Source organism: Calonectris borealis, chromosome 3, assembly GCF_964195595.1.
Source record: "Calonectris borealis chromosome 3, bCalBor7.hap1.2, whole genome shotgun sequence".
In the NCBI taxonomy this organism is placed as follows: domain Eukaryota; kingdom Metazoa; phylum Chordata; class Aves; order Procellariiformes; family Procellariidae; genus Calonectris; species Calonectris borealis.
The window spans coordinates 41,885,080-42,028,853 of record NC_134314.1 but is presented as its reverse complement, the minus strand read 5'-3'; the positions used below and the strand labels follow the sequence as shown (position 1 = coordinate 42,028,853).

Genomic DNA, 143,774 nt, shown 5'->3' with positions numbered 1-143,774 from the left:
ATCAAAAATCATCTTTTCTTGTATTCCTCCTAAGTAATCACGTGTACCAAGAAATATATTATTACCTATCAAACACTGGTTTTGCTTACAATATGTAGAAAAGAAAGCTAGATTTGAAGTTCATGCTCATTTTAATTCCCACTACTTATCATTCTATAATACATAAAATCTTAATTCCTGTAATAAACACATTTGAACTTGAACAGGAATTTTTAAGAAGTTCTCTCATTACTCTAAGGCCTATGGCAACTGGCCCACACATAATTATTTGTTTGAACTCAAACAGGCAGAAATTAAGGTATTTTTCTGCTTGAAGTGTTAGGATGAAAAGAGCCTTTGGTTCAATTTCAGCTAAGTATCCAGATTAAATTTCTCAACAAGATGCTAAAATCATAGTTGCTTTAAAAATATGTATTTCTCATTTAACTGATGGCTGAAAAAATAATTTTCCCCCTAAGTGTTATACTTTTGGAAGGTAAACTGTGAAAGCGATCAGAATCTAATGCTCTATAATGTTCTGACAAAGGTTTTTTGCTATTAATAATTTTTGCCTCTGCCAATCCTTACAAATATTAAGCCTTTGAGCAGTAAAAACAACAACTTCAGCAAATAGCTCTTTTGTCCGGTACCACTAATACCTAAGATAGAATCATAGAACCATTTAGGTTGGAAAAGACCTTTAAGATCATAGAGTCCAACCATTAACCTAGCACTGCCAAGTCCACCAGTAAACCTTGTCCCTAAGCACCACATCTACACGTCTTTTAAATACCTCCAGGGATGGTGACTCAACCACTTCCCTGGGCAGCCTGTTCCAAGGCTCAACAACCCTTTTGGTGAAGAAATTTTTCCTCATATCCAATCTAAACCTCCCCTGGCACAACTTGAGGCCATTTCCTCTCATCCTATCGCTTGTTTCTTGGGAGAAGAGACCAACGCCCACCTCACTACAACCTCCTTTCAGGTAGTTGTAGAGCGCGATGAGGTCTCCCCTCAGCCTCCTCTTCTCCAGGCTAAACAGTCCCAGTTCCCTCAGCCGCTCCTCATAAGACTTGTGCTCCAGACCCTTCACCAGCTTCGTTGCCCTTCTCTGGACACGCTCCAGCACCCCCATGTCCTTCTTGTAGTGAGGGGCCCAAAAGTGAACACAGTATTCAAGGCGTGGCCTCACCAGTGCCGAGTACAGGGGCACGATCACCTCCCTGCTCCTGCTGGCCACACTATTTCTGATACAGGCCAGGATGCTATTGGCCTTCTTGGCCACCTGGGCACACTGCCGGCTCATGTTCAGCTGGCTGTCAATCAGCACCCCCAGGTCCTTTTCTGTCGGGCAGCTTTCCAGCCACTCTTCCCCAAGCCTGTAGCCTTGCATGGGGTTGTTGTGACCCAACTGCAGGACCCGGCACTTGGCCTTGTTGAACCTCATACAGTTGGCCTCAGCCCATCGATCCAGCCTGTCCAGGTCCTTCTGCAGAGCCTTCCTACCCTCCAGCAGATCAACACTCCCGCCCAGCTTGGTGTCATCTGCAAACTTACTGAGGGAGCACTTAATCCCCTCATCCAGATCATTGATAAAGATATTAAGCAATATCTTAAGAAATTAAGCCCAATACTGAGCCCTGGGCAACACCACTTGTGACCGACCACCAACTGGATTTAACTCCATTCACCACAACTCTCTGGGCCTGGCCATCCAGCCAGTTTTTTACCCAGCGAAGAGTACAAGCCATGAGCAGCCAGTTTCTCCAGGAGAATGATGTGGGAAACGGTGTCAAAGGCTTTACTAAAGTCCAGGTAGACCACATCCACAACCTCTCCCTCATCCATAAGCGTCTTTCCAAAGTGCAGCTCTACACCTTCTATTTTTGGTTGGATCATTTTTTAAGAAGTCACATATTTCATTCCTTAATAGACAAAAGGAGCTAAAATGACTTATTTCAATTTTTTATTTGCCCAAAGCAATTACAGTTCACTTATGTCTTTGACAAATATCTCCCTAGGCCAATCCTGCCAATGGTACCTCATTTGTGATTTTAAATAAAATACTTCCGCTAGTGATATGTTGCACTGATGTATCTCTAAGAAAAGATACGACTATGAGTTCTCTGGAAGCTCGTCCAAAGTCCTAACTGTTGAGGGGAAAAAGAGGAATTACAAATCTGAAACTAATGAGAATAAATAAATAAAACATAGTTGCCAGATGGTATAATTAATCTAAGAATCTAAAAGTGCTCTACAAACATTCATCATTATGCCACCCATCCAAACAGATAAATATTGTTAGTCCTATTATACAGATTTAGAGAGTAAGGGGCAGCAAGGTTTTTTCTTTACATCACAAAATGATTCACTGGCAAAGTCAAGCAGAGGTGAAGCTGAAGACAAATGGAGAAATACAGCTCGAGGCTCAATCGCTCATTACCATGCCTTAGAAGTACCTGATTTATTAAGATCTAATCAAGCCCAAGAACATATTAAGTTTGACAATCCAGAACGTGCCACCTGTGACAGAGCAGGATGCTAAGCCTGGTGCTGCAACTACATTGTATCGGCAAACATTGGAGCACCGTTTGTGGAGCCTGCCTCCCATAGTTTCTGTTCCCCGAAAACGAAAAGAGCTCTGCAAAAAAGCTTGAAGAGAAGCACCTGGATGATCCAGAAGTTGATTACGTTATTTTTTACCAATCATTTACTGATCATTTCAATTTCAATTGTTCTGCAGTATTCAAACCTCCTACACAAGGTTGATAGCACTGTCTGGGTAAATATCAAGAAGTACGAGAAAGTGAAAACTTTCCCAGCTGAATACTATCACAAAGCCACTTTTGAATTTTATTAGTTTCTTTTCAAACAAACAACAAGGAGAGAAGCAATAAGATTACTACTGTTACAGAATCCCCATCCACTCTCGCAGACTAATAGGTCCTCACCGACACAAACAGGCATCTAAATAAGGATTTCTATAGACCTTAAGCACTCACTGAAATCTAAAGACAGGTGCCTAATACTTTATGTAGCCAGCCAACTGTAGTTATGGTACATGCGGTGGATGCAACTAGTATTTTCTGCTCAGAAAATATTATTAAGTTCTGAATTAGTGTCATTAGGCTATGTTTTGTGGTCTGCAATGCACCTGAAGATCTTACACGTAATCATAATCTCCAGAAATACTTTGTTTTCCAACTATCTAGAGAATGAAGATTACACAATACTTGGAACTTGAGCGTGCCAAAATAAGTTGTTATAAAACTAGCTGCACACCCAGACATATCACATTGAAAGCAAGCAAGTTAAGTAAATAACATTCTCCTCAGAATAAGCCATGCACTCAAACAGCCCTACTAGAGGACTGCTAATCCTGCATAAGAATTTAGTCTTTGTTATATTTTTCCATCTTTGAACAGAGACAGATTTACTGATCTGCCCAGTAGATTGCTCTTTTAACATTGGTGGGACATTTTATGTTCATTTAAACAACTAATGGAGAGAAGATCCCCCTGCCAGTAAGACACTTTCTACCCCTCTCAGTTTTTCCCCTGTGAATGAAAGGTAGACAATAGCAGACAACATGTCCTTTTGATCATATGTATTGAAGAAATACCAAACAGAAACCCAAATAATCACTTCACACATAATTATAAAAATACAAAGATATTGGTTATGCCTTTTAAAGAACCAAAGCGCTGTCTCCAGCCTATGCTGTAATGCACACAACACCCCAGGGCATGATAAGCCCTTTATTAATGCTTGCAATAAAATGAACACTGCAGAACAATTACACGCCATAGCCATGGATTTCTAAAAATCAGAGACCTCTACCAGCAGCGAGCGTATACTCACAAGGTGTTGAGACCCCAGGGGAAGCTGCTGTTTGCAGTAAACTAGTGGAAATATTTTCAGTGGAGTTTTCAGGTGATGTCAACAATAGGAAGGATGACTTTGAGCCAGATTTCCATTTCTCATCAGACGCGGCCTTAAAAGTTGGAACAAGAGCGTTAAGGCTCCTCGTTTATACCCCCAAACCTGCAGTTAAACCCCTACGTAGATACAGGGTCCTGTATCTATGCGGCAGCCCGAAGAGTTCGTGTGTGCACGAAGGGGGGGGTCCCTCCCCGGACCCTACTCCGGGGCTGTAATAAGGAAACACTTTAATTACTCGGGCACTGAGCACTGATTTTGCAGGGCCCGTACCCAGCTGCAGCCCCGCCACAGCCCTGCCACCTCCGCGACCACCTGTCCGCCCCCCGCGGCCCCCCGCCGCCGGCCCCGGCCCCGGCCCCAGCCCCAGCCCGCCGCCGCCGCCCGCCACGACGCGCTCCCCCCTCTCACCACAGCCACACGCAATCCCGGCGGCTGGGCGCGGGTCTACGCCCGGCGGCCCACGCGTGCCGGCGGTGCCCCGCTCACCCGCGCTCCCCCCGCGGCAGACGCTCTCCGTCGGGCGCGGGGCCGGGCACAGCCCCACCGTCTCCAACGGCGCCTCCGCCGCCGGGCTGGGCTGCCCCGGAGGTGGCGCCGCCACCACTGCCGCCGTCGTGCCCGCTGCGAGGGCGACACCCAGCGGCCGCGGCGGGCAGCACCCCGCCGGCCCGGGCCGCCTCCTTCCCCGCGGGGGTCGTAACAGGACAGGCCTCCCGGCCCCCTCGCAGCCGTTCCCCACCGAGGAAACGGGGAAGGTCGCACGTGGAGGCGTGAGGCCACGGCCCCCCCTACCTGACACCGGCGCGGGCAGCGGAGCCAACGGCGGGCAGGCGTGGAGCCAGGTCTTGATCACCAGCCCGGCCTTGGGCGGGGCACGTTACCCGCCGTTGGCCAGGAACGCTGGGCTCCTGGAGAGCTGGATGCTCTCCTGCACCGAAGCTCCTTCGCAACTTTATTGTGGAAGCTCATAATAATTTGCGTAGGAGCAGAAGTGCTACAAAACCACTTTCGGGGAGGCCAGATGCCCTTCCCTCCGGCAGGGAGCCGGGCAGCGGGCTTTGAAGTCTGGGCTGAAGGTCAGAGAGGGCTGACCTGAAAGCTCGCTGTGCCTGATCACCGCCTCACCCACCCCTCTAGCTATTACAACCTCCCGGGGACCTTCGGTTCACCGAAGTCATGTGTACGTGTGGGCAATTACGTGTGTACATGGGTAGTTCACAAACTGCTAGGGAGGCAAGTTAGACGGGACCATCTGTAGACACCAGTACAGGAGAAAGGAGTTTGTGTGAGTAGGCTGAGTCAAATGATAAAAGCGGGATCTGAAGAAGAGGGAGAAAGCAGAAAGCAAGCAGCTGTTCCCCATACAATGCCTGATCCCGCAGGCACATCGCTTTCAAAGGCTGTTCCTCTGGCTCGAAGCCATTCTCAGGATGATGCCCTAAACGAACTAAACGTTGAAGTATCACAGGCACTACCTAGTTACATGACGAATATATTCTTTTGAACGTTTTTGCATTTTTCACTAAACAATTACTATGGTATTCATTGTTCTGTGGCAATAGTAATGCCATAGGTTCACGTCAAAACCCTTGGTGCTCCACAGGAAAGATTTACTGACTGAATTTTGTGTTCTGATGCCTCTCTGACCTCAGCAAAGCTTTGTGCCTTTGTCAAAACTACAGCACTAGTCTGGTGTCATTACTGAAATTAGAATGTAATTGCTAAAATATGTAAAAATATGTTGAGATTCCTCACACTATACTTTTGTTCGCTCTTTCCCATATTCAGGATAGGCCTACTTCATGGGAATTTTATTTTACTTGATACTGTAAAATTCTGATGTAGGAATGGAACTATTTGTGTGAGTAACAGTTAAGCTATATGTTAAATAAGTTCTATATATGTAAATGTTTGCAGGACTACTTTGGCTATGTTTGATCATTATGATTGAGAAACAAGATGTTAACACATTGCAGATAAAGGCTTTCTTGGCATGATCTGCCACCAGTCTATTTAATGGGAGTTTTCCCCCTTTAACAGAAGCAGGATGAGACGCTGTCACGATCCTGCAAACCTAGATGCAGACGGGCTCCCTTGATTGTGTGGATATCAGTGGGACCATTCCCCGCGCTTAATTATCGTTCACCTTTTTTAATCCAGACAGCCAATTTTGTATTCTTCTGGATTTTTCTTTCTGTTGGGAAGAGAAATTCATGAGAGATTCCCTCAGTTGCCTGAAACAGAAAGTACGTCATGCCTATGAACTGCAGCTCCCAGCTGACAAAGTCCAGCCACATCTAATATTGTACACGTCATATATTCGAAGACTCAACCCAATGTCTACCTGCCCTTGCTACAAGTCCTGTGACTGAAGGCTGGGTGCTGTTTCATTATCTGCAACAGGCTTCAAAGTTAAATGACCTGACAAAAGAAAAAGAAGAAGGAAAGAAAAAGGCCAGGTGCAGAGGGGACAGAGAACAACTTGGTGGCAAAGGGACAGAGGAGGACCAAGTCCTGAAGCTTACGTGGAGTCTAGGACAGATTATATTGACAAGGGGTTGGCAGAAGTGCTTCAGCCCTACTGTAAAAACCTGTCTGGCGATGGGCCTGGAGTCTACATGGCTTTGAACCCAAAGCTGTGGTCAAGCAGGAGGTCACTGACATCAGTGTTGTGGGAAGAGCGGCATTGTAACCAGTCCTGTCATTCCTGAGTTTCTACACCCTGATTTAGTATTTTAATAGCTCCAAATTATTTTCTCTCTCACACTTGTGATGTTTCATAGCTCTTTGCATAAAAGAAACCTAATACAGACAGTCAGATTTCTGGGCAAAACCCACTTCCCATAGCCAGCCTCGAAACCTAATAGCCCTTTCTGCGCAGATGTGGTCAGCCGATGGTTCTTCATTATAGACCTGGAAACTCTCCTCCTCTTTCCATCAGGAGTTTTCAGCAGATTAATGCCTCCCAGGGCTGTCCCAAGACACAACACTGAAAACATGACTGGTAAAAATTCCTGCTCCAAACTTCATGACTGGTAAAAATTCCTGCTCCAAACTTGAGTCCTAATTCCTTGTAAGGGATTTAGCTTTGAAATGTTTCCCAAAATCTTTTGGTACATTGTTAATGTTCAAGCAAAACTTCCAAGCAGGTTGGTAAGTTGAGAATAAAGAAAGGCATTTCAATAAATTCACGTATTGGTAGATTTGTCATGATGTGGAACATAAGAGGGGGATTTCTTCCCCGCCCCTCCATTATTTCAAGTGGGTTAGTACAGCCGGAAGGCCTGGTGATGAGAAGACTGCCATGCAGCTTAGAGGTGGGAAAATAATCAGCCGCAGGAAACACGTGGAGACTTGGAACCTAACTCCAACCATTACATTGAATGCAAGGAGGATGAACAGGAAGAAGTAGGGAGAACATGCTGCTGGAGAATCGGGAACTCAGCTGCTAGTCACCACAGCAGGCAGCGTGGGATGGCAGCCAGGAGCTAACACACACGCTCCGGGCCTGGCTGGGGGGCAGAAGGTCTGTCTTCACGGTCTGTCTTCACAGTGCATGTCTGAAGGAAGCAACGGCAGGCACCTGAGCGCACCTCAGTCTGTCAGGGGCTTCAAAATCCCACCCTCTTCCAAGGTTTCACTACTATGGCTTTCTTTAGTCTTCCTTATTCATCCAGAGTATTATTTCTAAAATAATCTCACCCACACTGCAATTATGTTACCATCCAGCATTAGCGCCTGGCTTAACGTTTTGGGCCTGGCCATACGACAACACGGTCAGCATGGAGGGAGCACCGGGCAGGCCGCAGGCAGCGCCGCCGGCACGGTCCGGGCCCGGCCGGCGGATCTGCGAGCTGAGCAGCGCGGGGCAGGCGCGGGCCCTGCCCGAGTCCCGCGGTCTCCCACATGCTGAAGGCAGAGGCGCGTGTGGGGGTGATGCAGGGCCCCGAGAGCCCGCTCGTGGGCTCCGTGCGGGGTCAGGCTGCAGCATTTGACTGACACTGCGGCCCGCCGGGAGCGCTACCCGTAATAAAACCGCCAGCAGTAATTTCAGCGCCGCGGACTGGCACACCTGGCCGCCGCCGCCCTGCTCACCCACCCCGGCCCCCCGCACGCCACGGGCAGCGTCTCGGGTGTGCAGCGGTCCCACGGGTGTCTCTAGGCCCGCGTGGGGCGCACGGGACAGCAGAGCCGGGGTGGGAGGCGACGGCGCCCGGCAGGCCCCGGAGCCCGCCTGCCTGTGAGCACCTCAGCGCCCGGCTCTGCCTGCCGGCACCGGGTGCCAGCGGCGGGGCCGGGCCCGGGCGAGCGGCGTGCGCGGAGGCCCCGCCGGCCCCTGCCAGGCCGCGTCAGGTGACGCGGGTCACGCCGCCTCCCCCGCCCGCTCGCTGCGCGCCCCGCCGGCAGGCTGCGCCGCGCGCTCCGCCGAGCGCCGTGCGGGGGAGGGGAGCGGCGGCGGCGGGGAGCGGCGGCGGGGCACGCCGCCAGCGCGGCACCTGGGCCCCCCCGCGCCCGCGGCCAGGCGCGTCCCGAGGCCGCCCGGAGGCAGAGGGGCCCTTGGAGCCCCGCCGGGAGCGTGGACGGCATGAGCCAGGTGCCGAGGAAGCTGCCGGAGGAGGAGGCGGGGGACGATGAGGAGGAAGAGGAGGAGGAGATCGTGGGCTTGGCGGGCTACGCCGACGGGGCCGAGTCCTTCTCGGACGGCGACGCGGAGAGCGGCGGCGATGAGGCGTGTGAGTGCCACCCGCGGCGGCCGCAGCGGCGTCGGCACCGGGGGCGGCGGGGAGCGGCGCCGCGGCCGCCGTGGGGCTGCGGGGGGCGGGGGCGCGGAGAGCCGGGGGGCAGGCACCGGCCTCGGAGGGGGCTGTGGGGCAGCGGCCGGCAACGCGTGCGGGTGTGGGGTGAGGCGGGGCAGCGGGGCGAGGTCCGGGGCAGGAGCGGCCCCGTGTGCGCGGAGGTGCAGGTGAGGCGGGGCAGGGGCCGAGGTGAGGCAGGGACGGTGGCGGGCGGGACGGGGCACCGCTGGAGGAGGTGAGGTTTGGCTGCCGGGGGTCGGGCCTGCGGATGTGGGTCAGGGAGGAGGCAAGACTCCCCGGGGATTTGGGACACGGCGAGGGTGAGCAGGGCACGAAGGGGGCCAGGGATAGCGGTGTGGGGGGATGCGAGGCGTCCGGAGGGAGGGCAGGCGTCGCTGGGGACGGGGGTGGGTGGTAAGAGGCCGGGCTGAGCGGGGATGCTGCGGAGGTGACCGTGGGAGGGGACGGGACGGGGACAGGGTGCTCGTTGGGCCCTGCCGTGGGGTCAGAGAGAGCGGGGAGCTCTGAGGCGGGAGCAGGGCAAGGGCTGGCAGGTAGCAGGAAAGGTTGAGAGAGAGGGAGGAGGCAAAAGGAGTGCAAACAAAGTGGTGGTGGGGGTAATCTCCTTTCAGTATTTTGCATGTCTGGGGTGAGACTTATTAGTGGCCCTAGCCTGGTGATGTGACCTGAGTGTGCCAAGGAGGCGGGGGGGGTTGGGTGTCAGACTATAAAAGGCAGCGGCCAACACGCAGCTCTGTGTCCAGGGCTGCTCTGCAGCTGTGGATGTCAGTCCCCACAGTGGCAGGCTCCGCTAAATGTCTGTTGTCCGTGTGTCTGTGCATATGAGGATCCTCGTTACTCGCTGCGGTATCTGTGTCAGTATGGATGGTGATGCTAGGAAGGACAGGCTTACCAGGAAAAGCAGCCTCATTCAGTAAAAAGAGGCAATGCCAGCTCAGAGCCTGTTGCTTTCATTCAGAGCCTGAATTCATTCTTCTGAGATGTGTTTCACAAAGGAGCTTGGAGAACTCTCAGTATCTCAGGGCGAAAAAAGAATTGCTTTATTTTATAAGAGCATAATAAAAGGCCACATGTTTTAAGGCTACTTTGATTATTAGCATGCAGAACCCTTCTCCTTAAACGCCCAGTCCTACAGGCTGCTATGGGAGGTATCGCATTGACTAATGCAATTTTGGGGATGGGGGGAATGTCAGTGCTTTGAGTGTAAGCCTTCATGGTGAAAAGCTGTGGGAATGCAAGGATGTAAGAGCTGCAGCTGAGACTAAAGTCTTATTTGAAACTACTAAAAAATTGCATTTATTTCGATGCAGAGAGAATATATTTTAGTGTATTTCTTTGGTGCTAAACTAACTTGGCATTTTCTGTAGAGAAGTAATCCATGTTCTGTCCTCAGAGGAATTTATTTGGATATTTTTCAATAGGAACTTTGTTAGACTGCTAAAAATTTCAATTGCTTTTTCATAGTAACACCAGAATATTGCACTTAACAGAAACAAACCTTTACATCCTGAATAGCAGGAGAAGGCAGTCCATGCAGGGACCTTTTCTACACAGGATTAAAACAAAGGGCCATTTTAATAGTCCAGATCCCCTGGCTTTCTGTTTCATTCTGAATTCTCTGGGGAAAGAGGCATAGAGCATCTGTAATGGAGGGGGTTGGGATTTGGGTCTGTGTTTTGCGTATTTAACACTGGGCTGCAGGGCAAGGGGCTTTCCTTTTCCCAGTTTTTGTCCTCTCTCTATTTCTGGATCTGTACAGTAAGTAGCCCAAAATTCAGTGTCACAGCCTCCACTTTTCTACAAAGAAAGAATAGAAAGGGCAATATAAGGAGAACAGCTTCAATGCCTGGCTGTTGAAAGTGAAGGGAGAAGCCAGGCTGAAAAGTAAAAACATAATTTGTGCTTGTAGGCGTACAGGAGATTTCAAAACTTCATATTGGTCATCTTTCACCCCATACTGGTTTCTTGTCTCCAGCCTGAATGCTGAAACCATGTCTCTTGTCCTCTTCTTAATCTTTTTACTTTACACATGGGGTCATATTCAGAGACCTCAAAGCGCCTACTTTACATACAGCCTACTCATATTTTTGATATATGCAATTAAAAAGTATTTAGAAGCAAGAAAACCCTCTGCAGAGTGTCCAAGGAAGTAGCTTTAAGACATATCATTTCACAGTGCCGCACTTGTGGCAGAGTGGAACCAGGTCTTCTGGTTCTGAGTCCTTTCTTTAGCCACAAGAATTTCCTTCCACCAGGCATTTCTGCAATGTTTATGAACCCACAGTAGCTAAACAGCTTTCTTGATTGCTTGTAAGCTTTTTCTGTTAACTCATTAGGCTCAGACCATCTGTTAGCATTGAAGATGTTCATTGTATGTGTTTTGTAAGGCTATTGTCTTGACAGCACTCCAAAGTGCTGCCAATATCACAGTCGCAGTAGTACTGGAAATGCTACGAGATCAATGGGCTTCAAGGTACATGAGTGGAAAGTTTGGGACTGCTAATTCTCCTTTACATAAAAAAGGTTAAAACTTAAAAATAACATAATTGCATTAGTTGGCAAAAAAATAACCATTGTTAGCTGTATTAGTTTAAAGCTAGACTCAGAGGCTTGTTACCTTACGGACGGTAACAAGAGCAAAATAATTTCTTTTGGCTTCACGTCACTTGAGCAGATGAACTGCAGTGCTTTGTTTGGATGTTTGAAAACTGGCGAGATCTACAAATGTGGCATCCCCATCACACATGCCTGTGAAGCACTGATAGTCACCTGCCTTGACAATTAATTGCAATTGATGTGGAATTCAGGGTGGGCTTCAAAAACCATTTCCGTTATCAACGAATATCTCTAATAGCATGAAGGAGATATTAGAGTATTCATTGTGTGCTCTGCATCCTGGTGAGACAGGTCAGGACTACTACGTGCAGTTCTCAACTCCTCAGAGCTGGGCTCTTCTGCATGTTGCAACGCACGCAAATTGCACTCCATAAGCAAGGACGCAACAGAAATTTTGTAAGGAATTTAGTGTTTCTCTGTGGGGAAAATGCTTTTGGGTTTAAGTTTAATTTGTGAATACTTCAAAGGATACGGCTTATAACCAGCATGACTTCTGTTCTTTATGGCTGCTTACAAATGGTGAAACACAAAGGACTGTTGATATGCATTAGAAACTGGCATTTTATATCATTCACTCTTTGCAAAAGTGAATGAAGCAGGAAATGTGTTGCATCTCACAATAGGGAAAATTATATTTCCCATTACAGAATAGAGAAGAGTTTAGTGTTTCTCTTAGGCATATTATGATCTCACTCAGTAACCGAGTCTGGGAAGTTGCAGTGATACATCTACTGGCATTTCTGTGGCAAATTAAAGAAGGAGTTGTCATGTACTCTGCAAAGGAATGTGGGCAGGCAGCACATCGTCCAATTCCTTTACATATAAGGTAATCTCTTAACTCTCTCTCAGAGGAAAGTGCTATAGCAGCCTTGCTATCTAGTCAGGTTTGGATGATACTCATCTACATTTCTCTGTCTTTGAACAGGCAGGATTTCCATAGCTAAATAACAGTCTTACAGGCAGAAGAGCTAGTGTTCATTCTTCTCATCGGTAACTCTGTTTGCATTTGCAACTGTGTTTTTTTTTTTTTCAGTACGGCTTTAATATAAAGCAATTTTTTTCTAGTAAGTATTACAGTCCATAAAAATCTAACAGCCTGGAATAATTTAATACAACAACAATGAAAAACCCCAAGTTATTTAAAATACTTTTTTAGGTATGTGTGAGTTTTTAGCCTATTTCTTAAAGAAAAGGGAGTTATGTAGGTAGCCTGTCTTCTGGTTGTCTCATCACTGGTCAGAACTTTGGAAACTGCTGTCCACCTTCAACCAAATTTGGACGAAGGATGTCTCAAAGATGATTAAGTTCCCACAAGTTTGATGAAAACTGGCATTCAGAAGAGAAGAGAGACCCAAATGAAAGTGTCCTTGGAGGGACAGGGCGGCAGCTGTGTGCGTTCTCTGTGGCAGCAGCTGGCAAAGCGGTGTACACATGTGTACACGGTCTAGCCAACCGGCATGTGTTTAGCTCCAGATCAGCCACAGCATGTCGTATCTGTTATTTGGAGGATATGTCATAAGACATACAAGGGGAAGTTGGTGTTATTGTGGTGGGGAGAGGAAGGGGACACGAAGTACAAATCCGTAGCAAATTAGACTTCGTAAGTTCTGTTGCGTACAAAGAAAATGGGAGGTTTTTTAATTTTTTGAAACATGCAATAAAGCCATGAGAAGTCTCTTCTTTATATGCGTTTACAAAGTATTTTACTCAAACTAATTCTTGTAAAGCTTTGAATTAATTGTTTTCCCTTCTGATGGCCAAAATGCAAATTGCATGATGTACGGCTGTATGCACATTAATGAAATTGCGACTATACATTTGGCAGCTGTGGAAAATTTGTGCGTTAGAAAAGAGAGTGGGGTGGAGGAAACACTGTTAAATCCTGTACCTTTGGTTTGCTTTATTGACAAGACTGTACCCTCAAAACATAAAATATTGTTACATAGTCCTAGAGCAGATGTTTATTATTCCACTATAGGTGTGAAGCATTGTAGGCAAATGCTTCTTGCAGGCACAGGAGGGTACTGTCACTGTTCAGGTTGACAGGAAGAGTAGAGCAGCGTGTTGGCTGCCGTTTATTACTTCCTAAATTTGTTGTCTGTGGATCAGCAGAAGTTCGCCATTGCTGCGTTAGGAGGATGAGATTCCTACGGAGTCGCTATTCTTCTTGAAGGGGTTTCATCTGTGCACTGCTCCAGCCTGGCAATGTTTCATGTGTGATAATTAACAAGAGCACAGTAAGAGGTAATACCTGTCAAGGCCTTTGAAATGTATTTTAAATGGATAGGATCCCACCGATAATCAGTTTTCAACTCCTGTCAGTCACTGTGGTGACATGGGCCCAACTGAGTGGCATAACCGCTCACCAGCCAGTAGATGGTGCCAAGGGGATGTTTTACGCTAGCACTGCAAGACCTTCAGTTGAGAAGCCCCAGTTCTGGGTAAGTGAAGCTCAGGAGGCAGAAACAGATGTGAACAAGGTTCTGTGCCCTCCCAGCAAGCACATCCTGCTCTTGCGTGTCTGAAAGTTGTGAGTGAGGCTCGAGGAACACAAGAGGACGGAGGTGATCACCACCCCTGGGTGCAAAACATGCTCCAAAGCAAAGGATTCCTTCAAGCTTTCCATGTTTTTCAGCCCATAAGGCTGTGTAATAAATTGACAGGTTCAAGTTGTTGTTGCTGAGGTTTCTTGTTTTGGATTTTTGTACTTTTGGAGTAAAGTTGATCACTTAAAGTATGCAAGGCATATGCAGGAAGGATGCATATGAACAAATGTGTGCTGGTTTTCTGCAATTCAAAATTTATCCCAGCAGAAAAAGACAAAGAAACGCAATTATGTTGTGCTCTGAGTTATGTTGAATAGTCTGTACTGCAGTGGGTGGGAGAAGGTCTGCCTGACAGCTAGTGTGTTTAGCCTGTTGTCTGTCTGTTGTCAGTATTTTAAACCTGACCACTGTGTGCTGTGAGCCTTACTCTGCAGATTTAGCCTTGACAACTCATTTTTTTGCGTTGCTTGTGTTTGATGCTGCAGACAGGATATCACAGAGGTGTTGGAAAGCTTTTTACATCTATGTGCAGTACTGTTTTCAGCTTGGACATTTCAAAGTTATAGCCCGACTAAATGCAGCAATTGAGACTGTTGTAGCTGTTTTGATTAGAGATACCTGAAACTGAAGTTGGTGTGCTTACAGGTATGGATAGCTATACATTTATGTCCTTACAGGTATAACAGTATAGTTTACTCCCGTAACTACCTTTGTGTTAATATAACTGCATCAGCACTAGAAAATGTTCTGGTTTAGTGGTACCAGTTTCAAATCGAGGTAGGTAACACAATGAAATCACTGTGTTCCCAGGCCTTTGTTTTGCAAATAGGCAGGGGATATGCTGTAATCTTATTTATTGGATAACAAACGTTTACAGTTCGTAACACAAATTATTCAATAGCAGGTGGAATCCTAACTACCTTAGAAAAGGACTCCTTGTGAGCTCAGTACCGTGTTGTAAGTCCCAACATAGAGGAGTTGTTTGCCTGCTGAGTTGTTCTTTTCCTATAGCTCCTGGGATGTGTGATTTTATTTATCAATTGACTTATGTATTTATTTATATATTTTAGAGGAAGGAAGCCCTCATGTAGCCTTAGGAAGATCACTCAGATGTAACTAACACAAAGTTACTCCTTTCTTCCAGCAGTGTGATGTAGCTATCAGTTGACAAGGGTATTTGTTACCAGATTGTATTATTTTAAAGTTGGATTAGAATGTATGTGGGATAGTGTTAATTAGAGTAAAATTAGGTATTTTAGGATGTCTGTGTGTGATAACACATTTTTCACATGCAAACTGAGCAGTCAAACCTTCTGCAGTCTCTGTCTTACAGGTGAGAAGTAGGTTTTCTGATAGTATAGCCTAAGGGGCAAATAATTCAAGTTAAAATGCCTGTAGCACTGCTCCCTAAGCTTAAAAATTGGTAACATTTGCATAAATCCGAGTAAAAATGTCATGAAAATAAATGTCAAATGCATGTTATCTGACAGTTACTAATTATATTGCCATACTATATTACTTTTCTTCTTGTGTGATTTTATTCAGTTTTGGATTTCAATGATCCCTTCAGTACTGAAGTTAAGCCAAGAATCCTGCTCATGGGATTGAGAAGAAGTGGGAAGTCTTCCATTCAGAAAGTTGTCTTTCACAAAATGTCGCCAAATGAGACTCTCTTCTTGGAGAGCACAAACAAGATCTGCAGAGAGGATGTTTCCAACAGCTCCTTTGTCAACTTTCAGATATGGGATTTTCCTGGGCAAATTGACTTCTTTGACCCTACATTTGACTATGAGATGATTTTCAGAGGCACTGGAGCACTGATATTTGTTATTGATTCTCAGGTAAAAAAGGGGGGTTTAAGCTACCTTTTCCTTTTCTTCCTTCAGCAATAGACAAATGGGTTGAAAAGCACAGATTTTTTCAAAGCAAATAACTTACATCACAAACACACATTAAGAGAAAGTCATTAAAACTTGAAGAGTTGCTTGGTTATTTTTAATCTCTGTCTGCAGTATGTTCAAAAGTTAACTAATTTGCTTTAACATCTCACGGTTCTTGCTCAGACTCCTAAGTGCTGACAGCATGAAATTGGTGCACATGCTGGATGTAGACTCAGGCTTCTACTTATAAGAAATTAAAAAATTAAGCTGTTGTTGAACTGTAGCATTATCTAAAAGTAAGTATCATAAAAATTTATATATATTTTTAAGAACTTTCCTACAGTTGTAGCTTTTCTTTTTCCTTCATTAGGATGATTATATGGAAGCATTAGCTCGGCTGCATCTTACTGTGACCCGAGCCTATAAAGTGAATCCAGATATCAACTTTGAAATCTTTATCCATAAAGTGGATGGCTTATCTGATGATCACAAGATTGAAACGCAAAGAGATATTCACCAGAGGGCAAATGATGACCTTGCAGATGCTGGATTGGAGAAGATTCACCTCAGGTGAGAAAAGCTGCTGTGCAGAGAATCCTAGAGAGGAAAGCAGCTTATTTGACAAGTTACCATTTTCTGTTCTCTTAAAGTAGCAGGCAACAAGCTTTTGATATATGAAGGAAAAGGATAATCAGAGACATTGCATTTGACCTGAGCCAAACAAAGTATCTTATTTCTGATTGCTGTCTTGGAGGGAAAGATGGAGAGGAGATGTGCTTAAAAACAAATGACGAATATGCCAGAGTCCTACCAGGTTTTGCTGCAGCTGCTGTCTTGAAATAAGTTACTTGGACAGTGGCAGCAACCAGTGGAGCTCCAGCCAATAGAGTGTATATGCTACCTACATCACTTTTGCCTTCTTTGAAACCTGTCTGCCTCACAGTCCCCTCCCAGTCACTAGTCCTCACTTGCTGCAGCCTGCTTGGAGCCACTTGGGAAGACAGGTGCTGTATCTTTGCCTTATGTCTGCTGATAAAGCAGATTGTTGTAGCAATGAACTTCTGCAGACTGGGAACTAGAGGACATCAAGTTGTTATGTCTTTCTTAGCACTTAAAGCCAAGCACAAATATATTAAAAAGAGAGACCTGCTCCGTGAACATGCCAGCTCTTTAGAGCTCTTAACTTGACTGCATCATTGCATTGTTAAATGGGTCCACAGCTTTCAAAAAGTGGATCACAACAGGCAGTAATATTCCTTTCCTGCAATTTGAAAAATATTTTCATAAGAATACCAAGGTGGGAGTTGCATCATGAAGTTCTACATTGAGGTCTAGTTTGCAGTGTTTAGAGTTTTTTTGTATAGAAATGAAGTCCTATGCTTCAATCCTAACACATGACTTTTGATCACAAGAGGTAATTGCATAAGTGTAGGCACTTGCTGTTTGACAATATTTCATTTCACTCGTATTATGAAAGGTACATCATGTTCACAGTATGTGGCTAAAAGGAAAATGTGGTGACGTTTTTTTCCAGCTTTTATCTGACAAGCATATATGATCATTCTATATTTGAAGCATTTAGCAAAGTGGTACAGAAACTGATTCCACAGCTCCCAACACTGGAAAACCTGCTTAACATCTTTATTTCAGTAAGTACTTGTTATATACTTTGTCTGTAGATCCGGCTATGTCCAACATGCATGTTCAGATATTCTGTTTGCTGCTTTCTGAGAGATTATGAGCCCTGCGAACTCTCAGAGAAATGATCAAAACTTAGTTGAAATGCACCCACATGCAGCTTGGCCTCACCTCCCTGTCTATTAAACAGCGTTGCTGAGCTGCTGAGATACTCAGTATTTCCTGAATCACATAAAGTGGGCTAGCAGCCATCACTTTTCTGCTCATACATTAATCTGAATGTTGCAAAGGTCTGTGCTGCATGCATTTGTTTAAATAATCGTTAAAATTTGTATAGATAAATTCTTAAAGGAACATCATCTAGTCTAACCTCTTATGTAGAGCTTCCTAGAATTAATTCTACTTTGTATCGAAGTTTAACCCACTTATGAAAATCTTCTCTTCTTTTGAAAGTTTTAGAGGTAGAGTCCATCGCAACTTTCACAGCTTCCATAGTTACTCCCAAGGCCAGTTAGAGAGCTTTGTACCACTGTGGAGATAATTGTTTGCTCCACTGTTCCTGTATGTGTGGTCCCTTCCTCTCCTTTGTACTGGTTCTGACGCTCGCCTGTTCCCTCATAGAGTCACTATGACACACACTAATGGACTGTTTAATTTAGTTAAAAGCAGGTCATGGAGGAGTCCAACATCCTCTTGTTTTGGCACAAGATAAAAGATGGGAACATGTGGCCATGAGCAAAAGGGAACGCAGTGAGTAGGTTGTGAAAAGGGGGAACTCCCCGTTTTGGTGGTCGTTAAGTCAGGTCATAGCGGCTCCTGAAACTGCACCCTTTCTCACAGTATTCTAGTTTTGCACCTTGCATCTAGCATTAATTTGTCAAGCTTCAGTTTCCAAGCAAGGTATTTTGTTGTGCCTTTTTTGTGATTTTGAGGTAATGAAATTATTTAATATCATTCAACAGCCTGTAAGATAAAATTAGACTTCACAGTTTCTCAGTGTAGGGTGTGAAAACGGAGAGAGAAAAAAGTTGGATGTGTTGCTGAAAGGGAGAGCTAGGATTAGAGGAAGGTCTTTCCAAAACTTATTCTCTTACTATTAAGCAACAAATGATGCTATTTCATAATGAATGGTTTGTTACAAAGATCTGTTTCTACCAAGATGGCTGGACTGTATACCAGTTATCATCCAGTCTCGAATTCCACTTAGGACAGAAAGGTAATGAAGGAATGATGACAACAGTTCTGGAGCAACTGGATATTGAATATGCTACACAGTCTTAATGAGAAGGCTGTCTGAATGATAGTCCTGCTTGTGCCAGAGTCACCCCAGTCACTCATATCATGAGTCAGATCTCTGTATAGGGTCTCCTCACTGTTTGGAGTGGGTGAAGAATTTGTATCAAACCACCAGATGAGTTGAGCACGAGCTTCTTCCTGAATGACTGATGACAGTTGCTTGTGTGTCTGGAACACCCAGAAGGCAGCTCCAATAATACCTAGAATACCAAATATAATTTGTAAGGAAGAACAAATCTTCCAAATGAACGGGAAGTCCAAAAAAGTGAGAGGTATGCTATTCCCCTGAGTCAGTAGGGGAAACAGTCTCAGGCTGTTTCTTAGCTCGAAATAGAGCAAAATCCAGTTTGTCAATGACCTATAGCAAGGTTTAGCTGCATCACTATGTCCTCCATGCTTGCTGTCTGTTTTTACGAGTATCTTCTATCTGTAGACAGGAGACTCGGAATGACTCTATTTGCAACCACAGGAAGACTAAACATCATTCTCTGGCACAGAATTAGTTAGCAGGTGCCTCTTCACTTTCACAACTTAGTGACAACAAATCTTGACATGGATTTTGGTCGTGCCTTACTTCAGGAAGCCAGTGTGCTGGATATCAAAGTGTGGGTGTATTGGTGTTCTAGTTTGGGTGTTGCAGCAATATTCATGAGGATTCGCTTTCATTTATGCCATGAAGACTTCCAACATGAAAAGCTGCTGATTACAAAAATAGATCTGTGATCACTCTTAAGTTCACAGGAGGTTTTTGCCTAACTTTATAGTGCCAGTGTGTTAGCTTGTACGTTTGAGGAACCATCAGTGTGATAATACTGCTTCTACATTCTTTAATGTAACTGCTTGTAAAGCATAAAATAACAGCTGGTTAGGCATTCAAAACCCATGTAAATCTTACCTGACTAACACTCTTATCAGCTTCGTATAGAAGGATGTCTGTTTTTTAATTACTGTGGCCTTACCAAGCAATCAAGTTGTGTGACACAGGAATGTGGGTTTTCATTCTAGGGTTGTTGGGGGTTTCTTGGAGGATGTTAAAAAGTGTGTGTTAAAAACAATGAGTTATCATGGTAAAAATAATTTGTTTATTTAATGATTGAAATTTCATAATCTGTAATTCAAATGTAGTATCTAAAATTAAAATTAATTCACAGATTTATGCTGTTTGCCACAAGGCCTGTTTAAATAACTGTCCAAAATTCATTCTTAGCTGTAAGTCACTGGTGATATCCTATAAGTTCTTTTAAAAATTACTTTTTTAGGGCCAAAATCTGGCTTACTTTTCATACTTTCAAGAAGGAAAAGATAGGCCCATTTACCTAACCTAGGAATTGGAGTAATACTGCCAGTTTTACTGAACCCATTCCATTTAAAGAATAGCAACTGCCTTCTACTTTAGCAAACCCAGTACAGTTGAGAAACATGCTTTGAATTTCAACTAACTCGTGTTTTTTACCTATCCAAAATAAAATCTCATATGTTCATTGCAAAAGATTTTTCGCAATGACTCTCTTGGTTCAGATTAGCCAAGGAGTACTCTTACATCGATTCAGGGTGCTTGATAGAGCTTCTAGCGCATGTTGCATCTTCTTTCCAGACTGCAGGGTTGTGTCCGAGATGACTTTTGCTTATTCTGGCCCTGCTCTCATTGACATCAATGGCAGCATTTCATTCAGCTGCATAAGGCAGCTGTTGGCCTTTGTTTCTCTAACAAGGAACCTTCCTGCTCTAGTAACAGAAACAGTTGATTTCTTATTGTCATTTTCCTTGACTGAGCGTTAATGATATGTCTCTTTGAATAGTATTTTTTATCCACTGTTTTGTGGTTTTTTTATGACTTGTAATTATTGTTTGTACTGATATTTTTTTTTCCTTGAGCGATTTCATCACAAACAAATCCTTTGCTTTTTCAGTTAAAGTTGTACTAAAAACCCTGGCAAATGAAATCTGTGAAGTCATGTGGGTACAATTTAGTGGTTACTTCTCCTGGCAGTCCATCCTACCCTTTTGGCGAGGTTTCTGTCACCGTACAAAGTTCGACAGGAGCAAATATGTGCCAGTTTTCCAGGAGGTCCTACCACGATGTATTAGTTTCAACTGAAAACAAGCACGATTTAAGTTAAGACACAAAGCTTTGCCTTACTAGCAGGCATAACTGCTAGCATGGCAAACATCTCAAGATGAAAACCTTCTAAACTGTCACTGCAAGTACAGGCAGGCTGCAGCAGCCAGAGTTCTGAGATGGAAAAATCACTTCTCATTGTTAAATGTTACTATATTGTCACTGGCATCTTAATAATTTAGGGTACATCTTACCTGCACAGCTGAAATTATCACTATGAATCTCTTTATATAATACGAAATTTTATAATCGACTCCTCATGAATGACACTACAGGGCTCAAGTTCCAACTTCTTTTGTCTAAAATGACTTGTATTTTCAAATATGTATTTTGGCAATGAAATACGGCTGTATACTTATGTGATATTTACAGCTGAATCTTGTGATTATTTGACAGCATCTGTTGAGGTATGTGAGGCGCTGTCAGAATTACTATTTAAAAATTAAAATTACAGAACTATCACGTGTGGCCAGAATAACCAAAATAAATATGGATGCATTTTTGTTCTTAGTGCTCAAAGAACATAGAGAACCATGTAGGCTGAAAGGGACCTTTAGAGGTCAGCTCCTGCTCAGTCAGGCCAGTTAGAGCAAGTTGCTCATGGCTGGGTCCAGACCAGCTTTGCGTATCTCCAAGGATGGAAACTCTACAACCTCTCAGCGTGCTCCTAGTGCTTCACCACTCTCATGCTAAACTTTTTTTTTCTTGTATCAAGTCAGAATTCCAGCTTGTGCCTTTTGTCTCTTGTCCTTCAACACTGTAGCTCTGAGAAGAGTTTGGCTCTGTCTTCTGTGCACCCTTACATTAGGTATTTGTAGATAGCAATGAGCCTTCTCTTCTTCAGGCTGAACAAACCCAGTTCTTTGAGACTTTCCTTGTACATCTTGTGCTTCAGCCCATGTACCTAAAATATCCTCCGTGTATATTTTGTTTTGGATATTTCTTTTATTAATGAATTACTGAAATGTGCTATTCATGGAGTCTTTTCCATAATGAAATGCAAGAAATTCACCTCTATACTCTGTTATTATTGATGGGTGTTTCCAGCCTTAGTTGTGTGTGCGATAGTAGCAGAAGTAAGCCACTTTAAGAAGAAATGTCCAAAATATTGCTGGCCATTGTTCAATAGCATCCCTAGGGTTGAAATTTTTCTACCTATTTCGGGAAATTTGAAAAGTGGGAGGGTCACTTTAGTCTCTTAACTACGTGTTAAATAGTTGACTTAAGAAAGAAGAAGAAGAAAAAGGAAAAGTTCTGTTACTACAAAGGAAGCTGAAGCTATTAAAACGTGTTTTCAGTGTGTTTTTTGGTAGTTGCAAAACTGCTGTGGCAGCAGTCCCAAACCATATTAAAAAGGGAAGCCCATATATGGAGAAAATTCGGTTTGGTGGGAGAAAGTTGCTTCTCTTCCTTGTATAGGTTGATTCTGAAGCATATTTTATAGTTTGAGCTTTAGCAGTACTGGGCAATTACCCTTTATGTTCATGCTGGGACAGCTGCCCAGGTGCAATCCCTTGATATCAGCAAGCAAAGCTACTGTTTTCAGTTAAACAGTACACATTTTTTTCCTCTTTCTTCCCAGGAAGCAGAGGCTTATGGCAGCTTACTTATCTACACAAAGAGTATGAGCTAGCATTCCTGGCTAGCAGCTGAGAGCTGCGAATACGATACATCTCCAGTAAGGAGGGAGTCTTAATCAGCTTGGCGGGATGACAGGAACATAGCTGTCATCACATTAGCAAGCCTTAGCATTATAAACCTGGCTTTAACCACCAATGCTACATGAAAACTGAAGGAGCACCATCAAATGCTGGTCTTCCTCCTGTGATCCTAAAAGATGTTCTAAGGAACCAGACAGTAAAACAACTACAGACCCTGATGAGACAGTGTCTCAATTTCCTTGAGAAAGTAGTTCCTGAACACTACTGCTGCCATCAACTTTTTCTTTTCCTTGTTTTAACCTTCTTACATGTCCAGCTAGAATAACTTTAAATTACAGCTCTCTTTTTATGTCCGTTGTTACAATCAAAAACCCAAAAGCTTGATCTTGGAAGATTCCTCCCCCCTCCCCGCCCCGCATTTTCCGCTGAAAATAAATGTAATCTCTCCACACGTTTTCCAGAGAGGGGAAGTTTGGGAGTGTAACTTGGCATTATCACTGCTCAGAGGCAGAAACTGTTGGAAGGTCTGTGAGCATCATGGTTTGCTACAAATACAACAGTGCTGTATATACAGTTCTGTTAAAATGAGCTTGATTGCAGTTTAACTTCCACTTCTTCAGCCTAGATTTTTGCCTAGCAGGCAAATAGGGGAACAAAAAAGCTTGGTATTAATTTGAAGACATGGCTTCCATTTTATTTTTCTTTCTTTTTCTCTTAAATAGAATTCTGGGATTGAAAAAGCATTTTTATTTGATGTAGTCAGTAAGATCTATATTGCAACGGACAGTACTCCAGTGGATATGCAAACTTATGAGCTCTGCTGTGATATGATAGATGTTGTGATTGACATTTCTTGTATATATGGGTAAGTAAATTGTTAATGTTTTTCATAAAATTGTGTACCTAGAATCCGAATGGCCTCAAAATTAGGACGATGTGGGTATAAACAATAATGAGAATGTGTAATTTGTCTGGATAGGGGAGAAGGAGGAAATAGCAGGCCTCTGAGGTACAGATCTCGTGCCCAGCCTCTTTTGTGAACACCTTCCTCTTTCTGTGCTAATAATTTTATGTGGAGGAAGGACTGGGAAGTAACCAACCTAAAATATAAGGAAATATTAACATTAACTTTTTGTTCGCCAGGGACGAATTCAACTGAAGGATGCCTCCCATTTAAAAAAAAAAAGTGGGGCCATATTTAGTTTTGTTTACTTTAATAGCTAGTGGCCTCTACTGGGCTCAGAGAGCTGCTTCACTCTTGCTTCAGTTCTCCGTTCATCCTCTTTTCTCTACATAACCTTTGTGGGTTTTTTTTTTCTGTTTCCCCTCCTTATACATTAGCAACTGGAGATCTCCTGGGGTAGCGTGTACATCTCCTTGCAATTTACGTTTTAAATGGCTTGGCCCTTGACCAAATGTAATGCCAGCTATTCCTGGGAAAGGCAGGAGCACATGAAGAATTACTGCATTAAGATTCATAGACTTGGAAGCCAAACCACAGCGTGCTTGGAGTGTGGTAGTCTTTGGTAGCCTTGCATTCTTACCCATTGATAGACTTCTTGCACTCTTGGAGGAGGTACGAGGGAGAATCCTAGTGCAAATGTGCACTAAGCATTAGAACTTCAAAAGAACCACAAATTGTTGAATACCTTTCTAAAATTTCTTAAGTTTGTGTATTCTACTGTGTTTCAGATTTTGGAGCTGGTCACTTCAGTAACTTGTGTTTTACAGAGGTATACCATAAAGGATGCTGATTCTGTGGCAATTTTTTTGTACAGAGAAAGATGCTGCTGTGTAGTTTAAAAGGCTATGCATTTAATTATTATCTGTACCACACCACTAGTGGGGCTCTCTATTCACAAAATGTCACTCTGCCACTGTCTTTATGTAACCATTTAGCATTTATCACCAGAAATCTGCTTGCTGTGTTTTTAGCTATACACTAAAGACATGATATTATAATTCATTTCTTGTCTTCTGTTCCTGGAGCATCTGTGGAACTTACTACCTTAATATATTATTGATACTAATTGTTCTGCGAGGTTGGTGATAACTACCCATTTAACAAGATCTGTGTGTGCATTCAGGAATGAGGGTAAAATTACAAGGTACAAAACTAATACAGTGATCATCATGACACATCATCTGTGAAGGAAAAATCTCTTCTCATGATATGATGTTGCAAAAGCCAACATCTCATGAGGAAAGTCTCATAATGGCTTAAACTATCCATCAGCTGCTACTGCTCAAGCAAGGTTACTAGATTTGGATTTATCAGTACAGACTTACTGGTTCACATGTTTTAGATAAAGTCATAATATAGTGCACTGGTTAAAAGAAAACAGACAACCTTGTGGTAAATGGTTGGCAGCTAATAGACGAAAAAATAAGGCTCCAGTTCAGGTACTTGGCAATCAAACAATCTGATTTCTAGCCCCAGATCTAAGATTTGGTGTGTGATTGGATAAATGACTTAATCTCTATGTCTTCTTAGTTTATGTAGTGTGTCATCTGAAGAATAGTCTCCCTGAAATGTTAAAATGTAAATTTCATGAAGTTTGAGATTATCTGGTGAAAGAACCAATGTGGGAGTATTTTTGTTAGTTCATCTGGTGGCTTATCTTTTCTTGTTTATTTGTTTGTTTGTCTGTTTGTTTGAATATTGCCCCTTAGGCTTAAAGATGATGGCACTGGAACTCCTTATGACAAAGAATCAATGGCAATCATAAAGCTGAACAATACAACTGTCCTTTATTTGAAAGAGGTGACAAAATTCCTTGCTCTTGTTTGTTTTGTCAGAGAAGAAAGCTTTGAGAGAAAAGGTATTTTTCCCTTTTCTAGTATCGCATTACTTTTCTCTTATATTAGCGAGTTAATGGATAACTCTGGTTGTCATTAGCTGATAACAGTCTCTAGCTGTATCCCGAGTATTAAAGGTAAGTACAGCTTGATAGAGCTTACATAACATGTTTAAAGGCATGAGGTATTTGTGCTGGCATTAAGATAAGATGGAATCATAAATGTATTTCACAACTTTCTGATATGAAAGCATATGAAAGTTTACATCCAGTACAGTAAAGCTTCCATCTGCAACAGTAGAATGTGTCAGTTTATCTTGGCTAACATTGATTCCTACCTGTTGGCGCCAGCATACGCATTTGGAACAGCTTGCGTGCCATAACCAAGGGAAAATTATTGAAACTGGCTGATAGAAAGAAATATGTTCTTGCTTTTCTCATCTCCGAAAGGAGGCTTTTGAAAAGCTGCGTATTTGAGAACAAGATGGCTTTCGTATTTTGTAGTTAAAGTGCATAAATTTTTTTTGTTATCTCTCTGGCTCTGATCAAGGTCAATACTGAAAGCTTAGTTCATGATCGCTCTGCTCGCTGGCATGATGTTCACCGAGTTACTAGCCTTAGTGAAATGCCCTGACACCAGAACTGAGCAGTGGAAGAATGAGCCATCATCTGGGCTTGTGTCCCCATCCTGAGATACTAATTCACCAGTTGGTGTTGGTGTGTTTGTGAATGCAATACTCATACCATGTCTGCTGGGCTGTTTGAGAGGCTATTTAGCTTTTATATTACAGAACTTCAACTGGTTGAATTTCTCCTTAATACCCATACCGCCTTTATTATCTATGAATGTTAGATGTGGTCACTTTCTTTTTCTGCTGTAAGCGTAAGAAGTGTTACTTTGACATACCTACTAACAACACTGTTTCAAAAAAGACACTGTGTTGAACAAACACCCATTAGGGTTTGTCCACAACTGTGTCAGGTTGTTGCGTCTACGTAGTTTGGGACCCAGTGCTGTAGCCTGTGCTCTTTAACAGTACAGATCTGGTTTTATAATGCAGATTAGCATTTGGTGCCTGGTGACTTCCACATAATATTTTATCTGAACTCTAGGGAGAGGGAGAATAATTCCTGGAAAAAAAATCAAAGTGAAACATGGTGGATTTAAACCACTTAAAATATGTATCCTCTCCTGTTAGGGAAATTGAAGTGGAAAACACTGCAGCATTTGAGTTAAGAAAGCTTATGGCATTAACCTTGAATGAGGTTATAAGCTCAGTACCAAAATTCTAAAATTGTGTTGCAATTGTAGCAGCCAGTTAGTCTTCCGATTGACTACCAATATGGCTTTACAGCTTTTCTGTGGGATCGCATTCAGCCCACTCACATATAAATATTATCTGCCTATTATGTATGTATGTAATCTAACAGCATGTCTATTGTGTTATTTTTCAATTACAATGTAAGATGAAATATAGCTGGCTGTTATTTGGTAATATTTCTATCAAGTATCCATTTCAAAGCTTAAGCATTGTCAAAAAAAATGAAAATTTTTTGATTACTAGATGATACTTAGTTTTATTACAGTTATTCTGTAAAGCAAATTTACAAAATGACACCATATTTTAGGAAAGATTTTAATTCTCCTTGTAGTATACTGAGCACTTCTCCAAAGTTCTTTATTAAGTTAAGGCTTTGTTATCTGCCGATGAACTCTATTTGTTTTCTCTTATATCTAGTATATTTAATATACTCTTAGTATATTTAATATCGGACATAGTATGAAACTATAATGCTCACTGAATTATTTGTATTTATCAAATGTGCTTTTGCTTAGCAGAGAAAAAAATGCCTGGAAAATTCACTAATCATGATCTCCAAAGAGACAGTGTGGTATTTCACTAAATGTAGAATATAAGCAATTTTTTCGTTACCTACTTTGTAAAAATGTCTTTATTAATATGGAAAACATTTCTGTCTCTGTAGGATTAATAGACTACAATTTCCATTGTTTTCGAAAAGCCATACAAGAAGTATTCGAAGTAAGAATGAAAGTAGTAAGATCTCGAAAACATCAAAGCCACATGCAAAAAAAAAAAAGACCCACTCCCAATGGGACACCAAGAATGCCACTGTAACTGAGTTTTCTGTTTTCTGGCAATGTGGCAAACAAAGTTTTTGTGAAGTTGATGTGACTTCTGCATCTCATTGCACTGAGTGAAGAGGAAAACAAATGGGACTGATGTATTATATGAATTTTCCCTGGACGTTCAGAAAGCACTGTTTAAATATTTTTATCCAATTAGTTTTTTTCATATAGTGAGCACTTTGAGCAAAATGTTGTATATATAAGCATTGAGGTGAACACTTGTAAGAATTTTCTTAATATATGCTGTAAACCTTTTTCATGCCATATTAAGAAAAAACAGCTGTGACAGAAATACTGGGTACATAATTTGCACTTTTTCATGTTTTCCTTGTGGAGTTGGACTTTGATAAACTTAGTTTTTATGGTGATTTTGATGCATGGTGTCAGGTAAAATGTATGCTGTAGTTTATTTACCTGCTACAATCAAATTGGTTAGTAAACAATTAAGAAAACTTGGTACAATGCCTTTTAAAATTTGTGACAGCTAATACCTAACATTCATACAGATCTAATTTCGTATATTTTTCAATTTGTAAACTGAAGAATAACTTTGAAGTATTACAGCAATAAGCACCTTACCAGGGATCATAACTGGTAGGTAAATATTAACTTTTATAAAACAGGCTTTTGGCCAAATTTCATCCGGAGTTCTCCATAACACTGGTCATGCCCTCTGTTGGGTCTGTTTTTATTATTTACCTCAGCATATACCACTAAAATACCTTGCTATAAAGATAATTGTTTTGTAAAATGGCTCTATGTTGCACTGGTATTTTTATAAGGCTTCAGAGGAGGGTGTTGTATCTGAAAGGTTGAATTTATATTGCTAAGTTTGTTTTGAGAGCCTGCACGTCTGCAGTTGGCGCAGTGAAGAATCTATGTATTTCCACCTTGACGTTCTGATGTACTGATAGGGAAGTCCTAAAGATGTGAGCGCTGGGTTCCGATTCCCTCTAATAGGGGTACGTCTGTGATTGAAATCAAGAAGAGACCATTAAAATGAGAACTGGACTATCTACCTGCTGTAGTAATCAGCGTACATCACTACTTTTTGTTTTAATACTGAATATGGGCAGACTTGCCACAGAGTCAGCGAGGACAGCAGAGCACTCTCAAACCTAAAAAGAAGTAAAACTTACTTTCGGAGTTCTGTATTCACTGGTTTTGTTTAATTAATGATACAAAATTACAATTTCTAGTCGGAAGAGCAACTCTGTTTTTTTTCCCAGTCCCACTGCAAACCAATTGCATGTGCGGTCCAGCAGTGTTGTCAGCAGCTCTTGGGAGCGGGAAGAGCTTGACCCGAATGGGAGGCAGCTATAGGGGAGCTGAAACAGGTAAGGGGAGCTATATCTCACTCATTCATAACTAATCTGCCCCTAGCTGAGATAGCTCTGGAGACAGAAGGGAAGATGGAATTTGAAAGTTTTCTCTTAGCCAAGGTAAGGCATAATGCTGCATGTCTATCAGTGAGTTAAGAGCCCCCAGCGTTTGCTGGCTTCTGTTGAACAACGAGGGGTTTAACCTGTGGTAAGCAAGTCTAGGTTGTGGTTTGAATGCAAATGCAGAGTTTCTGTATGCTATATACTGATACATCTTGAGGCTCTAGTACTATACTGAATACACGAGCTGGAAGAGCCAGTTGGCACAAATGCAAAGGCTTTCTACACAAACGTCTGCCAAAAGGGAGTCTAGTAGTTTCCAAGCCCTTTACTGCTTCCTGATGCACGTGACTTATCTTTTTGGAACAAATTGGCTCTTTTGGCATAAGTCAGTTGAATATATGTGGAGTTCTTAGAAAAAGGTGCTAGTCAATAGATGGAGCTCAGCTCCATCAAGGCTCACTTGACAAGTAATGCAGTTCTAGGTGCTCGGGAAGGTGAGAAACATTGAGCATAGCTAGAAGTACCGGTCCTGGTGCCAGTGTGAAGGATAATGACAGCAGCTGTAATCAAAGCAGAACACTTCAAAAATACAGAGAGTTCAAATTCCTTTCGGTACTGTTACCACCTGTCATAGGTGAGGGCAGCTCTTCTGACCAAGCCCTCAGTTAAAGTAACGCAAAGCTGTCTTCAGAGTTCACCACAGCAATGGTGGGCAAGAGCCATCTTTTGACAGGTCTCTAGTACACAGGACTTTCCTTGAAGGGCTGCCATAATTTCTGGCCACACATTTGTCTTTCATTTTATTAAGACCCACCATTGGGTCGCAATCTCTGTCCTTCTCCCTTCACTCCTTCAGTTATAGGTGACAAAGAACACCTGCCAGGCTGGACCAGACACTGTTGGGCTTTGTTTTTCTTTTTTTAATAAAGTATCTCATCATACTGGCTATGGTATGAATCATAACTAAAGAATGTAGTTTCCACATATTTCTGAGTTCTATGTAGTCATGCATACCCTTGTATTTAGAGACTATCAGCTTATTTAAGACGATTAAGTTAGCTCTTGTAGTCCCCTCCAGAATTTGGCATAGATTACGTTGCATAATTTAGTGAAGGTGACTCTAGCTAACATATAAAATTTCTAATTGGATATTATCAGAGTAAGCATAATTTTTATCAGATTACTTACGTTTCAAATATGTTTAATTATAAAATTGAAAGAATGTTAAAATGCATTAGCCTTACTGTTTAACTTTGGTATTTTCAGTGTAGCTGATGTTTCACTTTTGAGTAATCATTTTCTAATTAGTACCTCAGATTTTTCCATGTTCTAGCTGAAGTGATTGAGCGCTGAGTGAGGCATGCAAGGTTGGGGTTTTTTTTAAAGAACGTATTATTTCAAATCTCTTGGTTTTTCTTTTAAATTTTATTGAGATTCTAGTTTTTATTTTAAAGGGATTAAATACTCCATGTGCTACAAGAGACAATTCTGACAAGGCAGTGTTGAGATACCTTTTTTAAAATTAGAAATTGTGCAAGAAGTAATCACTTCCCAAATAGTGCAGTATTTCCAAAATACTTGATCTGTGAGTCTCCATTTTGATATATCATCAGAGTTGCCTAGACATAGTAGGGACCATTATTGAACAGCCATGTCTCTTTAAAACACTGGTTTAGAATAAACCCAAACCAATTTAGTATCCCATAGACACTTTAAAGTCAGGAGCTGAATAACTATAAAACATTGGTTCCAACAACTTGTAGTTGAGGAAATCTCTGTAAGTAATTCAGAAGGCAGCAGCCCAGAGTACTTAATGGATTCTTTGTAGAGTTAAAACGCATCCTTGAGCATGCACTGGAACGTGACTGTTTAAAATATTACAGTGCTGGAATGTCTTTCTAAAATTCTGTGATTTCAGACGTGCTGTGCGTTAGCATAGAAGTGTAATCAATAGGACCAAACTACTCTGATAAAGCATAATTCAAATGGATCATTTGAGATCTCATGTTTTGTGATGGAAGAATTTTTTTTTCTCATTAAAACAAAAAATCTGAGTTTTCTTGCATGTGAAATTGCACTCCTGTGATTAAGTTTTATACTAAGGGAGTTCATTTTGTGACAGTACTGCAGTGATTTTTAAAAGAAATATAAAGAATCTATAAAATCCCTCCATTTTTATATGCATCATCAGATTAAGTTGAAGAATTAAAGAAAATAACCCTGAACAGGTCATCATATACAGTAGCAACTGTTTGCTTTAGTGACATATTTACTGTTCCCAATAGTCATTGCAGAATATTTTTTCCTTAAATTGAGCATTGAGTTTTTTCCATTTTTGTACTGAATGACGTGCACAACATTATTATTACATAGTGATTTTTGTTGCTGCAGCTTCAGTGGAGCAATCAGATCATTAACACCAAAATTTCTTAATCAGATTCTAATATTTATCGGTAGCCACATGTGAATTTACTCAATTACAGACAAATACATCAATGTCACCCATTTCAGCTGTGTGGAAAATGAGAAATATGCTTGGTTGGGAAATTCTTTTGGGCTCCTCTGATATGGTGGCATATGGTTGACATCCCACTTGATTTCCCACTGTATTAATATTTGCACATTAGCTCATGAACATATCTTCAAATGGCTACATTTAAAAAAACCCCTTAACGGACTGTTTCTTTTCATTTGTTTTCTCCCTAATATCTTCTGCGTTACCTTTCTCATTTTGCTATCTCTGTATACATGTTTTGTTGTAAACAGGTCAGATACCCAGGCTCCTTCGTTCCTGCCAGCCTATTCTCTTTGGCTTATAAGCATTATGAGCTACAGGCTAGGTCTTGAGCAAAAAGCTACTGAAAAATATTGAGTACAAAAATACCTAAATTGTATAAAATCCATTATGTGCTACTAACATCCTTAAAAAGATACAAGATATTTATGTAATCTTGGTATGCACACCATAAAGTAAGTGTTCATATTCAAGTTACAGTTTATGTTGGCAGTCAGATTTTAAACATCTCTTAATCATCTCCAGAACATATTTTAAAAGAAAAGATTCATATAGATAAATACGTTCAGGGAAAAAAATTGATCTAATGCAGCAGTCTGTCACAATGTCTCTTGCACTAAACTAACATATTTTTGATGAAGTAAAAGATTTTCAGGAGACTGAATATTTTCCTTAATAATACCAGGAGCTGCAATAAGAAAGAAGAATTACTTATTTCAGAATTGCTGAGTACCAGAAGGTAGAGAAAAAGCCACTGATGTCCTTTTTTAAAAAAAAAACAAACAAAAACCCAAACAAACAACAACTAAACATGGCCTAAGTTAAGAAGGGTTGGGATTAAACACATCATAGATGAGTGCAAACGTGAGAGACAAAAAAAAATACGGAGTGGCTAATGTGTAGGCCAGAACATTTCATAGCGCGTTCCAAGCTGCCTTCTTTCACAAAGTGCAGGCCAAGAAGAGACGATGCTCTTATCCCAACAAGAGACATGCATGTATGTTGAACCATGGTGAGGTGGTCTGGGCGAGCTCAGTCGCACCATATGGTCCTCAAAGGCCCACGTAGTAGTGCCCCGGCAGTGATTTATAGGACAGCATCAGAGCTGCCTTTGCTATTATAGCGGGATTTACCCTTTATATAGGTTTTAATCTCCCCTCAGTGCGAACTAAAAGCCATTCTGGATTCTGCTGAACTAAAGGGTAGTGTCAGTACAAACATAAGTATAAACCAGGCATGAACACGTTCACATTGGAAATCAGAAATGGATTTCTAAAGCAAGAGAGCAGCCATGTTCTGGAGCTTCTGCTCAGCGCAGGGAGAGCAAACAGCCTATGTCCAAGAGGAACTTCAGCTTGTCAAATCAGGGAATGCTATAGTCCTAACTCACTTTCTCATCAGCCCTGCGAGTTTCCGACCCAGATGAACTCGTGTTTGCATGTAGGCATTTATATGTCAGGTAGGTGTCCACGCAGCCAGTACCAATCCATTCATCACTGCAAGTTTATGTTCTTCGTCCTCCTAATTATGCTGCCTCCTTGCTCCTTCCCACACAAAACCCGAGTCTCATACCTAGTGCGTGCTTCCTTGATAAATACTGCTCTAGTCCTTCCTCAGATAAAACAACCATCCAACATTACTGGGAACCAGTAGTGCTTTCAGAGTCCTTCATACCCAAGGCTGCGAGTTCTCTTCTGCAGCTGGTGTTATTCTAATGCTGCTGATAAAACTGCCTGATCGGATGGAGTGGTGGATGTCCTAGCAATAAAGTTAAAATATTTAACCAGCCTCCTGGGGTTTCTAGAAGCCCCACCATCCCCTTTGCAGTGGTATCATTCAAGGGACCTGACACCTGTGATACAATTCCTACTTGTTCTGAGGTTAAATCAACTATTGATTGAATATTCCCCTGTTGTTCATGCACATCCACATCAGTTTTGGGGACTACTTTGATAACAGCCAGAGCCATCTGAGCCGTGGGAAGCATAATCTGTTTCAAGTCCTTTTGCAAAGCAGTATACAGAGAGAACAGGGGTGTGCCTTCTGGGAAATCCAGTAGAGCCAAATCAAAAGGATTGAGCCAAATCAAAAGGTCCCTTAGAGACAAAGGGCCAACACCGTTGTCTCTAAACCCTGCGCTGAGAGGGGAAACCATACTCTGTTGTGCTGCAGTGCCTTTTTCAAAGACTGAATCATCCTCTGGCGAGCCAAATGGTCTGATCCACAAATTGCTTCTCTTTCAATACTCCACAGCTGCTCGAACTTCTTTTGACTGCCAGTACGCCATTCATCACCCTGTCTGGTCTCGCATCCTAAGTGCTGAATGCACGCTCTGCAGCAGAGGCAGCTCACTCCCACCAGTCCTGTTCCCCTTGCTCAGCACTGTTTCCAGTCCTGTTCTTTCAGCAATTTCACTTCATATTTCAATTCCACGTTTTCTATCTATAAAGCAGCAGTCGTCGTTCCAAGTTCTGCAATTCTTCATAAAGCCCATTATGCAGAAACTTGAGTATTGGCTTTAAATTTACTGTTCTCTTGACAGATTATAAATGCCTTTCCTGCTTTTCCCAATGCACCCTCACCCATGAAAGCCTCTTGCTCCCATGAACTGAGTGCATCCTTAAAAGTTCCTCAGGATGGGAGGAGTGCGTTCCCTTCTTCTCTCCCCTGTTTATATTGCTAGCATTAGTAGTCCCCATAAAATCCAAGCTATAAATCTCTAATTTGAATAGTTACGACAACACAGGACTGCACAATTGTTTTCAGCTTTTGTTACTCCTCTTTCAGAATAAAATTCCTTTGCAGCCTGCATCCCCTGCCAGTCTGCACCCCTCATGGGTCACTTTGTTAGACACCTTCCACCATCTGCAAAAAAACCCTGCGAGCAGATACACACAATTTAAAAGTGTAAAGTAATAATTTATTGATTAATAAGCTACTAGACTAAGCATTAACATGCTCACCTCCCCCTGCAAGACACGAGATGAGTCTTCACTGGCCAGTGTCACCAAACTGCCATTTTCTGACTCTCCGCTTTTCCCTTCCAGCATTTTATACCTTTTCACATCAGTGTTTTTCTTCTGGACCTCATCTCAACAACCCTACCTCCATCTCTGGTTCTGCCTTACCTTGCCTGGCTTTGCTGTGCAGCCCTTTCTTACGGTGCAGCGATCCCCGGAGCGCGCTGAACCAAGGCTCAGGGCTGGGCCCTACCAGGGCTGGGCTGTGGAGCCCAAGCACCTGAAACTGCAGAGGGAGGTGACTTGCTAGCAGGCGGTGGAGATCGGGTTAACGTGGTCAGCTGGAGCCCGGAGCACCATGCAATTTGCCAGAGGGCAGACGTGTTCGGTCAGCAGAGCCGCTCTCCAGCCTCTCTCGACTGTTGCGATTAGGCGTTTGGTCCAGTTGCCCACATGGGTCCCTCGTGTCATTGAATGTGCTCTAGGCACTCCACCTGGCCTTCAGCTACTGGCCTTCAGAATGGCACCAGCATCCTATATCATACCTTTCTGCTCCCTATGGATGTCTGTCATACCTTAGATATACCTTAGGATACCTCATACGGCATTAGATGCTTATGTGTGTGCAATTGAATCAAGCCCTAGATTTCCACTAATCATCTGAGAAACTCCTGGGTGTCCCAGATATCTACAGGGGGCTGGCAGAGACGACTGATAACTCAATATGTCTTGGTTAATGACACAGTAAGCTTTAATCATCCTTACACCGATTGTAAAACATTTCTTGAGGAGCTTAAGAGCCTGCTCATAAATCCTTCATTCCCATTGCTGAGTCAGTAGGAGCTGTATGCAAGCAGGTACACGCAAGTTCACATTAGAGTTGTGAGTAACATTTTTGGAATGGATGGGGTGGAAAGACTGCTTGATGGCAGTCCAAGAGACATATTCCTGACTGCTTTCCCTCTGGATGCCGTGTAATTGTGAAGACAGATGCTCCCTTCCCGGAAGGAAGCTTATGGAAATAAGTTAAAGTGAAGGAGCATGGGGAGCAACTCACATAAGGAAAAAGCAACAAAAAGAAAATCTGGGGCCTGAAGCCCTGAAGAGGGAGGATCATGAAGAACTGGCTGCATGAGTCAAAGGTTATGCCTGGTATTTTCTCCCTAAATAGTGGCACAGGAGCAAAATAATTTTTAATCGGAGTAGTTCACAACTACTCTCCAACTATCTAGATCTCTCTGCAATTTGCATGGTAAAGAATATGCACCAGAGAAAATTTCTGCCATTATCTGTAGTTGCTAAAGATAGAGTAACTAGGTCAGGGAAGTCCAGAGTCACGAACAGCTGTCACTTGGACAGCAGCTTCAGCTTTGGCTTGTGCCTTTGCATGTTTCTTCTGAACCAGAAAACCATCTGAACTATTACAACGATGATGCCAAAGGGGTGTGAGTCAAGTGACTGGCATGACTCTTCCCATTCTTCAGGGGGAAAAAAACCCGTGAAAAATGTGTACCTTTATTTTGACTTCACATAGTGTGGACTACTGCAAGATGTTCCATAAAGTCTGCACTGATGGTCCAGATCAGGCACTCGCTTGCTTGGGCAGTTACAGCAGTCTGGTAACTTCTTCCCTCATTCTCTTTCTTCCATTTCTGAAATAACGTTAGTTAAAAGTCAGCTGGCAAAGCTCCCCGTTTTGTGAGATGGTTGCTTTAGAACTAAGCTTGAAGAAAAGACAGAAATCACTTTCCTGAGAAGCACCATGCATCTGTGCAATTGCTACAAGGCATTGGTTACACAATGTCGTGCTTGTTTTTATCTGTGAGGAGGAGGTGCACTTGTTGAATCCAGATTTACCAGGTCTGAATTCACATAAAGGATTTTAAAAGCTGAGACTGTATTAGTCACCAATGAGCACAATAATGCTTTCTCTTCCAAGTGAGTCATATCTGTTCCCACTGAGAATATAGGCATATTAATATTAGATTCCTTAATTCCATTAGAGTTTAATTCTGCAGCCAACTGTCTGTATTGAAAGAGTAGCATTATAACTGAAGCAAACCGCTGTATATTTTGTGAATTGGTGAAAGCAGGGTGTGAATGCCTTGTACAAAGAACTATTGTATTTTCATAAGCTTTTGTGATCTCAAACCTTCTCTAGAAGAAATTGTTTGTAGCTGAGTTTATGAGACAGCCTACATAGCATACAAACCCCACTCTTTACTGACTTTAGGTAATCACTTAACATATAGTATACACTGTTGAAATGTACCTTACCTCACACAATTATATGACCTGCACAGAGAAGTAATAGTTCAATGTCACCTTACCTAGCTTAATTCCCTGAGATCTGCAAGAATATACACTGTGTGCATCACACCCAAGTGCAAAAAGTGAACCCCTATGTCACACAGGTGTCCTGCCTCCAAGAGAAAGGAGAGGTTTCGGGAGTATGTCCCTGTTCAGGGGTTCCTGCTGGAGGCTTCTGGGCGTCCATCCCCCCAACTCTGCCTGCGGAACTCTGCGATTCCCGTTCCTACCTGCTGAGCTCCCCTGTTGGCCCTTTAGCGTCAGTTCAACAAGAGTCTTAACTGTTAAAAATAAGAGGCTCTATCGATTGAAATGTTTGTAATTCTTTTAAACTGAGGGGAAATGCATGATACATTTGTATCAGATATAGAGCTATACCTACATGTGAAAATACCTAACTATAACTGTCTATAACATAGATGACTTAGCCTAATCCCCCTTTGCAGCTCATGGAGAAAACTAGAAACTCTTAAAGCATGATTTGTTGGATCTACAGCTAACATCTGTGCCAGGTAAGATGAACTCTGCTGTAAAAGCTTCTGGTTCTCTCCATTAGCTGTGAAGTGGTAATCAGCCCGGAAATGTATATCCATAGTCTGCAATTGTCCTGGGGAATTCTGCCCATCTGTTTACTCTAATTTGGCCTTTCTTTCACAGTAGAAATGGCTGCAATCGAAGAATTACGCATTTTATCAAACCTCATGATTGTCATTAATCTTGTAATATGCATTTTATCAGACCTTATGATTGTCAATAATTTTGTAATATTTTTTGCAACAGAGGGCCCTGTACGCTCCTTTGCTCTGAAGCTAGGTGGCTGTACCAGAATCTCTGTTTTCATCGAAAAGAAAAAAAAATCAGTACATCACAACAGCAGAAAAGTACATAGAAACATGAGCAAAAACATCTTCTTGGAAATTAGAAATTAAAAAACAACTAGAAATTATCACTTATTTTGGGGGGTCGAACTGAAGCCTTATTTCAATGTAAAGCATTTACTAAAGCCAAACAGTTTTTAATATTTTGAATTGTCAAATCCTATTATTCTTGCTCTCCTGCAACCAACTTGGTGAAGTCGTACAAAATCTTTCTGCAAGGATTCAGTGTGGTATTAAATAACAGAATCTTTGTTGCAGCAGTGTTCAGGCAAACTTTCAGTTTCTATATGCTTCGGCTGAGCATGTTTATTTTTTCACCAAGCTAGATCATATGACAGGATACACAAGCTACATGAAGTGCTGCCAGCATGTGGGATTTGACTGCAATTTTGCTACTATATTTGGCATTTGGTTTTAAAAAACCACAACTTCTAGCACAAAATGGCGCAAAAGTCTAAACAAAAGGCAGATGAAAACCCAAATCCAAAGGGCATTTTTGACCAGAGGCAGGAAGAGGAGGGAGGGAGGCTGCTGCTCCGAACTGGCAACACTGACTATGCAAGAGCTCCGCAGTGCCTGCTCCTCGTCTGCCCCAAGCAGCTGCTGACGTGGAGCTGGAAATTACGCCCCAGATTTCTACCCATACGCTGACAACCCCGCAGGAATCGGCAGTTTCACCTGGCAACATTCACCTTCTGCAGCTCTGACCTTTAACTAATAATATGCCTGAAAATGAAAGCGGTCTCGTATACTGCTAGCTCTGCACAGTTTTACATGGCGATTACCCCAGCACCCAGCCAGGCCATGATGTAACTTACTTAAATGGGGAAAATGTATATGACCTACCAGTGAATTTCTGTTACGTAAAATTTAAGTCTATTCAGCTTATTTTCAATAGTGTTTAGCTGTCATGTACTTACAGTGACTGTGTATTTCTTTTTTTAGCTAAAAGCCCAAGTTTCATGTTAACTGCAGGTGCTTCCTCCTTGAACGATATAAAATGACATCATAAGTGCTGCCAGGGTCAAAGGCCAGAGCCCAGAAGAGAAAGCTGAACTCCACATTACTCTTAACTAGTTCACAACAGCTATCACTTCTCGATTCATGACATTATTCACATTATAATACCATTTTTTGAATTACCGTCGATCAAAGTAGATCCCAGAATTTTTTTACGTGGAAGACGATTTCCAAAGGCAAAATACTGCTGTCCTACTTCGGGGAAGGGCAAGATTTAGTCACAGATGGTCCCAGAGCCCTTCTCCTACTGCACAGCAAGGTGGCTGCGGGAAATGAGGAAAGATGGGACATACCTGCCAAGAATGAGCAAAGTAGTTCGTTAACATGACACCCAGTGCCTGCAGCTCACCATCTCGAGCAATCAGATCAGCTGATGCTAACCAGAAATGCTGAGATGTGATCAAGAATTGTTGTCCATTAAATACACCCTGGGGTGCTTTTAGTGTATGAGAGAACCGCAGGTCTGGCGCCATCCCTTCCCTTGTGCTATAAATGTTTTTCACTCTATACGTTATTTGTAGAGGCTTGTCCTGTAAAAAGGAAGATCACTTTGCCCTTTTGAAAATTCAGCTACTTGTTAAGGTGGAGTAAAGTTGCTTTATTTATTTATTGCTGTTACCAAAATGTCACTATGCAACAGAACAGGAAAGGGAAGAGTAACGCCTTGTTTTGCAATTCTGAAAATATGAGGAGGTGAAAAAAAAATACCTACTCAACTGTTTTTGTTTACAACTGTTTTCTAATGCTGTTCAGTCAAAGAAGGAAAAAGGGAAAGAGAACTGAGATATCAAAACACAAAAAAATTAGTTTTATAATGACGATTAGGAAGAATATAAAAGTAACGTAGATGAAATTAGGGGCAATTAATGAGCTAGAAACAAAAAAACCTCAGACATGATTCTTATTTACTGCTTGTAGTGAATTAAAGGGAAACTGAGACTGCTGAGAATATGACTTTAATTTGTTACGTATTTCCGTAACTATAAACTGTTAGAAGTGCTATCCGAAGTGTACTGTGGCTGTAACCAGGTGGCAGAGAAACCGAAGTTGTAGAAACAACAATGCCTCTGGCACTGTGGGATGGACATGGGGATCTGCCTGCCAGGTCAACCTCTTGCTGATAATTCTTGCCTAAACTAATAGTCCTTGGTGTATGACACCATTTCAGTCTTTCATGATCCTGAAAACCAACAAACAAGATGCTACTAAGCCTTACAGTATGGTTAAGTCTTTTGGGCGGGGTGTTGGTGGGTCTGCGGGGTCCTGGAAGCCCCTTTTCTAAGCCCCCCGTTTTCAAACCAATCTACTCGTGCTACGAGGTTTTGAGGCACCTCACCCCATCACCTCTGCGGGTCCAGGCAGAGACGAGACGGGGACGCGGGGGGCGTTTTCGCTATTGCAGCCACCTCGGCAGAAGGGCGGCCTAGTGGTGGCAGCATCCCGTCCCATCCCGGCTGCCGAGTGTCATCCATCGCTGCTGGACACGGGCTGCTTCTTCCACGCTAGGACAGAGAAGGGCGGGCAGCTTGTGAATTTTAATTTCTGCAGCGCAACCATACCGATATTCACCAGCCGCCGTGCCTCGCCCTGCCGCTCACCGCCCGCCCCCGGCTGCGCGTCCTGCTCGGGGCCCGGCCTAGGCGGGCCCTGCCGAGGGCCCCCCAGCGCGACCAGGCCGCGGGGCGGGGACGGCGAGGCCCCGGGGGCGGTGCCGGCGCGGCAGGTGCCTCCCTCCGCGGTCACGGCGGGGCCGCTGCCGCCGCCGCTGCCACGTCAGGGGAGTTTCCCGAGGCGAGGCGGGCTGGGCCTTTCTCCTCCTCCGCCCCCTGTCCCGGCCCCCGCTGCCGGAGACGCTGCGGAGGGAGCGAGAGAGCGGTGCCCGCTGCCATGGAGGCCCGGTACAACCTCAAGAGCCCGGGTAGGCGGCGCGGCAGGCCCCGGCGGGCGCCAGGGAGGCGGCCGCCACCCTCGCCGGCAGGCCGCGGCCGGGCGGGGGGCGGCAGGGCCGGGCGGGGGGTGCGCGGCCATGCCTTGCAGGCTGCCCAGGCCGCCGCCTTTCGCGGCGGGCGGCCGGACGGGCCGGGAGTGCCCGCCCCGGGGCTGCCGCGGTTCGCGGAGGGCTCGGGTACCGCTGCCGCGGTGCGGCGGAGGGGCCGGCAATCGCCGCCCGGGGCGCGGCGGGACAGGTGCAGCGGCCGGGCCGAGGCCGCGGTGGGGAGGAGGGATGGAGGCCCTGGGCCGCGGCGGTGCCCGCGGGTGTGGGTCAGCAGCGCGCCGGGGAGGTGGCGGCGTTCGGGCGGAGGCCGGCTGGGTCGCTTCTGCTTCCCAGTGCGATGGCGTTGAAAACTCCCTCCGAGCTGTAATTCGGTTCAAAACACCCTGGCTGCCTGGTGCGGGTGTGTGCGCGCCCACGGTTTTTTGCTGTTCGTGAAGCGTACCTTTGAACTTTTTGTCAGGTGGCTGTGCCCTGTTCCCCTGGGTGTCGCCTCCTTTCCAAGTAGGTGCGTGTGAGGGGACAGATTGCCAACGACAGCTTAGTCTCTGTGGCCTACGTTTGTTTTACAGGAGCGTTACTGTACACATTATATTTACATGCCTGTGTGTGTGTTTGTTCATGGGATTCCGTGGTAAAATTCATGCCTTATAACTCCTAGGCTTCCTTTTGAATCCTTGAAGTGAGAGGGGGGCCTCGAGATGTGGGAGATGTCTTGAGAAACAGCGCTGGAAGGGAGGGTGTTGCTTCCTAGGAAGAGAGGCTGAGGACGGGTCGGGTCCCTCCCATAGGGCTGAGCTGGAGCAGTGGCCCCTCACCGGCTGTGCCGGACTTCGCCTCCTGGGAGCCGCAGGCGCAGCCGGAGGCCTGTCGCTGCTGAAGCAAAACCTCTTCCACAGCTTGTAGTGGCTAGTTGGGTTTGTGTGTTGGTCGCTGTCCTGCCCCTGCTCTCCCCTAATCCAGTTTTGGGAAGTAGGTATTATCAGCTTCATATTATTATGATGAATAGTGGCTTTATTCTTTAATTATACTGTCCTATTACCAGCATGGGAGGTGGGGAGAAACTTAACATGATGATGACTTGTACCTTACAAATGTAAATGGCAGGCTTATTTACAAAACATGCCTCATGTGGATGATGTATCTATTGCTAAATTATGTCCCTCATCCTCACACCCAAGTTGCGTAACTGAAAGATAAAAAGGATCACAAAGCAAATGATGTAGTCGTTATAGTTAAAAATACCAAGAAGGAAGACTTTTTTTTTTTTTTGTGTTAGAGTGATATGCTGAATATGTTGCATATGTGAACTTACAAGGCCACATGAACATGGTCACTAGTTATGGTTTGCCACGTCATTGGAAATAGTGGTGGTGTATGTATGACATGCTCCTGGGATCCGGGTGGAGAGGACAAATATTTGTGGTTTAATTTAGAAACGTTCTTCCCCTCTGTTGTTACTAGTCCCCCTTGTTTTCAAGAGAAAATTATCTTTACTGGAATTGATTTTCAGCACCTGTGCTGTTCCATAGCAAAATGAACCTTACTTGGCAAAGATTCATACAATGGGTCAATGTTGCTTTCCGAAATTAAACATGCTCTCTAGCATATTAATATAATAAATTATTTCTTTCCATATGGATGCTGAAAGTCTACAAATGATTTAAATCACTACAATATGATTTAAATCGTGCATTTCAGCTGTCACTTAATATGTGTGAAATCTTTCATTTAAAAAGATGGGCACAAAGTTATTAGATAAATAAGAAAAAAGATTTAAAATAGATACTATTTCTTCAGCAGTTGTTGCTCATTAAAAGAAGTTGATTGTAGTTATGTATAGCCGTTGCATTTAGTCTGGCACTTTTCTTATTAACCAGGTAGATAAGCATATGCAATTATTTAATATTTTTGTGTATGTTTTACAAATTCCTATCTTGTTATGGTTACACGTGCAGTTTAATGATGGTATCTTACACTTGCCATTCAACTGAAGTCTTAAGATGGAAATGTAGAGTGCTCTAATATTAAGGTGGTTTTAATTAATGTAAATGCACTGAAATACATAAAAATAAATCCACATGTTTCCTGTTTCAAATGGTTGTGTCATCTGTGGACTGAAGGGATTATTTTGGTAACTGAACCCTCTAAGGCTTTAGAACTAGTAGTTGTCCTCGTTGTTGTTGTTGTTGTTCTGACTTGAATAGAGGAGAAACCAAGCTGCTAACCTTTAGGTCCTGGTCAGTTTTAGGGATTTGGGATTTGCTGTCTTGAGACAGAGCGAAGAAAATAATCGTTTTGTACCTGCACAAGAGGCTTCTCCTGTTGAAATCTGCTTTTGGACTTGAGTAAACTCTGGTTGCAGATGGTGACTTCCGTCTGCTCATTAAAGAGAGCAAATACTACTTACAGTTTTAGTGTAAGTTATTTTAATGATTCTAGTAGGCTTTATCCAAAATATCGTAGAGGAAAACACATTTTAAATAGGAAAATGTTGTTAAAAGAAACCTGTGCTTTTATCGATCTTCCTGTTAAACTAAATTGTGCTGTAGAGCTATGACAGGAGCTGAAGTTCTTCTATGGTTATACATGGCTACATGGATCCCTCTTCTGTGAGTAGGTGTGCTAGACAAGATTGATGAATGAGGATCAGTTAGGCTCTCTAGTGCCTTTCTTTTTTGTGTGCTTTCACATAGATCTCGTAAAGAGCCATATTGCTACACAGCTTTGTCCTGCTACTAATTGCTGCTAGTCAATATATTCGTCTTTGCCCTTATCCTGTTTTTTTCCAGCTAATGTTAATTCATCGCAATGTATCTAAAAGAGAGTAACTCTCCACAACATGAAACAGATTGTTCCTCTGCACGCTGTGTCTCTGTCGATGAGAGGCAGCGCAGCTGGTGCTCTGGCAGCTCGTGGTACATGTCGTGGCTACCGCAGGTCTGGGCTTGGTGACGGTGGGGGGGTAAGCTCCTGCTGGCTCTGGTCAGTTAGCCTCTATAAGGGCAAGAAGGTGTGGAGGCATTCACCTGAAGCTGTCTCTTCACACCATCTATGAATGTGGTGGGTGGTGTGGGTTTTTTTTTATTTCTTCCCCAAAAGACCATTAATTTTAGAAGGGAAGAAATTTCACACTCCACACTTCAGGCTTCTTTGTATTGCCTCAATAAGACAAAGCCTTTTAAGCTGTTGCTTCATATTTTCATGTCTATTTTTGGCACTTGCAATAGGGCAAGCTATTTTCTGTCTTAGGATTTCAAAATGGATTAGTCAATGTATATCAGCCTGCTACCATATGGCTAATAAACCTCTCCCATCAATATTAAAGCTCAGGTGACTCTAAAGCACAGACTTCATCCTCTTCATGCTTCAGGAACATCCCTATTTTCTGAAATTTATAAGACAGCTACTTGGAATAATCTCTTTACTTTTTTTTCCAAGAGCTGTGACCCTTAGTCTGCTGCAAGATCAGACACCAAATCTTGTAGTCACTGTTTTTGTAGCGACAGTCTCCCTCTTATATGTAGGATGTTACCAGTCTTCTGAGCGGGTATTAGCACAAACACACTTGAAGAGTTATGAACAGCTACTTACAGTGACTCACGTAGAGTCCACAAACAGCAGTGGTTTTTAATTTTGTTTTGGGAAGGTTTTTTTCTTTGTTTTCAGCAGACCTCCTCATCTAGAATTTGACTAGTGAGGGCACTGGATGACTGGGGAGAGCGCGTGGAGGGAGGCATGGAGCGTGTGTCCTGCATTTGCTGCCCAGGGACGTTGCTTTTGGATCTTAGACGCACAGGGAACATAATGTGCCAGGATTGTGATCCTCTTAGCTATCACCTTCAAGACATTTACTGCTTTTCTTACAAACTATACCTCTTTCCGCTCCATGTTTTTTACAAGTAAGAAGTATTCCTTGTCAACGAGCATGCTTCAGTTCTTTGTTAATAAAAAAAACAGTTAATAGAAAATAGCCAGTAGGTACTGTGCTGCTTAGTACCTTCCATGTATGAAATAAAGATAGAATTTTTTAAAAATAAAAAGTTGAATGGATGTTAAAAATTGATGAAAGTGGAAGACGTTGTTTGATCTTAGTGCGTTAAACAAGCACCTTACATTTGATAAGTTTCATCTCCCTTTGTGTTGACTGAACAGTTGTGAATTGTAACTACAGAAAGAGTCCTGTACTTCCTGCTGCTCTGAGGGAAATGAGAACTAAAGGTCTGTCGTTTCTAAGGGTTTGGGGTTTTTTTTGTACAGTTGTCAATACTTTATATGAGAACAGGAGGCTTGTGGGTCTTGCTAAAGGATATACGTGAGGCTGTGAAGATGTAAAGCAGCTATTCAGGAGGGTTGTGGATCTTGGGAAAGGATGTACCTGAGACCCTGAATATGTAAAGCAGCTGGCCTGTCTCTTAGCAAATGGTATTTCCTTTTGTTATTGTAGCAGAAGTCAAAGCAACCGTCAAACTGAATTTTAAAATGAAAGCAATTTTGGAACCTATGACTGCCCCAGACAGTTGTTAGAGTTCTGCAATCGCACATTTCAGTTTTGTAAGAACAATTGTTTTGTCTTGTTACACGAGATCAGCATAAAATGGGAACTTGGCTAGTGGAGAACATCAGAGAGGCAGTGAATGATGAGCGGCTTCATTGTCTCTGTTCGCTTTTATTTAGACAGAGAAGTGTGATTTCTCTAGTATGGAGAAATAGTGTTCCACAGATTATGATGTTTAGAATAATGTTGAAACTATTTCGTTAGAAACGGCTTTAAAATGGTGGTGCTGTTCACCTGAGACTGAAGTTTTAACTCTTCTTCATTTTGCCTGTTCCTCTTGCACTGGAGGATGTATGTTTGATAAGGTCATCACTGGTGGTATGGAAAGGATCGTTAGCATTATGGGTTGCTTCCACTGCTGGCTTTCTAGTTCCAGAAGACTGAAAAATCTGGAAAGTATGCCTGTTTCTACATACTTCTGTTGCTGAGTTGTCAGAGGAAAGATTTGTGTAAGTCCACTGTCCCATCATAGACGGAGGCAGTAGAGAATGAATGCTTTGGAAAAGAGCTTTAAAGAAACAGAATGTGTAGTATGCTCTCCTCATCAGTGGTTTAAGGATTTGCCCAACTGGAAGTTTCATCTGTCTCCCAGGGATTTTATTTTGGATGGGGGCTGGAGCGTGTGGGGTTTTTTTATGAAGAAAGATCAGGTATCTCGGTCCTAATGAAACTTTAGATGTGGTCACGATTCACGATGTGACTGTAAACTGCTATGCAAATTTTTATGAAAATATAGTCATACTTTTGTGAAATGACATACAAAAATATATACTGGAACTCAAAAATTATTTAAAGACAGGTGTGAACTGTCTTCAGTTAAGAAAGGTGGGGCAAAATGAATAAACACAAGGAATGCAGAGGTAGAGGAGAAGAGTGTTAGTAATGTGGAGCTCACTTGAAAGTGTGGTAACGTGGGTTTATTTCTAGAGTAGATACCATTTGACACTCTATTCTGCAAAAGGATTGTAATTTATATTTCAGGGTATTTTCCTCTCAAGCCCCTTTTTCCCCCTTTCATTGTTTTAAATTCACTAATGATTACATATCATTCACAGGTTCTAAGCTGCCCAGAAAAACCACATCCACAATGGAGTAGGTGACACCCAGTTACCTAGGGACACACTGCAGGTCACTGTGAACCTGTTAAGAGTCACTGTATGTTTAGATTTAATAAACCATTCCCTAGAGAAAACAACCCTACTTAAAAAAAATACCATTCTCCGTACCAAAGAGCTGTAGTAAAAGTATTTCATAACTCTCCAGTCTGCTATGACTCTTTGCTTCAAATATGTTTTTCATGCTTTAGTAAAGTGATTTTTTATGACTTAAAATCTCAAAGCTCATCTAGTGTTGTCGTCTTACAAGAAATCCCGTGTACTTTACACATAAATTTAATCCTGACTTTTTTTATTTTTATTACGTGATCCAGTTTTTGTGCAGTTGAACTACTGACTGACTGTGATTCACTGTTATTTTTCTCCTTACATGAAATTTAAACTTACCTTTAGTAAATGGGATTTTCTTTTGAATGCAAATTCAGGCAGTTTGGGTGAATGGGTTCATGGGTGCTTTGGGCTGCTGTGGGGGCTGGTGGTGGTGGTTCAGTGGGTGACACTGTGCACTGTGAGCTCTGAAGTCACTTGGTGTTTACACCAGCCATGGATCAGGCACACTTGGCTGGTCAGGTGTTGAGCGGAGGGGGAAAAAACAAAGCCAGCTGGATTTAAAAAGACTTTCCCAAAATGTCATCCATGACATACACATCATCTAACTGAAGGGCCTTGATGCTTGTCTCAAATTGATTGTGCGGTTTCAACTTTTTTTTTCCTAATATTACTGTCTAATATTTTTCCTAACTGTAGATAGTAGCAACGTTAATAGACAAACACGTAACGAAGATGACTTGTATTTTACTAATAGCTTAAGTGGGCTGAGTAGTTATAAAAGCCTTCATCCCAGAGAAACTTTATAGGAGTTTTACTAATTCATTGGAAAACCTGGATTCGATAAGTAAATTATGCTGTCTTATACTGTCCTGGTCAGCAGAGCCGTGGGAATAAATTACTACCTTTTCTGTATTTCTCCTGAGTAGACCTCTAAATCTTATTAAAATGAAGAAAAAAAAAAAAGCAGACTTTTTTTAAAAAAAAAAAAAAGTAGAAAGCATTTGCTGAAGCAGTAAAAGCTGTCAGGTTGGTTTATTCCTTTTTTTCCAGATCAGATAAGTCAACTTGAAAGATTAAGAGATCTCTAGCTTTATGCCAGCTGTTTCGGGTTCCTTTATTTGTTCATTATGTACTTTCTTTTTCAAACAGAAGAACTGAAAATTGGTAGAAAATTGGTCTCTTCATGTGATGAAGTACTAGGGGCTGAGCGTTGCTGAACTGAGACCTCACCCTCCCTGGGCTTCCTAACTTGGGTTTGATTACAATGTCACCCACCTCACCACTCCCCTCGCCTGGGTCTGTTTCTCCTGTTGAGCTCTTGGACCTGAGCGCCGTTGCCTTTTGTAGACAGGTTGTAGCAGATCTTCAGGAAGCTTGTAACGGTGTCTGGGTTTTTGGTTTTTGAGTATTGGAGGGAGTTGGAACTTGTATCAGATTTTCTGAACTTCCAATGAGCAAAAGGTATACAACTTTGTTATGCTGAAATAAATCCTGTTGCAATGTTGTGTGTTATGTTTATGTTAATATAACCTTGGTCAGCTCATTTGATTGCCACATGTACTGTTCACTGATAATGTAAAAATGAACTAAAATCCTTTCTTATGAAATACAGAAGACTAGTAACAAGACAAAGCTCTGCAAGGCTAAATATAATTGCTTTAAGACTATTTTTATTTTCATGATAACAGATTTTTTTTTAAAATAAGGCATAATTTACTAAGAGAACACCACTGACGTTCAAATCCCGTTGTCTCTGTAAGCAGTAATATTGACATTTATGAAGACTGATCACTTGCATTTTCTGTGCACAGAAGGATTTCCTGGACCATAAGGTGCAGACTAAGTCTAGTTGGGTGTGATAGCAGGAGTACTTAATGTGACTTCAAGATATATCCAAGAGAAGCAGTTGTGTTGAACAGAAATTTCAGGGTAGCTTAAGGTAAATGTTGATAAGAAGTAGGATTTGACCAGGACCAGTTTTTGACAGAAATAAATCTACAAATCACACATGCATACATTACACAAATTTTGGTCATTAATTGCGTTATTCCACCTAAAGCGAGCTGGTGACTTTAAATTTGATTCTCAGATTTTTGACATCCATGTTTTGCTTTTCAGAAAAATTCGGTAAGTTTGGTGTAATACAAGAGACAGATTGTCAGGCAGAGCCCCTGGCCCATAGCACCTGCGCTTTCCTTTCCTCCCCAGAGCAGTGGAGAGCTCCCGTGCCTCCTGCCGGAGCGGGAACTCTCTTTTGCTCTCTAGACTTAGCCCAGAAACTTAATTTCCTCAGTATTTAATTTCAATGAACATTATGATAAATTGTTGCCGAGTGTATATGTGAAAGCATGGTTATTTTTCATGCTGACAGTTATGCCACATTAAAAAATACCTTGATTGTTTTGTCTCTAAAACCTGTCTTCGATGAATGTCTTGATTTGAAATTTTTTTGGCTGAATTACTGATACTTTTTGACTTTATTGACAGTTTGCAATTCTTCATTTCAAATAGGCCCAAACTGTTCTCATTTTTCAGAACTGCCATTGCCTAATGTTTACTCAGATGACTCAGTGTGATTTTAAGTGGGTCGAAATACCATATTTTGCATCAAAACTCTTTTTAATGAAGTTTGGATAAGAATGTCATGTACTTGTTGCAGGCAGACTTTGTGAATTACGTTTGTTTCTTCCATTGCGGTTTTTGGTAGCCAAAGGAGGGACTGTGTTCGTGAATACTGCAGCTATGCTTAAAGAAGGAACAATTTAATGCTTTCTTCACTGGATCACACGTTCTCAGAATGAACCTGTATTGGTCCAGGCTGTTTTTTGCAGCCTGTCAGTTGGCATTTTTCAGCAATGTGGAAATAGAACCACAGAATGGTTTGGGTTGGGAAGGACCTTCAAAGATCATCTAGTCCAACCTCTCTGCCATGGGCAGGGACATTTTCCACTAGATCAGGTTGCTCAAAGCCCTGTCCAACCTGACCTGGAACACTTCCAGGCATGGGGCATCCACAACTTCTCCAGGCAACCTGTTTCAGTGCCTCACCACCCTCATCGTAAAGAATTTCTTCCTTATGTCCAACCCGAACCTACCCTCTTTCAGTTTAAAACCATTGCCCCTTGTCCTGTCACTAGAGGTGGTGGTAAAAACTCTCTCTCTCTTTCTCATAAGCCCCTTGTAAGTATTGAAGAGCCACAGTAAGGTCTCCCCAGAGCTTTCTCTTCTCCAGGCTGAACAACCAGAACTCTCTCAGCCTTTCTTCATATATATGTGCTTCTTTTTCTCAGCCTTTCTTCATATATATGTGCTTCTTTTTCTCAGCCTTTCTTCATATACCTGTGCTTCTTTTTCTTAAGATATTCTGGGTTGCTTAATACTGAAAACTTCTTATAAGCAAATTATCTCTGTGGTATACAAAAGCTAAATTTTGTATTTTGCTGTATTTCATGCTCCAAGAGTGGAATAATATTTCATATGCTTTCAGTGTATTTTATGCTGGCTTCTTAATAATAAAGTAATGCTATGAAAAAGTACATATGCTATCTGCCACTGTTAATGAAATACAAAAATACGTTAAAAAAAAAAGCAACCCATGCTTTAAACTGCTTCCATTTTAAATTCTACTTAACAGAAGCCCACCTGCTTGTTGTCCCCACCTGGCTGCTGTCTCAGTTACTTTTTAGTGCAAACCCTTGGTTTCTGTGTTTCTGCCTGGAAGCTGCTGGCCCTCGGCACCCAGGGGACAGCCTTGGAGCAAAAGTGGTAAAAAGGCTGTTCCTTTTGGGACAAATCCAAAGTGCTGATGTGCACTGCCAAAGATCCTGCGCCCAGTTTTAGGCTGGTAGGCTGGGTACAAACCTTTCTCTGAGTGTCGGCAGACTTTTGTAGAACGGTCTTGAAATATTTTGTTTTGCTCTCATAGTTAGCTTTCCCTCAGTTAACATGGGTAATTGCACGTGATGCTGATATAGGGAGACTGTATTTCTTTGCGATCTTGGTCCCTCGTCCAGGCCTGTTACTGGACAACAGTAACAGAGTTGTCTGCCTTGTCCACAACTATTCTGTCTTCATTAGGCTTCGTTATTTACGTTCTCAGTTTTCTCATGGCTACGCTTTTGCTTGGTGGGGTGTTCACTCCTGAATTAGCTCATCCTGGTGCTTGCCACTCTTTCTGAAGGCAAGTGTCCAGGCTTGTTGACTGTGAAGCAATGCTGGGTCTGAAGCCTTTTCTGGTCCAGGCTGGTTTTCTTATTCCTCACTAATGAACTGGCAAACCTTAATGCAGATGAAAGAGACAAACTGTTTTTCAGTGGAGCCAGGACGCGTCTGCCTGTGATGTGACCCTGTGGTTTTGCAGGGTGTTTAATTGACACCTCCCCCTGGCAGCAGCAGAATTGGGACAACTGGCAGCAGCAAATTTCCGCATAGTCTGTTTGCTTTCTGGGTTGTAAGAAGTGAAATTCTTCAAACTTTGAGCTGTTGTTTATAGCTGTCAAGAAGTGCGAAGGAGGAAAATAACTTTTCACAGTTGATTGAAATCAAAATTCCTCTAAGGGAAGGTTTGAGTAGCTTCCCTCACAGCATCATGAAAGGGAGTAAAGCCCTGGAGTCTGAGCATGCTACATAGCCTACAGTCAGCTGGTGATGCCAGGCTTTGTAAATTGAGGAACTACAGTTCACTTTCACCGTATCTTTATGCTTACACTGTAAGGAAATTTGGGCAGTGTTTCTCCTTCTTTGTAGTTAGATAATTACATGAGTGGGAGGGACATCCATGGTTTGAACTGATGTGGAGGATGGATTAAGGGATCCTGTTCCTATGTAGTTGCTTAAAGAGGTAACTGGTATTTGCACTTTTTGTAGTAAGTAGGAAGGAGTAAGAACTTTCTACCTAACCTTATTCATGAGGTGGCACCCGTGAATTTCTTGTCTGTAGTTCTTATGTTTAATCTGCTCTTCAGTTTGGTTGAGTTCTTTATTGGGCATTAATGCATGATGCACACGAGGGCACCTGGCAGGACAAGGGATGTAACAACTTACTAAAGGGGAAGGAAAAAGGAGGTGCAGAAAATACAGATGATGCTGGTTGTTCTGAAGTAGAAGACTGGAGAGGGTAACTAATGACTATCCTGAATTTAGGATAGAAAAATAACTGTGTGTCCACACTCAGTAGTGGGTTCAAATTACAAAGGTCCTGGGTAAATTTTTCTGGCTGGACATACGTGTTTTCAAATCTAGTATAAAACTTCATCTCCTTATACTACTGGTGTGTTGGTTTCTCTCAAATCTTATTGTGACCTCCTTTGGAATAATTAAGGGAGTAGTCATGTAATAGTCACAGGAGATGTCAGGATAAAGCTTTTCAGCGGTTGTTTAAAGATGCACATGATGTCCTTTATGAAAACATATTGAGGTTATTAGTCTTGTACATCTTGTATTTAAAGTCTGAAACTCCGTTAATGACACCTATGCTTTTCCTCATGTCTTTGGTGCAATTAATAATGTAAAACTACTTTAGTCCCAGTGTTCAGTGTTGAGAAACTCTGTGACCATGCAACATATTTTTGATAACTTTGTGCTTGTATAACTCCTTTGAGATTTATGCAGCATGAGTAATTTATATTGTGTCTTGGATTATTAACTCCAGTGAAGAAGCTGGGATGTGCTGAAAAAGATTAGTTAGCTGAAAGGAGCTCTTCAAGAAATGTTTATGTATTTTTGTATGCAATCCGTATTAATTTTTTTCTTTATTTTCATGTCTTACATTTTCTCTTTTTCAGCTGTCAAGCGTTTGATGAAAGAGGCTGCAGAATTGAAGGATCCTACAGATCATTATCATGCACAGCCTTTGGAGGTTTGTTTCTCTATATGTTTGCAAGAGCTTGTAATTAGGCTCTGTTATTAATATATACTCTAAGTTCTCTGTATCCGTATGTATTTAAAATGTACATATTTACATACTAGCAGACCTTTTACAATTGATTCAGTTCTTTTTTTCCTATGGTGGAAATCAACAGCAGAATTCCTCTTTAATGGTATTGCACTTCCAGGTTGTTAGTGAAAGTACATAATAGCGGTTCTACATTGCACCTGAGTAATTTTATCGCATAGATACAGTATTTTTATTCCCCCTCCTCCTTCCTGAGACTACATAAATGAATTATGTTTAAGTTAAGCTTTTTACACCCAAACCTGACATCTGGCTCAGTTGCCAGAGTTGCTCAACAAAACACTTTAAGCCTAGGTGATCTATAAGGATTCACTCTTTTGCATACAAAAAACCTGTGAAAAACGTAAATGGGTGCAATTCTGGATCCATTGTAAGAGAGAATGCTTAGATTCCACTTAAATAGTAGCTTCTTGAAGTCTTCTAAGCACCCGGTTAAGTTTTTGGGCTGAGAGGACAGTCAAGTTCTGGTGGTTAGAAGCTTAAACCCCCTTCTAATTTTGCTGGAATAATAAAAAAGGCAATGTTCTGTGGCATTTAGTTCAGGGGTTTGCTTTAGCTGTTGAAAGAAATGTGTAGCACACTTAACATGCTTACAGAAAATAGCATGTTCCTAGGTGCTATAAAATATACCTTATTATCAACTAGTTTTTGTCTGTACCTTGTGCTTCCCCTTCCTGCGGTGAAATGTAAGGTTTAATTCATGCTATTACTTGTAACTTACATGAAGGTCTTATTTCCGGGTTAGAACAGTGACTCACTGGGAAGAGAACCGTGGCAGATGAAAGGAAATGCTGGAAATGTTGACAATTACCTCCCATGCTTGAAAAAATTGTAACTAGGTGGGCAGTCACAGCCCTGTGATACCAGGGTATCCCATAATGTTCAGCATTAGTTGAGAGATCTCGTTCACTGACAGCAAGCCTCATTTGGACTCCAGTCCTAACAGTAGGAGTTGTTCTGCTTGTAAATATTCAGGAAGGCATCATGAGATCTGCTACACAAAGCCAAACGCAGAACCCCAAGAAATAACGCTTAAAGAGAAATTATTTATATGTCCAATGAAAATAATATTCCAAATTTCCAAGTGTAGCTGTTGTGCAGTAAGGCACAGAGGCTGTTTCAAAATCGTTTATGGAGAAGCAAAAGAGGATGGGAATTCTCTGGGGTGTGAGTCAAGTCCCTGTGTTGACTTGAGCATGGAAGGGGCTTTGGGGAGGCTGTCATTAATGTTCTTTCTTGGGGTGGGTCTCCCCTCAGTTCTCCAGAAATTATTGTTCGCTGGGACAAAGACTCAGTTTTCCCTTAGTTGACTCAGTTTTCCATCTGTCGGGTAATAAAACTCTTGTCATAATTGATACAACTAGAGTGAAGAGCTTAAATAATGAATTTGAGGGTTTCAACAAAGCCATTGTGTAAGAAAATTACCAGAAAGCTACGATATTTTATCCTTTTAACTAGAATCTTAGTACTTTGTTGGTTGTCTTACTCTCCATTTGATTTTTGACTTCTTAAAACTTCTGCTGTGCGCTGTTTCTTTAGCCTGTCCTTGTTCAAAAAAATGGTGTTTAGTTGTCAACTACTTTGACACACTCTTCTTTCTTTTTTTTTTTCTTCTCCCTTTGGTGGGGGCATTTTAGGATAATCTTTTTGAATGGCACTTTACTGTTAGAGGCCCTCCAGATTCAGATTTTGATGGAGGAATTTATCACGGGCGAATAGTACTACCACCTGAATATCCCATGAAACCACCCAGCATTATTTTGCTGACAGTAAGTATGTTTACTAGTTTTTCATTTTTATGTGATCAATTTAACCGTAGGTATCTGAGAGACATTCTTGGCATTTAAGGTAATGATATTTTTATAAGAAAGATGGCATAGTACAGGTAATGCTGCCAATTTAAGACCAGAAGTCTTCCAAGGTGACTTTGGTATTCTGTAATTACATGAAGCATTGTACCTAATAAATGGAAGTTTTCCCAGGAGGAATCACATTGCTGCTGTAATTGTCTAACCTTCTGTTCTCTCCACGGGCGCTCTTGGTCTCTGTTGGAGACATTGGTCACATGTAGGAAGGCAGACCTATGGTTTGGGGCAAAGACCCACATTTGTGCATAGTTCATAGAGCTATAGCTTTTCAGGCTCTCTGCATGTGGTGTGTGGGTTACAGGAGCAACAGGCAAGCCACCATGTCACACTAGGACTTGTGAGGTATCAGTTAAGGGTTTCTTCTTGCATGAATAGAGGCAGATGGCAGACTTTGTTCAGGAAGCTGAATGCCAATTTTGTGAGGTTGGCAGTAATACAATTATCAAGTATTGATTGCATACAGATTTGTTTGATGGTGATTTTTACGACTTGTACCAAAAACCAGGAGTTAACTTCCAGCATGTTTTATTATATCCTTCTTCCTTTGAAGGCCAATGGCAGGTTTGAAGTGGGGAAGAAAATTTGTTTAAGCATCTCAGGGCATCATCCTGAAACATGGCAGCCTTCATGGAGTAGTAAGTAACAATTATTTGGAAAATGTTACCCCCATTAAGCAACTAGATATTTAAACTGGAAAAAAAAAACTCACAAAGAATGTTTATAGTGGAAAAGGAGACAGATTTTCAGGGAATAAAAGTATGGGAGAATTTGAGAAATGTAAAGACATAGGAGGATTTGGGAATGATATTAAATAAATGTGGGGTGAAACTGAGGGGTGATGGTAAGCTCTTATTTATTTGGATGCACAAGCATTAAGAATTCTCAGACTACCTAGAATGTTCTTTTTTTTTTTTTTAAATTGATCTTATGAAAATACTTCAAATCCTATTACTTTACCCAGTTTTTGCATAATCACTAAAACCAGCTTGAATATTGATAGAGGGGAGTGTGGTCAGCTTTTAATTCTGATGCTGTACTTCTGAACACTCAAGAGGAAAGACAGTGTGGTCTGAGTTCAGAATAACTGAATGTTTTCTACCTTTTTGTTAAGTTTCATTATTGCAGAAATTGAGAGTTGGCACAATTCATCCAAGGCAATATTTCTGTGTTTATATAATTTTAGTTTTGCTGAGTACAGCACATCTATTTCTTTGGATATCAGTTGTACTTTTAAAATGTGTTGATAAGATCTTAGAAATTTTCTAGCAGACCACTCTTCATCTTTTGTAAAGCCTCTTACGTTTTTTGAGAGTAGAAAATACTGTCTTCTAAGTAGGAGGTGTAAATACCCTATCTCTATTTTGTGGTAGTTATCTTCATGTGATATTTATTTACCAAATCTACTCTAGCAAAGTGTCTTGAATTCTTAAATTTCATGACTGTGTAAAACAAAATTGAAGGGTATTGTCAAAAGAGATGTTTTATATGACAATTCTGTTATGAGCTGTTATTAGTGTTTAAGTAAGCTCCTTCCCCAGCATGATGACATAAAAGGAACAAATTCTGCAGCACGGTGCATAAAAGAAAACCACTGAGCTTGCATGCACTAAATAGCAGAATTCGTGTCTAATAGAAAACACGCACAAAAAGAAGAATGCCTTTTGAATCCACCTCTTCTTCCCCCCCCCCTTTATATGTTAATTCTGCCTTACCTTTTTGTCTTTAGAACCATTTTTAAAGTCTGGAACTCTAATCTTTATATTGATGCAACATTTTTGTGACAACTTATCTTTTCTTCTCTGTGTTGGCTGATGGAAGAATAAAGCCTTACCTTTCATTTATAATGTGAAGTTTAAAAAATGAAGAAAGCCTTGCTGTGTACCAAAAAAACCAGTGCTGCTTGTATGAAATTCAGACTACTCCTTTACACAAAATGAAGTTTTGCAGACAGAACTGCAACTTTTCTATACTGAGTGTAGAGTGAGATGAAATAACAGGTGTTTCTGCAACCTTGTTTGTATCTCTGTTTTCCTGTTTTAGTAAGAACAGCTTTACTAGCGATTATTGGATTTATGCCAACCAAAGGTGAAGGAGCAATAGGATCTCTAGATTATACACCAGAAGAAAGAAGAGCCCTTGCAAAGAAGTAAGCACTAAGTTTGTTACTCTAGGTTAGGTACATATATATGTACTCTCTTTTAGGGTAAGGCATTGAGTAGAAAGTAAGTCACTTCAGTTTGTTCTCTTGCATTTATTCCAAATACTAAAAAAATTCTGTGCCTTGTATATATATCTTTTTTTTTTCCCCCGAACGTTGTGCAAATTCGGAACTTACGGTCAAACAAAATACTTCGAGAGGGCTGTGTTCCTTCCAGCATTGTGTGGTCAAATTAGAGGTTCGTCTGAAATTCAGGCTTAGAGATGTAATTAACATTGTGATACAGTGGTAATTGCAGCATGGAGGGAAAATGAGTATGATGGAATTGATAGTAAGTCTAAGTGGGGGAGAAAACAACCAAAACAATGATGCATCATTTCCCTTAAGTAAATAATAATAATGAAGTAGCAACAAAAAGATCTGAAGCAACTGCTTCTGAATGATTTTTAGGAAATTAACTTAAAATTAGATTTGTGACTGATGAAATATTAGCTTAGTGGACAAGGGGAAAGCAGTGGATGTTCTTTATCTTGACTTTAGCAAGTCTTCCTTACCATCCTCGTAGAGAAACTCATGAAGTACAGCCTAGGTAAGTGGGGACAGTAAGGTGGATTAAGAAATGGCTGAGCTGCCTGGCTTAAAGGATTGTGGTAAGCAGCACAAAGTCCAGCTGCAGGCTGGTCACTACTGGTGTACTCCAGGGGTCGATACTGGGGCCATTGCTATTCGGTGTCATTAATGACCTGGATGATGGGGCACATTGCATCAGCAAGTTTGCAGATGATACAAAACTGGGAGGAGTGGCTGATACAGCAGAAGGTTGTGCTGCCATCCAGAGGAACCTCAACAGGCTGGAGGAATCTCATCACGTTCATCAAAGAGAAAAGCAAAGTCCTGTCCCTGGGGAGGAATAAATGCCAGCCAACCAGCTGGAAAGGAGCTTGGAAGGGGAGGACCTGGGGGTCCTGGTGGACACCAAGCTGATCATGAGGCAGCAATGTGCCCTTGCAGCAAAGAAAGCTAATGGTATCCTGGGCTGCATTAGGGAGAGCATTGCCGGCAGGTCGAGGAGAGTGATGCTTCCTCTGTACTGGGCACTGGTGAGACATCTGAGTGCTGGTTCCAGGTTGGGTCTGTGTCCAAATCAGGGTACAAGGAAGATACGGACTTACTGGAGTGAATCCAGTGAAGTGCCACAAAAGTGATTGAGGGGCTGGAATGTGTTTCATACAAGGAGAGGCTAAGAGAGCTGGGAGTGTTCAGCCTGGAGAAGAGAACGCTCAGGGGATCTTATCCATGTGTACAAATACCTGAAAGGAAGGTGTAAAGAAGGCAGAGCCAGGCTCTTCTCAGTGGCATCCAGTGACAGGACAAGAGGCAATGGGCGCAAACTGAAATCCACAAAATTCAATCTGAATGCAAGAAGACACTTTTTTGCTGTGAAGATGGTCAAAGCACTAGCACAGGTTGCCCAGAGAGGTGATGGGGTCTCTATCCTTGGAGGTATTAAAAATGTGACTGGAAACAGAGCTGAGCAATGTGCTCTGCTCGACCCTGCTTTGAGCAAGGAGACTGGACTAGATGATCTCCAGAGGTCTCTCCCAACCTCAACTATTCTGTGATTATCCTTAAATGAAATCTTATACCTGGTTTTTTGGTCTTTCTCCTTTCCCTATCTGGGGAGGAGAAGGTACTTGAAAGACCATATCCCTATCTTACAAGCAAAGTTACTGTATTCCAAATTGTAATAGTACCTTATTTTGCAGGCAGATATGAGCTTATTCTGCCTGTACTCTGAGCCAATCGGAAGCTGCAACTTTCCTGTTAGCATGGCATGGAGTCAAAGTTAATAAACCCTGCTGAGAGGTAGGGTTTAGTGGGTTGGTCTTGATACTGTACTATCAAGGCTATGTGGCTTCTCATTAGCTTGGAGAGCTGCCTGCAGTGTGCCCTGTAGACAAATTATGTGTTCAAGAGAGGAAAGGTAATGCTCTTGCAGAAGCTGAAATTCTTGGATTTGAGGTGCAAGCTCCTGGGTCCGATTTAATATTTGTAATAATAGTTAGATATTTATAATTTATAATTTTAATTTGCTGCAGATATAAAGTAAGTTTTAAAATGGTAACAAATTATTAATAAAGTATAGATAATAGCAATATGTAAGTCAGTTGTTAATATTTTCAATATGTGAGGGAATATGTATTTGTAGTATAGATAATTCTCAACACGTTTTTTTCAAGATAGTGTGATTTGGGGCAGGGGGAAATACTTTTAAGCTACTGGTCTTGACACCACGTGTCTTTCTGTGGATTGTTTTGCAAATAGTTTGTTTAAACAAGCACACAAGAACATTATGAGAACATGCTATTCTGAGCTATGTCATTTGTGGCCAGGTCACAAGACTTCTGTTGTGAAATGTGTGGCACATCTATGAAGACAGCCCTCTTACCACTAACATCCCAAAGCGTGTCAAGCCAGGCAGACAAGGAGGCTAAAGAACTTGCCAGACAAATTAACTTCAAGGTGAGGTCACTGTTTAAACTGTTCTCTGCTGTATAGAATTAAAAAAAAACAATTATTGAGGAAAAACTCGTAAGTTGCAGAAACATTCATAATTTCATAAACCTTCATCGATTACTACATAGAAACAGTTTTTTTAGGAGAGTCTGAAAGAGAAAAATAGGAGTGGATCTCTGGCAATGTGCCAGTTAATAAATTGTGCATCTCAACACTGATTGATTAGTTTTAATTTCAGTTGGTGATTATTGTGCTAAGAACTGCCTAACTACATTGCTTTCACTTCCATGTTTTCAGTCACTAATAACTTTGATTGAATTCTCCAGAATTAGTCTTATCTTAAAAGTGTTAGGAAAGTTTGGGCAAAGCTGACCTAACTTTTTTTCCTCTGTGATTCCCTCCCTGCCCCTCCCACCCCTTTTGGCTTATGGAAGGAATAAAACGTATTCCTACTGAAAAATGGTTGCAAATTCTTTTGAACTACTCTGCACCTGAAGATACTGAAAGTTGAACTCTGGTATGGAAGTTGCTGTTACCCAAAAATGTGTTCTCTAGCTTGCGTTTCAGTGAAAGTGAGGTTTGTTTAGCCAAATACATACCTTAGAAAATTGCCTGTCTTGCATGCACAGTGTTGTTTTTCACTGTTTTCCACTAAACTCTTAAATCAGCCACTAAGGAAGACTGCTATGCATAAGGGCAGGGAACTACAGTGAAACATATTATGACAATGTGGCATTGGTGCAGAATATATCCTCACTAAGGTCCGGGATGCTAATATGTCCCCTTCTATTACCGGTGTTCTCCTAACACTGTCCTAAAGACTATTTTTTTGTGTGTGTGCCATGAGAGTAAAGATTGCCTCCTACTGAGCATTACTGCCAGTTTTGCAGGACCTTCGTATTCCTGTGCGATCTCACATCTAGACATGTTGACATGGTCTGTGTGTAATAACGCTCATGTTAAAAACATCTCAAAATACGTTACAAAGATGAGGAGATACAGGAACAGAGTTTTAAAGTTGAGCTATTCGGAGAAGCAATGGACTGCCTGCTCCTGGCTTTTTTACAACATGAAAGGGTTAAAACTGTAGGATTAATTTTTACTTAAGAACTGCTAATATTCATCACAGAAATTCTAGAAATATCAGAGTATAATTTTTTTTTTAGAAAGAACTCAACTTACATTTCACACCTTTTTCAGTTTTAAAACGAAAGACTTAGGGACATCAATGTCTATAAAGAATATTGGTGCGTTCCATGTATTCACATACTTAACCTCACCTCTTAAAAAAACAAGCACTCGGCAAGGGAAAAATGAACAAAAGCCTCAGTTTTCTACAGCTTTTTACAATCCATTGTGTTTTTTTTACAAGGTAAATCAGTTCTGTCCTCCGGTTGCGCCTTCCCTCCCTTTCTCAAATCAAATTTTAGGGATTGGGTTTAAGCTTCCTGCTTCTCTGCTTTGCTTGACTTTGTTATTGTTTGATTGATTGATGTTAGTCTGAGGCATTTGATTGATGTGTTTGTAGTAAGCTAATAGTATGAATTACTAGCAGGGAATACAAAAGTTTTTAATCATTTGGATATATTCCATGTCAATTTACGGGGTAAGATTTAACATCAGATTGCTGATCGAGCATATAATCTGAGAGAGCCTCTCTACTAGCAAACATACTAGCAATCTCTGCGTTATCTTGATCCTTAAAGAAGAGATTTCCTAACTTTTTCTAAATGATCCTGGGATTATGAGAAATTATTTCATACTAGCCTTGAGCAAAATGGTAATTTTTAAAAAAAACCCCATGTGTGGTATTGAGAAAGGAGTATGAAATTCAGGAGAAAAAATAACAAACCACATTTCCTCATTACAGTTTTCCTGCTTCTGTGAGCCTGCATCTTTGTTCCTGACTGTTTAAATAGAAAATTACTTCTTTTTTAATCAGCTTCACATTGATTTGCAAATTGTTTTGTGCATTTTAGGTGCTGTATACGATAAATTCCATTCCGCTTAAAAGGAAAAAAAGAAAAGATGGATGACTAATAATATATGCATTACTGTAAAACAATATGATTTATCTACATGTTGCCATCACAAGGCATATTTTGCAGTAAAATTATTTCTCCACTTGCCCTCATTATTACATTTAAATATGTTGGTCGTCTTTCTTTGATGTCTGTGTTCTCTCCAGCTTTTCTGGAAGCAAAGGTGAGGGCTGGAGAAAAGAGAGACTAGGTGACAAAAAGGATATTTCAGTTTTGGGAACTTTCAAGTGCTTTATTTTTTGAATGTTAGTCTGACTTCAGTACTAGACTTAGTACTTTCATAAACTAAAGTAAATCAAACACGCATTTTGTAGTGTATGTGCTTTATAGAGACTAACAGTAAAGATGAAATGAGCTGCTCTTGGAAAAAGCAGAGGTTAGAAAAGCAGTGGTCACAGGTTCCAGGGAAGGAACTTACAACTGGACATGGGAAAGGAAAATTCCCGGGTTGTCAAATGCTGGAGCAGGCTATCCAGAGAGGCTGTGGAATCTCCAGCTTTGGAGATGCTCAAAACTTGACTGAACATGACTCTGCTTTGAGGAGGGAGTTGTACCAGGTCACATCTAGAGGTCCCTTCCAGCCTAAATTATTCATAATCCTGTGTTGCTTTGTGGCTGGTACATATTTGAGTCATAACTTGTCCTATCTAATACTAGAGTTCATAATAATCAAGTGCAAAAGGAAAGCAGTGTTGTCAGATTGTAAGTGTTTTTAAATCTTAAATTCATCTTCAGGTTGTTTCAGTGACATATTTTTCAGATTCTCCTGAGATAATATACATCAAGAAACAGGGAAGTTGATTTCCTCACACAAAATAGTATCATCAAAGAATATTATTATCTTGTGATCTTACCAGCTTGTTATCACCATAACTGGTTGGTTTCTAATACACTGTTTGCAGTTACTACTACTACTGCCACTACTTATATCTGCATTTGAAGACAGGTACTAGATTTGGAATTGTCATCTTTATTATAAAGTGAGATCTAGATACATGACTTGGGAGGTGACTTGCTTGTTGATAAAACTTGATCTGGTCATGACTTTTTTTTTTTTAAATATGTATAAATTTTAAAGTTTTTCAGTTCAGGACTATGATGCTAGTCCTTTTCCATTCCCAAGGGATTATTGCAGGAATATATACTGTTTTAACAAGAGTTTTGTTCATTATCTTCTACATGTCACTACTCATCTCTTTTCTCAAATTTCCAAAAGCATGAAACCTAAATTCTGGGAATTGATGCTTATTAGACATTTTATAAATGCATAGAAAAGCAGTATTATAAGACTTGTATTTTTGCTTTTGCTCTGCTTGTGCTGAAATTTAAATACTGGAAACTGAGGTATGCGTGCCTGACACAGTGTAGTGCTGTGCATATATGCCCACTCTGGCTGTGAGGCAACTTCGGTACTAGAACCAGTATAACCACATTAAATTAGCACTTAGCAGGGCTAATTAGCCTCTGCTGAGAAACAGGCTATATTCTTTCACTCGTAACAACAGTGGTCAGCGTTCACTTAAGGACACGAGAAACAGAAGTTTTAAAAAATGGTGTTATTTCTGGCATAATGTTGTCTTGGGTCTCCTAAAGAATTTTCTTTTTTGCAATATACATCTGTGCATTTTTTGAACATTATACCTGTTATGTGCAAACAAACTTAAAATTGTTTTTTAAACTGATGTTTGCGCATCTGGTCTTATTTCTAAAGAATGAGAATTTCTTAAACCTGTTGGTGTGTAATTGAAATGCAGTTGGTGTACTTGATTATTGCATTTCAGTAAGTCTCATATTCTCCATACATTAAAATACATATTGCAAAATAAGCCAAATCTTTTTGGAGCAATTTTGATCTTGTCTCTGAAGCGTACGTATGTACTCCTTGTAGGCAGAAGTCAATTCATCCAGGAAGTCTGATGCTGGACCCTCAAACACGTCAGGATTGAACCACTCTGCCACTTCACGTGAGCCCCAGCAGGATGGTGCAGCTAGAGCGTTCCAGGATCCAGCAAGTGCAATGGTATGGTCCGTCTTTGAGCTTTATCAGTGCAAGTACAGGCATAGTCTGAACATGAAATCGGTACTATTAAGCTGATTGGAGGCTTCATTAAGAGTATGTAGTTCATACATTTCTTTTAGAACTTCTGCGTACTTTTATATAAAATCTACGTGTAAACTTTAGCAAATAGTATGCTGAATCACTTTTAGAAATAGCTGTCTCTTTGCTTTCACTTCCTTCTCTTAAAAACAATAAATAATGTTCTTTTAGCAATTCTTGTTCCCAGTAGTTCCTTTAATGTATGGGTTAACAGTTCATTAAAATATTATGGTGCCTGAAGTACTACAATTTACCATCTGCGTAGTATATCACAGGTTTTTACAGTAGAATTCTTAGCCAGAGGCAAAACATGTTTCAGGGATAATTTGTAGCTTTTAAATATTAATTAAGGGTATCTTCCTGTTTTTTATAACCTCTTAAGTAAATCTGACTAAAATATTCTTACCATTTGAAGTACGACACTTACGTTTTAATATTGCTAGGTGTAGGGCTTACATAATGGTTTCGGAAGTGACCGAGGCCTGGTGGTGGGCCAAGGCAGCTGCTGTTATGACGGTGGCAAATGCTATTTAAATTCACTGATAAATTGCAGGCAAATCCCTGCTAAGCTGTCTTTTTTAGAGAGGATGGGGCTGCAGATAGTTTAAAAAAACTAAAACACGTCAAATAATGTCAGACCATCTGTTGCATGTTTGCAACATATTTTCAAGCTATGTAGAAATGTAAACGTGCTAATAGCATACTTTTTTCCCGACAATAAGGATTTTTCCAGATTGTTCAGGATTTAATAAACCATTTTATTTTGTTCTTATTACAAATCCTGGCTAATATAGTAGAACTAGCCAAAATACCAAGGCATTGCTAGCATTTTCTTAAGGAAAAAGAGACTGATTCTTTTTGATTAATCCCATTTCTAAGAAATTTGTTTTAATCAATTATGCTGATTTAATAAGTAATGATTAACTTAATTTTTCAGCAGAATAGTCCCATGTGAAATGAAACCTTTAAACATAGAAATGTATGTAAAAATATTTATATGTGATAAACTGTAAATGATGAAAAGTGGATTCACGTTTTAAGGGATCAAGACTGTCACACTCATGATTGTTAGTTTGAGTTTGAAGCAATACTTGTTTCTGAGCTGCCACATTTTGAGTAGTAAGAATTTTTTGGAGCCATTGGGGAGTGAAAACTTAGAGCCACACAGTGGAAGAGAGAAATGTAACAGGAAAGACTATTTTAAGGAATTTGAGCTTGCTATTTTTGAGTTCTTACTCATGCTGAAAGTTAATAGAAATTTTCTCAAAGTAGGGGGCTGGAGGCCTTGATTTGCTAATGGTCGTGAAAGAGTATCCATGCAAACCTCAGACCCTTTCTGCTCAGCTGGGCTTCTTGCACGTGTAAAATCAGTTTGTTGGATTAGTTCTTGTTGTGTAAAGACCTAATTTTACCTTACTAAGTTGTAACTGTTAGATGTGGGCAACATCAAAACTATTTTTTTCTCTTATTGGATAAATGTTTACTTACTCTACAAATGTGTGTTTAATTAAAAGCTATTGTAGAAAATTTGCTGTTGTGAACTTGAAATTTATGCCCTTTGAGAATAAAAAGGGCAAAGGTAGACCCAGTGCTGAATCCTTGTATTAGCTTGTGTAATTCTTTCTGGTATAGTAGATTTAATGTGCCTAACTCTGAAGTCATGGGACTGTATGTCCTGCTACACAATAGAGGCAAAAAATAGCAGTAATTATGCACGAAGAAAGAAGTGTTACCTTTCTTCTGTTCTTGAAACGGTTGTAACCAGTCTTCATTTAAAAACATGATGGTAAGGAAAGGGCCTACCTGTAGGTGAAGAGGGAGGGAATCTGTAGGCTGTGTTTTGCTATGGGAAAACTAACCTACAGACCACTTCATGGGCGAGTTTGTTCTTTCCAGCAACAATTGTCTGTTCCATGATTTTTACCTTTAAGCTGCTTGAAAGGACAGAGTTTTTTTACAATGAATTAATGGCAGGACAATTGTTAGTACCGTGATGACCTTCCTGGGATAGGTTTAACTGAATTCTTGTGTGAAGAGCCCACTGAAATGGGTCTCTGGTGTGGCATCGCTTAGAGTTCATTTCCCCTGTTCCACATAGGGCTTTATTCCTGAAGAGAGAATTTCTCACTCCATCAGAACAGAAGATATTTTGAATTAACTTTCCCTTCTGTCAGCTTTCACTTAGGAAAAGGAGTATAGCCTCACTGACTAAAGAAGCACCAAGACTTACAGTATTTCAGTAAAGTATATTTTTTTAGATTTCAAAACTCGATTTGAAATAGCAGTTTGTGTTTAGTAATGGCAATTGTTATATTAACAGCAATGCTATCATAGTGTGAACTGTTGTGTTATTTGGTACTTTAGTCTTACAGATTTTTGCCTGTGAAGAGACTTACTGTGTGATGTAATTGTTGCATAGGTATGTTTGTCTATACTGTTGGGGAGGTGCACTCAAGTGTTCTTGACTTTTGGGCTTTCCCTGCCTGACCTCATCTTCTAGGTCATGTCCCTCTCTCCCCACCTTCTGTTGTCATTTTGCCAGAGTAACAGCCAGTATCTTGATGCCATACTTAAAATTACTAGTGTCCACTTTGGTCTGCTCTCTAGCTGAGGACCTTTCCAGTGCAATGTTGAATACGTATTTCCTGAGTTCCTGCTGTTTAAAAAGCAGACGGAGGGATAAAGGTTCTCTCTCCAGTGCAGCACATGGTGATGAAGAAGATGGCTTTTCACCGTGCTTTTCACCTAGTACTATGTACTTTTCATCAAGTCTTGCTCACTGGTTGTTCCCATTCATGGCCCTGTTAGCAATGACTGAAGTGTGCAACACTAGTGCGAATGTTGCACACTGGCTGTTAAAATTTTGTGCACCTGTATGATTACAGAATATTTATCAAGTATTTAAATTACTTATCTTTGAATAAAGAAAAAGGAGGGGAAGGGGATGATTCTCACACCAGTGATAGTTGTTTCCCAGGAGAATTTGTCATAACAACATCAATGAGGTTTGCAGGTGCAAGGCAATGAGTACAACAGCATGAGAACGATAAAAGGAACAATGCTGCCCTGGAGGCTCTGGAAAATGCTGCCACAGCAGCCAAGGATACAGAGCTGCAAAGAACAGGCTTTAAGCATTATTAAGGCTAAAACAATAGGCTACCTAAAGCATTACGCAGCATAGTACTTGCGTGGAGTCTGAAGCCAGTGCAGAAAACACCTTTGACTAGACTACTTCTGACAATATATCAATATATATACTTTTTTTTTTTAAATTTGTAGTAGCTGTTGATGTCTACTCAGGGCAAAGTAATGATACATTACTTCTGTTCAAGTATTCAGATTTCAAGCAAGGTACTGCTGGAAGTTGGCTTGATAAAAGTAATTGCCCTTAGCATTAAGAAAATGAGATTCTTCCACATCTGAGCAAAAGAATGTTTTTGAATGAATGTATTGTAGATACTCAGGTTGGACTCAGGTCCAGATTAAGTCACCTACTATGCCAGAGGTCACCTAAATGTTGGTACCAAAACTCTCATCACAGTCCGTGGGACTAGTTAGTGGAGGCTAGAGAGCACTCCAGCTTACGGAGAAGCAGAGGCTGGTAGGCTGGATTGCTCTGTTTGTCCCCCTGATTGCACTGACTAAATCCACGTGGACTATTATGTGAGTCTGAGTTCCTGCCACACCTGTAGCAACCTACATTTAATGTATTGATGTGGAATGATGTTCCACCTTGGTGCTTATAGTTGATGTATAAAATTGATACTTGATAAGAATTATAAAGTGTCAAGCTAAAAAATGTGGTTAGACTTTTTTTCTGATAACCTGGGAATATAGTAAACGTCAGTACACCTGTTATTAAACAATATACTATAGTAGCATCCCGCAGTAATATACTGGCTGGCTGAAGTGTTGTAATGAGGAGTAATGAAATAAACAATGTAACTGAAGTCAGCTAATCTTGAACTGATGAGGGAGATTTCTGTGAGAAAATGAGGCTATGTTCTGATACATGAGATTTATAGAAGCCCTTATTTTTAATCATATGTTCTGAATGATATATTAGAAAGTGTTTCCTTTTATCACTATTAAGTGGTGTCTTAAGTTTTGTAATATTACAGTAACAATTTTAAATGTCTTGGCGATCAGGAGTACTTGGCCTGACTTTGATTCATTAAAAAATAGGCATATTTCTTATTAGCCTTTAAGCCATGCTGTGCCAAACTTCACCTGTTCTTTAGTTGGAAGTTATACAGAAAACAAGTATTTCACTTATCCTTATATGTTCTTATTTCTGTATCTTTCTGAGATCATGACTATAACTGAAAGAGGCTTCAGTAACCCAGAGGATTTATATGGTTCTGAGTTCCTAGAGCATGCTATATTTTTTTAAAACATCCCTTCCAAGATGATTATTTAATACTTCCAGCATTCTGATAAAAAATTTTTTACATAATGGCCTGGAGACATAAGTGATGCAGTGAATGCTCCTATTCTTCAGTAGACTGAATTTCCTTACTTGCATTTTGTTATATGATAGAACTTTTTATTAATTTTAATATATGTACATTTTACTAAACTAGCCTTATTTATCAAACTCAGATGTCCTTGGAGAAAAGTTTTCTACCAGTCCTAACAGTTTCAGAAGCTTCAGAAATATGACACATAAAGTGCATATTCCATGAGTGTAAAGATCAGATGCTAAAGGTGGCTACAATGTAGCTCTTATTAAATATTTTTATTTTAGTCTGTTAAGCCCTCACCCACAACATTTCCAGTATGGTTTGGCAGAAAATTACTTAAAATTGGATGGAAATTGTGTCGTGTGAGGTGTTGCATTAAGCAAAAATGTCAAGATTTTTGGACTAAGGATAATTTAAAAACTTGCCAGAAGTGAAGACAAGAGGATTGTGATTTTTTTTTTTCTTTTTTTTTTTTTCTTTAAAATATAGCCCATCTGCCATTTTTGGGATTCTTAATAATTAAGTCTTCAAACAAAAAAATCTTTATCTAGGTGTATATATTATTTAAGATACACTAGCATCTGGTCCCAAATTTATGTCGGGTAATATCACTCCTTTCTTATCTAACTTGCTTCTGCGTGTCTGCTAATCCTTGGTCATTGATTATGTTGGGAATCCCAAGGCAGTGGTTTAGCTCAGTTTTGGGTGAAGCGCTCAGTCTTCTGCTGCCCTGACGCATCTATATAATTTCCTCCAAAAAAATAATTTAAAGCCTTGCAATTGTCAGTGAGGTTTCTCTTGAATTACAGCTCCGTTCATGTCAGTGTATGGCACCTTGTCTCATTCAGAACAGGGTCTTTCTGGTTTATCTTTAAATTAAAAATTTGCAGTGTTGGGAAGAAACCCAGGTGTGTGACAGCTAGTGCTAGTTACTTCAGTTAGTAAGTATGAAGGATCAGGAATATTTCTAGACTTTTTTTTCCCCCTTTTTTAAAAGCTACTTTAAGAATAACAACACTTTGCCTGCTGAATTTGCAGTTCTTGCTTCCTGAATTCACTTCTCTCCCTCTCCCTTTCTGAAAGATGGGAGTGTAGGTGAATCTAGGAACTTCATTTTCAAAGGCTCAGCTTTCCTAAGTCTTTATTTTCCTTGGCATGAGGCTTCCAAGTGGGTTCAGTATGAAGCAGAATGACTTTCTTCTGCAGTGTAGTGGAAATCATGGCAAGCTGCTCGTGGTGTTCTTGGCTGTCTCTGCTGATAAAATAAATCTTTTAAAAACATTTTTCTTTGAAGCTACCCAAGCTGCTTGCTTGCTTAGGCAAGAAACCTGTGTAAACAGGCAAGTTGTCAAATGTGGCAAGTAATTACATCAGTACTTCCTTGGTGATAATAAACAGTGGGAAATACTAATGACAAGGAGGTAGACAAGGAAGGTCTAGAAGGTCTCTTCCCTGGACTAGTTAAATCACTAACTAGGTGAAAGCTTGGAGATTCTTTTCCCACATGCAGAATATGTGGCCAAAGAGTCACAGGACCGAGTACTACTTACTGTCGTGTGGATCATCAAACCTGGTACGCAGGTGAGGACGTTCCCTATCCAGCCGTGTGGAAAGGATCTCTTTTGTGGATATAGTGGTAGGCCAAGACAGTGCTTAGGGTTATGGATAGTGCGTCCATTAAAAGGTTTTTGTTTGGAAGCAAATATAAAAAGTCCAGAATTCCAGTTTTACGTGCTGTAACGATAATCAAATCTTTCAGAATGCGGGAGGGGAGGGAATGCTAACTCTGGAAGATAGCTGCAGGTTGCTTTAAGTGGGAATACCCACAAGCTGTTCCGAGAAGTGAAAAGAAGACTTCAAAAAAATAACTTTTTGTCAGAGCTGCTTTTTTTTAAACACTTTAAAATTGAACCTTTAAAATTGAATTTTTGTTTCCAACAACTGTGCTGTGTAACTGTTTTTAATATTAAAATATTGGAAGTTTGAGCCTTTTAGTTTTGCAAGCAGGATTAGGCTGGTGGAATATCAGAACCCGTAGTTTCAATCTTACAAACTGACTAATGATTTTCTTCAGAATAATACTCTCCTGAGCTGAACATCAGTTGCCGACAGTTATTTTTTTACCACATATAATGGTAGATTGATGTTTGACCAGTAGAGGGCAATAGGTATGTGCGTGCATAGGTACAATGCTCAGTAATTTCTGCTGGAATCACTTGGGTGTTCTGTGTTCAGGGTTTTTTATTTCGTTTTTTCCAGTGGCGTTGGTGATAAAAGCAGACTTTTGGACCCTGCTGACCACAGGAAGCAGTGCAGCGTTGCTTAATTAGGGTTTTCTGGACTTCTCCCTTTCTTGCCTGCCCCAGCTTGTTTCCCCTTCAGTATAGGTGACATTACAAATCCACAGAGGCTTATCTTTAACAATGCTCTAGACAGTTTTCTTAAACTGCAAATAGTTAAGCAAATTCTAGGCAGAGATATTTGAAATACCTTGATTTGGAACACATCTAGAATTCAAATATTGTTCGACAGACTTTCTTCAGACTTTTCTTTTTTTGTCCTTAGAACTGCTAATTTGCAGCTTGAAATAGACTTCTTCTCAAGATAGCATATGGACAAAAATGATGGATATAACAATCTCATAACTACCAGTGACATGTATAATCAGGCTTTCAAGTATTGACAATTATCTGAAGAGTACATTTTAGTCCTAATGGTTTTATTCCTTGCTAATCTTAGGCACTGTCTTGCCTCACAACTCTCCATGTTTCCTTTTTAGTCTGAAACTCAGAATAGCAGCGCAGCAGCCAGTCAAGAGCACGCTCCGCCTGTGTCCACTAACACGTCCATGAGTCCTCGGCAGCGCCGTGCCCAGCAGCAGAGTCAGAGACGGGCTCCGTCTTCCACTGACTTTAATCGGGTACAGCAGCCAAGAGTCAACATGAACCACACTGGATCAACTGTTCTGATTGTCCTTCTGACTTTTGCATTGGCAGCTCTTATATTTCGTAGAATATGTTTGGCTAATGAGTATATATTTGAGTTATAAGGTTGTTTCTGTTGTAACATCAGTGACTTGAATGCTTCCTTGAACATTCTGTATTGGGTATGACATGAGAACTGTTTACAAAGATTACTTTTTGTATTTACGCTTAAGTCCTTATGAATGTTAATGTACCTACAGATACATTACTTGTAAGAAAAGCAAAGTTGGACATTTAACTACAAGTGTTAATTGAGTGCCCATTAGATACTTGGAGAAACAATGCAGTGGAATAGTAACGTTAAGGCATAGGGAGGGGATCCAATTTGAGTAATTTATCAACTAGAAAAAAGACAATTTTTAAAAAGTGGTTGATTCACTTTTTTAAGGAAACATAAATGGAATTAATCACCCCATCTAAGTTAGTATAGGATTTGACATTGGAGAAGGAATTATAAAATGAAACACTACTATGTGTTTGTGTCCAGTGACCTCTTAATTTAGAGGGGATACAGTTTTGTAACCACTTTTATTTACCATAACACATTTCTAGAGTGGGGAACACATACGAATTGGTTGCGATGCTGCTTTGTGTGTGTGAAAGGGAGAAAGGAGTAGGGGAGGAAAGAAGGGGCCAGAAAACTACTTGCATTATCTTCTTTTTTTTTTTTTTTTTTTGGAAGAAAGATTATCCAATCTTTTGCAAGATTTGAATGTCCTCTTCTAATACTCTCAATTGTATATCTTGTTTTTTTAAATTTGAAGATTATATAAAATGTCTATTCTTGCAATAGTTATAAATATGTAATATAATTATTTACCCAGAGCTATTGTCTTTTAATTATACCAGAAATATAAGTAATATGTTAAACTGAATGTTTCATATGTGGTTTTATTTACTAAAAAAAATTTAAACTTTATTGTACTTAAACTCTCATATATATGAACATACTTAACAGAAATATTTATTAAAACCTTGGTAGTAATAAAGAGTTTCAAGCCAGTCTTCGGTTATGTTTCAAGTATCACATGGCCTTTTGTTTGTTTGTTTTTTATTTTCAGTTTTTTTAAACCTAAAATCAATATTGGACCCAGAGGCTTTCTGCATTATTAGTTTATTAAAAAAAAAAAAATTGGTAATATTCATGAATGCTGTGAAATTATCTATACAAGCAATAGACCTACAATTGTTAGAGTTTTGAGAGGTTTTGTCTGTGAATGTTTAAGTATTGCAGTGAAGTAGAAGAAAGCGATCAGTGGGATAATTTTCCTCTTGTATTATTATTCCGGTTTAAATGTATTCTAACATGTTTATTTCAAAGACAATGAAATTCAGCTAACTTTCATTTTGTTGCTGTCAAACATGATAGCACTGACTTAAATGAGATTCTCATTCTGTTTCTTAGCAAGTATTTATCAAGCTACCTACAACTTTCCTAAATTTTGTTAAATATAGTATGTATTAGTGTTTTGAAACATTAAAATAGCTGTAACAACTTCTAAAAGAAGAAAAGCCCGTTATGTGTCTGAGGGGGATGTGGAAATGAAAAAAAAAAAAACACCAAACTGAGTTCTTTTTTAGCACTTGTGGATTGTTGATAATCTTGTTGTCGGGTACAATGGAACAAAGATCAAAAAATAGTTTTCTTAAGACGTTCAGACAAAAGTATGTAGTTTGTTCAGCCAATTCAGCAGTTACTTAACACATTCTGCTGCAGAACAGTTTGATGTCAATATATTAATTGATGTGTTTTTACCTAATTTGTATATTTATTTCATTAGTTGGTATGTTGCTTGAATGCCTGTTCTATTCAAGTATTGTAAACCTGGGCTCACAGAAGATGTTCTGGAAGAGGTCTGACCCAAAGGACAGTTTTGCTGGGTGTTGACCCGTTTGCTCCTCTGGAAGCTTGGCTCTGAATGTGCTTTTCTTTCCTAGAGACTCACTGCTGTGCCAAGTAATCTTTTGCTCTCGTACCTGTACCACACACTGGTTACTAGTAAAGCAGCTAAGTCTTCTGCGAAGAGGCAGTCTGCATTGCCCTTGGAACGGGCTATCAGAAAATAGGCTTTGAATGGTTGCTGAAAACAGCCTCTTCCTTGTGATTAAAGAAGTAGCTGCTTTGTAGCTTTTCATTTTTATTTCAAACTTTTTTTAATAAAAGTTAAAATGCCTGATTGTGCAAGTACCTATTTGAAAAAATAAATAGTAATGGTGACTTGATTTATGTAAAGTCTATTGTGTGTATAAATACTTTGGGGGTTATTGTGTTTTAATTTTCCTTTAAAAGTTAACAGTAAATAAACCCAACATTTTCAGAGGAAATAGCTCATCTTTTATCTTCAACAGCATAAAGAGCCAGGCTAAATTGGAAAATAAAATCTCAGCTGCTATAAAACCATCAAAATGTGTACATTTTACACTGATATACATGTCTGAAGCATGGCACAGGCAGTTTCCGGTTGAAAAAGATGTCATGCGAAGGAACAGGAAAATCTGGAAAGCCTGATGAAAAGGGACAACCCGGTATTACGCAGTCTGGCAGAAGGATAGCACTGTCCGCAGATTAGGGGATTGAGCAGAAAGCCGGCGTGCAGAATTGCGTGTTTTTATGTAATGGCTTTAGTAAATATCCTTTAGGACCCAGTGGAAGTGTGTGGCGAGGCAAACTTCATGAGTAATGGCCAATCATTAAGCGGTGATGAAGGAAAAGCTTTGCGTGAGAAGCCCCTGAAAGCCTGTCGAAAGCATCACGTCGGGAAAGCAGCGTTTCTGCCACCCATCGCCGACGAACACGGGACGCCGGAGTTAGAGTTGATTCAATGTTTAAACCTGGGGGGGCTTTGTACTACAGGAGGTTACTGGAGAGCAGAGTGCCCCGCTCCTATTTCCAGCAAGATGCCTCATTTTGCAAAACTCCTTTTATTAATCTTTTGCTTAGTTCTTCTTGTGGAAAGCAGAAAGCACAGGAGGAGGAGGTGGACAAGCCAGCTGGAGGTGCAGAGGGCAAGGTAAGGGGTTTCAAAACACATCCGTTTCTCTTCCTGTAGTGTTACAAATACATTACTGCTCAGACATAGAAGTCTGCCCTGTCAGTGTCTTTGCGTATACTGTATGTGCAAACAGCTTTATGGGTAAAGTTTTTTGAATAAGTGTCTGATACTATATTCAGTTTTAACTGTAAATGGACACATATAATGATAATTAACTCTTAATGAGGCAGGTTTTGCAGGTAAGTTGACCACTTCAGCTTGGTAAAGATATTCTTAGCCTTATATGTGAATTACAGAGAGAATTCAGAGAAGTTGCAATTAATAGAGATGCTCAAATCTGCATGTTGTTCCAGCACTGTTTCAAGAGCAGGTTATTCCTGCTTGCTGGAATGTCTGTACTACTTAGATCGACGTGAAATTGTATGTTATTTTCTAACAGTTTGAGGTGGGAGTGTTGGTTAGCATGTGTGGTGTTAATTAATATCATATAAATCCCTGGAAGTTGTCCGGGGATTGTAAAAAATAAAAATATATTTTGAAGAAATACATGGAAACTTTACAAAAATATATATTGCAAAGCAAAGGCACAAGAAAGTGTTAACGGTCTTAGTAAACTTTATTCAATTTGCTGTTGCTGAGATTTGACCAGGGGTTTACATTAGAAAAGATAATCTTCCAGACCTGTCAGACAGTCCCAGGTACGTTATCCCTTTTTGTAGTTATGTCATGCGGTGGCAATTACATCTTACAAGATTGTTCATTGTTTGAAAGGCTCAAAAATAAAATTGGGTTAATCCATCTTATTAAATGGCTTCACTATGGCTGTAAACCTTCATCTTTTCATTTATTTTGTTGGGTTTTGTTGTTTAACAGTCAATGCTTTTATTTTATAGGGGGTGTTGTTACTTGAACTTTTTACAAAGAAATGTTGTGATATAATTGAAAGCAAAGAATACCTAATATGCTCTCAGATCTATACTACTTATTAAAAAATACAGTAGCATATGCTTTTATGTGACATAACTGTTATAAAGCTGAAACAGCTAGGGCCTGAGCCTGAAATCCTGAAGCCAACTGAAATTTTGCCACCGATTTCCACAGAATTTCTATTATTGAATGAGATCTTTCATTTAACTCTGAAATTTTTTCCAAGTCTATGTTCTGGGAAATACAGGGGATTCAACAGTAGCATTTTCTTGCAAACCATTCACGTGTAGTAAAGATCACCTACTTTGAAGTAAAAAAAATAGTATAAATCCATCTTTTACATGCGACTTTATCCAAACGTGGTGCTATTCTCTGGGTTAATAAGTTGTTTGAATATTTTGTACTTTATTTAAACATTGCAAAAATAATCTACAATTTCTACAGTGCTGCAGTTTTTGTGAAGTTGTGATAGAGTAGAAATCAAAGCACTGCTAAAATTATTTATATAGATGGATTTACTGTACAGAATGACTGATACTATTTGGTTTCCTGTGAAACAATGATTTTAATGAACAGTTTTCCAGCCAGGTAGAACCTGAGGAATTATGTGTCTTTTTTTATATATATATATTTATTTACATATATGTGTGTGTATATATATGTATGGGATTTTTTTACATTTTCTGTGTAAACAATTATTTAAAAGTACATAAAAGTAAGTGTTAGGGGCTATTAAATGTGAATGACATTTTAAATACAGAGAATTCTGCAATATTGCAAAAGAAAAAAGTGTACGGAGCAATGACACCGATATCTTAAATTTCCAGTTAGGTCAAAAAAATACAGTTGTCTCTAAACCCGCAATGAATAGTGGACTTTTCTAGTAAAAGGAAATTAAAACCAGTTCCTATGCTGGTTTTCTAATCATGTAAGAGAAATGAAAACAGTGTCCTTTTTAATAACCACATCACATTTTCTGCTTAGTATTTCTCTTGCTGACTTACCATAAGAAATATAGTAAATGTATTTTACAGTAAATGTATTAGCCAAGAAAATTTGTTCCTATGTTTGGGTATCTACGTTTGATAAGTTTGATATTTTCTGTCCTTTAAGGTGATACATCAACCTGATCTAAAGATCTTTATATTGATTTCAAGAAGCTAGCTTGGGTTGTGCAAGTGCAGAACATCTTCAGTTTTGTAGTTCATTACTTAAAGGTTGTACAGAGGTTCTTGCCCATGGAGCTCTGCGGGCTTGGGGTGGCTGGTCCTGCCGGCGCCGAGGCAGCGGCGCATGTACACAGAGAAGGTGTTGAGCCTGTGCCTTCATGGGAAAGGAATATGGTAAAGCCAGGTTAGGGCTGTGGAGGTAGGAACCCAAATTAAGAAACGCCAGGTTCAGGGTTGCCTGTGCATCCTTAATTATTCCCCTTGTTTTGTGTTAATGTTGAACTGTAATGCGTTATTTTTTTTATGAACGGTACATCTCTCAGCACGCTGAATGGATAACACTTGCTTAATTAGAAACTGTTGCGTTTTTTTCGTTTTCTCTTACCCCTGCACCCCCCACCTCACTGATAATGGAACTCTTCTACAAAACAGAGGTATGACTTAAAGAAGCAACTGCCTCTCTGCGGCTTTGCCTGGAGCAGCTTCATGTTAAGCTCTGGAGAGCCCGGGCTTTGCGTAGGGAAGTGGTGTGTGCTCATAGACTAACAGCTCCCGGCTTTGTACTTTGATGGTAGATTCTTTACGTTTTCCAGGGGATACGGTCCCTGTCTCTTATCTTACAAAACTGGGTGTAGGGATTCGGTGACGCCTATTTGTATGAAGTTGAGAGCCTTTTTGCTGACGTACAAGCTGGCGAATGGTGCATGAAACCAAGGGCTCATAACTAACAGAAGATTTGTTGGTTAAAAAATTTTGCGTTTTATTCTGTTGTAAAGAAATCAAGTGATACATGAACTGCAAAGTAAAACCTGTCAGAGTCACCTGAGTGACTGCTGGGCAGGGGATGTTGGCCCCAGCATTACCTACATGCCAGGGAATAAATTTCCAGAGGGGAGGTAAAGACTTTGGTGCTGGAGGAGATGGTGTAAACGTGGAAAGGTGCAGGTGTATGTGTCAGATGGACTGTGGTCTGTGCTGCCGTGTTGCTAGCCGGGATTTTCCAGGGAGCTGTGTACTGCCAGGGCATGTCAGACTTGCTATGTGTAGTACTGACTGTGCAGTGCATGTGTACGTGTGCTTGTAGCTTCCTCGGAGCATCAGCCTTACTGTAAGTGCCAAGCAAGTGCTGTTGGCAGGTCCAACACTGGATTGATTGGAAACGGTTCAGGGTACTCTTCAGTAGCTCCGTGGTGGCTACGTCTCAGGAACTGCAAACAAATGCCGGTGGTCCTCCTAGACTATCCATCTGGACAGAATTTCCACCAGAAAAAGAGAAACTCTGAAAAATAGTGCTTTTGTTAATATTTATTGCTCTATAAAAATTGCTGATAATGCTTCTGGTAATGTTTATTGCTCTGCATAAATGATAATTAACTCAGGAGACGTTTGCCATCTAGATTGTGCCTGTGAATGCTGTGTTTCTAATGGCCTCTGCCCTGGACAGACAGACACAGCCTGTCTCCCAGTCTGCTTATTCCTCTCTCCTAACCGTTGTGCAAAGCCTCATGCTTCAACCAGCAGAAACACTGCGCTGTTGAAATAGAAGTGACTTTGAGCTTCTGTTAGCTAAAGACTTCCTGCCAAGGTTTTTGGAAGTGGTCAGTGAGTCTCTCGTTAGAGATGTAGTCTTCAGGACATGCTACGTGCCAGCCTCAGGTTGGGACCCAGAAGCAGAAGTAGACCATCAGGGCATGGTAGCATGAAACTCAGCCACAGACTGTTTTCCCAAACAGCGGTCCCCTGGGGCAAGTAGCCTGCTGATCCCTGCTGAAACGGCTGCTGCTGGCAGGCGTGCTCCCTCCGTTGCCTTGCAGGGCTGCATTTTTTCCCCCGACTTTCAACCAGGTGCAGCATCTTCTGGCCTGTGATACCGCCCGGCCCCTACTGATCCCCTCTGCTCTCTGGTGATTTCTCAGAAAATGTAATATTTGTAAGTAGCTTAACGGTTAAAATGTTGATAACCATTTTTTTACAGGTGTGTTGCTTGCCTGGGTTTCAAGTCCAAGGCATTGCACAGCCTCCAGTTGTGCAAGGTTTGATGTCTCCTGAGATTTTTTCACCAACACTGCGGCATCACAGCAGGGCCAAATAGCAATGTGAAACAAAGGCAGGCAGAGACATGCACACACACGGATGGCAACAGCAGATCTGAGAAGCAAATCTCATGCCTGGTCTTGGCTCTGTTGCTCCAGCTGTGGTTCACGTTTGCAGTTATGACTTCTCTGCTGTTGCTAATGTTGCCCCCTCTGACTGTGCTGCAGCTGTGTGGTTGTCTGTGTAGGCTGTGAGACGTTTAGAGCCTCCACACTGCTTCCTCCCCAGCCTGCGTGCGTTCGCCGCCGTCTCCTCAACAGTCGTGCCTCCTGCCTCTTCAGCAGAGCGGTGGCTTCTGGCTCCCTTGGCTAGACCCGTTATCCCCCGTACCTCCATCATTCGGCTCTTTGCAGCGTTCACTGCCCAAGCAGCCTATTCACACTGGAAAGCTGAGCGTTATTACAGTGCTGTACCTCTGCAATTAAACGTGCTGGCTTACTTTTGCTTCTGCTGACATGGGTGCGAATTGCACTGATTTCACAGTGAGGAGGGCCTCTAATTGTTTTTTGTTTTCATGAGCCAAAGATGACATCTTAACTGACAGCCCGGCAGGTTGGCTAGTTCTGCCCTGAAATACAGAAAATAGAAGATTGAGCTTTTTTAGCCTTGCAAGGGAGTGTCTCTGCATAAAACATCCTTGTGAATTTTACCCTCTGCTTATGTTACTGTTGTTGGCTTTGGGCTGGATGGATGTAGGTAGAGGCAATGAGTGCAGGGTTTGGGTTATGCCTGGGGAAAAAAGGCTCTGTTTAATTGTTGTGAAGAACAAATGTATTCTGCATTTATCTTTAATAAGCTAAAAATATGAACAACCATAGAACAGATTTTTTTTTTCTGGTTAAAAATCATACTTTATAAATCCAAGCAAAAATGGAGGGTCCTAAGCAATAGATGATAAGCTGTGTTGGGCATGTGACCATGAAATATTCCTAATGTGTACGATAACAGTGATTGTGCACATCCTTTGAGTTTGTGTCCATCATTTTCCAGAGTCTGACTTAGTTTCTTCTAGAAATCTGGCAAGGAAAGTCACTTTCCTTTCCTTCCTGCTCCGGTCATAAAACCACAGCTGAGTCAATGTGGAGCATGCTACATCCAGAGGTAGGGCAACAGAGTCTCTCTCCCCTGTGGCTCTGGGAACAATAGGGACTGGTGTGGCCATCCATGTGAACCAGGACAGACCTGTCGTCTTGTGGAGCTACCAGGGCCTCTTGGGCAGCCAGGACTCATCGAGCCCTTGAGTTGTGGCCCTGACAGGCAATGGAAGGAGACCTCCCCAAAATTGAGGACCTTGAGGTTCCCAGCTTGTCAGAAAGTTCTCGACCATATCTGATCCCATGTGATCCATGTACATTAATACTAAAGATAGACATCTATGTGGGATACACTCATAGCATAATGGAGATAATAAATTTGGAATGCTCATCTAGGAGCGAGTTAATTGTTATGTCAGTCATAAACTGTTGCTGTACCTTCTCTTTTCCTTTTATCCCCTAGGGGATCTTCGCAGCAGTCATATGCTTTGTTGGTTAGAAAAACAGGAGGTTTTGTACCTTTCTTGGTGCTAGGTTTACACAGTGTGCATCTCCTCCAGCTTGCTCTGGCTGCTACACAAAGTAAATGACACCTTCAACGAATGCGTTTTGGGTTTTTTTTCCCAGACAATATACTGAAGTGCAGGAAGATTTTCACTGAAACTGTAGAAATACTTTTCTGAATCCCAATAGGAAATAGGATAATAGGAACTGATGTCCCATGAGCATCTTGTGACCAAAGTCACAGAGGGGCAGAAACCTCCCAGACCCTGGCTGCCAGCAGCTGCGCCGTGCTCGAGACGGAGGTCACTTTTCCTTTCAGGCTCACCGCTTAGCCATTGCCTTATGCCCTACAGCACGAGGACTGTTTCCAATTTTGTAAGTTCTTTATCTTGCTCTGAGAGGTCTGAATGTCTGCATAGGTACCCGCTGCTTTTTTGAGTCCTGCTGAGCTGTTATCTGTGATTTCTCATGCCATCAAAATTTAATTTTCTTTGATATATTTGGCAATATTAAAAGGATCTATTGTATGCAATTGAGAACAATTCTGAATAAAAGTGACTGGAAAGAAAAACATAAAAAAAAATTTAGGGCAATAATGGAGAAGCCTTTACAGAAGCTCAATGAGATACCTGTCCCCTTCTCTCCTCTGTAAACAGGAACAAGTCCTCACAAAAGACAGTTTTATCAGACTCATCCCACTTGAGCGAAATGTAAACAGCAATAAAATTATATATGAAAAACATGGCAAAAAAGAGAAAGGGAGATAGGTGGCTTTAAATGAATAGTGGTGAATTGCAGAGAGTGCATAAAGCTGAAAGAAACCCTGACAAATCTATAATCAGAAGTGCTAAAGACGGTAAGTACCTCAGGGAGGATTTGTGAGATACCGGTGATCAGATTGTCAGTAAAGGCGCCTGATGGGCAGGGGTGCTCAGTGCATCTCTCAGCTCTGCAAAGGCACTGGCAGCTGTATTCGCCTTTGCTGCAGATAATGAGATACTTCCTATGCCAAACAGTGGTGGGGGTGGCATTGGGATACCTGCCGGAGAGCATCAGAAGATACCAGCATAGCTGATGTCATGCACTGTTATAAAGAATGGGGTTTTTTTCAAACAAACTTGGTCTTGCTTTTGGATTAAATTGACAAAAATAGTTGTTATACATTTCAAAGGCTGTGTAGACTGCCTGTCATTAAAAATAGCTCTATACAAAATCTTTGTAAATTATTAAATTGATTAAAAATTAAATGACAAACCTCTGTAAATTCTGAATCATCTGTCATGTACCTGAAGGATTGAGCATGAACTGGTGATTAAATGCTGGCTATTCAATGCAACCCCTGGCCCAGGAAGTTCTGAAAACCTGTTTTCTTCCCAAGGCAGCGTTGGTGTCCCCAGCCAGCCCTCTGAAGTCTCTGCAGCCACAGACTTGTTCTTAGCAACTCCCCTGTGTGCTATTTGCTGTTTGATGATTTTTTAAAATGAATTGATCAGAGCTTGGCGTTTCAGTGAGGCTGCGCCATCGATTTACAAGATGGCATTGTAATGCCATCAGGGTTTTCCATACTATTTCCTCATACAGCATGCAATCCAAAGTTTTATTGGCTTTTTAACTTGATTTTTCCCCCCCCATTCTTTGAGAGAGAGATTTGATTGAACATTCAGCGGTACTTAGGCCTTTCCCTGATGGTTAAAGTCAAGCAGACACAGTAAGATCGTTCCTCTCCCCTGCCGGCTTTTCAGGAGCAGAGGCAACACTGTGGACCGCGAAGTGGAGCACTTCAGCAGCAGCCCTAACCTTTGCAGAGAAACACCCCCCCCCCAGCAGTGAGCAGTGAAAAGCTCAACTTTTGCCTCCAACCGTTCCCGTTAATGGCTGTGCTTGGGGTTATCCCCCTGCTTTTAGGTAAACACTAACGCAGCCGTGTCGGGAGCGCACTTGCTCCAGCCGGCTCCTCCTCACTGCCAGCCGGGAGAGAGATGCTCCGACATCCCGATTTGAACAGGAGCCCAAAGTGAGGTGAGGGGGATCCAAATTTTCTTATGTGCTCTGGAGCACAAGGGCTTCTATTCCTTCAAAACATCCATTTAATACAAATTTTTTAATTCTGTTGCTTCTTTTTCACCTCCTTCTTAAAGTAAGCAGGTTATCCATGTTAGCAGCAGCTATCAATGCCCCTTAGGTTTTATCATTTCTTTTTGGAATTGAATGCTCTGATGGGAAACTCTTCTTCTGATTTGCGATTTATGCTCCCTTTGCTCATACTCATCATGATTTGCATTTTAATGATCCTAAAGCACATCCATGGCCCTTCCACAGCCACACTTATGCATGTGGTGATGGTTTTCTAAACTCTGAATTTTTGACCAAGATTTTAAGCCTAATTCACCCTCATTTTTGTACATATTAGAGTAGTCCCTTTATTTTTCCTCCAAGATTTTTGTCCTTTACTGTCAGTAATATTTCTGCTACACAGGCAAATGAATCTGAACCCTTTTGTATAAACGTTTTTCTATTTATTATTATTCTTTTTAGCAAGTTGCTGACAAACAGCTAATTGCAGCAGTATTTACAACTTTGTCAGTTCTTATGCCCAGAGCAAAGGGGTTGAGGAATCTTAATGGTCCAAGTCTTCCTTCCTGCACCGCTGGGGAACGCCAGGGATGACCTCTCAAATAAAACTTTAGGACTTTTTCCCCCTTAATATTCAGAAAAATGAAGGATTGCAGATCTTGCTGACTTCCTTAGATAAACCCCCTCTTTTCCTGCTGCTGTGGAGGGAAATGGGCGATTTTGTCATTGTTAAAAGTCAAGAGGCAAAGCGAGTCCTCTGTCCACACAAACTGCTGGTACTCAACCGATGTTCGTGGGGCAGATAGTCTCAGAATAGCGTATGACATTGCGTGACCACCGTCGAAAAGAGCTTTCTCATGATAATGTTGTCTTGGTACCCAGCCAAGTCCTGGCTGGGTAACGTGGGGCAGAGTCAGCCTCTTCTACTGTTGCTTGCTCTTTCACGTTTGCTGCATCCCAGCTCTTCCATGAGATGCTGTGCTCTCAGCCACGTGCCCCCCCGGGAGCTGTGGTGTCCAGGGCGGAGAGACCACCGTGTCTATCTTGGAGCCGGCTGAGATGGCAGGGCTGCCCGCAGTGGGGGCCAGGTCTGAGTTAACGCTGTGGAGAGGCAGCGTTGGGACTGCCTCGCTGGCCTATGCCGTGGTGCTGGCAGTAACCCTGCTTCCCTCCATGCCCACAAGGCCACCACTCCTGGGGCTCTGAAATTGGGCAGGCAGAAGTCGGCCACAGAGTGCCACTCGGGCTGCAGAGATGTCAGACCAACGCTATTGCTGTCTTTTGCAGTCACATCTATAAGAAGAATCATGACGTGACCAAAACTTGGAAAGGAAAGACAGAGCAGCTTCTCAGGGTTGATGACCATGACTTCACCATGCGGCCGGCTTTTGGAGGTGAGAATAAAATGGTTCTCTTGATTTCATGCTCATCTAATTAAAAGTCACCTAATTAATCACATAATTTAAAAAAACCCAAAAACCTCTGGCCGGATGCACCACTGTGAAGGGAAAGGACTTCAGTGGTTTCAGGAGATATGCAAGGCAATTCAGAGAGGGCTCATCCTCACCTCATAGTCCACTGTACAGGTCCTACACTCCTTCCTGCTGCTGAAGTTGACTCTTTTTTTGGCTATTGTTCCCCAGAGCTCAGGATGGACCCTCCTGGTAAGTATTTCACTGTTGAGAAGATGAACAAGCTGCAGGTTTTAATGTTCTCTTGTAGTTGTGAAGTTGCAATGACGTTTTCAGCTGATGTGATCAAATTGCAAAGTAAAGAACTCGTTAGGTGGATCACATCCCGTCCTTGCTAGGAGAAAATGGAGTATTTTTGTCCAGATAAAATCTTGTCTCAAACTCTCTAAAGCAACGAAAAGAGCAGGAGGGAAGGCCTCCATCACCTTCACTTCTGTCTTCCTTTGTACCCAGTTAGAGGAACAATCTCGCCTGGTCTTTCTAAGCTCACTACTGCAGAGGTAAAAGAGTACTTGAATAAAAAATGTGCTGGTATACCAGCATGGAAATCGCTCTTCTGATCAGATCAATAACCTCCAGAGCTAAGGACAGAGTTTTCTGCAGCTTTTGTTGAATGACTAATACTGCATCCTTTGTCAAATGTCCTTCTAGGATGAAGTGCAACATCTCCCTGTCCTGGGGGTCACAGGGTATTTTGCCTTTCGCACCCAGTCCGTAGAACAGAGCTTCTCTGACCTGCCCCTTCCTGGTGTAGCTGGAAAGACATTTGTTGCCCCACAGTGCCGACGTGCTGATCTGACAGCACAGCGCTGTCCCCATGATCACAATTTATATATCTCCAAACTCCAGAGTCCAAGATGTGCCATCACCAGTGTTTCCCCACCCCACCCCAGTAATTTACTCAGCAGTTCAGTGCAGCCTGCCTGTTGGAGGTAACTCTTTTGATAATCAGTGGTAAACTTGATCTGCCATTTCTAGGGTTGAAGAGTTTGCCTTAAATTGTCCTCTGGTTGGAACACAGGCAAATCTCCCTGGGGTTGGTGTGAGCACATCTGACAAGCCCAGGCGTGCACTGGGGCTCAGGGCTGAGGTCCGGGAGCTGGCTCTGGAGGCAGGGGGCATGCCTGCTCCTTTTTGAATCGGCTGTAAAAGTGGCGCTGAATGGGCTCTCGGGCCCCTCACTTGTTCCAGATGAATATCTATCCCCTGACAGTGATACTGCTGCTCCACCCTCCAGTTAGGGAAAGGGGGATTATGGCTTATTGCTGGTATTTCCTCTCCTGCCGGGTTGCTTCTTTTGGAAGGTGAGCCTTTCAGCAGGGTGGATTTGGGAAGGAACCTGACCTCTGAAACATGAAAAGACCAGGGAACCATGAGATTGGTTTCATGGACTGACCTAAATCCTCTTGGCTCTAGGACGACATGGTCACTGTCAGGATTGTCCAGCCAGCCACATCGCTGGCTCAGTCTCCTGTTTGTTTGTTTATTTATTGGTCTTGGGTTTTTTTTACCTTTTTAGGCTTCTTTTTTTCCATTCTTCTGTTCTGTCTGCAAAGCCTGGATCTGTGAGGTGTTGGCTGGATGTCCACTGCCTTCAGTCTGGCCTTGTTTTGTTGGCATGCTGCTCTGTCATGGATATTGATGATCCTGTGCCATCCCACACGGCTTGCCCAGCACAGCAGTGCTTTATCACAGAATCACAGAATGGTTTGGGCTGGAAGGGACCTTTGAAGATCATCTAGTCCATCTCCCTGCCATTGGCAGGGACATCTTTCACTAGATCAGATTGCTCAAAGCTCCATCCAACCTGACCTTGAACACTTCCAATGATGGGTTCAACACTTCATTGATTTTGATCAACACTTCATTGATTTGTGTCACTAGATTGTATGTTGTCTTCTGAAGGGGGATAGGAGGTTGTGTGGTTTCATACATGTGAAGGTGGATTGCTGATTTGGTACGCTTCATCTTTCCTTACAGAAGACTAGATGCTGAGAAGTAGATATCATGCTCTGTTGAGTGAGTTCACTGAAGTGTACATACGTCCCTAAATGCCAGGTATGCCCTGTCCTGCTATAAGCTCAGAAAGTCCCCCCTACTTCCCATTCTGTAGATCCTCTGTCCTTCTTCTCTTCCCTCCCCAAGGCCTTAAAAGAGCAGTGTGGAAAGCTCTTGTGGCTGCTTCTGAAACAGTAACTTTTTCTTGGCTTTATCCTTCTCTTACGTTCAGACAGGAACCACTATCATGTAATAATCTGGCTGCAAATACATTTTCCTCTGACCATTTTCACTCCTTACTGCAAGGCTGGTGCCTGTGCTGGAATTGTTCCTTTTCTCTCAGAGAAGAGAAGATGGTGTTCCTGGTGCTGAAGATCATCCCTGCTCACCCCGATCACATCGGGAGGTGAGCGTGCTTGTTCTAGCAGCTCTCCTGGAGCAAAAGAGAGGGGAGAAGCAAAGTGCAGAGGCAGGCTCAGATTTGAAAGCACACAGGGCCCTAGGCTGGTAGCCCCTAGGACTGCATCCAATGCAGTTCCAGGCACTGAGGAGACAGGACCATGCACGGATTGTAAATTACGGCAGTGAGAAGAAGGAGAATCCCAAATGCTTGCCTCTTGCCAGCTCCTGAGGCAGCAGTCACCAGTAAACTGGTCTCACTGAGCCATATTTCATCATATTAAAATGCCAGGGAATAGAACAAGCAGAGAAAAACAGCCCGCTCAGAGAGAGCGCAGCTACTATGGGATCCTTATTTGTCTTGGTGACTCTAGGTTGAATAGAGTTGATTTTAACAGTAAATGCTTTTCCCAGCTAGTGAAGCCAGTGACAAACTCTGCTGGTCCCAAAGGGAAGGGATAAAGCTTTCCCTTCATTGGGCAAAAATCAGCATCAGTGTCAGAGAGGGAATCTTACTAGTCTTCTAGGTGGCAGAGAAAAGCCTCAAAGCATGTGCGTCAAAAACCTTAGAAATCCAGATCATTAAAGATCAGGGTGCCGTGTTAGGTTTTCAGATTTTTTTTTTTTTTTAAGCCTGTCCTGGTTCCAGCTGGGACAGGGTTAACTTTCTTCCCAGTAGCTTGGGGGGTGTGCTGTGTTTTGGGTTCGGTGTGAAAGGAGCGTTGATGGCCCATTGATGCTTTGGCTGTTGCTGGGTGATGCTTGCACCGGGAGGGGGGAGCACAGCCGGGGTGGTGGACCCAGCTGGCCAATGGGGTATTCTATACCATGGGACATCATGCTCAGTATAAAAAACGGGAGGGGGGGGGGGGGGGGGGGGGCTCGCCCCCCGTTCGTGACACGCGGTCGGCGGTCGGTGAGCGGTTGCATTGTGCATCGCCTGCTTTGTGTATTCTGTTATTGTTGTTGTTCTCATTGTTATTATTACTGTTCTACTTAGTTTTATTTCATATTAAGCTGTTTTTATCTCAACCCGGGAGCTTTCCTACTTGTGCCCTCCCGATTCTCTCCCCCATCCCAGCGGGGGGGCGGTGATCGAGCGGCTGCGTGGGGTTTATTTTTGTTGGCTGGGGTTAAACCACGACAAAGCCAACCTCAGTTTTTGCAGTTTGGCTGATGACTTCTGAATGCCTGATGTGGACAGACTGGAAGCGCCACTCTCTCCTCGGGGTCACCACTCTGGCCAAAAGACCTGCTGGCTCCTGGGGCTGGTGGGGTGGGATCTCAGGGCTTCTCTGGGAGGAGATCTGGACTCCTTGCCTTGACTTGGTTGGCGATAGCTGGGGAGCCACTGTGATTTTTTTTTTCTTTTTTTTTTTTTAACCTAGCTAAATGGTTGTACGTCACACATAGCTAGGATGTACGTCAGGGACATGATGCCTGTGCTTTTTGGGGAAGCTGAGGGATTTTGTTCTGTTGTGCTGATGGTTTAGGTTTTGATGTCCAGTGTCACCACTGCACTGTGTTTCGTTAAACGAACCAAATTTTTATTATTTTTATCAATGTCGCAGAGCCCGTGAGAAACACTTTTGTGCACAGTTGCCACCAAGTCAACACACATAATTATGCGGTTACTCTTACAGTGCTAACGTAACTGCATTTTAACCTCCTTCTTGTCTTGTTTTCCTATGCTACCTCCCATCACAGGCATTAGGATACTGTTAGAGCCTAAAAACTTGGAGTAACATTTATAAAATTGAGAAATATCCCAACAGCCTTTGGTAAGAAGGTGACTTTCTGTAAAGGAAAAACACGGTGTTTCTGTAATTTTTGCTCAAAACCTCCTTATCCTGCAGAGCTACCTGGGACAAAGGTGGGGTGTTAGGAAAGTTGCGCTGAAGTTGCATATGATAAGGAACGAAACATGGCAACAACTTTGTTGAGGCTCCAGCCTTGGAAAGCATGGTTCACATGCGTGGAGATAGCTTGGGTGCCACAGGTTCTTGCACAGCTGCAGAATTATGCAGTGTATTTTTAGTGACAGATGATAAGCCTGATGGAAAAAAATATAAAGGAAAGAAAACAAAAGCCTGGTAAGAGGCGATCCTTATATTTTCTTCTGTAATGTTATTCATCAGGCAGTCACAATGATTTGCTATGCTCTGTGAGTCCTTCCAGTTTTTTGCTGCGGCAATGCCAGTCAAACTGATGCGGTCTGACCAGCGTAGGACAAAAAGGTTTTTGTACTGCTGAAGTGGAGTAGAGGAGCCTGTGGGACGCGTGTGACTGTAACTGGTGGCTGCCCTAAGACCCTCTCTGCTCTCTGAGAGCAGCTCAGGGACCACGGTCTAATGGAAAGTCCAGCCCTGTGGCCTGGCACTGGGCCTGTGATGTTTTGGTGCAGGTGGGAAAGGCAACTCATCTCTGGAAAACATAAATAAGATCATAAGGAGACTGTGAGTGATGACATTAGACTATAAAGAAACCCAGTACTGTAAAACTGATGGTTCCCAAGCTTGGTGGAATAATGGGCAGCTTTTGGTGGACCAGTCTACAACTTCACCACTGAACTTGAAGCTAAAAAGGGGATGGGGTCTGTAGCTGCTTTATTGTGGCCACGGTGACTCTCGCTGTTCTGCAGAGGACAGTCAGCAAGCTGCCAGCCCAACACAGCTGTGACCACTGGACAGAGCAGGCTGGGGTGAAACAGAAGAAAAACATTGGAGAAAGGTGAAGGGTTTTTCAAGAAAAAGTATCTTTGTAAAGAGCAAGTAAGCAAGCAAATGTTGTGTGAGTTGTGTTATTAGCAGCCCAATAAGCATGGTTGTCTTGCCTGCTCTCAGCCCATGAGAGACAAGCTGTTGGGCATGGTGGTAATGACAAAGATTTTTGCTTTGCTGATGTTCCAAGTAGCCTCCATAAGCTAAAATAGACTGCATTTGTTATGACCCTTAGGGATTTATTTCCATGTCAGTGACCTTGTTCTAGCTAGCAAATGTTCAGATATTATTTACAAATATTAATATTTAAAGATTATGTAAATGTTTGGTTTGCTGCCTTCATTAAACATCCATTTTAAGCATTTCATCTATGACATCTCGTATTTTACAGGGAGCCTGTGAATAAGCAGCTTTAGTTGATACTTAAAATAGCTGTATCTTCTTTGCTGAGGAACAGCCTAATGCTGTACTTTCATTATATTTCTTCATAGCCTAATAGCCTAACTTCAGCTGCTCTTCGCTGCCCTTTCCTGGCAGTATTTTTGTCAGGATGGATGAATGGTGGGGTGAACGAAGCATCAGTAGTTCACTTAGGGTTCGTATCAAGGGCTGGAATAAAACTTGCTTTTCCCTCAATGAGATGCGAAGGAACGACGGTCTCTGCAGTCATGTGCAGCTGATGAGCGTATCCTGGTGGTGACTGCCTGGAAGCTGCCCACACCTAAGAGGTCCCAGATATAAACACATACATTAAAAAACAAAAGAAAACAAAACACCACACATGCATGCGGAAACACTGAAGACTGTTTTGCAGCTTGCAGACACGGGATCCCTTATGGACATTTGTGAGCCTCTCTGAGTGTGCGCAATATATCTGGCAACAAAGAAGTCTCAAACCTGCTTGTTTCCCATGTGGGTATTTTTATCTCAGGGCTTACATCTGCCTCACTCCTTCAAAGATAGATGAGCGGACAAAGAGACTGTCTCAGAGAAAAACAACGAACCTTTGAAATCACTGCCAAAGAGAAAAATTAAAGAGATGTAGCAAAGCTTTTTAGTCTCAGAGCTGGAGTGGAAAACTGACACCAGGCATTTTCATGGTAGCATGCTATTCCCTATCTTCCAAAGCCTGCTGCAGTGTTAAAAAATAAAACCCATGTTTGTGTCCAGTACCTGTTTCTGACTGGGAACTGACTGGTCCTTTGTAGCTGCTCCTCAGTGGGTGGTTTTAGGTGCTGAGACACGCTGGGACGTGACAGCTTTAATGTTGGGCACCTGCTGAAGTCATACCTGAGCAGGATTTGTGGAAACCTCCTGGGTCCCCTGGAGGGGTTAGATGTCCCATTCAGCTGGGACAGAGTTTAGTATTCAAACTGGTGTTTTTGCAAGATGAAACAAGCCACAAAGTCTTCTCTGTGTCAGAACCCACCCAAAATGGAGACTTGTTGGGTCCATCTATTCTACCTGTACAACCACTGAATGCAGATGCAAAGTGGGTCTTCTCTAAAGGCGTTCTGTACAGCATCTTTTCTATATGCAGCACCTAAGTTGAATGTGTAATGGCTTTCACTGAAGAGTAGGTCAGAAAACAGAGCAGCTCGCTGCAGATGAAAGAGAAATGCGGGAGCATTCTCACCGCTGATTCTCAGGACAGCAGGTTGTGAACTTGGCAAAGGAATAAAGATACATAAAGTCACAGACACCTTGACAGGCTGGTCCCTGAGTATCTTTTTAATATCTAAGTCTGATTTGAGGCAAGGACACTGACATGCAAGAATCTACAGAAATAAGATGTTGCTGAGGCAGTTTCAGAAGGTGGTACCTTTACCGTGAGAAGGTGCAAGGGTGCTCTACCATATCACTTGTAAATCTGATACAGAAATTGTGGGGCTAATGGATACTGTCCAATACAAGAGAGAAAGTAGAAGCGCTCCCATTGGTCTCAGGTTGTGCTTCAGGTCACTTAAATCCTCTTTCAACATGAAAATAGAAGTATCTCCTTCAAAATGAAAAACTCCTATTTTCCATTTGCAATTTTTATATCGTCAAATTTGCTAATGACTGTGCGAGCGTCTTGAGCTGCCACCATGCTGTGTCTGAGATGCAAGGGCAACAGTTTATTGGTGGCTTCATTTCTGTGTTGTAAGTGGAAGTCTGTGACTTTTATGAAGTTTTTTAAGAGTCCAGGGTTTGCTTTCTGGTTGTATCAGTCCTGCTGAATTAGGATTTGTGTTCTGCAAGATATTGCTGTGGACAGTGATGGAGATAATGGATGTCGACACATTTGCTGTTTCTGGAAGAAATGCTTCAGTTGAAGATTATACAATTTCTCTCTAGACCTTGATCTATAAATACTTCAGCTCATGTTTAATTTGAATAATTCCATGAATTTGGCTGATACTTTTCAGAGACCCTAAAGTATGAGCTGAAATGCTTTGCTGGGCTGCAGTCTTTGAACAAAGCAGCACTGCTTCCTCTTCTCAGCCAAATCCACAGCTTTCACTTGGATCCATTTAGCTTCCCGTCCAGCAGTGAACATCCTAGAGAGGAGCCAGAGCTTTAAAATTTCTCCAGTGTTACAGTATTCAGGTCTTTTCCTGGTCGTAATTCTCCAAGTTGATCCTTCTGTATTTCCTCTCTCAGAAGAAAAAATGAATATTGATAAAATATTGTTTATGGCAAAGAAAAGCTAGTTGATGAGGGCTTTTTTATATTTAATGCTATAATCTAAGTTACTTGTCCTCTGTCTACCTGTTCAGTGTGTCAGACGCCATCTCAGCTGTTCTTTTCCCTTCCCATTCATACCTTCCTCACCCTCTGCTCCCTCTTGATAAAGATTTTTTTTTCTCTTTGTTCATTCCTAGTGGCATTTGATGGGGAATTTGGCAAAGCATCTGGAGCTCCAGTGGTTCAACAGTTTAGATTCCAGAGGGACAGGATTAAAAAGCTAGCAGTCCTAACTGTCTCCAAGGATTAGTAAGACCAAAGGTCTCTTGACATCTTTCTGTGACTGATCAACAGTCATTTAATTCAATGGTATGTGCTGTAGCCAAGACAACCTTTAAAGAAACCCAGGGTTTGTTTCTGTGGTTTAAAGAGGGCATTTCTTTACAGGGCTTCTATTTTGCTTCAGACACTGCATGCATTTGCAGTGTTGCTCGCATCAAGTGCCTCTGCAAAACTGCATCTTGGCAGAAGTTTTGAAGAGTGATGGACCAAGTGAATAAGCAATCATCGTTATTATTATATGCTCATTGCCTAGAGTAGGACTTGGTGATCATTCGATTCCTACCAGTAGCTCCCAGGCAGCAACATTTGGGCTGGCCCCACTGACCCTTCACCCACACTTCCATGCTCAGCCCAACCTCTTGTCCAAGCCTCCTTCAAAAGGTCTTGGTGTCTCAACGTGCCCTCATTCCCATTTGTGTGCTTTCTCATTGCCTCAGCCCCAGGTGCTGAAAGAGGAGCAGGGAGAAGGGAAAAGCAGTGATTGCTCCTGCTGATTATAGTAGGATTTTGCCCAAGAAAGGCAGAATAAATATTTCCACTGATAAGTAAGTTTTACAGCCTCATCTTCATACTGTCTGTATTAAGAACTTCACGTCTGAGTCCAGAGTTCAGATGATTTCTTCCTCTCCCTATTATACTCACTGTTTTATCATTCCTCAAATTCATTATTAACTGCAGAAAAGAAAAAAAGTAAAAGCAGTTTCACTGATGTACAAGACACCTAACCCAACCTCAGGCCTCTTCTCTCAAGGGCTCTCCAGACCATCCAGCTTTACACTGAACACCCTTTATTTTGGGTTTAATAAAGCTTCATGGCAGCTCCAGACTGAACCTTAGACTCTGTTCTTGCAATGAGGTAGCTGGTTATCTGGGAGCCAAACTCAGCGTTTGGTGCAGGAACATGAAAAAAGAAAAGAATATGGACATGGTGTTTTATCTTCAAGAGCAGATAGGGAAGGAATAGGAGAGGGACAAATAGCAACTTGGCAGCGTTCTTCTGTTTGTGGTTTTGGTTTTTTGTGTTTGGTTTTTGGTTGTTTTTTTTTTTTTTTTTAATCTGTGATTAGTGTTCAGACAAGCACGGAAATTGCAGCAGTAAATAGACTTTGGATGGGTTTTGATTTCCTGAATCAAGGCTAAATTAAGCATTCATACACAGAGAGTCTCTCTTGCAGTCTGAAGCCCCTCGGCACCGGGGAGACCCCGTGGGAAGTACCACGGCCGACCGCTGCCTTCCTCTTCTGGCACAGCGTGATTGCTCTGTGAAGCCGTCCTGGCAGAGACTGTGTCTTCTCTGTTAGCACCGTGCCTACCACGACATGGCTGTTTGGAAGCACTATGGGCACTACTGCAATGTCAACAGCTGTGTGTGACAACAAATAATATTAATTACAAATGCTTTCTCTGGTAAGAGCCAGAGGCAGTGCTGCGGGCAGCCTTGGGGGCTGTGTTGGACCGTGGAGCCTTTCTAAAGTGACTTACTCCGAGCATTGAGCTTTGCTGTAGCAGAAACCCAAGTTAAGTATCACAAACGTGACTACACTGAAGAGTTATTAGGTATTTAAAGGCATTAAGGGAATAGATAAGTATTTGAATCATTGCCCAGGCTCTTCTTGACCACCATGTATGACTTCTCGAGGTATCTGAGCAAAGAAAGGCGAATTGGCTACCAACAGGGCACTGCCTATCAGCAGGCTTCTGTTGTTTCTCTGTTGATTATACGGCACATCAAAATGCTTGTTATGACCACTGATATAGTGCTTTTTGCTTTGTTTAAAAAAAACAAAGCAGGTTTTACTGAGCAGGAGGAATATCATACAGAAATTCTTTTTCTTGGTGTTGTTTTTAACTTTTGTTTACTCAATGTCCTAAATAACCATAGAGAGTAGAAGGGAGTGTGGCTGCAACCAAGATGTAAACTCATAGAGTGATTTCAGATTGAAAAGGACTCCATTAAAATACTGTATGTAAGATAGGCAGGGTATGTAGTGAGATGTAGCATCGCTTATTAGGTCAACTGAAAGAACCAGAAGTAACAAACCACCTCCTTAAAAGGAGCACTCTATAAGCTGATTTGCTTGTTATCATACTCCACAACTACTCAACTGACAAGGATGAAGGGGAGCAGAATACTGCAAAGCCATTGCTGCAATATTTCCACTTAATGAAGCCACCATTTCCTCTGGTCAAACCAGAAGATGACCAGAAGGGCCATGTGCTAGTCATTGTCTGCAGGATGCTGGATTGCGCGTTAGGAAGGACACATCTACCTTGGACGTAAGCAATGTCTCCTCCCGGGGCAGGGAGCCAGTCAAAATAAAGGATGCAGGGCAAGGGTGACAAGGAAAACATATCTGTGATTTTGCCATGATTTGCCTCTTTTTAATGAGTTACCATGGTCTGAGAAGGAATCCACTGGCTGATGAGCGGTTGCATCCTGTGGCCAGATCAGTAGGGACCGAGTGTGTTTCCTGGCCTGGCAGGCAGGGACTGGCTCATGAGGAGCTGAGCTGGTGCCACCAAAAGCAGAGGGCTCTCTGACCTGCTGTCCTCCTCCCCGCCTCTCTCCTCTGGCCCCGGTGGCTGAGTTGGCCACCTGACAGGTCTTTCCCTGGGCTGATTCAAGTCACTGATTAGGAAGAAAATAGTCCAATTGCTGCTGTTGGTTTTGGCTGGGTTTATTTTCTGTGGGTCAGTGAGCTGAACAGTCTTATAGAAGATCCCACCACAAGCTCAGTCTACTCTATGCAACTTCACCCTTTGCGGGAAGTCATTCCCCGTGTAATTTGGGGAGGGGGCTGAGGACTGTTCTCGCCTGCTGAACGAGCACACCTGTGTTGTGAAGCCCTGTGTGCAAGAGAAAAAATCTTCAGCACTTCTCAGCCCCGCTGCTGGACGTGGTTGTGACAGCACTTCTGCGTTTCATCAGTGGGTGCAGACTGGGGCTTTGAGGGTTTTCCCAGTTTCAGGGAATACCTGGGAGAAGGGGAACTGAACACCAACAGGGTGAGAATTTCCTTGGCCTCCAGTGATTCCTTATAATACATAAGCAACTGAAAAGGAGCAAGATGGGCTCATGTCGTTGGAGTGAAAAATCTTACCAAAGTCTCTGGGCTCCTGAGAAACGTGCCAGTGCTGATTAATTGGAAATTCTCCCCAATTAAATCTTCCTGCAAACACCCTCCAGCCAGGACAGACACCACTAAGACGCGAATAGGAGCGAGCAAATGTTTGCTGGCATTTTTTTAAGCATGAAGTACACAGCTGTGTGCCTGAATGTGACATGTAGATGTTTGTAAGCATCTAGGAGTCATCCAAAAGTGCTGGGTTAGCCATGTTTCAGCTTCATTGCTGGGGGCAACAGTCACTTAAATTGGAATTGGTGGTGATGAGGAGCCTGGTCCTTCTCCACAGGGCTGGCTTCAGGGTGCCTGTACCCAGCACAGCCGCTGACGGGCAGAAGGAGGGGACAGTGTCACCGTCAGCACGCTCTGCTGTAATTCAGTGAGGCTGGCTCATCAAAGCCCTAGCAAAATCTGTATCAAGGCCAGTGGCAGCAATCATGGGCTTTGCGATTACCCTTTCCCTAATGAAGCTGGGTTGGTGCTTCTTTCTCCTCCAGCAATGGCAAACGTAAAGCTGTGTTCCAAAGCCCTGAAGATGCGTGGGAGTCTGTGCGTGCCGCTGCAGGTGCAGAAGCAGTATGGATAACAGCTTGCAAAAGTGCTCTGCGTTCTCAAAACAGCAGTTCTGCTGTCCTATTAGGCTTACAGTGTATTCAGAGCTTGGATGTAGTCTTGAGAAAGATGCTACTGTAGCTAAATACATGCATGCAGCAGGCCCTGCTGTGCATGGCACTGTGTAAATATGGGTCTGAATCTACAAAGGAATCATGGTGCTTCTTAAATACCATCCAACTCTAATCAGGTTCAAAATCTAGGTGCTAAAAATCTTTGCAAACCTTCATGGAGGCCAGTATGGTCCTCGGAAAATTCATATCTGCTGGGCAAGTCCCAGACATGTCTGCAGAGCTGCTACTTCCCTCACCACGATCTGTCTCGCTGACAGTGCCCAGGCTGGAGATACGCTCTAGATACGCACATGGGCGTGAGCCCTGTGAGACCCACTGCCACACACTGGCAGGTCAAGGTAACAGGGGATCCACCTGGATTGTTCCTCAGCAGTTCCTGCTGACCTGCTGTCCTGGTTTTGGCTGGGATGGAGTTGATTTTCTTCCTATTAACTGGTATAGTGCTGTGTTTTGGATGTAGTGTGAGAATAATGTTGATGACACGCTGATATTTTGGTTGTTGCTAGGTATTGTTTACGCTAGTCAAGGACTTTTCATCTTCCCATGCCCTGCCAGATGTGCAGGGGGCTGGGAGGGAGTGTGGCCAGGGCGGCTGGCCCAGCTGGCCAATAGGCTATTCCATACCATATGACGTCATGCTCAGCATATAAGGCTGGGTGAAGAAGAAGGAGGGGGGGCGTTCGGAGTGATGGCGTGTGTCTTCCCAAGTAACCGTTACGCGTGATGGAGCCCTGCTTTCCTGGCGATGGCTGAACACCTGCCTGCTGATGGGAAGTGGTGAATGAATTCCTTGTTTTGCTTTGCTTGCGTGCGCGGCTTTTGCTTTCCCTATTAAACTGTCTTTATCTCAGCCCACGAGTTTTTCTTACTTTTACCCTTCCGATTCGCTCCTCGTCCCGCTGGGGGTGGGGGGAGTGAGTGAGCGGCTGCGTGGTATTTGGCTGCTGCCAGGTTAAATCACGACACCTGCCTTGGTGGGTGGTGCTGGTGTGCACGTCTCTGTAGGCACTTACCTCCTCAGTGCACCGGAAAAGGGAAAAAGCTGTGTGAGGACACACTACGGGGAACTTGAGTAACCTGAGGAGGTCCTGGTCATTAATGAGCAACAGTCTACAGTCAAGTTTTGATACGGGGTTTCTAGTAATAGAGGAGTAGGCATCTATTATGGGATGTTTTCTGCTTATTTACCCTTTGTGAATTCTCTGGTTGCTGTTTTTAAAACTACCGTGCAAAACTATTAACATTATCAATGAGTCATATGAACAAAAATGGTGATGGGCTCTTGAGAGTTCGATGTAGCTTGTCGTGTTGATAAGAAATGAGAAGAAGGAAGAGCTCATTGCTTGCAGTTTCTTCTTCTCAGTCCCCTGTTCTTGGGGCCAAATTTGTTCATAAAGGCCTAAAATTTATGATGGGATGGCTCAGCTTTTAAAAACATATGCAGATGTTTCATCCAAGCTCTGGATTAGCTGGGCAGTGTCAACATTGCAGTGCATGCCTAGGGGAAAATAATTCAGTTTCAAAAGGGGCCTTACATGGTTATTCACTAACTCTTCCCCCAGCCCCCTCGTAAAGAATCATGGACAAAAAAGTATAACATAAGCTCAGAAATGTTTTGCATGCTACCTTATAGTGCTAATTAAATGCAGAGGATATAAAAGAACAGTTATTTACATATCTAAATCTCATTCTCCTCCAGGCCCTGCAATTCCTGTTGGGGTGGATGTGCAAGTTGAAAGCTTGGACAGTATTTCTGAGGTTGACATGGTATGTAATCCTCTTTTAAGCCTCAATTATTCCTAGTCATAAAAAGTCCCTCCCACCTGAAACCTATGGATTTCAAATTATTGGTCAGATGAAAGTAATGGCAGCATTTGGCAAATTCAAAAAGACTGACACTCAGAACTAAAGACTTGATAAAACCAGGCCATCAAAGGTTTATCTCTGTATCTTCAGATAAAGATTAAAAGTATGAAGGAAAAAGGGACCTTAAATGGGAGAACAATCACTGCTATGAAGGATCTATCACAACCAAAACCATAAACAGATGTGTACGAAGGTTTGAAGGTATATGGTGAAGTTCACATAAGCTGCACTTACTGCAAGAGTTTTCTTCCTTAGGGAACCATTGAGTCCATTTGTTTTAAATGCACGATTCTGGGAAACGCATTAGAAAATTAAGTTGGCAACGTAAACGAGAAGGAGCTGCTCCTGCTTCTTCATCACTGGGAGTTACCTCACTGAGGTGCGAGTGGGACCTGCCAGGGGGGGCCTGAACTGCCTCTGCCAAAGTGGGATGTGGCATGGGGGAATAGTCTTTCAATCACTGATGATGCTGTTCAGGAAATTTGCACCAAGTTCAACAGTGATTTAGTATCTTTATTTTTTTATTAATTAAAAAAGAGGAAGGAATACATGCAGTTGTTAACCCCCAACATGTTTCAAGGTGTTCCCAGCTAAAGGAGTGGTAGGAGTGGTCACAAGCATTTTCCTGTTTTTGTTTGTTTTTTTTTTTTATTTTTAACTATAGAAAATGGAATAAAAACACTGGAAAGAGAAGTGGAAAGGAGAACATAGAGGAGAAGAGGAAGTTTCTTGATTCCTTCCTCTTTCTGCCCTTTCCTCCCTGTTTTTGGGCACCTTCTCTGGTCTAGGCAAGACATGAAGACTTAAAGGAAGAGCTTTAGGCTGATCAGTTTTTATTGTGGTGCAATTACATCTCCATTAAAAGAAGGGAGCTTGCCTGCCTGGATATTGAAAGAGAGGGTTTGGGGGGATGTGTGCAATGAAGCGCGTGGAGGGAGCTTTCAGCGCAGGAAATGGCTCTCGCACGGAGACTCGGGGCTCTAATATATCAAGATAATGTCATAGCAGCAAAAAGACCTTATTAGTGCAAGTAAATAACTTGCAATGCTTTCTGTCAGGAGCATCTGATTTCAACAAAGATCTTGCCCATCCGAAAGCTTTGAGGGCAGCTCTCTCTCCCTTTGCTGCAGGCAGCTCCGCAGTCCTATTTTTCCAGCACAGGACAAGTACTTCCCACAGCAGTTGCTGATTTGTATTTGGGGTGGAAGAATGTTCTCCCAGGACAGTCTGGGCTACGCTGGTTTGTTTTTCCAGCAGTTTGTCACAGTGTGGGTGTTTGTGGAAAGGAGAGCGGGCAGTAAGCTGTCTGCATGGCCAGGGGAGCTGGGCTGGCTGTGCCTGCACCAGGGTGCCCGCCTCGGCTCCCCGCTGCAGGCAGGGCCGAGCTGCAGGCAGGGCCGAAGTGCAGGCAGGACTTCTTTCAAACTGCTCTGGAGGGTTAGTGGCCTTGGAAACTGGGTACCCTCGGTCGGGTAACCTTTGCCTACCGCTGCTCCAACAGGCATCTGGTGCCCCAAAGAAGCACCAGGCTGAAGCTGGCTGCTGCTGTGTGCGCTGGCGAGGGATGCTTTCGAGGCTGCCCGGAGCGTGGCCCAAACATGAAATGTTCTGCCAAAAGTGAGGCACTTGTGTATGCTCCTTCGCTGTGCCTCCAGCAGGTACTATCGTTCTCTCAGTTTGTGGCAAAACTTGTTTCCTAAGGGATTTTCCTACTCATGAGTGGTGAAATGAACCCCTTTTCTCGGTTTGTAACTAGCGCGTGTGCTGGTCAGAAAGGAACAAGCTACCAGTGATTGCAAACTGCCTCGTTTGACCCACGCCACGAGAAAACATCCATAAGTTGGATTTTGTACTTAGAAGCTGTTGTCAGCTGCCACTTGTTTGCAGGACTTGGTGCCCTGTGTATTGGCTATCGGAGGCCTCTTTGGAGAGAGAAGGGTGCTGAAGGAGAGAGGGGAGAGGGCTCCTGCCCCGTGGGGTGGGGAAAGGCACACACCTGGGAAGTGGTGTGGCCCTTCCCGCCCTGTCCCCGCAGGCAATCTCTGTGTCCCCGCTGTGGTGGCTGTAAGTCACGCCGGGGGTGCCTGGCTGATGCCACGTGGGTCCCTGTCCCGCTGTGCTCCCAGGACGGAGCTGCTCAGAGGCACCCTGCAGCCGCAGCCTCGGGCTGCCTGGCTCTCCTCGTGCATCACGGCCAGAGGGCTGCCCAGGGCTGGTGACCCTGAATCGCCAGGCTCATTTTTACCCCTTTTTTTCCTTCTGGTATAAATGGCACTGACTCCTAAGAAATCCTCAATTATGCCTCTTCCTTGCTTTCCTTTTTCCCAGCTCTGGTCAAGCTGATATGCTTTCCTCGTCCAGCCCCTCAGGTTGGCTTCTCCAGCCAGGTTGCAACCTAAGCCCTGCCAGTAGCAGCAGTCACTGGAAGAGTTTCTTTGGGACTGTAGCTGTAAGGGGAAGGTGGCCAGTGTCCCGGGGGGGAGGAGGGATGGAGGCTGGGACCAGTCTGCCAAGGTGGGGACCTGCAGGTGGGTGAGCAGAAGTGTCCCTCCGGCAGGTCTCTGCCATGGTCAGAGAGGGAAGTGTCCGTCCAGCTCTGCCCTGTGCAGGGCAGCAAGGTGAGGGCTGGCACTGGAGACTTCTTTGAAAATTCACAAAAAAACTATCGGCAATGCAAGACTGTTGCCAGGGCAGCCCTTTGAAATGGAGAGTCAAACCGATGGTTCGTCATTGGCAAAGCAAAACGAGGTGGTGGTGGTGGTGGTGGTTTTAGAAAGCAGTTGCCGAGTGGTTAGGAAGAGATCCCAGCCTGTGTTCCTGCCTGCCCGGGCTTCGCGGCTGCGGCTCCCATAACCACTCACTTAATTGGGAATATAAAGAAAACAAGTGTATTTGATCTGTCAGCATGAGAGAATAGATTCAGCTCAGAAAGCAGCAGCTGCCTGGTTGGGATCAGCAAACAGATGTTTTCCTTCGTGTGACTGAAGCTCCTGCCCCCTCAACGAGCTTAAAAGAACAACGAGCTTTATTTACACACTTGTACAGTAGGAAAAACAGTTCCCTCACTTGGTTGCTGTTTGCAACAATTTAGTTCTTTCTAAATTGCTTAGTGTTTTGCCTGACCATTAAGCTAATTTTGAAACATGCTATTGATACCATAGTCCTTCAGATAATTTTGCCAGGATTGAAGAATAATTTCTGCAGGGCAGTGCTTCTCTTGGGGCATATTTATATCCCTTTTAGGACCGAACGTTACTGAGTACTGTAATACATTGATTGGGGGTTTATGTTTTGCTTTGGCTGAAATTACTCTGTCAGGAAAATCTATTCACAAAGAGCATTGGTTTAGGGAAGAAGCAGGAGTTGAGGTAGTTTCATCTACCTGGTAGGAATGAGTTTTCTTTCTGGTGTTTCCTAGGTGTAGAAAGCAACATTGACAGACCTCTCTCTGGTTCTCTTCCTTTTTTGTGAAGGATTTCACTATGACTCTGTACTTAAGGCACTACTGGAAGGATGAGCGTCTCTCATTTCCCAGCACCACCAACAAGAGCATGACCTTCGACGGCAGGCTGGTGAAGAAGATCTGGGTCCCTGACGTCTTCTTTGTGCACTCCAAAAGGTCCTTCATTCACGACACCACCACGGACAACATCATGCTGCGAGTGTTCCCCGACGGTCATGTCCTCTACAGCATGAGGTAACGGTGCTGCTCCTGAACACTCCTGGGGGCTTCGCTGTCAATTTTGCTCCTACTGCCAATCCTCCTACTCCCACCGCTGATGCACAGCTCTGTTTCCAGCATGTCCAGTACAAGGTGCTTCGCAGGAAGCGCCAAGAAACCATGCTGTGGGCAGTAACAGGATAATCTCCTCCTGGGGGAAGCATTCCCCTAGTTCTTTGCAATCAGAGGAGGGCTTAGTCGAGCGGAAATGTTCGTCCTGGGGTCAGTGTGTGATTAAACTGGAAACTGCTGATATACCAGATGGTAACCTCTATAATTACCCTATTTTGCTTCCTGTTTGTCTAGGAAAACTTTTTTTTTTTTTTTTGCTGGCGTTTGCATGTTGATGTGAAGGCTTAAATTTACTGAAGCTGAAATGGCAGCATTAAAGACACCCTGTAGTCCCTGACTTTCTAGCAGGTTTGTTGTTGGCTGGAAGAATCCTGAGGAACATCTGTCATGACCTAAAGAGTTACCCGGCCTGCGAGTGTACAGGGATCACGACTGTGGATTTGCAGGATTCTGCAATACACAAGGACATGGAGACTTTATTCTCTAAACTTCTCTACCTTATTAGAGATTCCAAAAATACCACAAAAATCAGTATTTTTCAGCAGACATTTTCTTTTGCTCAGTAATTTTCCCCTTCTAACCAGGCCACCTTTATGGATGCTCGCATCAGCATCCCAGCAGATTTCATTTCCTTCAGAAGAATGCAAAAAGAGATGCAGAGAAAAATACACCGCCAGAGGAGAAAAGCTTGAGAGGTCAGACAAAAGAACATTTCCCCAGGGCAGAAAACATGCTCTCAGTGTACAATGACCTTTGTTTTGTAACACAAGGATTTCTGTTCTAGGATCTTTCTGGAACTTATTCGCTTCGGCTATGGTAAAATAATTTTCAAAAACAAGGAAAGGTTTTTTATAAAGTTTGATTCGGGAGGCTATTTCTCTTTGAAGAATGAGCATAGTGGGCAGTATTGTCCCAAGTAGGACAACTGGGCAGTGGGCAATATTGTCCCAACTAGGACAATATCCCACCAAACCAGGGGGCTCTAAAGTTCACTGATTTCATAGTCCAAATATAATTCTACTGAATTTATCTAAAAAAACTCTGGACAAATTATTAAAACCACAAAGAAACATGTGTGTGTATAAGAAAGAGAGTATGCACCATATGGCCACTTCATTTTGCCTGGTCTTAATGATGAAAATCCCATCTTGACCAAACACTTGGGAACACTTCCCCTGTTCTAAACCCATTTAAGAAAGCCATTTATTGCATGAAAGGTCTGATTACTCACACCTTAACTAAGCACCTAAAGACACTGTCTATTTTATTAGAACTGGATGAGGATGAAGGTGTCATGCAGCAGGAGAGACGAGAAGGAGAAAGAAAATGAAGAAGTAGGTTAGATGTAAGCTTGGGTCAGCATCGAGGGGAGAAGAGCAGGCGGAGGGTAGGGACCTTCTCTACAGATTGTAACTGAATTTTGGTTTCTTGCTCACGTCCCGCAGTTCTCATGCGCTGAAGCCAGCATCACACCACTAGTAGCAGCGCTCAACAGCCAAAATGAAGGAACAAGTATTTTTAATGGAAAACATTAGCTCTGCTCAGGTCTGCTCATTTGCCCACATGCAGAGTTTTTACTCTCAAAGTTTTCTGTGACTTTCTAATGTTACCCCATGAGAGAGAAGGAAGTGAGTAACCACAGCTGACTGCACAAGAGTTAAATGGATAATTTGATTCATAAAATCCAAGGAGAACAAGAATCTGTGTGATATTTGGGCCTGGTGGTGGTTAGGACACTCAGAACATGATCCAGCTGCCCAAGCATGGGTGTCCAGTGGCATTGAAAATGTCGTCCAAGATATCTCAAGATGTCTTGAGATATCTGCATGGAGTTGGAATATCTTATTGACGAGCTGAGTTTCTGTGCTGCCCCTGACTAAGAAATTATTAATGACCACAGGTTGTGCCGCAGTTTAGGTAACCCCGAGGAAAGAAATAGCACTTTGTAATGAGACTCAGTTATGCGATGTTTAAATGCTGCACACAACTATGGGAGGTCATTGCTAGAATATACCTTCTGGAGCATATACACAAAAAGCTTCTTTAAGTTTAGCTCATACAGCAAAATTCTGCTCTAGTTTTATAGTCAAAATGAACAGTGTGTGCTTTTCAGGGTGATGAGTGTGTAGGTCGGAGTAGGATTTGGATCACAATCCCTTGAACAGAAGAAAAGTTCTTTATCAACATCTGCAATGAATCTAGAAAAAGGTCACGGCCAACATAAGTTGGCCTCTGAAATGATGAATCACTCACAGCTGATTTGCCCCTACTAAACGGGGTGCTCCACTGCAAGTCTGTCCACAAGAGAAAGTTCAGTCACCCGCTGGAAGACTTGTTACCTAACGTTGTGCACAACTGGACTCACTTAAAAACAGGAGCTGTGATTGCTGCAGCTCTTTAGCTGAGACACGAACGTAACAGAGGCAAATCTCACTGCACCCCATGCCCTAGAAATACACCCCCCAGATTAAAATAATTTGATCAAGGACTGAAAAAAACTGGTTTTGCCTTAATAATGTATATACTGGAGGAATTTTCTGGCTTGCAATAAGGTTGGTCATGTTCCACAGGCTTGGGTCATTGTTGGAGTGACTATGGAGGGAACTGAGCAATGGGGAAAATGAGAAAACCTTAATCAAACTGGACATAAGGCAACCTTCAAATGTAAATGGTGAAGTTATTTTATGTTGTTGTCTTGTAGGGAAATAGTTGAATATAAAACATGGTGGAAGTATCCGTACTGACATTAGTGTTACTGTAATGTCCAAGATAGTTCTTTAGTTCCCTGATAGGTATTGAAATTACAGCTTCCTTTGGAGTGTCTGTGCGTAATCCATCTCACTTGGACTTGGAGAATTGGTAGGCATTTTCCTGGGGTTTTTATACTAACATTATGCATAATTACTGGCTGTAGAGCTGCCAAATGATTTATCTCTGTTAACATTCTCCCTTCATTGCTCCTCATAGAAACCAACCTTTCTCATTTTCGACTTCTAGGATCACAGTGACAGCAATGTGTAACATGGACTTCAGCCGCTTCCCCCTGGACTCTCAGACGTGTTCTCTGGAGCTGGAAAGCTGTATGTTGTATCTGTGTTTCTAGCTAGACATGCTCCACGGCTGGCTGCACACACATAGACTGGACACATTTCAGATTACAGTCTGTTTTAGAGCCCGAAAAAAAAGTTCACCAGGGTTACTGGGAGTCTTTCTATTGACTTACTGTGTTGTATATCTAGCCCTTATGCTGCAAGACAGGGGAATTTGCAAGGAAAGCATCCTTGTATGAATTTTAGTAGGTGGCACTTTCAAAAAAAACACCAACAGAAATGTTCAACATACACCGGTTCTCAGCAGCTTGCTGATGAGAAATCTGGGGAAGAAGTTTTGCTCTGTTCATTACTTCTGATAGGAAGGCGGTGCTTTCAAGTGTCACAGTAAAAAGTTGGGTATAATGATCATTAATTTTCTCTAAATTTCATCACCAATGTGGTTTACATGTGATATAATCCTGATCCTGCAAACACTGTGGCTTGGGCTCAGCTTCTTTGGGACGGAGTTATTCTGCAGGGAAATTGATTTGAACAGTAAGATTTTGTCGTGGTTTAACCTGGCAGGCAGCCAAATACCACGCAGCCGCTCACTCACTCCCCCCGTCCCCCCAGCGGGATGGGGAGAGAATCGGGAGGGTAAGAGTGAGAAAAACTCGTGGGTTGAGATAAAGACAGTTTAATAGAACAGAAAAAGGGAAAATAATAATGATAATGATAAAATATACAAAATGAGTAATGCACAATGCAATTGCTCACCACCTGCACTGACCGATAACCAAGTAGCGACCGGTACTTCCTGGATCACGCCTACCCTTCATATACTGAGCATGACGTCACATGGTATGGAATACCCCATTAGCCAGCTGGACTGGCTGTCCTGATTATGTTCCCTCCCACCTTGTGTACCTAGCTCAGTCAGTAGGCACGGGAGCTGTCCTTGGACTAGGAGGGCACTTAGCAACAACTGAAAACATCAGTGTGTTATCAACATTCTCCTCATACTAAATCCAAAACACAGCACTAGGAAGAAGTTCAACCCTATCCCAGACAAAACCAGGACAGATTTTCATGGCTGTTCTGTAAACTTTCTCCAGCATGTGCCAAGACTAACATCTAGTAATTTTGAGGTCCTCCCAGATATTTAACTGAAATTTTCCTCTACAAACAACAAAATCGCAGAATCAGAGGGTAATTTACATTCGGAAGAGAGTTTTAAGTTGGTCTTGAGGTCAGCTACTCTAAACCCTGCTCAGAGCAGGGGGCTTTAGAGTGGGTTCCTCAGGGTTGTGTCCAGTTGGGTTTTTAACATCTCCAAGGTAATGGTGGCTCCACAACTTTTCTGTGTAACCTGTTGAAGTATTTGATAGCCCTCATCCTGAAAAAGTTTCCTTTTACCTGCTTGGAAAAAATCCCTTGCTGCAGCTTGCATCCCTTTCCTCTTGTCCTTTCACTCTGCATCTCAGAGAAGAGTCTGAGAAAAGCCTGTCTCCATCCCTGTAGACCTGTATGACCCCCAGCAGGGCAGCAGCTGGACCCCACAACTCTTCTTCCAGCTGAACAAAGCCAGCTTCCCCAGCCTCTCATCTTATGCCATGTGCTCCAGCCCCCTGGCCATCTTGGTAACCCCATTCCTGCTCCCTAGTGTGCTAACTAATTCTTTAAGTTTTTCATTTACAGTCTTCAAATATTTCTAGACTTCTGCTTCAAATCACACCTGTCACTTTTGCTTTTGTCATTCGAAGATAGCCTGAGGTGTCTGTGTTTCCTCCTTCCTCTAAATTCAGGCATTTTACCCATGACTATTTCCTGAGTTATTCTTATCAGTTAGCAATTACTTGTCTATGATTTTTGATATGTGATGCTCAGAAAAGTACCATTCTAGCTGTCATTTCATTAGTGTGGAATAAAAAGAGGATGTGTTTCCCTGAATCAGGATGACCTGGATTTTTTTGTTGTTGTTGTTGTCATGGTATATCATATGGCAAGATCTTTTTAATTCGCTTTTTAACTCATTGTTAGCAAACTTATTTGTGGCATTACTTCATGCCAAAGATGCCTTTGTGTTTGTTAATTTTGTCTGGATCTATTAACTTTTGTTTCCCCTCCAAGCTACAGTCACATCACATTGTGTTTCTTCTTTCCCTAAGATGCTTACACTGATGAAGATCTGATGCTGTATTGGAAAAATGGGAATGAATCTCTGAAAACTGACGAAAAGATTTCCTTGTCTCAGTTTTTGATACAAAAATTCCATACTACATCGAGACTGGCTTTCTACAGTAGCACAGGTATGGCTCTGATTTAATGCTATTGCTAAAGCTAATGCTGTATTAACTACTTGTGAGAGATCTCTTGGGATTATACATCACTGAAATGTAGTCTCCACATGTCTGGACAATACATGTTTCGAAAGATCAGTTTCTCTTTTTACTACCCTTTAGAAATAAAAGCTCAAAAGAAAGATCTTGTCTCTCTGTGCCTACCATCCAGGCTGTTTTCACTGATTCTGGCTTTCCTCCTCTCTTAAAGGTTGGTACAATCGCCTCTACATAAACTTCACTTTACACCGACACATCTTCTTCTTCTTGCTCCAAACCTACTTCCCCGCCACCCTCATGGTCATGTTGTCCTGGGTGTCCTTCTGGATCGATCACCGAGCAGTTCCTGCCAGGGTCTCTTTGGGTGAGAGCAACTGCAACAAGCCATGACTGCATGAAAATCTTTGAATGTGGAAGTTTTGGCAGGAAAGGGAACCGTTCATTTTGATGGTTAAAGATACAGGGCAAGCAAATGTTTCTTTTATCTGATGATTAATATACTGTAAAACTTGCAGTTTGTCTTAAGTCCTTCGTCACTAAGCAGTCCTCCTGATCTATACTTGGCTCAGGACAAAAAGGGGTGTGGTTTTAAAAATAAAGTTGGGCAGAGAAGAGAGGTTTCAGTATTTATGAGTCAATGAATCAAGATTTTTCCCTGTTGTCCAGTCCTGCAGTTCTGAGACACACATTGCCATCAGTGAGGGTAGAATTTCACAGGAGTTTAGGCACCTACAGGAAGTTAAAGGCTTCTGTTGTTACAATTTTCATGAGTGCCTTTCATGAGCAGGATCCTGCCATGTCCCAGCTGCCACAGCGGGTGTCCCAGCCCAGGTATGTGTCTTCCCAACCAGCCGGCACTGGTGCTGTGGCCGATGGCTTTCTCCAGGCTGCCTGGAGGGTGCCAAGGATGTGGCACATCTTCACAAAGTTGGGAAAGAAAAGGAGCAAGGGATCTAGTCCTATCAGCACCTGCAGACTTAGGTGTCCCTCCATCTGGTGTGCCCCTGGGGACACTCAGGGCATCTCCATAACATCAGGCCTCAGACAACAGCGCGGCAGTGAAGGGAATGTGGCTTTCCTCGCACGTCTGCAGTGCTGAGGATGAGAGGTCACCAGCCTCGAGGTGAGGCAGAGGTTGGGTTTCTGCTCTTCCAAGGGTGCCTTGCACTGAGGGTCCAATGTTTCTGGTGTGTGGGGGTGTCTCATTTGAGGGAGTGGAAAGGTGAAGAAGCAGCTGCTTGAAAATCCTGCAGACACCAGTCTGCCTCTCTGGACATCTAAAATCAGGAGAAGCTTTGTCTACGTCAGGACTGGAGGAAATTCTTTCAGCTGAGCATAAAAAGAGACGATTTGTTTATCACTCCATGCACAGGTTAGAGGAAGGCAAAAATAGGAAAAATCTCTGAATGTTAGTACCTAAGGCTTCCAATACTAAAAGCATAAAACCAGTATTTTAGCACCACAAGTTTGTCTCACTTAGAGAGCTATGCACTGCAGCAAACATATGAGAATTGGCAGTCGAGAGTCTGCTCCACTGCAAATGTGTTCAGTGGATAGTATTTTAAAAAAAATTAGATCCTGATGAAAAGTGAACAACAGTAACTGTGTTTACAGTGTCACTGTTTCGAAATGGCTGAAGTAGCTACGAATCCTTTTTGGCTGTTTTCTCTATTTAAGTGGCTTTGGGAACATGTAAATATTTTTCTCTCAATGACGATTCAAACAAAGTATATACTATTTTGCAGGATTTTATCTATATCTGTCTAAATATATATATACACACATACACATGGGTCTATATATACATATTCACATATATATGTATATAAACATAAATACATACATATATGTTTATAAACACATACACATGCACACATCTATATATATAATACAATGGTTGTTGTTCAAAGCTTTTTGATTCCCACAGCCTGAACTGTAGATAAATATTCTTAGAAGTAAAAACATAAAGCCTTCTTTTGCATTGTTTTATGCAAAATATTTTATCATTATTGCACATCCCTTTTAAGATCAGTGGTTTAGATCAAATCCTCTTTAGCTGTGACCAAAAGTCGATACTAGGTTGCTTTCTGGCAGCGCCGGTAACACAGCCTGGTACAGCTAGGAAACAGGAGTCCTTGTCACCACTGGTCTTAGCAGACCCGACTCTAAGCACTGTGTTAAAACCCTAGAGGTTAAGGAGGGCCTAGCAAAACGATGGCTGCTCCGTTGCTCCTCAAAACTAAACCCATCATGTGCACAGAAGTGCAGGCAGTGGAACAGTTCTGCATTGGCAGGAGAGATACTTATCATAAATTTATTTCATATCTAACATCTTTTAGAGCATCATGTAGAGCATAATTTCTGTTTTTCTTGAGACAAAGCCTTATGGACTGTATCAGTCAATAACATTTATTTCTCTTGGTTCTTTCCAGGGATAACCACCGTGCTGACCATGTCCACGATCATCACTGGGGTGAACGCCTCTATGCCTCGTGTTTCCTACATCAAAGCAGTGGACATTTACCTGTGGGTCAGTTTTGTGTTTGTCTTCCTCTCGGTGCTGGAATATGCGGCAGTGAATTACCTGACTACGGTGCAAGAGCGGAAGGAGAGGAAACTCCGAGAGAGGGTGAGAAAAACTTTCGCTTTGTTCATCCATTTATTCCTTTTTTTCTTATAGCTGATCTGGTCGTTATATTGACTGGCTTGTGTCTATAAATGGGAAAACACTGACATCCATGGGTGCCTAATTGGATCTGTTTAGACTGCTCTACCTCAGGCTGAATTGCTAAGACCAGAAAAACAGGAGTTGGTCTCATGGGTCTTCATAGAAACATCAGAGAAGAGGAGGGTGTGATCTGAACTGGGGAAGACTGCAACCTGGAACTGTGTGGGGATGACAAGAGGGGGAAGTATCAAATCTGATACTTCACTGCAGCTGCCACAATTGCTGTATTTTTAACCTAAAGGTGTTATTCAGAGCAAATCCATTTCCTCCCTCTACAGTCAGCTTTACTCTGGAAGCTGGATTCAATGGATGTAATAGTGGAGTTTTTCCTCATTACCAAACACAAACAACAGTCAGCCAAGTTTTTGCTTGTACTTTTTAATGTGCTACGAAAGGTCTTATCCTGAATCCTTGGAGTTTTTCAAGACCTGCCCAGATACAGCCCTAAGCAGCCTGGCCCTGCTGTGAGCAGGAGATAGGACTAGAGACCTCCTGAGGTCCCTTCCAGCATGAATTATCCACAGACCTGTGAGCCCTTCCTCTTTGTAATTAAACGAAACACCATCACCTTTTGAACACTAAGGCTTGGGACCAAATTTTTTCAGTTCCCACACTCCCAGAACATCACCATGTTTTACAGCTTTTTTCTTCCCATTAGGAACTCCCCACATTAGTTCACAGGTAACATTGGTTACCTACTGCCTTTGACTCCTGGAGAAATTTGTATCAGCCTTTCAGAAATGCCAATGCAGACATCATCTTTCATATGATTTGACCATGACATTTCCCTCTCTGAACTACTCTGTTGGCTTTGCATGTCCTTCGCTTCCCCTTGCACTTCTTCCTATGACTTGCTTAAAGTACAGAATAGACCATCTATCAGCCCAGTACCTTTCCTAGTTGACATCTCATAAAAAATTTAGTTAGATACATTTTAAAAAGCGATTGGAATAAATTTAACGGACTCCTGTGACAAAATTTTACCCCTCTCCAAGGCCTTCTCAACAATAGTGTGATTCTGGAAAGCTACTTGAACAGGTCCTGAGTATCTTGATTTATCTATACCCCCATCCTAGTCCCCACGCAGGGCCCAGCAGTTCTCTGCAACACAAGGTAGAAATGCTCTGTGCAAGCACAGCGAGCCAAGTGTGTCTTACTTGCTGCATGTGAGCAGTGGTCTGTGGCCTTTCAGCCAGCCCTGCTCAGACTTCCCATGTCCAAAGAAGAGGGCGTCTTGACAGTACACAGGAAATAACAAAAATCATCCTTGCTAGGTTCAACTTGCTTAGAATAAACCTGTGCGTTTTTTTTTAAAGGCAAAAAACTCTCTCCTTTGTCTTTAACTGTATCAGAGGGATGAAATGAACCTGAGAGGGTTTGTTACTGTTCTGCTAAGTTTTCAGGAACGTTTTCCCACATCCAGGGATGGCATAGCTTGTTATTTATATAACAAATCTGCCCTTTATTGAGTCTTCTGCATTGAATTCTACATTCAGCAAATGTCTTTCTACTACACAAGGTAAAACATTCTATCCAGTCTTCAGCATGTGACGATATTAATCCTCAGCAGTGGTAAGGGCAACAAAGATAATAAGCAGTATTATTTGAGGGGATTGTGGCAGACTGTAGGTGAATGCTGTTGAATGCTGTTGAAGAGACGTTTCTCATTGTAAATGTAGATCTTGTCAGCCAATGCTGCTCCCCTATGAAAGACCCAAAAAAATCCTAATACGAATATGTTAGGCTGCCCAGAGAAGAGCTTTAAGTTATGTCTACATTAAGAAATTAAATGTGCTTGGGACCAAGGCTGATGGGCATGGAGTATCTAAAACTAAACCTTCTCTCCCTCAGAATCAGAGTGGTTGCTGTGAACTGCCTGTGGCAAATGGTCTGTGGCCCATGCTTATTCCCAAACCGTACCTGGGAACTTTTTGATGCTTGTTGACCTGTAGAAAATTCAGGCCAGAGACATTTCTGACACTCTAATAGTATTGTCAGCTGAGTTCCCGTGCCCAGGGAGGCTCTTTGGCAGTGTCTAATTTATTAGTGTAGACATAGACTAAAATTGCTGCAGGGTGAAATTATGTAGCATACTTCTGCATGTATGTGCCTACGTGAAGATGGGTGTAATTTAAGACTCTGTGGAGGTGGGTTTCTAGTACGTTAGGTTCCCTTGTCCATAGGGGTGACTGTCATCACATGTACACGAAACCATGGGAACTGTAATTTGACCTGGGGGCTAAGAGTAAATCTGCAAAATTTCTTTCTCTGCTGGGTCCTGCAGCAATCAGCTTATTGCCATTAACCGCTTTCCCTTCTACCCACCCACCATCTCCTGGACCTGTCATCAGTTGATGATAAAGAACCTGATGTAATTCTTCCCTGTGTTTTTTTGGTGTTTTTTTTTTTTTTTGAGGTACACTTGCTTAGTATAAAATATGTCTTAAAACCCAACTGATGTTCAGCTGTACCCATGGAGTGCTCCAATACTTAGTTATTTTAGCTGAAATTATCCTTGAAAACAAGTCCTTGGAAAACCCACACATCAAAGTTGGTGGAGGAGGGAATTGAGGGCAAAGTATTATTGGGTAAGGAAAGCAATCTGTGGAGAATCAGAGGCAGGAACTCCTAGCAGAAAGGAGGTTTTGGAGTCCATTTTCATTGCACACAAATATATAATCCATATTGCTGGGACAGAAAACCTGCAGATTTTAAACAGTAGAAGACAGTATTTGCTATTCAAAATTCTACATGTATTCATTTTTTAGACTTGTGAGATGCATGCTGGTGCTGCTGAAGTCAATGCAAGTTTTGACATTAACTTCAACAGAGCTGGGATTTTACATTAGGCTTTTAACTGGTCCTCTCCTTGGTTTAAAATCAGATTTACAAAGAAAACGTGTATCTGTGAAACAGAATTTGGCCCTTTTTTTTTTGCATAACATGTACTGGATAAGCCATTTCCACAGATAAAACTGCATCTTGTCCTTGAATATTTATAAACACAAGGACTGCAAAATAAAGAATCTTAAGACAGCAAGGCTGAACAGAGCTAGCTAAGAAAACCTTTTGGTTGGTTTTTATGTCTGCTAAAGCATTTTTCTAATCTTTTCTGAAGCTGTTTGTCCAAGCAGTGTAGCTAAACCATGTCTCTCCTTTTGGAACACAAGCAAAAAAAAAGTTACTTTTTTGTTCAAAGAGAAACTTACAGTATCTCAACTAAAATTTCAAGCTCAACAGTTTACAAGCTGTCTGTTAATAGAAAGGCATCATTTCTGTTGCTAATGTGTTCTTCCAGTGTCAGCTATATTTCTTGTTCTTGTTCCTAGTTTCCATGTATGTGTGGAATACCTCATTCGAAAACTATGATGCTGGATGGAAACTACAGTGAATCTGATGCCAACAGCCTGGCAGGATATACAAGAAACCAGATGGTCCCAGAGGAAGAAAAACAAGAAAAGATGGTTGTGCACTTAGCTATGATCAATGAATCTAATTCATCAAGGAAGAGAGGCCTGAAGGGTCATGTGGGCTTGCGCATCATTCAGAACACTCATGCAATTGATAAATACTCAAGATTAATATTTCCAGGCACCTATATATTTTTTAATTTGATATATTGGTCTGTCTTTAGCTAAGCATGCTGGCACAGCAGTGACTGAAGCAGAAGACATTTACAAAACTGTCTTTTGTTGTTTCTTTTTCAGTCTAATCTGGATGCAAAACCAGAAAACTGATTATTTATTGCTTCTTTGGAGGGTAAAGGGGAGGACACGTCCTCCAGTGGGCCACTCCATGCACAGACATCATGCAGGAACCTGCTGTGCTGGTTGCTTTCCAATCCACACGCCAGCTCCCATTTGCTTTATGACATATGTCATTTCTCATACTTGAAAATACGTGCTCACCATTCACCCAAAAGGTGCTGTATGTTCATTTGGGGCTGGCTGTGCTGGTAGTGCCTGCTGTGCAGTGGACAACCAGAGACAGTGCTCACACGGGCTGTCCGGGATTAGACAAATGCAACTGGCAAGGGGAGGTCTGGACAGTGCATCTCCTGTAAGGGAACTGAATGAGGCCTTTCCTTTTGAAAATCTCTGCTTTTGAGCAAATCCTTTTATTTTTCTTCGGCATATGAACATGACATTTCTTTCCATTGGTTTATGAAGAAGACCTCCTTTTAAGGTCCAAATTCTGCTTTCTCTGGATAGGACCTTCATCGACAGCATTAGGACAGTTGACTGACCAGGATCAACAGGGTTGGTTACAGAGTGCAGGTGATATGTTTGAGTCGGTGGTCATTTTTTTTCCAGATTAGAAGTAAGGAGTGATGATGAAGCAGAGCAAAGAAGCCCACAGACTCACAGAAGATGCCTCCCAGGGGTAATGAAAACAGAGAGGGTTAGGCATGTGTTCTCCATATAACTTGAGCACAGCACATGATACATAGCACCTGCCCTCTAAAATGAGAGGGGAAGCTGATGTGTAGCACGTACAGTCAGCCCATGGTGAATGGGCAGTGTCTCTGGGATCATCACTTTCTCTCTCCAGAAGCAGAAAAACAATGTTGAAGGCAGCACTGGTGGCTTTCAAGGATTTTCCTCACCCCTGTGAGGAAAGTACAGCCCACAGAGAAACTGTATATCCCAATGTGCCTCTCCCAATCAACACATTGTCCTTCTGTTTAGGCATTTTGGATCAAGAGGGAGAGAAGTCTGCTAAAACCTCTCTCTGCAGAAACACAGGCATGTCAGAGGTTAAATGGCCAAGAATAATACTGTGGGATTCAATGAGACCCTGTCTGGCCTCTGGCTCCAAGGTTGATGTAAGTCCTTTGAAGCTGCTGGAGAGCATTGTAACAAGCTTCTGTGCTTGGCATTTCATTTTTCATGCCATGACATCTCCCTTTCCTTTGCTAACAACACTGACAGCAAAACCCAAATGTAGAAACATGATAGCAACAAGACAACGATGTCCAGGTTTTTGTGCTCCTTATTTTTAGAAAACGCTGTGACTTTTTGGCTGTCGTGGAAATTATGTTCATCAAAACATTTGATTACCAAGCTGAAACTCAGCAGGGCAGAGCATGAAACGTGAACACCCAGGACTGTGGTTAGAAGCTGACTCAGTGATAAGATTAAGTTACACATCTGACTGGGGTTGGGCCATGAGGATTCAGATAAATCACATGAATAAAGGAAAAGCAAACAAAAATAGTAATAAAACCATAACTCTTTGTTGGCGTGTGAAATTTTCTGCTTACCATAGCAGTAATTCTTATGTCCTAAATCTCAAGGGATGTAGAAGATGGCAAGGAAGCGTCAACTCCAGGCTGTCAACAATACCCAGGTTTTCCCTTGTGCCTCAAATATTGCTGCCTAAGTCACACTGATGGTTACACTGATTTACTGGAAAAAAGATTGATGAGAGAAACTAAAATTAACAACTGTGTTCCCCTTTCATCGGCCATGTTAATAACTGACATGAATGGGTTCTGTCTGGTCATAAAAGCAAGAAAATACAGCCCTGAAATCGTTGGCAAGAAGAGGAGCCATGGGAGGACAGTATCTGAAAGGAAGGATTGCCCCTGCCTGCCACTTCTCTCCTGAGCCACCAGGTCAATGCATTTACCACACATCGCTCTTGGAGCTGAAACCTGGATACTTCTCACATTGACAGGTGGAGATCACTACAATAAAGATGCAAAAAATATTGAAGAAATAGCCCATTCATCTTTTGAGATGTTAAAGCCTGGACATAACAGTGTGCATCCTTCAGCATCAGCAGTTTTGAGTGTAAAACAGGAACCAACGCCGCGGCTGGCGGCAGGACAGCGCAGCGAAAGGACCTTTGCTGGGGGAAGGCAGCAGAACTGCACCATGAAGTCACCAGTGCGGGGAGTGAGAAACTCGGTTCCTCTGCCCTCCGTTTTGCCAGTCTTTCTGCATTACCCATGGCACGTGCCATTTAACCTCTCAGTGCCTCGTCTCCTCCATCTGGAAAGTGGGGAGCAATAACATCTACCTACCTCATGAGGTGCCGAGGGGCTTAACTTGCTTAACTAGCACGTGTGTGGGGAATGGGTATGATTTCTGAGCAAGTCACCCAGTAGGAATCCAAAGGTTTTTGTCTTGGTTACCAGTGAGTTCTTCAAATATGTCCTCTGAATCAGTCCAGCTGGAAGAAAGCTGTTCTCTCCCCCTTCTTATAATGATATTAAGCCAGACAACTCCCCCGCATTATAATGATATTAAACCAGAGATAAATGTAGCCCAACAGCCAAAAAAGTGAGCACTGTCAATGAATAATGCCTCCTGGCATACAAAAAAAAAGAAATCTTAATGCTTTACTTTGCCATTTGTTTTTATTACATCTCGTGTTCCCTTAGAAGTTATGTGGTGACAAAGACAGTCTTTTAGATCCTCTCGTCTTTGTACTAGCGCTGCCTGTAGTTTAAATGCTAGCTAATAAACATCTCTTGGACAGGCTACCTTACAGTTTTTTCATATGCATGTGCACATAACTGATAAAGATTGATGTCTGTTTCTACCAGACATAATTATACAGCCTATAAAACCATCAAGGAGGGTATTTTTCCATTAAAGGAAAAAGAAAATCTCTATCTTAGGCACCACTTACACTTACTATTCATTAAAATAATAGATGAAAAGTGTAGATGCAAATAAAACCAAGACATCTCCTTCAGGCAGCGTATGAATTGTATATTTCTGCTTATTAAGAGGAGAATGGCTAGGCATGAAGCTAGAACAAATATTTGAAGTATGGTATTGAGAATGTATTTCACCTTTCATCTCCCCTGGGTTACAAGAGACTCCATGAGCACTCTCTAACTTCTAGTTGCAAGATCCAACCAATGTTTTGAGAAATAGTGCCTGAAGCTAGGCTGTGAATACTGTTTGATGGATACAATCCAATTCTGTGAAGCACTGAGCATCTGGACAATTAACCTACCGAAGGACAGGATTTTCGGAAGTGCACAAGGGATTTGGGCAGATGTAGCCCATTGATGAATACGCCTCCTCTCAATAACCTGATCCAATTGCGAGGAGAGAAAATGTCGGCCCCACTCATTCTGCGTCTGGCTCCGTTGTACTTCTACTTACTACCAACCAAATAATGTCTTTGAAAGAAAGTAACTCTCTATATAGATATGTACACATATATAAAATGTATATATGTATAAATTACCATTTATTATGCCCAGAAAACTTACTATGTTGAATTGAAAAAATTGAAAAAAAGGCTCTTATTACCAGCCAAGAGCCAAGAAATGAGGTATTGGCAAAAATCATGGGTTCTCTCACATTTTCCTTCTGAAAAAGGAAGTGTTGAGAAGTTTGCAAGAAAGGTTGATGCTAAACTGGTTGTACAATGGGTACAATCCATGGTGCTGATCGCTGTAATTAAACCTGGTAATAAAATAATAGATGGAAAGGGTAGAAAAGAGTCCATTTCATGGTATGAACTTTAAAATGTGATTTTAATTCTGTTTGGAGATCTGTTACTCGTGAGCTAATGCCCAGGGGTAAAGGATTTGAATAAACACCTCATTTGTAATTGATTTTAAATAAAAAGCATTTCAAAAGGTGGAAAAAATGTCATGGAAGCATGCAAGTACTTTGAAGTATGCAAAGCTCCTTGGGAAAGCTGAGCCGTTAATTACAGCTATAAGCTACAGAGACCTTTTGTGAAAACTGCAGCCCACGACTGAGGAAATTTTAATAATTACTTTACATTTAAGGGCACATTTTCAAAAGCCCAAATGGCAGGTATATATCTCAATCTCCCTTTGACTATAAATGAGAACTTGTCATTTAATTCCTCCTTTGTGCCTTTGAAAAGATTGTCTCCACACTTACCAATGGAAGATAAAACCGCTCTGAGGTCCCGGCTGCCCGATCTCAGCTATTGTCCCTAATGCAGACAACGGGACTAAAGTAAATGCGCACAGGCAAGGCTGATACCCGGACCACTGAATAATGGCTGTTGTCTGTCAAATTTCCACAATGGAGATATTACAGCAAGGTACAGTCTAACTAAGTGAGATGCTGCCCTGCTGAAATTTAAAGAACAGAAAAATATATTTAGAAACAGCAAGACTTTAGCACTATTAAAATTAAAATGTAATCCAGTCTCACACTAAGCTGATTAATTCCTTTGCAAAAATGACATTTGAAATAATGTATCAGGGTCATTACTTTCCTGGTCAGAGGAATTACCATTTCAGATGAAGCGAGAAGGGTGGGGAGGGAAATCGTGCACGAGCAGGGGGCAAGGCGCCGCTCTTGGCGTCCGGCTCTTGTGGCGGTGCAGGGGCGACCGCCAGGCTGAGCAGAGCCCGCTGCGGAGGCGAGGATGGGAGGACCCAGCTTTCCCAAGACACTCGCTGCCTGGGCATCACACGTCAGCATGTGGCACTCCTTGATTTGGGCAAGAAAAAGCTATCCTCTGCCAGAAGAGGTGGGATCCCCACCAGCCCTGGGGCAGTCGTGAGGGGTGGTGTGGTGCAGGTGATATAGCCGTTTTGGCTAGAGGTTTGGGTTCAGTTCTGGCCATGTGTGTCATTAGCTGGTCCTTACCCAGAGTTTTGCATAGAAGCCACATACCTGTGGCAGCTCCAGGCAGAGAAACCTGGCAGAGGCCCCTCCACACCAACACAAGGAGACATGCACAGCCCCAAGATGTCCCCCAACCTCCCGGCTCATCCTGTCGGCACCGGAGAGGTGGGGGCTATATCATTGGCATGCCACCAAAGGTGGCCCCCAGCCCTCCCCTTGCAAGGGACCCAAGAACCAGGACAGCCCTGCATTACCTGCTCCTCGGAACAAGCAGCAAAGCCCTTAGCAGATGATTTGACACCTGTTTTTTAAGATTTCCTGCCTTTGAGAAAATGCATAAGACTCATCTTGGCCAGTTGTCCAAATTGGACTTCTCCCACAAGTCTTTTAGGCGTCTCCGAGTGTGGATATACGTGCTTGCAACCATAGAAATTAGCTTAGGAAAAGTGCCTGGCAACTCAATCTGTGCAAAATGCATATAAATGATGTGGGGGAAAAAAAAAGATTTTACTGCTCTACTTGTCATGCAGATTTATAGAAGAAAAATGTGTGTTTAGCTTAGAGGGAATTCAGAGAGGGAAATGGAAGGGCAAGTTAATTGTAATGACAGTTTAAATTACTTGAACAAATATATTTTGGGAAATGGGACAGAACACTAGAGCCTCCTGGCTCTTTCCTTTATCTGGATTTTTATTAGGGTCCAAATTCATTTCAACCATAAAATTTTAAACCTTTCTTATTAAGGTGCATAATGACCACATTTTTATAGGTATGGTTGGGAAGAGACCTTCACAGATTGTAATTGCAGCAGCCTCCAAGTAAAAATATTGCTCTTTTTTCATCTAGAGTTTCAGGAGAGCTGCCATTCCACAAAATGGGAAAGGCAGGGAGACAAGACACGAGCTGGACCAGAGAAAGACCCTATCATTTGCACCAGATAGTAACCTCGGCATCTAGTGCATATTGCTAGGTGCTCGGGTGCGGTGCTGAGGACGACTTTGTAAAACTATATGGGGAGGAAAGGAAACTCCTGCTTGGGCCAGATCTGGGGACACTAACCATCTCGGATGGTCATCACCCTAACCATCACGCCCAGCCATGATAGTGACACAGATGCAAACTGCCACCCCGGGGAAGGTAATAAAGGAGTTTTCCTCAGGGCTTGGTCCCACGTACTGTGCCTACGTGAGACCCTTCCTTTGCGGGGTCAGTGTCCGCCTGCCCCAAACGGCTCTGATCTGGCCCCAGGACGGCACACTGAAGGAAACGTTTTCTTCCTCTGGGGCTGGGGGCTCTCCGTGTGTGTTTTGTCCATGAGGGAGGTTGGTGCCCTGGTCTGCAGATGTGGTGCCTGTTTGCAGGATTTTCCTGTCAGATTCCTGCCACATCAGACCTCCCTTTCATCCCAGCGGTGGCCCAGGAGAGAAGGAGGAGGAGGAGCCCTTGCTTCAAAGGGCTCATTTGTTTGGAGAGGGGATGGTGTACGGAACAGACAGCAGAGGAAAGGACTGAAATGGGAGGCCCTGCTGAGTACTTGTGGTCAAATGGTCTGTCCCAGGCTCTTGGGCACTCTATGCCCTAAGTGACAGAGGACATGAAAACTGTGCAACTCAATTTTGCACTGAGCTGCTAAATGGAAGCGGCACTTGCTGAGCTGCCCAGAGCCCTCACCACCACTCACACAGAGTGAGGCTGGGGTAGGAGCTCTGTGGGTGTCTTTCTTTGCCTCACTAACATGCACAGGAATGCCTGGTGCCCGGCAGTGATGCTGCCTGGCAGTGATGCTTCCTGGTGGTGATGGTACCTACCCAGCAGTGATGCTGCCCAGGAGCAATGCTGCCCATCAGCTTGCCCTTCCCCAAGCTCAGCCTCCCATAGAAGGGCTCTCCCCATCTCCTGCCCACCCTCATGCAGACCCAGCCATGCACTGCTTAGCAGGACATGGCTTCGTTTACAAAGAGAAAAAAGTAGGGAAAGGGAAAGAGGCAAGAAGAAGAAAAAAGTCTCCCCACAAATGAAAATAAGTATTTTTGTGACTGTGCCAAAGGCAGTATTTTGCCAAGCCATTAGCTGCTCCTCACTTCTCCAGCTTTTCTTTAATCATGGCTGTAATGTTTGTGCTTTGTCTTCCTTAGTCCTCTGGCAGCTGACGTAAACATTACAGCATGTCAATATTCTTCCCACGTCTCAGCTGGTGACAAAAGCCATGAAAAGAAGTGACTAATAGCTCCAGTGCAAACAACCTTTGTGCTGGTGCTCTGCCAAGGGAAGAAACCATCGAGGCTGTTTTACAAGTACAAATTCTGTCTGTAAGATTGTTTCCTTACCGTGTGAATCCAATAAACTGATTAGTTGAAGTAGTTTAATTGGGAGGAGGTAAAACAGCCTGGTACAAACAAAAAAACCCATTCTGTTTGATTTCACAGAGGAGCAAGCAGCCTCAGAAAGAAGTCCGAGGCTTTCGCTCACTTCAGGTATCAAGCAACACGGTGCAGGCGCACAGCACGCAGCCGTGAGAGGCCTGGCCTGGCCCGGCCAGCTGGTGGGTGCAGGTCCAGGAGGCAACCCAAAGGAGGACCCACCAGTGCACCCAGGAAGCACTTTAGATCCAGAGTTTCATTGCTCAGTCTCTCCGTCCTGTGCTGCTGGGCTGCCACCTAAGCCCTAAAATGCTCACAGATGCTTTCAGGCACGTCCATTCCCAGTAGGGAGGCTGCCCCGAAGCCTCATGGCCGCTTCAAGGCATGCTTCTGGTCCCTGTACGGAGCTGGTGCCTTGATGTTCATTTCTCATGGGCCTTCAGGTTCACCCACCTGGCTGGCTGTCAAGTTCTGCTCAACGCTGTGATGTTAAACTGCCCCTGCTGCCGTTTCCCAGCTGCGTGCCTGAACCTAGACGTGCCTCAACACCTTGAGCACCTTGCCCATATCTCAGCCCAGCCTCCCTGCTTTCTGCTGTCATTGGAGCAGGTAATGGACTCGAAGACTTCACACGCACTTGCTGCCAAGCAGACACCCCTCCAGCCATCTTCTGGTGTCTACCTCCAGCCATCTTCTGGTGTCTACCCTGATCCTCGTTTCTGCTCCCCATGGGGCTGCGAGAGGAGATCAGGAATTGCCCAGAAACAAGCTGATGGCAGCCACAGAAGAGGGAAAGAGGCTGAAATATGTTTCTCAAGGGATGGGAAGGCTGGAGATGGTGAAGCTGCTGAGCTCGGTCCCTGGGTGCTTGGGCAGAGCGCACACGCATGGCACAAAGGCTCAGTGTGTGCCAGGTCCCTGGCACAGTGCAGTAAGGCTCAGCCCAGCTCCCGCACCGACACCTTGCTGGCCAAGGAATGGCAGACCTGGGGCACGTCCCCACCACCAGGACAAGGCCGCCATGCCGAGCGCTGCCGCAGCAGTCAGGCAAAATGGGCCTGGCGGGGCCGCGGGGAGGCCGGCCAGCCAGCTCCCGCGCCCGAAGGCAGCATCGACTGCACTGAAATAATTTCTGACAGACGCTCGTGCAGCCTGCTCTTAAAAACCTGCAATCCCACAGCCCCCCTGGGCAGTTTATACCAGTGGTTAACCAGCCTTAAAATTAGAAAGTGTTTACTGGCAGCCAGGCTGAATCTCCCTTGCTGTAACTTGGGTCTGTTACACCCTGTGCTACCTGCAGTGGATATGAAGGAAAGTTTATGTACCTAAGTTTAGGCAGATATCTATCAGATTTCCTCTGCTCTTCGCTTCTTTGGACTAGGTGACCACCACTCTGTCTGTGACCCTCCTCAAAGCCCCCCAGTTTGTTTACAGAAAAGCCTCACAGCAGCCGTACTGCAATCAAGTTGTACAAGCCTTGCTCGCCCCCACCATTTCCTTCTGCAGAAGAAGCGGCATGGTTTGAGGTTGGAATTTGATTTTTTTTTTTATTGGCATATATGTTTTTCAGCTATTTCATTAAATGTCTCATTATACCACATAGGGGTGATAACTCATCCGTGAACAACAGCCCCATCTTTTCCGTAACACCTGCTGAGATTACCTGGCAGCTCAGAAGTGACTAGTTTTGAACACTTACAAAAATTCTACTGGGCAGAATAACCCCCGCGCCTGACTTAATCATTGATAAACTCATGCATTCCACAAACGCATAGAAGTAGTTTTCCATGCCTTCTGCATCGCTGCAAACTTTGATTCCTGCCATGGTGGCAAATAATGCCCGCAGTATAATCCAAAGCAGGACTTTCACAGGATGGGTCTCTTTTATCAGCTCTACTCTCCAAGCGGGGAGGCTCTGATGAGCTGAGGCCACGTCCCGCAGCTGGGCAGCGGAGAAGCAGGAGGAAGGCTGAGCCCCTGCCCTGCCCTGCCCTGCCCTGCCCTGCCCGGCTGCCCTCGCTCCCCTGCACCAGCACACGCGTGGGCAGGCAGGCGGAAAGCTGGGCCCCGTGCGTGCCTGGGATATGGATAAGTGCATTTTCATATTACATCTAATGTAATAAGTCAGTTAAGATGCCCCTAGCCTGGGGAGGGCAGCATGTTAATAAACAGTCATTACCAGCAGTTGACAGTTGGTTAGCACAGATTAATTCCTAATGAAGAAAAAAACTCTTTATGTAATGTAATGCTTCTGGCCGGGGATCAAGGGTTGCAATCATCCACCCACAGCAGACCTTTAAATCCGGCTTTGTTCCACTGCGGGAAAAATAGACCAAAAAAAAATCTGCTATTTTTTAAAGGTTATGATTCAGCCAGCGTCACTCGGATCCTAATTCCAGGAGCCCTGAGCTTGTTTCCTAAAGAGTGCAATATGTTGCACCATAGCCTGGTGATGCAGATGTGGCGGCGGAGGCGGTGTGAGGCGGGAGGGGGGCACCGCGCAGATCCCGCGCCCCGGGGATGCAGAAGATGGCCTCGTGCAGCCTTGGGCACACCAGGGCTCTCGCATCTGGTGGGATGATGCCGGCCGGCTCCCTGGCCATGGCCACGGCCACAGGTGCTTGGGGCTGGCCGGTGGGTGTCAGGGCACGCTGGGTTGCACGGAGTCGCCCCAGAAAGGTGCGAGGAGCAGGGGTGCAGCTGTATTGGGCTGTGCTTGCACGTGGGGCTGGGGTAGCCAGCCCTCTCCTTCCAGCAGCCACGAGGAAACCGGCTGTGAAAAGCAGGAGGTCAAACCCAGCTTAAGCAGCAGGGATTTTGGCAGGGGACGGCGCAGCCACCCGGATCCTGGCGGCTGGTGTCACGGTGGACGCACACACACAGGCTTTCACCCTTGCAGCTGTCAGGAGTGTCCTGGGACCTTTATTTCCACTTGCAAGAAAGCAATGCATTTCACACTGACTCGCTCACTTTCCTTTCCCTCCCTTAAGTCATTTCTTGAGATGAGGCTTTAGGAGCTGGTTCCTGGGCTCCTCTGCAGGTGACACCATCTCTCCAGGCTGTGTCAGTGTCACCCTTGCAGGGGGGACTTACAGAGGCACCTGCACTCAGCCCGGCAAAGGGTCTGAGATATTCTCCCAAAGCCATGAGAGCAAAAGCAAAACTCACTGGAAAGCCAAATCCACTAGAACATCAATAAATAATGTCAATAATTACTCTACCAGTGAAGAAGAATCATTATGGTTGTCCTGTGACATAAGGATACAGATATAAAAAAACTTACATACAAAAAAAATTCGCATACAGGAAAGTGATTTGTACTTGTGAGGACTGTTTATTTACTATATTTAATTTACTCATGATCTGATAGGAATCTTCCTACTGATTTACTGATGATCTCACAGGAAAAATTTGGAAGGAATTTTACAATTATGGCTTAAGGCAAGAATTATTCCATTTTACATGAGCATTTTATATTTTACAGTATATTGACTTACACAAAATAAATGTACATAAAGTAGGAGAAGCCCCCAAGTTGTGACATGTGAATAGGAGAAGACAAATGAGACTCACATCTCCTGAGCAGCGTGAGTCCTCAGCAGGTAAAATAGGATCTCTCAGATGTTGGGTTTTCTTTCGTCTCCTTCCATTTCACCTTGCTTTTCTGCAGTGATGCCAAGCTGCGGAAAGCAGATTAAATCTGTAAGAAGTGTGAGAACAAAGCAAGTTCTGTGCAGGCAAAGGACTTCAAGTGGGGAGAAAGGCTGGCGGCAGAGATACTGTCATAGGCAGAGACTTCAAAAGAGGCGCAGCAAGTGATTAACTCTGCAACTAATCGGTGCAGCCGGAGCGAGGTACACAGGCTGTGTGAGCAAGGCTGAACTCCGCAAATTTCTATTTAAGTGGTTCCTTAGAGTTTTTGCCATTTACGTACACTCATGTTAAGGGGACCTGGAAGAGCCTTGTGCTCGTGTCTGGGAGCATGACGTTGCCCCTAAGGGCTTCCCGTCTCCCCGGGTCCCGGGGATGGAAGGGCAGGGGCACCACCGCTGAGGGATCGTGCTGCCAATGCAACAGCCCGGCCAGCAGCACCCTCAAACCGCTTTGCGGCTGAAACTAGCCACTGTGCAGATGAGAGAGGTGAAAAGAAATACCGTGGGGCTGCTGCCCAGGCTAACGCTGCCTAGGGAAGACATCTCCAGAAGTCCCCAACCACCAAAGGGCTGTCAGCCGATGGTACCCGGGTGTGTAAACAAGGCTTCCCAGCAGGCTGCCATGTAAGCAGTGGGGGTTGGGTCCTGATGTGAGCAGGCAAAATGGTGATTGCCCCCTCTCTGAGCCTTTTTCACACACTGTTTTTTACCAGTAAAGTCCATGAGCAGCTTTATGTTTCTCAGCACAAAGCAAAATCCAACCTCATTTTACTCATGGGCGACTCTGCATGTGCTGTAATGGAAATTACAGACCACATATTTAACAGGCAGAAAATTTTGTGACACCAATACAAAGTGAGAAATGAGATGAAAACATTTGATTATTGACATTAGAGATGGAAGAGCCCCATTAGATCATCTTAATCATCTCTCAAAAATGCTGAATGTTTTCTGTCTGGGCTATGAAAGAAATTACTGTTAAAGGGATGACAGCCTGGAGGTTGTTAATGGCTTTTTTGGCTCTGGCACACTGGACAATGCCTTTAATGCCAAGTGGAGAGATGAGTACTTCCAAGGAACTGCATATACCATGTGCAAAAAGCATGTACAAATTAATAACAACCATTTTTTTTATTTGCTCTGGCACTAGACAAAGACAAAAAAGAACAGACAACGTTTTACAGAAATCCCAATATGTTCTTGGGCTTTGGGGTTTTAAAAGAATCAAGTCCTAAAAAAAAGTTCACCAACATTTTCTGTCTCAAAACATGCTGCTTTAGAAATGTTTGCTTTGTAGTTTTTCTGGGTTTATTTCATTTCCTTGCTCAGTCTTACTATTAAAGGAAGCTAGGGAAATGAAGGGAGTGAACAAAACGAAAAAGTTTGAAAAGCTTTCAGAAATATTTTAATGGAGAGGGGAAGATGATTCTGTTTTTTTTTTTTTTTCTCTGTTTTTTTATAAATGTTGTAGAAGCAACATTCTCAGGGCTCAGCTCTGGGTGGTAGCATAGGACACCATGCACTGATGGCTGACGATAATGTGTGTGCGCCGGGGCCTCGCGGGCGCACGGGGCAGTTCTTCCACATCTCCCTGCTCTGCACAGGGCGCCCAGGTATTTCTCTACCACCCCTTTTTTTCTCTGCCAGAAATATAGTGATCCTACCTGGGGCCCACCGTAGACAGGGGAAAGCAGGTTTGTTCCATAGGGAGTCTCCTCTTACGCTGGGAAGTCTTCAGTGCGAGGAAGGAGCATGCCTCCTTCCTCTGACACCGTAGGCACAGAGGAGCGGAGTATCGCCGTCAAGGAGTACTCACTCTGAGTGGTGGGTGTGCTCAGTAACCCGATGAGACACCCCAAGTCTCTTGGTCACACTTTGAAAATGCCCATGTTTGGAAAAAACGCGCAATTCCATTTTCTATAGCGATTGCAGGTTTATATTCCATGGACAAGTGTAATAGTGTCATATTTCCATTTTTGATCATGGAAAACCAACTTTCTTTTCCTGTTAAAATGAAAACTTAAGTCTGATCTTAGAATATTCTTTCTTTTGGCAAGGGCATGTTGTTTTCCCAGACATGTTATGCTTTATATATTCAGCACAAAACTCAGCCATCGTGTTCCTACATACCATGGGCTGAATTTCGAAAGGAGATTTCTGCTTTTCCTGGACTATTTCTGGGCTGACATCAGCACGCTGTGCTGCAAAGCCATAAACTTGCAACTACACATGCCCAGAGTCTGCTTTTTGGGTCCTTGTCCAGAGCATCTCAAACCACTGTCTCCCCTTCTATTAGCTCTGCTCTGGATTTCTCTCTGAAATAATGTCATTATTTTCCTTTAAAGATAAGCCATTCAAATGCTTTTGTATCAAGCCTCTGATAACAAATTCACTCGTGCCAGAGAGGGAGGGGAAAGGGTTCGGCCTAAGAAATCAGAGCCCTTTTTCCAGTGCCTGAGAGTTCAACGAAACCGCCATTCAAACCAAAGCCATAAACAAGCGCACTAATGAATGCTAGGCAGCTTTGCATAATTAGAGAGTGATGTCTCTTGAAGAGTGAGGGGGAAGAAAGGATAGATATATTTTATTTTGTTTTTTTTCATCTTTGGGTGAGTGTTACCACTCGCGGGAGCGGCTCAGCCGGCTCCCCTGAAGTCTCCAGTTATCCATGCGTTAGGGCGGCTGTGCACCGTAACAACCTGGATTTTTTCACACTTCCCCCACCCTGGGCAGTTTTATGGGCCATGAGGGACCTCCCCAATCCTCTCCCTTCCCCAGAGGGTACCAGGAAAGTGTCGTTTCCTTCCAGATAAAAATACACCTCTGCCTACAGTTCTTTTTCATGCTGGGGTGAACTCCCCTGATACACCAAACTGGGTGAGTGAGACCCTCAAAAGCCACATATATACTAAAGAAGAATTTCCTGGTCATGGTTTTTTTGCATGAAAAAAATTATTCCTCCCTTTAGGAAGAGTTTTTTGTATTGCTTTTATGCCTCCTTCCCTTTCCACTCCTGCCACGGCTTGCTCAGAGTGACCACCATCCAACCAGCCCCGAGCTGCTCCCAAAACTCCCTTCATCTCCTTCCTGACCCACCCTGGCCCCTGGGCGATGATGCTGGGGCTGCACAGTGTGGACATCCCTGACAGGCCCCATCTGCTGGGAACCCGCTTGCCAGGCAGCCGGGAAAAGTAGCTGTGGAGCTCCTTGTCTCCAGCAGGTGGGAGCCTGCCTGCACTGCTGCTGCCTGCCTGCCTGGCACTGCTGCCTGCCTGCACTGCTGCCTGCCTGCACTGCTGCTGCCTGCCTGCCTGGCACTGCTGCCTGCCTGCACTGCTGCTGCCTGCCTGCCCTGGCACTGCTGCCTGCCTGCACTGCTGCCTGCCTGCCTGCACTGCTGCCCAAACCACTTCCCCTGCTGCCTCCAGCCTGCACCACTGCCCACCTGCCTGGCACTGCTGCCCACACTTCTGCCTGCACCACTGCTTGCACTGCTGCCCACTTACCTGCTTTCTTGCCTGCACTGCTGCCTGCTCACCCACAAACTACCTGCACTGTTTCCTGCCTGCCCACAGCACTGCCTGCACTGCTGCCTGCCTGCTCTGCTGCTCATGCAGCTGCTTATACCACTGCCCACCTACAATACTGCCTGCTCTGCTGCCTGCCTGCACCACTGCTTGCCTGCCTGCATGACTGCCTCCAGCACAGTCTCCACCACTGCCTACCTGCCTGCACCACTCAGCACCATAACCCCAACCACTGCCTGCCCCACTGCCCCCACTGCTTCCCATGCCACTGCCTGCACCACAGCCCATATTGCGCTCCGAGAGGCAGAAAGCCAGCCTGGGTCAGCGTTGCTTCCCAGTGCAGCTGCCTGTTGCAGAGCTTGAGACTCTGGCAAAGAAAAAGTAGCGAGCCGGTATTCCAGATGGAAAAGCACAAGAAAAATAGAGTGAACAATAACAAAAATTCCCCCTTTCTTTTCCTTATCCTCTATGTCCCTGCACCCCAATGGAAATAAAAATAGCAGATGATCCTGTTCCCCGGCTGCAATTACAGGAGCAGACACAGACTTTAGTTCTGGGTGTAGGGCTCACCTCCCATCCTGTCTCATCCCCAAGGCCAGTTTCAGGTGGGACACAAGCAAACGGCACTGGCAGCAGGAGCAGGGCAGCCACGATGCAGACACGTGTCCCAGGGGGCAGGCGACTGCTCAAGGCTGCGTTATCCTGCTGCTGCTGTGGCTCGTTCGCTTCTGCATACCTTGGCTTGAATGTGCAATGAAATGAGAGCAAGAGGTTGAATTAGGAAGGTAAGGTGCTGGCTGTGAGAGCGTAAAGAGTACAAACGTTGAGGAAGAGGACGAATGTGCAGAAAGCAATGATGAGAGAACCCAAAACGGTCATAGAAAAACTGTATTAATTATGTTTGTGGTTTTGTCGAGGCTTTCCCCTTTTATGAGTGTATCTAATATGTTTTAAACTCTACCACTCTGCTAGCGTGCTTGCGAGGAGATGTACATCCAGTTTTCTCTATTTTATCTGGAAATAGAGCCATGTAAGATAAACACTGCCTCTTCTATCTGTTCCCCCTCAGTGAGCTGCTGAGACCTTTCTGATGGACCTTTTGTGCCCCAGTCCCCCCGGCGCTGTGCCTCGTGCTCACTCATACACTTCAGCGGCTCTTTTCAATGGCCTCCGCATGTGACTGCTTTAGTGGGATGTGCACGCATTCATATAACTGGCATTGACCTGGTTTGGAAGGGAAAAGAAGAAACAATGGTGAAACCACGTGGGGAAGTTAAAAAAAAAAAAGAACTGGCTTTTTCTGTAACGCAGCTCACCTACCGCATTACAACCCCAACGCTGAACCGCTTCCTTTTCAACATCTGTCACTCTGTTTTTCCTACGCAGCTTCTGCTCGCAGCAGGTCAAGTCCTCTCTGACCTTGGTGAGCTGGATGTCCCCTGCTTAATCACTGCTCCCAGGTCAGTGCAGGAAACACTGCTTCGCCCAGCAATGGTGACAGCACCTTCAGGAGACTTTTCTGTTTTCTGGGAGGCATAGACCTGTTCTCAGCGATGCTGACAAAAAGCAAGTGGCAATAGTCACAAGCTGCAGCAAGGTACAAGGAGAAAGCTGCTCAGAAAGCTGTGGAAACTTCACCCTTGGAGGTATCCAAAATTCAACTGTACAGGACCCTGAGAAGCCTGGTCTAAGTTGGATCTCCCAGGCTTAAGAGCAGAAAGTACCATCAAGACTTTTTTAGTAGATCGTACAGGAAAACAAGCCTATTCCTCACTGTATGCTGATCAGAAATGAAACGCAAACATCAAGACTTCCTCTTAAGGCTCAGCTCATACTTGTATAAAGATTCAAATATTCTTGCAAACCAAAGGGAGAAATTAAAACCATGGCATGGGATAAATACATCAGCTCTAGACACTGGTTGTGTTAATAAAAAGTCTGGTTCCCAAACAATTTCTTGGAATAGCAAGAAACCAGATACCAAGGCTCATTCCGTTATGACTCTGATGTGAAATGAGCCTATCGAATACTTCAATAAAGTCTCAAGAGATCAATGATAATTTGTGCGGCAAAATGAACATCAAAATGACACTAATAAAAAATTGTAAATGATTTGAAGACCAAAATTAATAAAAGCTCTGTTCCAACCACCACTAAGACTTGACAGTTAATAGCTGCTTCTGGCCATGCAGTCTGGGAAATGATAGGATTAAAAGTCATGACTTGGTGGCTCTGCTGAATCCCTGAGAAATTTCAGCAGCCTCCATGGAGGTAACACTAGGAGCAGAAGAGGCTAAGCCGGGCAAAGGGGCACCTCCTAACTGTGAGCAACACCAGAAGGCCCACCCTGATGGAGCGCCCGTAAGGGATGGATAGCACCATGCACACCACCCTTGCCTAGACAGACCCCCTGTAAGCGGAAACAGATCCTACCATCAGCCCTAGGGCTTTGCCACACAGTGTTTCATCAAACCCCTCTTGCCATTTGCACCATTTTGAGGTCCACTGGGAGCCCAGATGAGTTTCATTATGCAGCCATCCTCTTCTGCTAAGAGTGTGTGACATCAGGTAAAGATCTGCTGTGGCTTGATGAAATTTGTGTACCTGGGAAACCTGCACAAAGTTCGGACTGTCAGATACACCGCTCCTAAGTGCTGATGGGCCCATCAGTTGTAAGTAGCTGAGGAGAGAGGTCTGACTGTGCTGGTCAAGCAGAGGATCCCTACATTTAATAGGAATGTGAATTGTTCTCCCTTATTAATAGGGCATTGGAAAAATTAGGTACTAAAGAGCTTGCTAATGATGCTCTAGCAGGTGACTTCTTTGGTAAAGGCAGAAAATATTATCACCAGGTGTAGGGTATTTGGTAAGACCTCATTTTTAATATTTCGTACAATTCTGGTTACCTATGTTGAAGAAATATACATGTGAACAGGTGCAGGACTCCTAGGATGGTTAGGGAAATAGGCTGTCTTACAAGGAAAGAATTAAAGAGCTTGTCTTTTTGAGCCTTGCAAAGTCACGGCTGTGAAGGCATATGATTGCAGTGGACACTTCAGGAAGGATAAATACCAGACAAGGAGAATTATTGATGTCAAAGGGTAAACTGATACAGGTTCAAATGAATAGAAGTGAATAATGCAAAACTGGAAACTAGAAGATTTCTAACTATCCATCAGTAATGTTGATGGACCTGTGTTACCCACCAAAAAGTGAGGTCAGAGAAGCTAAAGTGTTACAAGATGAGGTTTGATGAGTTTATGGAAATGAGTTTGTAGGCTTTAGGCATCCATTTGCTTGGTTTCTTTACAAGGGTAAGGGAAGCTGATGGTTGTAATTTGTTTGGATCACATGGATTTAAGATACATATTTCAGTATTGAGCCGGTCACCTTCAAAGATTGGGACACTGCCACACTTGCTCTTCTTCATACGTTTTATCTGGATGAGAGAAAGGGCAGGGGGGCTTTGGTTTTGTCTTCTGATAGCTCACTGGAGATTGGCGACAGATGGAAGCAGGATCCTGGGCACTGAGGTCTCCTCTTCAGACTTGTCCTGGGAAAGCTTTTAGGTATCTGCTTGATGTGTTCTTCATGTGTGCCCAGGATTAGCCTGAGTACCAGTTCTGTAATCTGAAAGGAAGTTTTCCCTGGGTCAGACTGGCAGAAAACCCTGTTGGTTTCTTTGGGTGCGTTTTTATGGTTTTGTTTCCCTCTGTGACATAAGCCACTTCCAAGAACGGTCTGTGCTGACACCTGAGGAAGCCCCTTATTCTTCAGAGGGACAAGCAGGACGCTCTAATACTCAAGAAGCTCTACAAACATACTAATCTTGCTCATTTGCCAATGGCAGTGATTTCTGTGCTACATAATCATCTGTTGATTCCTACACACTTGCAGTTTCTTGCTGCAAGACAAGACCTCCTATTAGTATTTTATTTCAGTTAAATATTCCAATCAGACTAATGTTCTATTAATTACAGTCTTGTATGTTCCCATATTACACCATATGGTATCTGCAGACAAGGGGCAGAAGCTAAGCTGGTGGAGATACACAATGTGCTTCACTGTGGATTCAGCCCACTATTTGTATTAACAACATTAACATTAACAACAGCAGTAAGACAAATGAAGCAAATGAATGTTTTGCTAAATTGAGATCCTGGGAGACAATACAGCAGGCAATTGTTTCAGTTAGAATAAAATTTTAAAAAAGAGTCCAAATCCAAGCTGCATCCAGTACAAGAATTTTTTGATAGGGAATTCATTGGTTGAGAAAATGGTCTAAAATAACTCCAGCTCACCGATGTAAATCTGGAGGACAGAGCAATTGAACACCAGTGGGGTTACACTTATCAGCAACAGGCTGAAGGGAGACACAGTGGGGAATGTCTGCTGTGGCATTTCTGTTTCATCACAGATCTGAAGACCTAGAAGGACTGCAGGCAGTTTGAGATCTAGAGGCCGTAAACAGTACCAGCGGTGGGGGTGAAACTCTGTCAGACAAGTTTATCTGTGATAATCCATCTAGCAGCTTTTAGAAGTTGGCTACTGAAATCAGAATTGCATGTTACAGATTTGTGGCTCCTGTTTGCTGTTCTTTTCATGGTGTGCTTCTGTGCAGTTCATAACACCTTTTTGGTTCGTTTTTTATTGCTGCTTTGAGGCATTAGTATTATAGTGATGAAGATCAGTAGCAGAGGAAAAGGAGCCAACCAGTAATTTTCCAAATGACCATGTGTAATTCACAGAGCTTCAGTACATCCAAATGTCAGACTAACATCATTTCAGCACTGAAGTTCAAGGAATATTGTTGTTAGAGCTGCCCCGATCTGCAGTCATGTTCCAATGTTAGTGCAAAACCATGAAATATCTCAGAATTGACAGACCTGGAGATGCTGCAACATATTCACAGAGGAACACAAAAGCTCCTGGATTTCTTTGTGCCAAAAGTAAAAGGTTGCAGTGACTCCAGTGAGGGGAAACACGTAGGAAGCCATTGGGACAGGTTGTCCACGGGCATTCAACATACAAGACTGCATCAGAACAAAATAAGAATAGAAAGGTGGGACTTGCTGACATTAATCACATCATTGACTTTGCACACTTAGAAAAATACTCTCACAAGCCCATGAGGAGGATCCCACGGCACAGCTCTCTGCACCCGGCTGCTGTCCTCAACAGCGAGACAGCCTCTGCTGGAAGGCAATGCACCTGACTGACTTAGACAGCTACCTCCCGATGGCTGGCTTGGACGTAGCTGTCCGTGCTGCAGGTAAGGAATTTGCACAGGCGAGCCCCCCCCCCCCAGCTCCTTACACTCTGGGAGCTGCAGAGTGCTTCAGACACAGTCCAGAGGCTGCCAGTAGACTATGTAGCTTGAAAATGTTTCTCTCACTTGTCCTGTTCATGTGTTCATCCCTGAATAAATCCAAGATAAGCTATACAGATGCCTAGTGTTTGACTGAAAAAGTTAAAAGTGATGCTGAAGCCATATTTGAAATGTGGGAGTCCTGTGAGCAACAGCCAGACAGATCGTTTGCGGCTGGCTGGTGGGCCCACCAGTGATGAAGTGAAGTGGGTGATTCCAAGAAGCAGCTTACCGAAAACCACTGTGTGCCTCAAAGTACATCTACCAAGGGAGAATATTGTCTTTACTTTAGAAAATACAAATTGTTATAGTCTATTATTTGTTTAAGAACCTCTTTTTGACCAATAATTACTTAGCTGTTGTAACATACTACCCTCTGAAGTTAATTATCACTGCCAAATTCAGCAAAGGTTGTCAGATCCAAATGAATTTGTCTTTCAAAAGCACTGTTAGAATTTGCCATGTTAGCTGGTGCCAATAATTGGTGGATCTGAGCTCGTTGACTATTTGATCATCTAATCAGCCCTTCCTTATGGCACTGGCTGTTGGACTTCCCTAGATTTATCCCTGTCTGAGAACTAGACCATATCCTTCAGAAAATCATACTTTCTTCAGTTAAAAAATACACTTGTAGAGAAACAAACTATTGTTACTGTTAAAAAAACAAAAATTAATTTATTTCTATTTCAAATTTGTCTTCTGTGGTCTTCCAGCCACTGGATCTTGTAACAGATTTAATAAAGCTATTTTAATAAATCTTTAGCTTGCTGGATAGAGGAGAACTCTCACTTTCAACATTCAGACAGTCTGCATCATCACGTAAAGAGGTAATATAACTTTCATACTGTTACAATATTCCTTTTTTTAAACACACAAGCTAGCAAATTTTGGCCACTTTTTTTTGTATGGGAAGGTACTGTTCAGCTAGTTTTCCAAGAAAATTCTCCACTGGTGTCCAGAATTTCTCCTCCTTATCCTAAAATTATGACCCACATTCTTGACTGTTAGATGGATAGTTTTGCAGTAAGCTGTAGTCAAATGACACTAGTAGTTTCTGGGCCTTTCCCTGTGATATTCCTTTTACTCCTTGTCAGTGATCCTTCAGTTTTTCTTCATGCCACTGCAGGCTTATTCAGGAAGCAGTCTGTGTTTTATTCTTGCTTATTGACAAGAACAGAAAAGGATAAAGAACCAGTCTCTTTGAGGAGATAATTGCATTGTCTGATGAAGATTTGCCATTTACAGTCATATTCAATACGGGGTTTTTATCCGGTTTTAAAATATTTTCCTTATTTTATCTTGATACTGTATTGTTGCAGTTCCTTAATCAAAATGTCGTGTGGTGCAAGATTAAATGCCTTACAGAAGCACATTGCATAGCTTCATTTCCTCCAGCAAACACATTTTAAGTTAATCAAAAAAGGATTAGCTTGGAAAGATTTTTCTTTAAAGCCATGCTAATTGACATTAATCAAATTATCCTCTAACTCTTTATTTATTGAGTGTCATATCAGCCATTCCAATATTTTGCCTGGGATCAGTGTCAGGTTGAGGGCTGTAATTACTTCAGTTGTTCATTTAATCCCCTCTGAATATTGGCAGAACAACTCTTTTATTAAGCACTTCCATCTTCTCTGAATTGTTATTGACAGTTCTATAGCTGTCATTCATACCTGCATTAGCTTTTGCCTCGAGATGGCCCTGTTGGAGTCTCGGTGTTTGTGTGTAAGAATTTCTGACTCATCACCCTTGTTTTTTCTTCCATTTTGTTGCTGTCTTTTGAACAGCTTTTTGAATTATTTCTTGGTCGACAGGCAGGGGCCCTTAGCGTATTATTGATGAAATTCCCCATGGGGGTGATGCAGATGGGCTGTGAGAACAGTAGAGGAAACAGGAAAACCCTTTTTAGCTAGGGTTCTATGTGTAAGAAATGTACTTATTGCAAAAAAGGGGAATGGCGTGGGCTGGATAGGAGGGTTGAGGGCCAGAATCTAGTAGTCAGAGTGAAATTAGTCCCCATCCAGAATGTGAAAAGCATAATTTCAATCCAGTCTGAATGCTTTCATACCTTCTAGTTCTGGATCTTCCAACAGAGCTAAACTCACGCTCTCTAAGGGAGCACTCCCTCCTGGTAAATGAGTGTACTCTGTGCCCTGGGTATTAGGACATACAGAGAGCGTCAGGGGAATCCTTAACACCCGTAGCATCCCATATTTGCCTCCTCTAGTGTATCTGCTAGTAGCAGACAAAAATACTTTCCAACAGGCTGCAGTGGGCACTAGTGTGCATATTTCAATATTTTCATTCAGCCCTCTTAAAATGCTAAAATTAAAGTATTTTTCTAGAAGTGTCTTTTTATCTTTTATTTATCTTTTACTTTTTAAAGTATCTTTTTCCAGTTTTAGCAGCAGAACCTCCATGCAAAAAGGTCTGGTGCCCCATGGCCAAGTACACACAAAGCCGCCTAATCCAGCTAACGCAGCTCCGGGAAATTGCAGAACGGGCTGAAACAAAAGGACACAGCTCAGCACGCAGTGCACATAATCTCTCAGACAGAGTGTAAGGTCACGTAAAGACACTTACGAACTCAAATAAGTCTCTATGGGCACAGCGGCACATCATGTGGGGAGAAAAGAAACATTCGGTGGACAAAGACTGAGGAAAGCTCTTTCCCATCCCCGAGGAAAGAGCTCTAATGAAACCGGAGTGGTATTAAAGATTTGCCTCATTGTGGTGCTGTAGCATTGTTATTCATTTCAGCAGTGAGAAACAGCAGCTGAATGCATTAGTCCTGAAGCACCGCATTGTTTGCTGTAGCCTTTCAGGTTTCTGCCCAGTGCAGGCTTGGCCTATTTCCCTTGCCTTTCATACAGAGTACAATCCATTTAGGGATTTATAGCAGCTTAGAGGCACATGTACAGTGCCTTGCCTCTATCTGATTTTCATTCTGTTATAAGAAGGCTTGGGGTCATGGGTTCGTTGGCACATCTCTCCTCCCTGCCATTCATGTTACATGGAAATCTAATTATTCATTAGTGTTTATGATTTCTTGGGGTCCACCAATGTCTTCATTACTACCTGGAGAAGTCCCAGTGTTTACCACGAAGAGCATGTGAACCTGCTCCGATGTGATGTGATAAGCGAGGGGTGCAAGAGAGACCAGCAAGGAGCAGGGCCATAAAGACAAATATGATAATAAAGCCCAAAAGCTATTTGTGGTGAAATCCTTGGCCAGTATAAAGTGGTGTGATTCCCATCCTGGTGCACATTTATGCCAGCTCATACATTGATCTTTAACACTGAAAAGTAAAATCTTCCTGTTTGGACATTCCCCCCCTGCCCCACTCTTGCCAGCAGCTCCTGGTCTCTGCTCCCCACACAGTGTATTTGCCTCTTGTGCCTGCAGAGGAAATATCTTCTTTCCTTTTCTGCATGGGCTTCTTCAGTTTGAATCACCTCAGTGTAAATATATGTATTCACACTTCTCTAATCTTTACTTCCTGGAGAGTTTGATTTCAAGTCGTACAAAGAGCAGAGCTACAAGTGCTATGAATGGCCACCAGCTCTGCTGACACCACCATGGTGAAACTCAGTGGATATGCCACTTATCCCCAGGTTGATCAAATTTTATTCATCATCTGTACTAATATCCTCCTAGGAGATGGTTCTACATCCAACAAATGTGACGGATCCAGCTGACATATTTCACCTTACGCAGAGTAAGCATGTATCTTCCGTGAATGTCTCAAAGGATGGAAGTGCACTTGTTAAAAAGGGACACAAGTAATGGATTCAGAAACCCCACTAACTTCATATTAAGCCTGATTTTTGAAGTCTCTGACAATACCCATGGCTGAAGGCACTAAAGAAGTAAAAATCTATACTCTGACAGTGTGCCCTGGAGACACGGAGTGCCATTTCTGAAAGAAACAGAGCTGCACAGGGGAAATAACTTTCCAGAAGTCAAACAGCATCCTATCAATTACGCAGGTACCCTTGTGCTCCCCCAGCTACTGCAAACATAAATCACAACAGAGATACAGTGACACATTCATCCACGTTTGCATTAAAAGCTTTTAGATACAGACAGACACCTGTTAGGAAGAGGTTAGGAAATGTAAATGCTATGGGCTCTTTTATGTGTGGCTGCTGCAGTCTGATTATAGCTCCAGGGGTATTCACACAGCATATACCGTGTATTACTGAGCTATTCGAAGCTTTGGGTAATTCATTAAATGAGAAGTCCTTGACTGGAGTTATCATTGCGGCAGACACTTACACTGCATTGTGCCTTGCCCTCTTGGGCACTGAAAGTACTCCTGGTTTCCTATGGTGACTGGTGGCTTGTGTGACTGTTCTCTAGACTGGATTTCTGCTCCTGACAAGGTCAGTGTCCCAGTACACAGCTGAATTAAGGGCAAAAAAAAGACTCAACTTTTTCTTCTGACTATGCTCTCATTTTGGAGATAGGTTATAAATAGAATTGGGCAAATAGTTGACTTTTCTGTGATCAAATGGAAAAAGTGTATCTTTGGTTAGCTCAAAATATGTTTATTTTATGAAACTTAGAATCATAGGATAGTTTGGATTGGGAGGGACCTTTAAAAGTCATCTAGTCCAACTCCCCTGTGATGGGCAGGGACATCTTCAACTGGATCAGGTTGCTCAGAGCCCCGTCCAAGCTGACCTTGAATGTTTCCAGGGATGGGGCATCTACCACCTCTCTGGACATCTTGTTCCAGTGTTTCACCACCCTCATTGTAAAAAATTTCTTCCTTATATCTGGTCTAAATCTACCCTCTTTCAGTTTAAAACCATTACCCCTTGTCCTGTTGCAACAGGCTCTGCTAAAAAGTTTGTCCCCATCTTTCTTGTCTATTATAATAATATGGTTGGGTCAAATGGAATGAAATGTTTACTTTTGTGACATTTCTTACCATCCTTTGTTAATGAAAACCCAGGAAATATAGGATTAGAGTCCCAGGCAGCCTGGGAAACCTGCATTTAGATGGCCTCAGTAACTAAGTAAAAGCCCAAGGTCTCATCGAACTCTGAGGAGCAAAGTGACTGAAGGGGTAAAGCCCTGGAGCAGGGAAAGCAGTGCCAGCTGGTGGGTGCCGAGTGGGCCCCTGAGCTGAGCAGGAGCTGGAGGTGGCACGGTGTCCTAAGACAGGATCAGCTATACCTGTCTTGATGACTTCTAATGACAGCAATTGCAAACTCTTCCCATGTAATCTACTGCAATGCTTCACTGTCCTTATTCTTAGAAGATTTTCCTAGTATCTTATCTAGTATCTAACCTCATTTTTCCCTTACTAATCTCTCAGCCCTTTACTTTTTGTTCTGTATACTGTGGCCATTTGGAACAGAGTATTCTTCTCTCTGAAGTAACTGTTACATACCTAAAGACATATAGTGTGCCATTTCTACCCTTGTCAAGCCTTCTCTTCGGGTTAAGCATCCAGTTGGTTCAGTTTCCTTGCAGATCATTTGCAAAACTTGCTACTTTCTTGCATGTTGATAGTGAGTCATGGATAACTGCCTTTGGAGTACAGCAAGATAAACCAAGCTAAAGGTAGCAACGTTACCAATAGGTATCAATCCTACCAATATTTCATCAAGACCAGGCTTCCCTTTCTTGCTTATGAGAATGTCATGTGAGATGGTGTTGCAAGCTTATCTAAATCTACTGCTTCTCCCCAAGCCATGAAGTCTGTTGGCCTGTCAGGGAAAGAAATTAAGTTTGTTCAACATGTTTGTTCTTGATGACTCCATGTCTGTCCCTCATCCAGTCATTTTATTCTGGGAGTTTAGAAGCTGTCTGATACTTTGTTCCAGGATTTTTCTTCGAATCATATTTGAACTTTTCTATGAACAACAATGCAAAAAAAAGGAATTGAACACTTTTTTTTTGCCTTCTCTATATCTTCTTTTAGTAAATTCCCTCTGTGAGTGAGAGGACGAATGTTTCCCTCCTCTCATGTGTACCAAGAGACCTCCAACTTTTCCAGGGAGCTGAGTGAATTCACAGTTATCCTTTGCTTGTCAATCCCCATTGCGTCTCTGGTGCATAAGCAAGGGACTAGCATTTTTAAAAAATGTGTATGAAGTAACAAAAATGTATTTCAAAGAGAAGAAAAGGTTCCTTTGATGAAAGATGTCCTAAAACTTTATATAGATTATTGCAAAGACAGAGAATAGTAGATCTAATATCACCACAGGTGAAAAGAACAGTTATTAAGGTTTTTCTTATCCTCTTTGGGAAGGATACGTGAATCAGTGGAAACTGATTGCAGATAATTTTCAAAGATAAGAGGGTACCACTTCTTTGAACAGCAACAGCGATTAACCATTGCAACAATCTGCTGGTGACTGATTGCCTTCTCTTGAAGGCTGCGTGACTTTGTGTAGGAAATGTTTTAGCCCAACAAATCATTACATTGAATCTTGGTTGATGGAACAAAATTCAGTGGCTTTCGATGTGTTGTTCTTGTGGATCCCGAGGCAGTGTAAATGCTCACTGAAATCAGTAAAGCCACGGCAGCTTAGACCAGGTAGAGATTTGCTCCCCAGGGTTTTTAGAAAGGCTTTCATGAAAAGAGTTTGTCAAGTGACTTGACAAACTGCTCTAAAATAGAAATCCATGGGTAACAGGCAGGGGAAGAAGAGCCTTGTCAGCAAAGGGGTGGGACAAGGCTGGTGGTGTCTGCAGAGCACGGGGCAACGTCTCCATGATAAGGCACAAGTGGGACCAGAGCTGCAAGGCCTTGGGGGAGGCACAGAGGAGAAGGAGAGTAAACGCGGAACTGTGGGTTATGCAGGGAGGGGGTGAGCTCTGAAGAGATGGGCAGTGTGGCTGGCTCGACCACGTATTTCTGCTCACGCTGTTTTATTTTCTTTAGCACCTATGAGGATTTTGTCAGCCACATGAGACCCAGCACACCAGCCCGCCGAGCTCTCCTGCAGCTCTGGCATTTGCTCCTCTGCTTCAGCAGGATCCCTCCAAACAGCCCTCACAGAGAGGAGAGCTATCTCCCCCATGCTGTCCTCCCCCCCTTCCTCTGCACACCGGGATACTTTCCGGAGACCCTGCTCAGCAGAGCAGTGAGGTACGTGACACAAGTCCTGAAAGCACCAACTACTCCAGCCACAGTACCACTGTATATTAAAGTAACGTAGAAAACCACACAGGATCAAAATACTGTTTGTAGAGCTAAATGGAAATGAGTTTTTGCTGGAAACTGATGCATATTTATTAACACTTTTCAATCTATTGCAATGCCTGTAACAAACACCATGCTACACAGATAAGTTTGGTGATTGAAGAGCGACTGATGACACCTGCCTGACCAACTACACTAGTTTGGTTAACCAGGCAGAAATATATATATGCTATATCCCACAAGTACTTGAAAAGGGTTCAATTTAAACCAATTAATAAAATAGCCTGTTTGGACAAAAAATAATTGTTCTCTGAGAATATGTGAATTCAACACTGTTAGAAAATCCCTGCCAGCTGACGTAGAAGGATTTATAGGTTTAGTGGAAATTGCTTTCCCCACTGTCCAGATTAAATACTGCAGGATGATTTTTTGTATGAGTAAACATCCTTCCAATAGCGATCAGACCGATAATGTCTTAAAAAGAGAAACAGGATCTACATTTTGGTTTTCTTCTTCTTGTATGGACTATTTCTGGATACAGAACCTTCAGGTAACATGTTGACTGCCCATAAAATGCATTTTAGCATCTTCCTCCTGTTGTCGGGATGGGTTTTATCCACTGAATGCAGAGCCCACCGACAGGGAAAAGAAATACATGAGGTATACAAAAAAGGCAGGTGAGTCTCATTTTTTTACATTCAAATAGCTACAGTTTGGACAAATGTAATGTTTCAGGTGAAGATATAATGACTAACAGATAATTAGAGTTTGCATTTGCAGATTGTGATCTCTCAGTCAAAAATATTTTCTGTTGCTGTTTTTGCCAATGAATGAGTGTTAATGCATTTTCTACAGTGCAGATCACTGCTCCCCCCAAAAATATGGGTTTGTGAGATATCTCAAAGTTTGAAAGGGTGCAAAAAAAAAAAGCATTTGCTTATATTTATTGTGGTTAAAATGTGGTAGAGTATTTACATGACAGTGGTGAGAAAATTTTGGTCCACGAGATTTGCTGCATTCACTGAAGATCAGATTGACTTGAGATCTCAAATGAAAACATTCAGAATTTATTTTATTATTCCCATACCATTTGTTTTATAGAGCTTTTGAGAGGAAAAACATTGAAGTCTCTCTGCAAACTTCCAGGCTACTGTCTGTTATTAGAGGAAACAGAAAGAGCATTCAGTGTATTGAATTAAGATATTTTAAAAAATTTAAAATATTCTCTACTCTTCTCTTTCTCTCTCTCCCTCTTACAAAAAGACTATGATGTGACATTTTTCTCCCACTATCTTGTAGACAGCCATTTTAGGAGGTTTTGAGTTGAGGAAGGTTTTTTGCTACAACTGAGTTCTGATTACTTATATTCTATCTGGGGAATATTCGGAACTTTGTATGAGGATTTTTATACTCAGGCACATAACAAGGTATGTCTGGAGGAAAAATCTTTCGGGTTTTTTTTGGAGAATATAGCTGACACATTTCTTTTTCTGTTCAAATGTTGTGTAGTTCTGCTTGTGACAGAGTGAACCTATGTCATTTCTGCTTTGCTATAGTCACTGTTTCTGTTCTGTAATGACTCTGTATCACCGTCAGCACCGTAAAGTGTTTGGGGATGGAAATGGAGGAATGTCACAGTCCTGAGGAATTCAAACCACTCCTGTTAGCCTTCAGGAAAAATGACTGAAAGGTGGAAGGGATGGAAAGTGCACTGCCGTTTTGTTTTCCCTGTAGCCCTTTGTAGCAAGTCAGGGCTGCGTTACAGAGCGACTGCAGTGTCCTGGTTGGCACTCGGGGGTCCATGAGCCATTTTATACATAGGGAATGGCTTTAGCAGTGACGCCACCTTCGTGGAGGTATAACTGGCAAAATGGATGCAGTGGCTCTGTTCATGACCAGCCCCCAGGGGATGCGTTACCAGAGACAGTATGGATGCAAGACAGCCACAAAACCTCTATTTTCATTGAGACTTCATGACAGTGGCAGCGGAGGTGATATGCTGGCTGTAGCAAATTAAAGGGGTGAGAAGCAAGGTACCACCATTTGAGCTGAAAAGCGTCCAGCAGAGAGGAATGCGTACACACAGCTATGTTCTTGTTTAACATCTTTAACGAAGACTCCCACTGCACCGAACGCTTAACAGTGTCAGTGCAATTAAGTGACGATATAAAAAATCACAGCAGCAGAGTGTTAAAAATATGTCAAAATGGAAAAGGAATACCTATTCAGTTCATGTACGAACTGCCTCTTCACCCGTGCTTTGTATATACAGTGTAATTGTGCCAGGACAAGCCCATCAGAAAACCCTGAGGTGTCGTGGCTCTGAGGAGCTGGGTCCACTGCCCTCCCAGCGCGCCCACACTGGCCTGGGAGGTCATTGCTGGCCTATTTCTGCCTCAGTAGAGCAGTGCTGATGCTGAGGAGGCCTGATGGGGAGAGAGGAGCAACACCGGCGCATGGCTGTGGGGTTGTCCACCAGCAGTGTGGTGCCCAGTACAGCGCTCACTTTCCCCTGTGATGGGATAGGCCACAAGAGACCAATGTTTTAACAGCCTTATAATTTGCAAGGTAAAAAAGAATGATTACGGTCATTCATCTGATTTCCTACTAAGCACAAACAACAAAGTCTTCTGTATGAATTGTACACCAAACCCCTAATTTATGATAATTACCTTCAGTGTCAAATAAACTCAGAATAGGATCACAAGTATTTCTTAACTTTGGCTTCCACCCATTTTCTCCTGTTCTATGCTAGATCGCCTCTTCTCCATCCAGGTACTTGCACGTGGATCAAGCTCCCTCTTCATCTCCACTTAGATATATTCAGAAGATTAAGCTTCTTATATTTCTGAGCGTAAGATGTTTACCAAAACTTGGCTCAATCATTTGCTTGTTTTCCTCTGTCACTTCACTGCTTTTGCAGGGTTGACATCAGGACTCGGTGCAGTATTTGTACGGTCTTCATGCAGGTGCAGAGTTACTCCTGTTGACCTCCTGGCATTGTGGTCATAGTCTCCATTGCAGCCTCGCAGTGGGAGATCGTGTTTGCCCAACATGACTGGGCATCTGTGTATGGCAGGATACCCCATCTTAGAGGTACAGCCAGTCATCTTTGCGCTCACGTGTAGTTCCCTATATGTGAAGATGCTGATCATATAAGACAGTTTTGAAGTAGGCATGGTTCATTTGCATTTCAGTCAAAGTCAAGGCCTTTTTCCATCACAGAATTAGACCTGGAAGAAAAACAGAGCAAGGGAGGAGTGCTATATAACATCAGAAAAAGCTTGCAGTGAAGATTCCTCCTGAACATTTTGTTATTGACTCTGTTTCCCCTCCCTTCAAGACTCACCCCTGAATATCCATTATGCAGAAGCAGTAATAGCAATTGGCTTTGTTACTCCTCTCTGAGTGCTGTTATCTCTTGCTCCATAAGGCTTATGGTAAGGACCAGGAAGGAAATCCATCCCTTCACTGCAGTTTTTGTCTTCTGATGACACCCACATGCCTCACTGGAGGTTGGTTGGGGAAATCTATTCAAAGTGGAAGAGGCAGGCTCCACACCACCACAGGATGCTCAGGGTGGCTTAATTTGCACCCATGGCCTCCCTAGCCTCCAGAAGTCCTTCAGGGGCACAAGACCATCCGCTTGCCCTACTGCCAGGGCTCAGCGCCAGCCACCGGTGTTGGCAGGCGGTGCAGGCACCTGCTGTAGAGACCTGCCACCTTGGGTGTGCTGCCAGCATCCTGCTGTCCCTGACAGACGTGTCCAGCTTTGCTCCTGATTCTCATGGTGCAGCTGATGGAGGAAATACACAGGCTTTTAGCTTGTTTCTTTGGATGGTGCCATTCTGCAAGTATTAGTTTCTTCCAAGGAGACTCACTTGCTCTGAACTCTGCTTTCAAATAAAAACTCACCATTTGTTCTGAAGTTTTCAGCCCCAGGGCTTGTCCTTTCACCTGCCCATATCCCACAGGGCTGCCCTTTCATCTGCTGATCCCACAGCCTTTGCATTTCTGCTGATACGGTGAATGGGAGGCTGCAGTGTCAGACACATTCTCTGTTACAATTTCTGGCACTGCAGGTATCCCAAGGTAGCCATTCTATCATGAGATAGAACAACCTTGAAGAAGGGTGAGCAGACAGGCATGGTTTTCCCCAAGAATCCATGCATGCAGCACAGTCCTTTGGGGACTGGGTTTGCATGACAGGTATTTTGCAAAAAGTCCCAAATAATTCCTGAAATAAAGCTTTGGGACACGGTGCAGAGTGTGACAAGAACATGGCAAATGAGTGTAGGTCAAAGTATGCATACAGTCGCAATGAAAGCAGCAAAGCAGATACCTTTATTGCATGGGACTTACTACAGAGCCCTCCAGTATTGTAATTCACTGTAAAAATGTCTGTGTGCCAGTCAAAGACTCAACTACTTATTTTTGCTAATCTCCAGGACAAATCACCTCAAAGGAATTCCACTTGAAAGAGCAGCAGTATGAAAATAAAACCTTTCTCACCTTGCAGACCTGTTCGCGGTTTGCAGCCAGCCGAGTGCAAATCCTGCAGGGTTTGCAAAGCTTTTTATTCCTGTTAAATCCACAGTGCCAAAACCCCTACAGGAAGGAGCTGAGATCCGGAGCACCGGCAAGAGGGCTGGCTGCTGCTTTCCCAACTGCTCAGGCTCTTGGAAAGCCACCAGGCTGCACGGGGGTCACTAGAAGGGTATAAAGGGTCACTAAAGGTCTCAACATCGTTATGCCAGCAAAAGGGCCAAAGCCTGTGTTGCTAATTAGACTTGCAGAATCTGCTGGAGAGGATGAGCAATAGGAAAACAAATGGCCTGGAGCTGAGCCCAGGTT

General features: G+C 42.8%; 3 protein-coding genes across 6 annotated transcripts; all 3 read left to right on the top strand.

The window, feature by feature from the left end:
- Window positions 1–8,397: 8,397 nt before the first annotated feature.
- RRAGD (Ras related GTP binding D) lies at window positions 8,398–28,587 on the top strand. Of its 4 annotated transcripts, XR_012672956.1 has the most exons (8): window positions 8,398–8,654; window positions 15,446–15,741; window positions 16,151–16,350; window positions 17,315–17,429; window positions 23,217–23,359; window positions 25,168–25,316; window positions 25,843–26,009; window positions 27,279–27,338. XR_012672956.1 is itself a non-coding variant. In XM_075145468.1 (7 exons), the coding sequence occupies exons 1-7, from the start codon at window positions 8,507–8,509 to the stop codon at window positions 25,851–25,853; spliced, it is 1,062 nt and encodes a 353-aa protein (XP_075001569.1). In that variant the 5' UTR covers window positions 8,398–8,506; the 3' UTR covers window positions 25,854–26,975. The 4 variants fall into 4 exon arrangements, 3 of the variants coding, with proteins under 3 accessions (XP_075001569.1, XP_075001568.1, XP_075001567.1); XM_075145468.1 differs by lacking the exon at window positions 27,279–27,338 and having other exon boundaries at window positions 25,843–26,975; XM_075145467.1 differs by lacking the exons at window positions 25,843–26,009; window positions 27,279–27,338 and adding an exon at window positions 25,644–25,779.
- An 11,659-nt stretch (window positions 28,588–40,246) lies between these two features.
- On the top strand, window positions 40,247–72,532 carry UBE2J1 (ubiquitin conjugating enzyme E2 J1). Its single transcript, XM_075145465.1, has 8 exons — window positions 40,247–40,427; window positions 52,010–52,083; window positions 53,817–53,948; window positions 54,598–54,682; window positions 56,088–56,193; window positions 58,599–58,728; window positions 62,653–62,784; window positions 70,105–72,532. Exons 1-8 carry the CDS (start codon window positions 40,397–40,399, stop codon window positions 70,372–70,374), a joined length of 960 nt encoding a protein of 319 aa, XP_075001566.1. The 5' UTR covers window positions 40,247–40,396; the 3' UTR covers window positions 70,375–72,532.
- A 91-nt stretch (window positions 72,533–72,623) lies between these two features.
- LOC142080301 (gamma-aminobutyric acid receptor subunit rho-2) lies at window positions 72,624–111,908 on the top strand. The gene is made up of 9 exons (XM_075145464.1): window positions 72,624–73,320; window positions 82,391–82,497; window positions 96,212–96,279; window positions 99,852–100,075; window positions 103,169–103,251; window positions 105,372–105,512; window positions 105,754–105,906; window positions 107,975–108,171; window positions 111,600–111,908. The coding sequence occupies exons 1-9, from the start codon at window positions 72,983–72,985 to the stop codon at window positions 111,906–111,908; spliced, it is 1,620 nt and encodes a 539-aa protein (XP_075001565.1). The 5' UTR covers window positions 72,624–72,982.
- The last annotated feature ends 31,866 nt before the right edge of the window (window positions 111,909–143,774 follow it).

What these genes read in the sequence shown, in the direction of transcription:
- UBE2J1 (XM_075145465.1), top strand. Translation starts at nt 40,397, where the DNA reads ATGGAGGCCCGGTACAACCTCAAGAGCCCGG. An exon ending in CCAGCATTATTTTGCTGACA is followed by an intron (nt 53,949 to 54,597) that starts GTAAGTATGTTT and finishes CTTCCTTTGAAG; the next exon opens with GCCAATGGCAGGTTTGAAGT. An exon ending in AGAAGAGCCCTTGCAAAGAA is followed by an intron (nt 56,194 to 58,598) that starts GTAAGCACTAAG and finishes ATTTGTGGCCAG; the next exon opens with GTCACAAGACTTCTGTTGTG.
- RRAGD (XM_075145466.1), top strand. Translation starts at nt 8,507, where the DNA reads ATGAGCCAGGTGCCGAGGAAGCTGCCGGAGGAGGAGGCGGGGGACGAT. An exon ending in TATTTGTTATTGATTCTCAG is followed by an intron (nt 15,742 to 16,150) that starts GTAAAAAAGGGG and finishes TTCCTTCATTAG; the next exon opens with GATGATTATATGGAAGCATT. An exon ending in TTGGAGAAGATTCACCTCAG is followed by an intron (nt 16,351 to 17,314) that starts GTGAGAAAAGCT and finishes GTTTTTTTCCAG; the next exon opens with CTTTTATCTGACAAGCATAT.
- LOC142080301 (XM_075145464.1), top strand. Translation starts at nt 72,983, where the DNA reads ATGAGTAATGGCCAATCATTAAGCGGTGATGAAGGAAAAGCTTTGCGT. An exon ending in TCCTGCCAGGGTCTCTTTGG is followed by an intron (nt 105,907 to 107,974) that starts GTGAGAGCAACT and finishes GGTTCTTTCCAG; the next exon opens with GGATAACCACCGTGCTGACC. An exon ending in AGAGGAAACTCCGAGAGAGG is followed by an intron (nt 108,172 to 111,599) that starts GTGAGAAAAACT and finishes TCTTGTTCCTAG; the next exon opens with TTTCCATGTATGTGTGGAAT.